The 144,179-nt window shown below is 43.4% G+C and overlaps 6 protein-coding genes and 1 non-coding gene across 13 annotated transcripts; 1 reads left to right on the top strand and 6 right to left on the bottom strand.

The window, feature by feature from the left end:
- Positions 1-20,549: 20,549 nt before the first annotated feature.
- On the bottom strand, positions 20,550-23,157 carry irf2bp2a (interferon regulatory factor 2 binding protein 2a). Its single transcript, XM_061086854.1, has 2 exons — positions 21,988-23,157; positions 20,550-21,671 (listed from the first exon to the last, which is right to left on the bottom strand). Exons 1-2 carry the CDS (start codon positions 22,826-22,828, stop codon positions 20,953-20,955), a joined length of 1,560 nt encoding a protein of 519 aa, XP_060942837.1. The 5' UTR covers positions 22,829-23,157; the 3' UTR covers positions 20,550-20,952.
- A 31,188-nt stretch (positions 23,158-54,345) lies between these two features.
- On the bottom strand, positions 54,346-56,632 carry tomm20a (translocase of outer mitochondrial membrane 20). Its single transcript, XM_061086971.1, has 5 exons — positions 56,418-56,632; positions 56,089-56,135; positions 55,913-55,994; positions 55,204-55,346; positions 54,346-54,744 (listed from the first exon to the last, which is right to left on the bottom strand). The coding sequence occupies exons 1-5, from the start codon at positions 56,536-56,538 to the stop codon at positions 54,700-54,702; spliced, it is 438 nt and encodes a 145-aa protein (XP_060942954.1). The 5' UTR covers positions 56,539-56,632; the 3' UTR covers positions 54,346-54,699.
- LOC133021155 (small nucleolar RNA SNORA14) lies at positions 55,028-55,161 on the bottom strand. Its single transcript, XR_009682956.1, has one exon. It is a non-coding gene; the product is annotated as a small nucleolar RNA SNORA14 (small nucleolar RNA).
- A 2,649-nt stretch (positions 56,633-59,281) lies between the features above and the next one.
- On the bottom strand, positions 59,282-97,074 carry arid4b (AT-rich interaction domain 4B). 5 transcript variants are annotated; one of them, XM_061086663.1, is made up of 24 exons: positions 96,881-97,074; positions 94,810-94,858; positions 85,732-85,842; positions 81,925-81,990; positions 81,654-81,744; positions 80,057-80,136; positions 79,641-79,732; positions 76,107-76,248; positions 74,963-75,042; positions 71,127-71,203; positions 69,612-69,760; positions 69,458-69,530; positions 68,574-68,668; positions 68,367-68,464; positions 67,924-68,122; positions 67,582-67,784; positions 64,252-64,434; positions 63,202-63,286; positions 62,921-63,119; positions 61,561-62,808; positions 61,311-61,421; positions 60,892-61,116; positions 60,553-60,699; positions 59,282-60,181 (listed from the first exon to the last, which is right to left on the bottom strand). In XM_061086663.1, exons 2-24 carry the CDS (start codon positions 94,813-94,815, stop codon positions 60,036-60,038), a joined length of 3,906 nt encoding a protein of 1,301 aa, XP_060942646.1. In that variant the 5' UTR covers positions 94,816-94,858; positions 96,881-97,074; the 3' UTR covers positions 59,282-60,035. The 5 variants fall into 5 exon arrangements, with proteins under 5 accessions (XP_060942646.1, XP_060942647.1, XP_060942648.1 ...); XM_061086664.1 differs by having other exon boundaries at positions 61,573-62,808; XM_061086665.1 differs by having other exon boundaries at positions 62,984-63,119.
- Positions 94,495-110,283, top strand: ggps1 (geranylgeranyl diphosphate synthase 1). Of its 3 annotated transcripts, XM_061086668.1 has the most exons (5): positions 97,451-97,570; positions 100,619-100,759; positions 101,101-101,194; positions 102,280-102,350; positions 108,670-110,283. In XM_061086668.1, exons 2-5 carry the CDS (start codon positions 100,748-100,750, stop codon positions 109,471-109,473), a joined length of 981 nt encoding a protein of 326 aa, XP_060942651.1. In that variant the 5' UTR covers positions 97,451-97,570; positions 100,619-100,747; the 3' UTR covers positions 109,474-110,283. The 3 variants fall into 3 exon arrangements, with proteins under 3 accessions (XP_060942653.1, XP_060942651.1, XP_060942652.1); XM_061086670.1 differs by lacking the exons at positions 97,451-97,570; positions 100,619-100,759 and adding an exon at positions 94,495-94,551; XM_061086669.1 differs by lacking the exon at positions 100,619-100,759 and having other exon boundaries at positions 97,451-97,814.
- Positions 110,284-119,073: 8,790 nt separating this feature from the next.
- b3galnt2 (beta-1,3-N-acetylgalactosaminyltransferase 2) lies at positions 119,074-127,529 on the bottom strand. Its single transcript, XM_061087865.1, has 12 exons — positions 127,421-127,529; positions 126,580-126,706; positions 126,127-126,227; positions 122,985-123,184; positions 122,671-122,766; positions 121,571-121,678; positions 121,407-121,485; positions 120,736-120,919; positions 120,275-120,400; positions 119,941-120,100; positions 119,789-119,845; positions 119,074-119,211 (listed from the first exon to the last, which is right to left on the bottom strand). The coding sequence occupies exons 1-12, from the start codon at positions 127,527-127,529 to the stop codon at positions 119,074-119,076; spliced, it is 1,485 nt and encodes a 494-aa protein (XP_060943848.1).
- A 4,982-nt stretch (positions 127,530-132,511) lies between these two features.
- On the bottom strand, positions 132,512-140,369 carry LOC133020836 (guanine nucleotide-binding protein G(I)/G(S)/G(O) subunit gamma-4). Its single transcript, XM_061087563.1, has 2 exons — positions 140,271-140,369; positions 132,512-132,640 (listed from the first exon to the last, which is right to left on the bottom strand). Exons 1-2 carry the CDS (start codon positions 140,367-140,369, stop codon positions 132,512-132,514), a joined length of 228 nt encoding a protein of 75 aa, XP_060943546.1.
- Between the last annotated feature and the right edge of the window lie 3,810 nt (positions 140,370-144,179).

Below are 144,179 nucleotides of genomic sequence, written 5' to 3'. Positions count from 1 at the left end.
GCAAAAGCCAGCTGATGATGCACTTGTAAAGCAAGACTTATTTTATTCTAACATAACACTTCACTTTAAAGGTACAAGGCTTAGCGATGAGTTTTGGCAAATATTTTTTGTATTTGGCTGAGGTTGCTTAAATGTAAACTTCAAAACTCCAAATCCAATTAAAGCAGCACAGAGAGGATAATGTCTGCCTAAACTTTGAGAGCTTCCAGCATCAGATTACACAAGGTGGAAAAATACCACAAAGTGGATTTGTGAGTCTTAAAGTCTTGAATCATGGCTGTTAAATGTAACCTTTGACCCCATAAACTAACTGGGGTAATAATCTATTGTTAATGATGCGCTCACTGGCCTTGGAAGTAGAATGCTGAAGCAAAGTTCACACTACACGACTTGCTGTCTTTTGATTGAGAGTTCATACTACACAACACTGCACAATCTTTCACCAGGATAAAACGTCCAACTAGTATGGAACACACACCTCCGGCTCTTTGGACTCATCTTGCAACAGAATTGAATGACAACCTGGAGGACATAAAAACAATTCAGTAGTCCTCATATCACAGTTGTAGACGAATAAAAAACAATAACATGATTTTTTTAGTTTGTGTTGCGCAAACTTACAACATTTTTGTACTTTGCATAAAAGCAGCATGCAGAAGTCACGTGGCACCTCACCACTACATGTACCTTCACCCTGTCCTGCACTCTGATTGGCTGTAGTTTTCTGCAATTTGTCTAGATTTTTATTAATTGCCACTCTAATGCCAACCTAGGGATTTTTTTGTTGACTTTCAAAACTTAACGGCAACATGCAGAGTGAGCTAGGCTTTATTTATTACTGTTGGTGTTGAGCTAGTTAGCTGGATAAGCGACCAGTCTCAGCCTGGGATAGAGCAGATGGTCGCAGTGTATAATCTGTTGCACCTTTGATCATCTAACTGCTTGATTTTAGACATTAGCTTCCAAACTCCATAGTCACGGAGCCTAGGGAGGACAATTGCTTTCCGATGGATGACTTCAGCAATGGGTGAAATCTCAGTGTTTCCGTGACTTTTTGACCACCTGTCTAAAGCCGACATGTATTGTAAATCCGAAGGAGATAGGTTTGAGCAGATATCACCTCAATCTCTGCAGCCAATGTTCCAGAGCAACAGCAATCACAGCTTTCGCTTCCTCCTGTCAGATGCTAAAGTTAGCCTCTGTGGCCTTATCTACACGCACCTGACTGTCTGTAACTAGCCCTATCTCCCTGGCTACATATATAGCACCTGCTGCCTGTCACAGATAGACTTACCTCACACTAAATCCAGCCAGGCTGTCCACATTAACGCAAACACCACACAACAGGGAAATAATGATAAATCTCGGTTTTCTCTCTGCTCAGGGAAGAAGTTACTGCAGAGCAATAATACTGAGGATGCATTATTATTCATTCTCTATTGATCCTGTAGATTTATGCACCCACACTTGGGTTTGTTGTCTGTTGCTGGAAACAAATAAAACATGTCTGACACATTGAGTGAGATGTTTACACAAAGCCTCTTCGGTTCTCACCGGCATTTTATATTAGCTCTTGAAATGAAACATAAATCCACACACATCATCGTCCTGTTGCTGTCTATCAGAGCGGCCGAGCCATGTGTTTATCAGTGTTTGCCTTACGGTCGCTAGTCAACATGAAAACACAGCCTCAGCATTAGTTTGTCAGCTTGTCTGGATGGGTCTTAAAATGGTGTCATTATCACAGCAGGCGTAAATCCCCTCCCAGATCGCCTGGGGTTGCACTGCTTACCGAAGGCCACCCAGTGACTCCCAAAGCCGTAAACGTATTTGAAACATGCAACAAGTTCAGTCAGCTGCGTCCGTCACATCCTTCAGAGGCCTGAGGGAAGAGCTGTTGCCTGTGCTGACCAGGAATTTGTAGCTGTTCCGGTGAAGGTCAAACACTTATTTCCAAAATGGTCCCAACCCAGTTACACAGACTTAATGTGCAGCTGCAGTCAGAATACCTGGCATAGCTGATGCTTTTTGAATTCAACAAGTAACAGAAGGGAAGCTGGCTTGAAGCCCAGTGGGATTTTTAAAGCTTTGCATGCGAGAAAATCATTTTTAATGGTGAAAGGTTTCATGGCCTCTCAGATAGTGTTCAGCTGTATCCTCCAAAGCATAATTTACAGTGGCAATTGAAAATGTATGCAGTGACAGTCCGTGTCGGTCCAAGCTTTCATACTGAGGAGTCTAGGCAAAGACGACTGAGTGATCGGAGGCTCTGCTTCATTAAGTCATTTCTCCTATTACATGACTGCAGGAATAAGCTCAGTGTCACATGACAAGTCATCTGCTAGAGATGACGCAGTCTACAACAAAACAGAACGCGAGTCATCAGGTTAAGAATCCGTGCCTGAAACACTTCCTCCTCACTCTGTCTCTGGTTTCATATCCTAACAAGTCTTTGTTTAGACTTGCGAAAATAGAGAAGACAGTCCTTTGTTTCTGCTGAATAACCAAGATGCATTAAAGGTCAAAACCACTATCAACACCTTGACATTATTTAGTCAACAGAATAGTTCACAATGAAACAAAGTAAATAATAAACCAACCTCACAACCAACCACCAACATGTGGGGGTTGGTTACTGAGCTGACATTCACCCAATTAATAATACTTATTTTTATTCACAACAATAAAAATCTCTGGGAGTGAATGTAGCTGTCGCTAAGGTTATTTGAGTTTACTTTCAGAATTGCTTACAGTTAACAAACAAATTTAAATATGATGCATTTTAATGCATTGTGTTTTTGTCTCGCCTTCATCGTGCCTCTGTTTGTGGAGGACAGCGTATGGTTCGAGACGAGCGTCGGGTAGTTTTGGTCCGTGTGTGGATGGGAGGCTGGGTTTGTGTCTGAATGAAACAGCATGGCAGAGGAGGGGGGGGTGAATAACGTGTCAGGCTTTTTAGTTGAGAGACTTCTTGTGTTGATGAATAATTGAGCTGTAGTCAGGCGGAGAGCTGTTTCATGAGCCCCTCTGTCTCCAAGTTAAAATTAGCCCCTTCTCTCTATGCAGACAGTCTCTTTGAACTGCTGCTGTCTCAGAGCATCACTCAGCTCTCTGCACAGCCCACTTGTGCCTTTCACTGCAATATGCCTCAGTAGATATGAGGAGAGACATGAACAGGCTTGGCGGACATGGGGAAAACTAGCTTTCTACTAGCAACAAAACAGCCCTATCGATGCGATCAGGGGAACTTTGCATTATATTGGGCTTTTGTAGGTCAAATTTATGAGACAAAAAGTACGAAAGCCTGGACAATTTTTCTTGTGTTGATTGAGGATGCTTATTCTATTTTCCAACTCTCCCCACTGTACCACAGTTAAAATGAAGTTCTGTCTCTCCTCTGTCTACCTGTCACACCGAGATCCCCCAGGCTTCCCTGTCTTCGCCTGGCCTCTGAGTACCAGCAGCCCATCTCAATCTGTCACTCCTGTCAAGCCCCCGACGCCACCAAAGAGCCCGGAAAGTAGGACACCGAGAACTCATCGCACACACACACACACACATCGAGAAAAACGCTTTATGAATTGTTGCCCAAAAAATACCTATTCTGCGACAGAGACCTCAGAGTCCGTCAGCGTAATATCTGCTGTTATCTGTGGGCAGCCGGCACTAAATGGGGCATTCAGTGACTCTTCAAAGACCCCGTTTCTGCAGGGCAACTCAGGCTGCATTGTTACTATTTTAATTAGAACTGCTTCTCGCCTGCTCCCTGAGATCCACCCAGCCTCAACATCAAAGCTCCGCTCTGAATAATGATGTACCCCTCCATGCCTCAGGTACAGCCTGAATCTCCGTACCCCCCTCTCTCGTCCTCGTCTTCCCTCCATCCCTCCCTCCACACCTCTTTGTACCTCTCCGCTTCCCAATTTACTGCAATTCTTCTGTGCGCTGACATAACACTATTTTGTCATGTTCAGGGCAGCGAGATGGGGTTTTCTGTGTGTGGCTGCAAAAGTCTGGTGGTCACAAAAGTCTCCAAAGGACAGGTTCCTTTCATTTATATTTACATTTACATTGCATAACATTAACATATACAAAATAAAGAAAAACAATAAACATAGATACAACTTAGGTGCTTAGTTCTACTATCTACAATAATGAATGAATGCATTGAATAACATTAATAAAGAAATATGACTACTAAATCACAACTAGAAAGGCACAGTGAGAGCTAAAACACTTCCGCCAAGGCTAATGCGCTATCTCGCCATGTCAAAACAATGTTTCCGATTAATATCTAGACAGTGGCGGCCCGCCATATTCTAATATGGCATGTCACAGATTCATAATGAACCAAAATTATATCTTACACTCCTCATAATAACACAAGAGATCCTAACTTGATGTTTTGCTCTGTTGCTGCATTGTATAGCTGAGAGCAACACTATTTGCTACATGCTGGCTCATGCTATTGTCCATAAAGTTGTTACCGTTCACTCAGACAGGCAGGCCGCATACTGGGTTCATTCCTGACCCAAACTGCATCCCACCAGGTTTTGTGTTAACCTGTCCAGTGAATTTGGCCTAATCCTGCTAACTAACAGATAAACAAACAAACAAAGACACAAACTCCATGGCAGAGGTATTAGAAATGTTTACTTCCACACTTCTTAAATATGGAAACTAAGCCCATATAAAGTCCTCTCATTGGCTTTTTCCAAAGCTTTCAACCTTTTTAAATGGTCCTGATCAGTAATCAGAGTCCGCTCAGATGCAGGGTGTAGCATGCGAGCTCAGCAACTGTTCACTCTTAATTTGGCATCATTACTGGCAGCTACTGAACTGGTCCGTGTCCAAGACAAACGAGCAAACTGATGAGATATGGTAGAAAGCTCTGGAGAAATGAGTGGATCTTGAGAGTGGATTTTTATAATGAAAACAGCACTGGTTAGCAGTAATATGATCTAACAGTACATTGTGTTTTAAAGTAAGAATAATGCAGAAAATAAGACGTCCGCGTGTAGGTCATGTTTCAAATGTCTCAGTGAAAACCAATTACTTTCATCCTGATCACCACAGTTGCTCTTTATCTTCTCCTACTGATTTTGACCTTTATGCTACATAGCTCAAGATTAGCATCGCAAGGGGCCCACCCATTTATTGGTAGATAATAAAGGCCACCAGACTGCTTGAGGGGATTTTACCAGACTGTCTTAATGACTATTGATAGCTATAATTTCTTACCTGTGTATGATTTATTAACCATAAGCTACACATGTATATATGTGTCAAATCACCTTTGTGACAGTAGAACAAGGCTACATATTGATAGTTAACAGGCCCCTTGAACAGTTTCCGTCACACCGACAGCTCACTTGAGTTATTCATTGGAAATTTATGAGAACATACTGGACTGATGACGGGAACTCTTCAAAGATCACCTTGTATAATCCAACCTCTGTCTCATCCTGACTTTCGCTGCCATTCCTCTGCGCTGACTCATAGCTGCATTCCTCATACGCTGCTTTTGTAAACACACACAAGAATGAGGCAACACCAGAGTAGTCTCATGAAATATGGAGGTTATGCAATCTCTTGAATCACGGTGTACTCAGCTGATTATGCACCAGACGTGGCACCGCCATTACAGCAAATCACATTTTAATTACTTAAAACATGGTATGAATCTAGGGAGCAATCCACAGTTATGTAATTATGAACCCTTCATCTCATTGTATTGTTTTCAAGATAGGTCACTGTGCTCCAGTCAGACGGCAGCTCATTATACTAGCTACGTTTAAAATGTGATTTCACAAAACTCTGCTGTTACTTTAAAGGCCACATTCTACTTGAACAAATAATATATATATATAAATATGTACTTTTTAAAGTCAAGTGGTTCTCTAGCTAATGTCAATCCACTTTCCATGACACACTCTGAGTGAAGAGATATTTTGGGAAATGTCAGATACTGCTGTCATCCATCCAGTTTCTTTGGCCACAGTTTCTGTTCAGCAGCATTTGACAGTGTCAGGTGAATGTTTTTTTTAACCAACCCCCATGACTGCATTTCAACTTGCTGCTTCAGGGAGCTACACTTGCTTGGTAAGTTAGATAATAGTTTGACGTCATAAAAAACACACTTTATTGATGTGAGTTAAAAGCCTAAAATGAGGAGCTTGACTGTGCTCTTAGCTAAGCTAAGCTAACACTCCCACGACTTTAGCTTGACTTTAAAAACACAGATATCCCATCTGGTGAGACATTTCAGCCAACTCTCAGGTACTTTCCCCGAAGTGTGTTGTAAATAAGATAAGATAAGAAGTCCTTTATTAGTGCCGCAAAGGGGAAATTTGCAATGTCACATCAGCAGAAGACATCAGATAGGTAGCATACAGTACTTGGGTGAAGGAATATAAAGAAATAGAAATACACAACAATATATAAAAATGTGATTAAACCTGTATTTACAATGTAAAGAAATATATTATGTGTTAGAATATGTACAGTAAATGGATTGCACATAAGGGTTTCTAGTGGACTGCCTTTTTCTACAAATGAGTATAGTACAGTGAATATTGCACAGTTGGGAAGTGTTAAGTGACATTCCATAGTGGTGGTGCCTGTAGTTTGACTTGAAGCAGAGCTGGTTGTAAAGTTTTACTGCTGCAGGAAGTAAGGACCTTGATAAATTCAATCTGACAAGCATTGTAATAAAGCAAAAAACATAATTTCGGATCAAATGAAGAAGCAGACGAACATACATAATTTTTTCAATCTTCACATTCCACCTCTTCTTTTGCTGTGGCAATGTTTAGCAGAATAATCCCACTTGATCACTCTGCATTTAAATGTTTAAGCTCAGGTGAAGGAGGCGTGTAACTTCACTTATTAGGATAATAACTGCAGAGCTACAGGCATTTAACATCTGACCCCCAACATCGTCATCCCACAGTAAAGAGCCTGTTTTGTTTGTCGTTTAGTTGAAGACCTGTCCACGTGTTACAAGGCCAAGATTAACGGGAGTGGTTGAGGTGAGTGTTGCTTCACTGTGTATTGATGGGGTCTGCTTTGGCCCGTTTAGCCTGCTAGGCCTCGAGGGAATGGAACATTCAGAGAAGCCCAAGGCCAAAGCTTGATGCATCTATCATGAGTAGTGCATCTCTTACATCATCAAAGGTCGACTGCGTTAGGAGTTCACGGCTCCCTGTGTGAGCTGCTGCAGTCTCCAGGCATGCTGTGATTTAAAGAGTTAAAATGTCACAATATTTTCTTGCAATATATTCAGTTTTATGTCTCTCGTCTCCTCCCCTGCCTCCGATAATGATGCTGCTCAGACAATATAGCACAGATCATAGAGTTCCTTGCTGCTCCAGCAAGCAGAGTCTATGTAGCTCAGCTTCCCACGGGCGGAAAAAAGACCAGATTTAGAGTGAACTCACTGAACTATTTTTGTGATGTACGATGAATGCACGCATGTTTGCATTTGTGTGTGTTGTGATAAAGCTGTTTGAGAACCACGGAGCCAGAGGTCACGGAGAGGATGAACCATGACGATGACATCACAGCCTAGAGTGCAACAACAAACGCTGTCTTGTTTTGGCGAAAACAAAGGACGTTTGTTTGCGGCTCCTTTTTTCTTTCCCTTTTTTTTCAAAAATCGTCCTGTGAGTTGAGAGTGTGACGACACAGTACACAGACTTTTGTTTCTCTGGTAACACTGTCTCTCTGTGTCGGTCTGCGGAGGGGGGGGGGGACTCTAAAAGAAGCTCTTTTGGTGTTGAGTGCTGATCACATGAGAGGCTAAAATAACAAAGCAGGCTGATTTGAGCCTTTGTCTAAACACAGTCATGTGGTGCAGATTTCGAACGAATCGAACCAATACTGTCACATAATATAAAAATAATCATTATAAGCTTTGTCATCCGATTGAAGGACAAAATTAGCCTTTATGTACCGGGGTGTGTGCATTACGCATAATGAAACACACACATACAAACTCACACTCACACAGAATTGCATATATTTTATTTTATATATATATATATATATATATATATCTCAAAGTCCATGACAAGTGCAAGAACGTTTCCTTTTCAAATCCCAGTTTGGCTTGGGACTTTCTGTGTGGAGATTGCATGTTCTGCGTGTCTGCGTGGCTATTCTCCGGTTACTCTGGCTTCCTTCCTCAGTCCAAAGACATGCAAATTGGAATACGGTTAATTGGAGACTCTGAATTGACCATGTCTAAGTGTAAACGTTTGTCTCTGTATGTCGGCCTTGCAACACGCTGGCAACTTCCAGGGTGTATGCCACCTCTCACTCAATGTCTGGTACAACATGTGTGCAAAAATCAAATTCAAAACTGATCAACACGTTCTAGGCCTGCTGTGGGACTAATGTGAATTGACTGTGGGATTTAGATAGAAGGAGAAATGTGCATGCTGACTTTAATTTCCAATCCGGCATATCTGCCTCTTTGATGCCCCAGATGTCGAGGGGAGAACGACATCAGTGAGTCAGCACAGTTATATCCTTCTGAGGTGACTGTCAAACTCCTTTGAGGATAACACGACAATGAGGCACAAATCCACCGCCCTTTTTTGCTCTGTTATGAGGGGAACAAGATGCAAATTGCAATGTTAGACCAAGCATGAAAAATTAGAGCAAAAATGATTAATGGAGCAATCTGTGAGTATCCCTCTTAATTAATATAGTGTCATATTTTACATGGATGAGGCTTTTCTGATGAAGCACAGAATGAGAAGACACAGGGAATCCTGGACAGTTTTTCCTGTAAGCAGCAACCACATAAATCAAGTAGTTTTCAAGGTAGGGGATGTGTAATTAAGTAAATGACATGGCATCTTTCTCTCACACGAGGAGCCAAACGGGCTGCGATATTACTACCATGTGTGAGGTGGATGGAAATGGGAGTGTAATGTCTGGGCAAAGATCTATGATAACATTTACAGCCAGCAGAGAGTGTTAATGGTGGCATGATGTTTGACATTAACATTTCAGGCATGTAGCAGCTGCACGAACAGATGTAGAGCAAGTCAGATTGAGCAGAATGAGTTAAAATGCTTGTAGAGGCAGCATTGCAAGTCAACATGACAGTCTGTCATAATAATAGGGCTGCTTGCAAAATAGCCTGAGAGAAAGAAATATTTCTGTGTTCCTCAGAGTTTTGTACATCATCCGTCACTGAGAAACATGAGGAGAATTATTTAAATTACATTTTTATTGACAGGAACAAGATGAGGAACCTGCAGGGGAAGAAAAGAAGTCGTGTTTACTTCAGGTTGTAACTAAAAAAAAAAACAGATCAGGGTTCAAACACACAGATTTGATTTAAAGTACATTAAAAACTAATAAAAGAAAAGTGACAACCGGGTGAACGCACAAGTTTGGCAAGACATGGATGTGAGAGATCGCCTCAGTTGTTGGTACATTCGTGACGTCTAACATGACACACCAAGGAAAAGCAAAAGGCAAACCTTCGTATACCTGTGAATTGTTGTGTAAAAGAGGTATAACTTAACTTAACTTGCTAATCAACTTTCATATTATCCATTCATATCTAACTCATATTAGCACTGGTAATATAGTTATTGTAGGTTGTATTTTAGATATATTTTTACATTGTTGTTTTGTAGATGTTTGTAATTGTATATTATTATTGTCATATCTCTGAATAACTCAGCAGAAAACATTGATTAAGCTCTTATGTATCTCTTGAACGTTTGAGTTAATAACCATATATATTAATTCAAACACTAGTATAAAACTGCTGTGCTTGTGAATCATTATGAGGTTGTATAAGTTTCTACTGTTCCTCCATGCTGACTTAAAAAGTTCAGTCTTCAAAGTTCAAACTCCATCTGCTGATTACATTCCAAATAGCTGACTAAACCAACTTTGAGGTTGATTACTTTGTGTTGTCATCGTTAAGAATGTGTTTTCAAACTCGAGTTGAAGTGTAGCTTGGATCGATTGATGGGTAAGGCTCATCAAGCATGACTTGCCATCAGCAGCCCTTCCCGTCAAGTGCACAAGACAGCCAGAGATACGGCCAATCATCAGACAGATGATAGCACCAGCGATCTTTGTGCTTGTGGCTGTGTCCATCCCTCAGCCTGCTACTGTCAGCAATTCCACACGCCCCCTCAGGATTCCCACACCGCCATGTGGCAACGAGGGTCACATTGCATTCTGGGAGAGAAACTCTAGGCTAAGATCCCCTCTGGGCACACTGCCCCCACTCCACCCCATTGAAATCTCCCCCGGTCTCCTCCAAAAATTCCTCTGGCCCCCGGGGGCACCACGCAAACCCAAAATAACAGGACACATCAGCACTTTCATCTGCATCCGCGAGCAAGTTCAGACATTGCAGCAGCTGTTAGTCCACTCACAGGCACAGATAGAGTTCTAAAAAGTACCAAGGTGCTATAGTTGGCACACACCCCCCCCTTTTGCCCTCCGGTGATACGAGCACAGACGGAGCCAGACTTGGATAAGCGTGCCAGGCAAGGTGTGGCTGACGTTTGTCCTTTAGCCGTCCTTCTGCCACACAGAAATACAACCCCACATGAAAACCACACTGTAATATTGGCAACAACCAGGTTATTAGAATGTAAGTGGCTTTCCAGGGGTTAAATATAATCAGGTTATAAAATCTATGTCCATAAGAAACATGGGTATGTTTATTTTGTATGCATTAATTTACTGTATATGTAAATCATGGTATATGATTAAAAAGCTGTAACAGTCAAGTTTTGGAGGATCTGGGAACCGGTGCATTCCTTCCTACAGAAACCATAACTCATAATCTTTTTAATCTGGAAGGGGAGGCCTGACTGCCTTTTTATTTTATTTTGTTTCATTCTTTTTATTTTATACACGCTATTCCCTTGCCTGTCTCCTGTCATGCTGATTGTGTATGTATATATGTCTGTGTATACATGGATGTATATGTGTATGTATGTATATATATATATATATGTAAGGATATATATTGCAGTGCTCATTGTTAGTTTGGGGTGGGACATTTTTTTTGTTTTGTTTGTTTTGTTGTTTTTCTAATGTTTGTACTATAAAGAGGTTAAAAACCAATATAAAAAGAGTATTAACAAAAAAAAAAAAATGTAACACATCTAGTCCTGAGAACAGGTTGAGAGATAATGGGCTCCTCATTTCATGTGTAGGTCATTTCTGACAGAGGATCTGCTATAAACAGAGAACATTACAGACAGTTCCACAATGAAACTGTATGAGGGCACAATAGAAACAATGAAATATAGATTTTGAACTTTGGATAACTACCACTGCTATCCAATGGAAGAACAAAAACATTATGGTTATAGCATTATTATCTGCAAAGATGGAGGAGGTAGTTGTGATCAAGGTCATATCTGGAGACTGACTTACGAGGTTGCTTTGTCACTTTGTGGCTCAACAGACTGAAACGCATGACTTATGTCGCAAGTAGTGACTTTGCAACAGAGCCTCTCCACTGCCTGATGTATCTGAGGTCATTCTTTCACAATGCCTGACGGAGGAGTATGGACCTGCCAGTAATAACTCACAGCCAAGCTGTTTGCTCCAGGGCACAATCTCCAAACCTGATAAGAGCATGTGCGGTGAGGACACAGGTATTCACACCCTGCATAGCAACATTGAGGGCATATTTTGTTCCAGTAAGAACACACGTGTGTTTGAATAGAAAAATGAGGAAGATGCTTCATTTCTGACAGGGTATTTCCAGAACTAACTCCTACACGGCAGAAGATATAGTAGGATACTAACAAACCAAAGGGGCTTGAAAGATTTAAGGCCATTACTGCAAAGAGCCAAAATAAAAAGACCCAATGAGCAAGAAATTGTGTGTTTGCGTCATCATTTCCAAACATCTCTGTGTTTCGGAGTTGAAAGGAAACGTATCAGAATGGATGAAGGCTCATAGTAACTGGAGGTGGTGGTATAGGGGGGATCTCATTATATATCGTTCCCTCCTGATGACAGTAGAGGAATAACATTTCATTGACCATTTTAAATGTATTCAAAAAAGAAAGGAAACGATTGTGACGATTAGGTTTTCTATGGGCTGTGTTGCCGTGTGTGCTCTCCCTGTTTCCCTGGCAACGGACGTATTGACATGCTGCAGTGCTGCTGGAGGTTGGCTGGCAGCCAGGAAGCACCCTGCCAACACACAATCTCACTTTCTGCCTTTTGCCAACACTATCATTTCAGCCTCACGCAATTCCCGTCTTATTTTTTCCTTTTTTCTTTGTTCTCTTCACCTTGGCGGGTTTCTGACACCAGCTGAACACCAATCTGAGGACTAATGACTTGGGTGGATTGTGTCGTGTGTGTGTGCTTATCGGGGGAGCAAGAGAGAGAGACGGCGCGATGGGGAAGGCGAGCGAGCAAGTGTCGGGGGAAAAACATGGAGGAGGGAGGGGCGGAGTCTGTGCCATGCAGTGCTCGCATGTTAAGATGAATAGAGGGAAAGGCGAGCCTCGTGTTGTGTTACAGGATCATAGTAGTGGCTGGGGGGGGGGATGGGGGGATGGGCTCTGCATCAACAGATGGATAAACCCGGGAGAAGAATGCGTGCCAAGCGCCAAATGTATCAGCGGCTTGCTGGGGCATGGAAATGTCAGGTGTCAGCGGCGAGCCACGCGGCCGCTGCTATTTATACAGTCCACCATGTGCTGGATGTACACATAAGGCCTTGTAAACGAGAATGACGGGGGTTAAGGCTAAGAGTATTGCCAGGCAGAGGGGGGAGCGGAGAAGGATAGATGAGCGGGTGACTCACCTCTTTATCTGCCATGGATACAGAGGAGCCTCCATGGCCCTATGTGTTCAGACAGGTCGGGCAGGGAAATGTCAACACCAGGGAGGGCTGTGCATGGCTAACAACCTCATGGATGGATAAAGGCTAGCATTATCTCATCTGCAGAGCAACACTCACTCGCACACATTGCTGCAAAGGCTGTACTTAGACCTGGGGCAAGTGCTGACTGATCATGTAAGAAACATAGCAACACATTCCAGCCGGTACGTGCTTTTTCAAGTGCCGGGTTTGTTTTGCCGCTGCCGCTGCCGCTGCCTTCGCATAAATGAAACATGCAGCTCGGAAAGGACATGTGCAGAGAGCTCCACGCTGTCGGAAAGTATTTTAGCTGGCTCTTACTCCAATTAGTGACTGGCTGGTGAACAAGTAACCCCATCAAAACACATCAGTTGGCATTTTAGGTACATAGCCTTTTCCAAAGCCCCCAGGGTCTGTGTCAACTGCGTCCTTGTCCAGACAAAGCCTTCTAAACCCAGGATTTCATTTCCACATTGTGCCCCGGTGTCCCCTTCATTGTTGACTTTTCCACTATGTGCAAGACCAGGGCATTTGTACCAGTCTGTTGGGCCCACGTCAAAAGAAAAAAAGTATCCGCTGGTGACGGCTAGGGCCATTCTTGTTATTCATGTCATGCCTGGCGGTTTAGTAGGGCAGGGTGCAGAATTTTCCAGAAGCAGCTGTGTGCTAGTGAAGCTGACGGTGCGCCAGCCCAAAAGGGTTTCTATCTCTTTCCTTTCTCTCTCTCTCTCTCTCTCTCTCTCTCTCTCTCTCTCTCTCTCTCTCTCACTCACCCTCCCTTCCCTTTCCATCGGCATGCTTGGCCCGCTGCCCGGTTTTACTCAAACTCACACTCAACCAGAAATATCCGCCCTCCCTCCTCCTCTGTTCTCCCCATCATCCCTCCCCTGAACATTTCCCTCTGGCTCAACAGCGAAGCTTCCATCACTCCGGATGACACTAGATCATTTTTCTCCCCCTGCACATTCCAGCCAGCGAGGAGGACAAGGGAGGGGAGCGGCTGCTGTTTCTGCTCTGTGATTATATCATTACAGAGCAGCAGACATGTATACAGTAGATCCAGCGCAACCGGTCATTAGCATGCTTTCTACGATGATGGCTAAACACAAGTGTGCTTTTGTTGGAACTGGAATGGCCTCCGTGCCAGGGCTGCAGAATTAACTTCAGGAACGCTCCCTCTCTCTCTCCAGGCATTCCAAATTTGTGATCAACCTTGAGATATATAAAAACACTTCTCTTATTTACCCAACCATCATCCACCCCCCCCTGACACCTGTTGTTACATGCTCTGCCTGAGTTATCAGATACTCCGAAAGCTCTGCTCGCGGTCTAAATAAACCTGTCTGAGCAACAGAGTTGTGTAATACACTCGAAGTCACCGAGCTCCAATAATAGCACACACCTGTCAAACACAGTCCCTGCTTGTTCTCTGCACGGACCTGACCTCCTCTCGCTCCTTAACTCCGACTCAAATGTTCCATGGCCGGGAGACAACATAAACACCTCTCAGGAAAATTATTTCCCCTAAAAATAACACAGAGACACAAAGAGAGGGAGGAACGAGATGTGGAGGTAAAGCAATGAAAAAAGAGAAAAGAAGCCGGTGAATAGAATAGTTTGTGAGCGGCGAGGGAGAGAGAACAAAGGCGATAAAAGCTTGATTCTGCCTCTGCAGAGATTGTGCAGTGGCTGCCATGAAGCCTTGATTGACAACAACATTAGCACTCAGAGGAGAAATAGCTCCCACTCACAGTTATGTAACCTACAAAAGAAACTACAGCGAGTGGGTGGATGGGTATAACTGTGCATGGGCGTATGTGAATGTGCGTGTCGGGGGGGAGTAGTGGGGGCGCACACACAGTATTTCCAGGTAAAAACAAAAGTGACAGCATATCTAAATGGTTGCTCTTATCTCCTGACAACTGTATGCCTTCACCGAGATGAAAGCTGATGCACAACACAACCAGGATCTCGACGGAATCCTGGATGAAAGTCGTGTCTGACGCTTTTTTTGGTTGTTGTTGTTGTTGTTGTTGTGTGGCTTTGTTGTTTGGCAACGTGCTGGCGAAGGGTTTAATTGTGCGGTCGTGGTGGAGGCAGCTGATTTGGTTGCAAGTACACACGGAGCACTGTGTCCCGGCCTGAACCGGCGATAATAGTCCGCGGCTGAGGCCCGGCCGAGGAGCGAGCGAGCAAAGAGCAGGAAGGGACGGAAGGAAATTAGCCTCCCATAATACATCACAGGAGATTTGATGACACGCCCAAGAAGCCGAGCCATTCATCAGCCCGCCAGCCCGTCCCCTCGTCAGGCCCTTCACAGACGCAGAGCAGTAAAGCAGAATTGGCATCCACAAGGCCTTTTCACTGCATCATATCTCTGTGGCTGTTTTGCCTCCTTTTCGTTATCCAAACGTGAATCTCTGTACGAGCCCATTATTCCAAATGATATTTTAAATGATCTGCTTAACCTCCGTATCGTGACTTCAGGCGCCTTCTGCGTTTTTCTACAGAGGCTTTTTTGTCATTATTCAGCTGAAAAGCCTGTGCACAGATGGCCCTCACGAACCATCACAACCATTTGAATCCTGGCTCTCAGCTGACTAAACAAGCACCTGGGGGGTGCAGGGGGGACAGACAGTCACCTGCTACCCTTCCGTGCCTTTACACACACACACACACCCTACACACACACCAAAGCCACCACAAAGCTGGCAGCTCCGCCAGAAGCCCTATTCACGAGCGGTAGAGAGGAAGGCAGCCTTTCTGAGCAGCGCATCGGCCAACCGACAATTACCGTGATTGCATCAGTGTGTTTGAAAAGGTCTGGCTCGCCGTTTGTCAGAATACACGCTGTGTGGGGATGTTCGTTTGTGGTTTTATCAGCAGAGCAACTGGGCGACAATCCTTCCCAAGCAAAGCTGCGTTCCCTGCTTGCATGTTTACTTTTAGCCCGGCTGCTATTGACAGCTATGTCTAAGTTTAGCTCGGCATGTCCGAGGTGGCAACAAGCATCTTACTACTGTGACTGGCATGCCCCACCCACAGGCCCGAAATACATGTCTGGAAGGAGATCAGTAAAAGGGGGAATTCATGACTCTGATTTGACACAATTGAATCTATATATTACGTTACAATTTCCACAAATGGAGTAAATTTAGAGCCGCCGGTGGACTGTAATCTCCAGCCATATTTTTATCTACGGACTATCCTCGATGGCAGGAGACAACACTCCCCTCTCTCAACTCCTATTTTTCATTTAGCCGAGTATCAGCAGGCCATCTTATCAGCTGATCCTGAGCCAGAAGCTTGGAGTTGTTGCTCAGCAGAAAAAGAAGGGATTGTGTTGGGCTCGGCTATAATATGAAAAAAAAAAGCCCAAACCCTCTTGGATCAGTCCCATGCTTTGTCCTCATCTCTCACATTGCCTCTTTCTCTCGTTCATTTTTCATCCCCTCTGCTTTCATCTTTTTGTCCTGCGCCCCCCTCTCCTTCCTCTGCATTCTGCTCGCTCTCTTCCTCCACCTATTTCTCTCTCTCTCTCGCTCCCTCTCTGCTCCACTTATAAGATTTGGCAGCACTCCAAGATCTGAGAAAAACATTGGAGGCATAGCCTCGTTTTGATGTCTGGAAAGAGAGGGAGGCAGAGAGCGAGGGAGAGCGAGAGAGTCCTCATTTCCATTTCACAGACTCGATTCACAGCAACACCACAACAGAGAGGAGGAATACGGGAATATCAAGAGGGTGAGCGTAACCGCAAGTCAGGGGGAAAAGGAAGGATGGAAAGATAAGGCAGACACAGATCTTGGATCGCAGGAAGAAACGGAAAATGAGGTTCACAGAGCAGGATGGCGGTGTATTTTAAGAAGTGCCGTGCCAAACATTGAGATCAAAGTGATGGAAAAAGGAGAAAACTGTCACTAAATATCTGAAGAGCATAGTAAAAATAAAAAAAATACCAATTCATTCCGTTCGTGTGACCTGTTAAAGCCTCGCTCTATATAGAAAACAGCTACTCTGAAATACAAAAAAAAGATCTGGAACACATTGAACAACAAAACAGGCCCTTTCCAGTAATTGGGTCTCATGCCAGTCTGAGAGAAGGCAAATTTGGCTCTCCGCATTGTAATCATCCTAACGTCGCAGGCCTTCATGGTAACCAGACCAAACCAGTCTGATGTACAACCCCCCTGCTTCTACGGACCAAGCCAAGAATCAGAAGGGAAATTTTCACATCCTGCGGATTCAGCTGTGCTCCTCCTAATTGCTGGTTGGAGCTCCAGCTACTCCCCCAGCGCTGAGCGGAGAAACCGTCATTACTAGTCTCGCAGGAGCCCGGGACCAAACTCCAAAGGGGAAACTTTGATTGATGAAAAGAAAAAGAGGCAGATCTGAGCGTGTCCTCGATACAACATTTGCTGTGACCTTGTTTTCCCTGACAGGTCTAAAATTAACCGAGCGGATCAGTTATACTGGGAGCAGAGAAATGTGGACCAGATTCTCCTTTTGGCGCGTCCCTGTCTCCGCTCGCTTTCAGGGGATTACAGCAGCACGAGCATGCCTTTTGATTTATTGTGCTAAACATAGATTCATTAGTGAAACAGCTGGCTACGCCGAGCGCTCCACACAGGCCTTCCCCTTCCTACACCCACCCACCAAACCATAGTCACGATTTTTATGTAAAATAAGTGCCTGGGGAGAAGGATTTACATTGCCTTTCAATGTAGATGTTGTCAGCATTAGTGTTACGCTGCTCTCGCTTGTAAAATGAATGAATATAAATGCTCTTATCATTTATAAACAGCAACATTTGTATCATTTCCTCATATTATCTATATTAAAGGCAGAGGAACCAATCCAGAAACAACAAATGCGTGTTTAGCAGCAGGCAGGAGCTGGAAGGACGTGTACCTCATGCTCCAAGGACAGCAAATATGAACTCTGACCAACTGAGTTACGGCTTTACTATCACATCAACATCCTTGTGTAACACTGCATACCAGCCCACGGTCGAGTTACTCATTAAAGGGAGAAACAAAAAGGCCACAGACTTTCTTCTTCTTCTTCTTCACCTGCCTGTTATTGCCTTTCACTTAGCTTGATTAACAGGACGTGTCAACTAAATCAATCTAGCAGTCAATGAGGGATTTTATGACCATTGATTAGGTAATGTGTTGCAACCGCCAGATAAAGAATGTGCCGGCCAGAGAGGTACTTCATAGGCGCTGCGGGATTGGTTCTGAACGACACGACTGGCAACACCACTGTCATAAAGCAGCGGAAGGACAAGGAATATAAATTAATATTTGCCCAAAGTGATATCAGCTTCACCTGGACTTCACCTGACTCAGACGAGGTTAAACAGTACCACATGAAACTTAAGGTTAGGGTTAGCACTGTTTGTCCCATAAGCCGGAGTTTATCCCTGAAGGTTCTCATGAGTAAACAAATAGAACGCCTGTGAGTCATTAACCACGAATGACACTTGCATGAAAATAGAAGATCTTTCCGTTGGTTGTATAAATATATTTGTTATAATAAGAAACATTAAAGCAGAACATGATGCCATCAACTCTGTGTGACCTTTTCTTCACATGGTTGTTTACTGAAATCTCCCCATAATGGTCCCTCCTGCATATGAATCGACCGGCTGCACCGCAGCAACTGCTGTGCTCCGACTTTCACCGGTAACTACGCAACGCCAGAGCCCTGTGTTATGGCAGAGCCACTTCCAGGGACACATTATCAGTGTATTAGATACGGTGCAGGCTATTTTGGTCAGCACTGAACAAACAGGTATTGGCTGTGCTGTGGTAAATTTTTAGCAAGGAGAGAGAGGGAGGGATGTTCTTTTGCGGGTAAGTGCATCATACTTAATGCCAGGTTACGGAAAGCTGGCTCTTGTCTCTGAGATTCTCAGATGTGGCAATTTCAGTTTTTGGCTCCCAGCACATTGTCATGAAGGAACAAGTAGGTCAGCGTGCAGACTAATAAAAGAAAATCTCTGAGAACAGCATGTAAGCTGGAACAGGGAGTGGGTGTGCTGCGGATGAGCACAGTTAAGTGTTACCCTTTATCAAACTGGGCTACATTTCTGGTTTGAAAGTCCAACTGATAAGAACACTTTTCAGAGAGAGGAAAACGACCATAAACAAACAGCTGCCTTCAAAATGTGCACTCAGGAGAAACAGGTTTCGGTCGGTCAGAAGCTGCCGTGTCTCAATTCCCAATAGAAAAGATGTTATTTCCTCGGAATGGTTTTTTGTTGTTGCTGAGAGCTAATTCTGTCCACAACTCCCTTTTATTCTTCCCAATGAGGGAACAGTAAAGATCCACGGCTCCCTGAGTTGGCTGAACAGTGAGGTGCAAGGAGCGCCAAGGCGGGTAATCCCTGTTCAGACTCAACCCCAAAATACAGTTAGAAAACACATCTGCTGGAGCAGCGAGGTCAACGAGTTGAGGAACAGACTCGTGAGGACAAACATCAGATCGGTCTGTGGGCCTTCAACCACAGAAAAACAATCTTGAATTCTGGCGGCTGCTGTGACAGCTTGATAAAACACGAGCAGGAAGCAGATTATGCCTCAAATAATTACGCAACGGCCTGCTACACCGAGCCCCCACCCCCACCCCCTCTCCCCCTCTTTGCTATAGATATTATCCTGCGCTTGGTGCAGTGTCAGCTACCGGTGGAGGCAGAGCTCTCAAGATTGCTTCTTTTTCGCAGACACAGTAACTGCAATTTGTCATTTAACGACACCATAAGCCGCTCACTGCTCGCAGAGGTGAGTCTGGCTGCCCGACGGCCATTATTGCTGTTTTTTTTATGGCCGCGCCGCCATGAATCTGCAACAATTAAATTTGCATCTGAACAGATCCACTGCCAGGGTTGGAATTCCAGGCAGCAACAGCGTTATTGTTTGGTCTGAAGGCACGCACGCTGCATACTGAGGCTGAAATCAGTTCTTTGCATGTGGGAGAATGTTGTGGTATTACAGCGATCTGTGTGCATCTGTGTGGCACAACACAAACTGAAAGTAAAGGGGGGGGGGGGTTGGTGCAGTGCTAATGCAGCTAATTCATTGCTTTGAGATGGTTTGTTATGCTGATTTTATTCTCTATTTTTTTTATTTGTCAGCAGCTTAGTGAAATCAAATGTATGATTAGTAGAAACTAGTGGATTGACCTTAAAATTAAAAGCAAAACATCGTCATAACACAATTTGCATACAAGCTTGTGGGAAAAATGCTCCTCAGGGTGTTGAATGTGAGCTTAGGTCCTAATTTCTGGTTACACAACATGGATACACTTACATGGTTATCATGTTGACAATGGTGTGCACTTCTCACATTACTGACTCAACAGATTCCAGCTGACTGAACATGACTTGGCACCTATTTCTGTATCGCTGCAATCAGCCACAGCGATGCCCAAGCGGGAGCAAAGTGTTTGTTCCCCCCCCCCGACCATGCGTTTTTCCGAGAGCTCGTGCGCAGGAGAGCTGCCGTCCTGCAGCATGGAACAGTAGCCTACTTATTTTGTGCAGCGTAAATCAAGTCTCCTGAGCCGTCACAACAAGCCTGTGTATCAGAGCGGAGAGAGCTCCAGCGTCATCATCCGCCTTACAGCCCCCGTGGAACTTAATCACTCAAATGAAGCAAGCCCAGACAATATGTTCATACAAGATCAGAAATTGTATTTGGCAATTTTTAAACAAGTGCATACAAGTACAGCTAAAAGCATTTCAGTTTTGCCAAGTGCTCGTAGAGTAGCATTAGTCACATTCTACGTTAAACAGGAACTGCCACCAGACCTAGAAGTACATCAAGAGTTTTGTTAAACATCAACAAAGAGGAACGTAGTCCATTATAATGAGTACATACCTTTATCTTCAAAAATATAGAAACACAATGTATTCAAAAATCAAAAATTATACAACCATGTTTACGAAGTATACTCTTCCCTTGGGTCCAATATGTACAAGTCCGTTAGTTTGTTTGAATGGTATGTATGTGATATTTATATATTTATACTCATATTTTTTGCCTCCCCTCCCCAAAAGAAGTGTTCAAACAAAATCAAGGGTCCCTCTCCTTTTTTACTTTGACGTCTCCTGCGAGGATGGTGGCGATTTCCCCTTGCATGAAAGCCCAGGGTACGTTCGAGCCCACCAGGGGACATTTCTCTCCGCTCGGACAGTACACTTCACCCGTGGCACCTTGCTGCTTTATGCTTTCCCTGGAGCACGGGAAGCAGAACTTGTGCGAGGGCACGGACGGGCACTGAACAAAGTGTGTGTCCTCCAAACGCTCGTGGCACAGCGTGCAGCACAGGGGTATGCTGCCGGGAACCGAGGAGTCCGGAATGCTTTGGGGGTGCACTTGGTCCATGCCTGGCACGTGGGGGGTGCCTGCACCGGAGCCGTCCCTCTGTGCCAGCCTCCTCTGGTTCATGGAGGACGGCGACAGGGGGCTGCTGCTGTTCCTGCGGGTGGTGGAGTGGACCTGGTTGGAGTCCTTGGGGGAGCTGTTCCCACCTGCATTGTCTGCCGCCATGATGAGAGCCGCCATGGGGGACTGGCCGTTCTGGGCGGCCTCAGGTGGGGTGGTGCGGGAGTGGGGGGAGATGGTGGAAGGGGGGGAGCTGAAGCTCGGCGGGGGCACTGGAGGCATCTTCAGGCTGTCCCCGGGCGGGGGTAACCACTGCTGCCCCTCTCCGTTGAGCTTGGCGGCCGTGCCCTCTCCCTCGGGCTCCGGGGAGGCTTTCCTCTTCATGCTGCGAGGGTGCTTGCCTCTGTCTGCAGGTGGGAAAGGGTTAAACACAGGATGATGAGTGGAAGAGCTCAGACAGATCAACAATTACACTGGGGGGGGGGGGGGGGCAAGCATTTCTGCTGCTCTCTGCTGCACCGCAGGCTACAGAGCAATAATAACAAGCACAGGAATGAGTGGAAAAACACCATTTATGCCACTTTAGCGTCATTGATGTGAAAGTGTATTTATCACCCGACCCTCGCCCACCTCTCTCCTGAGCTCCAGCGGGTTCACAAACACCAGATGAACATGAAGGAAAGCACAGAATACTGTTGGGGTCTCTCTCTCCGGGGGTCTCACCTGATTTGGACGCCGTGGCGCTGGACTCGTAGCTCATGACCCTTTGTTGCAGGGCCGCGTGGTCCTTCTTGAACCGGTTGTCGAAGGTGTGCAGAGCCATCAGGTCCCGGACCGTCTTGCCCTTGCCCATCCAGTCCGGGTCGGCCCGGCTCTTGTGGCTCTCGGACAGGTCCGGCGTGAGGCTGTCGGGCCGGTGCTTGTCCTTCCCGTCCCGGTCGTGCTCGCTGCTGGACACCGACGCGGGTCTCTTGCCCATGTCGGCGGGACCACCACCGCCCGCCAGCGCCGAGGGAAGCCCCCCCATCGTGCCCTGCCTCCCGTTGACCGCGTGCACCGGGGGCATGTTCCCGTTCACCAGCGGCACCAGGTTGGGGGGCACGGCGCTGTTCCTCCGGGGGTTCGGGCTCTGGCGGTTCAGCTCCGGCGGTTCGTCGGGCTTAGGGAATCCATTGGGCACCGGGATGCCGTTCGCCTGCCGGCCGGACTGGTACTCGGGGCCGAGCCGGGGCGGGCGGTCGGAGGACAGCGGGTAGCGGTCCAGCGGCTGCGGCGGCCGGGAGACCGGCTCCCCGGCCGCGGCGTGGTTGATCGCCTGGATCTCCTTCCCGGAGAGCTGCGCCTTGCCGGGTCCCGGAGGCCGGCCCTCCTGGAAGCAGTGCGCCCGCTTCAGCTGCCGGGCCGTGTCGATCACAAACTCGATGCGGTCCGCTCCCTCGTAGTTCACACATCCCCTGCACACGGGCTCGGTAAAATCCCAGATCATGGCCCACGGCATGCGGGGCAGGTCGCATAAATAACACGACTGCCTCCTGGAAGAAGCAGCGACCGCCGCGGACGACATGGCGCTCGTCGACGTCGACCCCCCGAGAAGAAAAACCCCGAAATAGTCGTGTCTTCTTCCCGCGGCTGCTCGTCTCCTCCTCCGGGGCTCCCGCTGGAGAAACAAGGGGCGAAGAAGAAGAAGAAGAAGAAGAGCACACGGTCCGTGGGCGGAAGAGAAAGAGAAGAAAAATAAAAAAGGTGTAAAGTGGTCCTGTCCCGGGTTGTGGAGCAACAACGTGTAAGTTATAGAGAGTTCCTGTCAGTGTGTACTTTACTACCGCGCGGCTCGATCTATCTCCAGCGACTCTCTACTACTGGCTCAATGTGGAGCAGTGACGTCAGCACGGAGCTCTAAACGCCTGCTTCCACTTCAGTTTCTATTGACTTGATTTCTTCGACAGACTCCCCCCCCCCCTCTATCACCCCTCCTCACCCTCCTCTCTCTCTCTCTCTCCCTCTCTCTCTCTCTCTCTCTCCCTCTCTCTCCGGTTTACTGCATCCTCTGTCACTCACTGCTTTCTATTTATTTTATTGTATTCATCAATTCATTTTAATGTCACTTGAACAACAGCTCACGCTAGTAGTGTTGTTGTTGTTGTTGTTATTCTTATTATCATTGATGTCATTATTGTTAACAATATTACTAGTCATATTATTACCAGACATTTCTTTACAATCATCATTACAAACTGAGAATTCTTTATTTGAACCAACATTTTATTTTATTAATATCTTTTATTTCAAATGTATCGGTTCATTTTAATTTGATCCCCTGAACCTCGAGTAACACAGCTATTATTACAACAAAGATTAAATTACTGCTGCTATTATTATCACATAGACCCCAGGTTTGTCAATAAGCGCACAAGACATTTATTTATTTGAAGGGAAAAATGAAACACAGCTGACAATGCGGCACAACACAATGTCTCTGGCTCCTCCACTTGCTTTGTCCTAAATTCCCAGCATTATCCGGTTCAGGCTGAAATACTGGCTTCTGCTGCTGCAGCTTGTTTTTCTCTGTGCACACAGCTCCTCTCCGCCATGAGCTGCTGCTGCTGCTGCTGCTGCTGCTGCTGTGCACGAGGTGTCTCGACCCTACTGCAACAGCAACCAGGCGACTGTAATCTGCAGAAATGACTCTAAAACTGTTGTGCTGCACTTTATTTACAGGAATAGCATAACAATTTATATGGGAAACTATTTGAGCATTAATAGAGGGTTTTTTATTTTACTGCCTGTTTTTCCCCTCTCTGCTGCTGCTCATTTTTTTGATGTCAGCCGACCAGCATGAAGTCGACATTCACCGACCACTTTTTAGCACCGGTTAGATAATGTTTCCCCTGCAGGATTATAATGAAGTTAAAAAAAAAAGAAGAAAGGAAGCGAAAAAGGCGCCTCCATTAGCCAGTAACCAGGAAGTGCTGTCATGAGGTGGGGATTTCCAGCCAACGTGTTGTAAACTTGAATCGATCGGGGGCTACAGCATGAATGTAGCTCTGCCCACATTTTTACTCCTCTAGTGCGCCGAGCAGTCAGTCATCCACATCTGCCACCGCTGAATTGAATTACACCGCAATGAATCAGCCTGCCCAGACTCAGGGAGTTCAAAATCAAACAGCACAAAAAAAAAAAAAAAAGGAAAAACAAACAACAGAAAGTATGAGTGTGAGAGGTGAAGTCAGATTAATGGCTGCTCTCTCATTGTTGTGTGTTTTACATGAGGGGAGGGGGGAAACTTGTTTTTTTTTACTAGGAACAGCTCATATACCAAAAAAACCCAGCCAAAATCCCCTGAAGTAAAAGTGGAGGTTTGAAAGTGGAGGAGTGCCCCAGTAGTTTGGATTCCTCCGTCTCATCTGGTCTCATTCCGGCTCGGTGCAGCTCTGCCCCGGGCTCTGGGTGAGGCAATGCGTCTGAAACCTGCAGACACAAAGCAGGATATGTTTGTGCAGGTCCATGTGACGTTGGAAAGAGGAAGCGCGATGTTTAGTCACGTACCCTCATCCGCCTCACCCAACCGCGGGACTTCAGGCCGCTTGGCTCGCCGCCCGCAGCCGTGATCCTGCTCCTTTAAAAACCTTTTTTCTATAAACAAAGTCAAGCAGTAACCTCGCTCGTCTGTTGCCGCCGAGCACACGTGATTGCAGTGCACCCGCCGTATGCTTTTTGCGCGATTGTTGTTGTGAAGCTGCTGGCACACGAACGAGCATGCCTAACAATGCAGCACAATAATAGCCTATTCCCTGTAGAACATTCACAGACGTCATGAGGTTTCAGAGCGCTCACTGTAAACTACTGTACTAACTCGCCGTTTCCCATCAGCCCTCTCTCTCTCTCTCAGCCTCGGTGCTCGCCGGGCGAACAACACAGGGAAGTGTTGTCCGGGACTCGATGACACAGTTAGGAAACGACTGTAGCAAAGGGGGTAAAATAAAGACCTTCCTCAAAGATTGGTGGGAAACAGTTGCCTTGTGCTTTGATCCCTGGCTCGATGTTTGTGCAAACAAATAGCTACACACTATTATGCAAGACGGAGGAGGCATGCTGGGATTCAATTAAATCCCAAATGACCTGATTCTATAATAGGAAGATCCATTGATTTAACAGAAAAAACGCTGCAGGCTTCAAAGCGAAAGGCAGAGTTGATCCGAACGGAGGCGACAAAGGTCTGAGACGGAGCCAGACGTGCACAGATGGCTGGGATTGGCAATATGACCCATGTATACAGTAAAACCACAGCAGTGTGACCCGGCCGACAGCCATCTCATCTCCGTCCGCCCGTTAAACCAGACGGAGGAGCTGCACAACGCTGCTTCTTTTTTTTCTCTTTCCGAGGGGGTATGTAAATTGAGACGTGAAGAAGCTAAATAAAGCGCGAGAGGAAGGTGACGGTCAGGGGAATACCCGGCATGTGACAGCATCACAGGCCTGATGGGATGACGTTAGTTTTGTTCTGTTGCTTTTCTGAGCCTGTTAAATATTATATCGGCCCATCTTTTATTCATGGAGGCGAACCATTGCAAATTCTCTCTAAAGTTTTTTTTGCCGAAGCAGATAATCACACTGGATGTATTTTTATTCTATTTTCTCCCCACCGACGTTAATGTTATATAACGTCTCAACACGAACAATCGCTGAGACAAGCACGGAGCTGAACTGTAACATGTTGCACTGACACAAAACGGGGGTTACAGCAGGACAGTGTGAGCACGTATAAGTGAAGTTAAGCATCTGCTGTAGTGACCTACTTTGGAGATTATCAGCTGAACAGAGTGACAGAGGAGAGTAGGACTAATGTGCATGCTGTACACAGTTCCTGTATATGTAACAGGGAGAGGTAGCCATGGAGATTATCACCGTACCCCCAACTACCATATATATCCTGTTTACGGTGCTATTTATAGCCACAGATTTGCACTGCAAGGATTCGAGCACGGATCAAATTTGGGGGAGCTCCTGAACTGCCGTATTACTTCCTGTTTTTTTTGTAATGAAATGCCTGAAAATTATTTATTGGATCATTTCTCTATTCTAGTCACACATGCACACGAGAGGAAGCGTGTGCGTGTGTGTGCACAAATAACGTAAACGAACAAGGTAAATTAGCGTTGCAAGGAGTCGACTTTGATGTCGGTATAAAATGGTGGAATTCAAATAAAATGGAGGGTCGACGACGGCGAAAAAGGGAAAAATGTGCTGGGCGGCTGGAATCTGGGGGCTGGAGGCTGCAGAGGTGATGTCATTGGGCCAGAGCAAGAGGCGAGTGAAAAACAAGTCTCTCTCTTTATTCTGATCCTCTTTGCAGTCCCGGCGGGGGTGGTGGGATGGGGAGGGGGGGGTTGGCAGTCGGCCAAGGCAAGGGCTGCTGGGAAATGGCAAAGGATGCCAAGCAGGCCCCACCGCCAACATTAGAAGCTCACATCTTTGTTCTCAGAAACCTGGTGTGCTGCCAAAGGCCTCATTTCAGCTCCATGGCATGATTACACTGGATGTAGGCCAACTACTGAGAGCTCGCTCTCGCTCCCTCCCTCTCTCCCTCTCCCTTTATGTTCCCTCCTTTGGCTCTCTCGCTCTCTCTGCCTTTCGCTCTCTCTCTTTTTCCACTGCCTTCAAAAGCTTTCTGCCAAACATGCAGCAGTTGCCATGGCTGCGGAGAATGGAACATAAAAAAAAAGTGAGTAATGAGTCAGACTTGGACCCAGATGTGCCACATGTGTATCCATTTAGAAAAAAAACAGGACGGTAACATATCCCCTTAATCTGCCGGGCTTGTCAGGGGACAGACGACTTAAGTAAATAGTGGAAGGCTGAGAGAGGAAAGAGGAGGGAGGGAAATAAATCCCTGCAGAAAATGTAAATGAATGCAAATGTTGTCATATCCATTTTTAAACGGAAGGTAGTTTCGGTGGGTTGCAGTGCAGGTTCAGTTTTAGCAAACAGGAACAGAAAGACCAGAGTCTGCCTCTGTTATTCTATGCTAAAGTGAGCGTGCATGCATTGAGAGCTGATGATGTCATTTCCTGTCCGATGGAACCCCCCACACACCTCTCTCTCTCTCTCTATATATATATAGTATGTGCTTATTTATACAACCAGACATTTATGTAAACAACCTTTGCCTTTGTTGGAGTAAAATCAGCTCAAACTGTATTTTGAACTAACTGAACCAGAATGCATTACCTGCACATATAAAGAGCATTCATTGCCCATAAAAGGGCGTTTCCCTCATGACTCATACTTGTTGTGTTTAGCCGGATGCACTAAACTGTGGAGTCATTCCACCTTAATGACCAACTACATTCCGTACAATGCAGTTTTCTAATTGTTATTCTGCAGCCTTCTTTCACACACACACATTTTAAATGGCAACATAGTCCACAGCAGTGCTGCACTGCTTGAGCTGCTTTCATGATTCATCCTCATGCAAACTCCCGAGGGACCCGACACATCATCAGGCTATTTGTGGTACATAATATGAATATGTATGTGCACTAAGTGTTTGAAAGTATGACTGTTTGTTAGAGGGACATTTATATTTGGACACATAGCTGTTGTTCCACCTGCATCTCTACTCGACAGAGGTTATATTTCTCGCTTTTCTCCACTCGAGCCACAAAAGAATGAGGAGTATTTCGTGGGTTATGTAACGTCTTTCACTGAGCCAAAATAAAATCTGCCCAAAGTAGGCTTATTTATGACACACACACACACACAGCTCCTGTGTATTTTTGAGCTGCCTTGCTAGAAAATGGACTCTGACATCCCCGGTGCAGCAGTTAACACAGCACTCAGCCTCGGTTTGCAGGTGCAGAGTTTGTCATGTTTTTCGAGCACGGGCATCGTTGTCACTTTGCTGCCTGCCTTTTGATTTGTTTTTACTCCGTTTGCATATATTATTTCTTTTCAGTCAAACAGTGGCATAAAATCCCTGGTAAATAGTACATACAAATGTGTGCAAACATGCATATTTATAACTGCTTCATTTAGAAGATATTTCAGGGTTGCTGCTGGAAGGAGATCAAAGCTGCTCCTAACGTTTGCCTTGAAAGCACACGGATAGAAGGAGTCAGTTCTGTGATGTATAGAAAATAACATGACTGTGAGACGAAGGAAAACCTAGAAAAGCAAACAGTGACCTAATTAGAAAACCTACTTTTGGGGGGAAACGGTTCATAGATTGCGTGTGGCTTTTTCAGATCAGGAAAGAATGGTAGATCATAGCGAGAAGTAACTGTAATGCATCATTTACAGATGTTGTGGTTACATTTTGGAAAGTGATATTTTCTGCAGATTTCCCGCAATCAAGCTCCAAAACTTTGACTTTGAAACTGCCCTTTTTTGGTCGTGGTCATAAATCCGCTGAGGTTCCCGACACAGATTCCACAGATGCTTCGCTGCCCTCTCTGTGATTGTCGGGTTTATGGAGGATGCTTCATCGTGCACTGCGAGCATCTGTGCCAGAAATGTCCTACCTCCCCTTTCTATAAAAGTGCAAGTTGTCAAGACGGTGTGGCATTTATTATGCGCCTGTGGTTTTTGTGCCCCCCCCCCCGGCAGCTGGGGAGCATTGGTTGTCCCGTCCAGCCTCCCGCCGCGGTGAAAGATGGGGAAGCAAGATATGAGTGCTGTCCCCCATCTGTGTGATAAAGTCCCTTTAACCAGGACGTCTGGACATGTGGGCTCACGACGCCTTACCTCCCTCATTTCAAAGACGTCTCTCAGAGAACAGCTCGATGTGAAGGCCTGAAATAGAAGATAGAGCTGGAGTCACAAGTGCAACTCTATGTGTGTCAGTATAAGGACGGTCAAGAGAGGATCAGATAGAATTGATGCAACTTGTGTCTTATTCTTTATAGTTTTGGACATTCATTCTGTACGTTTGGATAAACTTAGAATAGTTATCGTTTAAATCTGAAACATTGCTAGAAAAAAGTCTGATGGGAGGCAAAGCACGCTTGAGCTACAGTTAGAGTTATAATAGTTCAATAGTATAATAATCGTAAGCTTTTTATTGTTTTCGATTATTTTCATATTTGTGATTTTAGGTTTTGTGTGGGTGTGGGTTGGTGGTAGTAGTGGAAATATAGTATATAAGGCTAAATTAATTTTTAGAAGAAAAAGCTTTATTATTGAAGTCACTGTAGCCTTGTATGAGTGGGCGAGATGAGGCCAGAGCTGTTGGGTGATGTGGTGGTGGGGGGGAAGTTGGGAAACCGAATCCTGATCCCAGGGCAGCAGCTGTAGCATTTATCTTATTCTCTTTTCAACCTCATTCTGACCTGCATGTCTGCTGCTGTGAGTTTGTGAATATCCCCAGTGAAAGGATCAACAAAGTTTTATCTTATCTTAAATTACTTTGGTTAAACTTTACTCAAACAAAATGTTTTGAGAATGAAACCCCTTGTAAGTAAAATGATATTAGCCTACTAGCTACTGATAGCGATGATGAAGTCTATAAACAAAATAAACTGGATCTATCTTTTAACACTTTAAATCAAATGTATGATGCTGTTTTAGAATCTTTCATGCAACGTTCTTTCATGAACGTTGCATGAATAAAATGGGTGACGGCCTTTATTTAGAAACTGAATTACCTCACACTAGTTTTGCATACAAAGTAAATGGTAGATGTTGTCTTTCTTAGTCATTATGCCCCACAGGGACATGGTACATAGTCTAGTCACAGTCACCACACCGAGCTGAACCGGTCTGGTACAGTAATACTGTGGGAAGTACACGGCCTGAATAGAAGAGCCTTGACGCAACAGTCAAGTCCCAGAGGGATTCAACGGGTCGGAGCGGAGGGAGTGCTGTGGGAAAGTTCAGCGCCCTTGAAGAAGCCTGATAAGCCTGAGGTGATATGCACCCTTGTGTTTGTATTGTGCAAATTTGTAACGACTACGAGCGCTCTGCTGATAGAGCGCCGTCCCACACCACGTGTTCTCAGGAAACCAAAGGGCACATGGAGCTGGGTGTGGTGAACGTAGCCTGTGTGGTTTCAGTGTGTGGCTGGTAACGTAACACTGGGTGTATATTGGGATTGTTTTACGCAGCCAACATACAGGTTTGAGCCGAGGCTGTTATCGAGTTTTAACATATAAAAGGTCGCGCTGACTCCTCCCTCCTCCTTGTAGTCAGGTGACGGGACCCACATTGTTCAGCAGGCAAACAGACGTGTAACTTGACCTTGCTCGGTGCTCATTTGAATGATCTTTCTCTCCACCAAGGGGGATAAAGTTCACCTCCACTGTTTTGCCACACAATGGGAGGGAGGAGCCAGACAGCCTTGAAGAGGAAATGGTTTCACCCTGACTGACAACTCGGGCTACACACCCTGGGTTTCCCTGTTCTCACACCACCCTCCCCCATTTCCTATTGCCACACTCTTATTTTCAAATTTACATTTTCCTCTTCGCTCGACAACAAACCGCTTTGCAGAGAGCTCAGGTCTCGTCCTCCTTCCGGCGCTGCGTGACACGCTGTGCGCTCACATGATAAACTCGCTCTGATCAAAAACACTGTTGCCTAACAACAGAGGGGGGGGGGGGGGGAGTGGGGGAGTGGGGACAAAGTTCACCTCCCATGTAACTGCAGCTCTCACATGATTTTTTTCAGTTAACCATTTACAGCAGGGAGGAAGAGAGGGAGGGAGGGAGGGAGGGAGGCTCGTTCTGGGTAAACAGGGTGCTGTGTTTGCTGCTTTAAAGTAGTTAACCCTGCTATTCACTGAGCTCACCTCCCCGCTCATTTACACACAACGTGCAGGAACACGAAACTCGTCGGGCCGCAAGTCGTCCTGCAGCAACACAAAAGCTGCTGCCGCTGAACAATGCATGCCGGCAATGCTCCCATTATGAAACCGCTCTGTCACAAGACGTGTCCCTCGCAGGAATGCTGTTGTGACACATGCGAGCTGTTGACACAAGGGTTAAACATTGAACCAACCACACGTACACACACACACACACACACACACACACACAGACGTACACACACTTCAGCTGCCAAAGGGGCGGACGCTTCAACCGCTCCAGCGTCGGTTAGTCACCAGTTTGTATTTATCTTTCCACTTTGGCCAACGGTCACCAGGTTTATCGGAGGAGAGGTGGTCCCTCCGCCTGCAGCCAGGTGCAGCACAGCGCCACGATTCACATACAGCCGACATCACACGCAGCGGCAGATTGCCTGGCATGTTCGGAGCTCGGCAGAGGTCACCGGGTGCATGTGTGTGTGCTGGGTGTCGTGCGGTGCTGATCTCTGGCTCGGTGCTGGTGCACAGAGTTCAGCAGGAGTTCAGCACTGATTCATTATTCATGCATTTCTTTTGCTCCAAACCACGGTACCAGGGAGCCTCAGCCCTCTGCAGAGGTCCAATAGCTTGTGGTCTCTTTAGCTATTTTCACTCTTTTTTTTTTTCTTCATAACTGGAGTTTTCTTCGACTCCGTTCAGTGTTTGTTTATGAGACGAAGCGATGAGAACAGGAAACGAATCTGTGTAGCTCTCCGCAGAAGAATGTCTTCGGTTTAATGTGTGTTGGCAACGTGTCGAAAAATCCCTGCTTAACAATTCTAGGAAAGCCAAGCCACCTGGAAATCTCATGACTTCCTGAATCTAATTCCAGGCCGAGCTATCAGACTGTCTGACTAGCAGCTTTCATTCAGGGGTGTAAACACTAAATGTCAGGCATGTTTGCCAGAGCCAGAGTTGAATCAGGCATTAATACTCATGTAATGCCTGCAAGTGAACTCAAATGCCCCAGCAAAGCCCTGATTATATTTTCCCCCTGTCTAACAGATTTATATTGCTCTGTGAACTCAGAGAAAGCTGGCACTGGTCGGACTCATGAACAGGCCTCTGCATGCACCACGTAGTCTTTTCATGTTGTTTTTCAAATGCAGCCGGTGCTATACTCCAACCGTATTATAACAGATGTGAGCGAAGGGTTTTGATAACCTGCAAGTGCAATCTGAAATGTGCACAGAGCAAACAAGGCGACGAGAAAACAGGGCAAAGGTACGACACCACGAGGGAGAATCCAGGACAAAACCCCCTCTCGTGTCACCGCGTGCTGCGCCGGGCGGACAGTGACCTCATCCAAAGTTTACACGCAGCCGCCTCATGCTGCTTTGTTATCTTCAAAACTTGCAAAGCAGCACATTCCAGGCCTCGGCGGCAACAAAACAAGAGTGTCGGCGTGCAGATCCTGCTGCGCTGTGAGAAACACGACGAGCAAACAAACGAACGCTTCACCACGTGAGCCGGGGCAGCGTGAAGTTAAAGTAAAAAAAACACCGTTTCATAAGCAGAGGGGCAGCGGAGGTATATGTAGGTCAGTTGTGGACTCAGACAGGAGCTTTGCGTGTCTTTGCTTACTCAGCAGCCTGCGCCCAGCTTAGCTCGTTTTCAGTCTTTTTTTAAAACAGACCACAGGGTAGTAAATAGCTACGAGGAGGATCACAGCCTTCACAGCTGATTGGCCCGATGCTCGCCTGACATCAACAGGAAGCCGGCCGTGCACGTCGGAGAGGGGAGCGAACAAAGACGGAAGCACCGGAGACAAGCAGAATGTGGTGGCAAGACAAAGAGAGCGTGTGTAAAAAGCCTGAGGGATTTAGATTTTGAGAGGAGGAGACGAAGAAGAAAAAAAAACAGGTCTCTCTGTTTGTAGCGTGCCATGTGACTCACAGTCAGCCGGTGATTCAGTTCTCTGCGTCGTCAGCAGCCAGCGTGCGAAGATAATAGTGATGATGTGTAAACTGTGGTGTTCTCCACCGGGCAGGACACCGCAGAGTGAGGCCTCTCATAAACAACAATCATTCCATGGTATTCATTCTGTGTCTGTGGTGGTTTTTTATATCTTATATATGTCAACATGATTCAAAAGTTGAATCTTTGTGTCCAGTTTGTTTAATGGTAATCTCTATTAACAGAGTTTGCAGGTGAATATTGTGAATCTGTTGCAGAGGGACATTATATTTGGGCCGGAAACCTGCTCCTGCATTTATTTACGTCTTTCAGTTGAATCAAGCACACTGTGTGTAAAAAGTGCTTGAAATGATTTCCTGTTTTTATTTTTATCAAGTTACGTAAGGGGACTAAAAGGATAACACTTAAATATCAACTTCCTTTTTTGTGTGTAGATGCGGATCTGGAGTTGTGATGACGATCATTTCAAGATGTGTATATTTAAGACACGGAATCGACCGTTTATAACCACACGTCCATGAGTTCATGGTTAATCTGAGGGCGGTGTCATGTCTTCTTATAGGTGACTCTAGTGAAGCCTGTGCTGGCTGCGCGTGTGCGACTCTGGGTTGTTGCATGCATCTCGGGAGGCCATGACAGGGCAGAAGCACAGAGCGGAAGTAATGAGTGACATATCAGCCGCGCTACACCAAAGAGCTTTTAGAGCAAAAACACACCCCTCCTCCCTCCTCCCTCCTCCCTCCCCCATAAACCTCCTGTCCCCACCCCTAGCTTTGAAGGTCAGATGAGAAACAAGAGCGAGCGCTGCCTCCGCCGCCACCACCTCCGACTGACTGGTTCTAACAGGCCCTGGGAGGAGGGAGGGGGGGTGGTGACAATGTGTGTGTGTGTGTGTGTGGGTGGGGCGTGGCCCACTGAGCATGCCCAGTGAGGAGGAATGCCGTGTGATGGCAACACAGTGGGCTCTCCCATCTGCTGATGCAGTGTGCACTTCTCGCCCCGGGCCCTTTTCCATCCAGTCTAGTGAGCAGCCAGATCAATGTACTGTGGAATGAACACAAAGTCAGCGGCTGACGCACACACACTCACACACACACACACACACACAAATAAACACACCCACCCACACATATTCACACATTCTTCATGTACAGCAGCGACGCAGAGCCCTGCACTGCAGCAGGCACGCATTGGAATTTACTCATGCATGCAGAGAAACAGTGAGGGTGAACCAAGGGGCTGATCTATTATTCAGGGAAACTCCCTCTGTATTCCAGCTGAAGTTCACTCCTCCTGGTCTTCTAACCTCGCTGCACGCAACACTCCGACAAAAAGACAGAGCCGATATTCTGGCTTCTTTCCTCCATTTAAACCCCTCTGATATAATGCTGAGTCATCTGATCGTCACAGGCCGAGGCGCCTGCATTCACTGTGATCGCTGCTGATGGCATTTTCTAGGATGATTGGTGCTGAGGCCTGGTTTCTGGGCCATCTGTCTGCAGACAGACACATGCACACATGCAAAGTGAGACCACACATGTGTGTTTCCCTCTTATGAATAATTGAGGAGCTTGTGTGGTTGAGCAGGCGCTGACTCGGCACCCGGGGTGGCACCCTCAACTACTGTGACAAAATGGTGGAGCGTGAAAAGTGACATGTACGACATGATGACGCTGAGGCATGTTGTCAGGTTTCTCACTCGTGTGCGTGTGACGGAGCTGCTGAACGCACTCCCACCTCTGGTGAAACCTCCCAAATGCTAAAGGCTCCATTATGCTTCTACGTGTCCGTTACGGACGGACGAACGGACGGATCGGACGGACACTTTTTCATTTATAGTTCTCCGTGCTGAAAACAATTCACCGCCAGAACAGTAGGTGGCGCAACGGAAGACAAGCTTGGAGAAGCCTACCTCACGAGTAATCAGAAGAAGTCCACGCTGTTTATTTACTTACTCCCCACTTCCCTCACACAGTGTAGGCTACGATGGCAACTAAATAAAATAAAGTGACATCCAGCAGGTCAAAATGCTGATGTAATCGTTTCTTAGCGCAGCGGTTCCCCGGTCTTGTTTCCAAACTGTGTCGCTAACCCCACAGCTTCAAGCTCCGTGTAGCTTGAAGCTAAACGGAGCTAGCTAGCTTCCCCCCCAGCTAGCTTACTCCAGCTTCCACACACAGTCAGCAGGGACTCCCGACACTAACTACTACTCAGTGTTTGCTTCTAACCTGACGGTATTATAGAAACAGTGTCATGATAGAAGTGGAATTAAAGTCGTGACAGCGGGTTTTTGCACTGTTACCACCGCAATTAGCATGGTTGCTAGCCCGCTAGAGCCGTTTTGAAAGCTCGTTATAACCGTATGTGACCGTGCACACATGCCGTCAGTGCTCTAACGAGCCACCGTCAGCCAAACAACTCCGCTGGCTTAACACACACGTCACATTAATCGTAGAATCGTAGGTTTGTTTGGGTTTGTTGTGATACAGGGAAAGAAGCAGGAAGTTTGAGGACCGGAAATGATGTCGTTAGCGGTGTTCCCTGAAATGTCGTTAGCTAGGCTCTCCGAAATAAACACGGACAGTTAGAAGAATCAGAGGTGCACGAAAAGCTCTATGAGGCGCTCGGAGTGGGCGGTCCTATCTGTCCGTGTCCGTCAAAACGGAGAAGCATATATCGGCCTTAAGAGAGAGAGATCCAAAACCGTTTTTACTTCCTCGATTGAATACAAACCAAGGTGTGACCACACAGTCTTACATTATATGAATAATGGCAATGTATTGTTGGCGAATGGGCTGGGGTGGGGTGGTGGGGGGGGATCTAATGTGTTCTTTTATTTGCAGAGTCACGCCTGTGCTTTCTGATATGCTAATGCTTCTCCCCTCGAGTAATTGAGCTGTGCTGCAGAAAATCAGCCCCGGCCCTAATGGCGCATCGTCTGGAGGATGATCAACAAGCAGCTGCGATGAGGAGGAGATGTTCTCCAGCGATCCACAGACGACACTGATGACGAGCCGCTCACAGGAGTGTCCGGGCGTGACGGGGACACGGCGGCCGCCTCAGTCACGAAGCGGCCGAGGAAGCCAATCGAATTTCATTTCCTGATTCGTCTCCCGGCCCCTCAATCAGATGCAGATTTCTCTTCTTTTCTTTTAAGTGAGTGAGATGTCCTTTGCAGATTTGTCCTTCGTCCCCCCCCCCCCTCTCTGACCCCTCAACCTCAAACCATTACAGCCCACTCCAGACTGAGCACCTCGGCCCCCCCACCCCACCCCACCCCACCACACCCCTCCTCTGCCTCTTGCTCGGAGGGGTGTCTAAATCAGGCACACCGGACGTGCTCAGCCACCTACTCATGTGTCTCTCTCTGCAAAACGCCCCGTGACCTTGATCCACCCTCTCTCACATTTGAATATACACTTAATCTTCCTGTAATTCTTCAGCGCAGCTCTGTGCTCAAACACGAGCACATGTACACACACGAGTAAACGCCAGCGACACACAGACAGCTGCGGTTCAAAGCTTAGCAACAGCTGGGTTCCATTGTCTCTCCCGGAGCTGACTGACATTTGAAGCCCGGGCCGATGGCTTGCCTTGAAAAACGCTTCTATTCTTTTTCTCCTGCCTGCCTTCCTCTCTTGTTTTGCTTCCCTCCATCCGTCCCTCTTTGTCCTCCGCCCGCCAAGCACTTCTCATTCCTGTGATGTTTTGGGTTTGGCTGAGGTCTGCCTGGATACCGCAGTGTCTCCGATTCTCACACAGTAACCGGGGAAGCACAGAATATGCTCCTTATTTGCCTCCCACAGAAGGCAGACACTCGATCCAACCTCTCGATATACTTGGCAAGCTGTGTTATTCACCCCCCCCTCCCTCCCTCCCTGCCTTTACCCCCCCCCCACTACTTCTTCCCTTCTCAGTGTGCATGTGTACGTATCTTTTTCAAGACCTTCTTTTTCCAAGAAAGGACCCCGGGATTTATAAGTGCATGAGCCGCCGCGAGCGACATCTCCAGAGAAGCATGAGTGTTTCCTGCAAACAGTTGGGAGGGGAGGGAGAAGGGGAGCGAAGGCAGTGCTGTGTGTGTGTGTGTGTGTGTGTGTGTGTGTGTGTGTGGGTGGACAGCTCCCATAGAAACACTATCCAGTAACACTTGAAGAGCGTCATCAAGGGGAGGTGTGCTGGGTTCGTGTGTGTGTGTGTGTGTGTGTGTGTGTGCTGCATGGAGGGGGCGTCTTTTCTGAGAAAAAGCCCATGAGGCCTGCAGACCTGTGATTGACAGCTACCTCTGCCGAGCGCCGCCCCTCAGGGACGGACTCCTCCTGACGACGGCTGCTGCTTCCAACCCGCCCTGAACCGCTGCCAGCTCCACGTTTACTAAATATGTCCAAACCTGACTTGTCACTTTAAGAACAGAACAGGATCCAAATCCTTCCTCCTGCCTTTGTTTAGAGGAGCGCTTCGCTGGAAACCCGACGCCGGACGACTTTAGCGTTGCCCAACCGCCCCTGCTGAACTGACATGTATTTTCAAAGTAACCGAGCCCTTCATCATCATCATCCCTCTCTCTCTCTCTCCCCGCTCTCTCTCTCTCTCTCTGTCCTCCACCGTTGGGTGCGGACGTGAGGAGCAACAGTGACTTCATGGTGAGTTGTGTAAGAGAGCGGCCGGGGCGAGGCTTTGGAACACGCGGCCCATGTGAGACAAACGAAAGTGCTGATGTGCTGAAAAGAGAGAGAGAGAGAGACAGTGTTTCTGGAGGCATGCAGATACCAACAACCCCCCCCCAACCCCCCCAACCCCCCCAGCCACCCGGGCTAAAAGTCAGATGTCAGAGAGGACAGACCAGACCAGCGTCCGGAGTCAGGCAATGGTGAAGGGCCCAGATATGGGGTGGAGGGGGGGAGTAAGTAGGCGGGGGGTTTAGGTTTAGAAGGGGGGGGGATCTATTCCAGTGGAGAGAGAAAGGTCACAGTGTAAGCTGATAGAGACAGGAGGCCGAGCTCGGGGCTGCGTTCGGGCCAGCGAGTCAGCTGACGCCTGCAGCTGTGTTTGGAACATCAATATGAGCCTTGTTCAGCCGACCCCCCCCCCCCTCTCCCTCTCTCCCTTCCCTTCCCTTCCTTCCCTCGAAAAAAATCTCTCTCTCCCGGCATCCCCTCTCACCCCTCCTCCTCCTCCTCTCCCCCCTCCCGCTGCTTCCTTCCTTCTTTTTTTTTTTTTTTTTTTCCAGCTCTGATTTATGAAAGTAGGGCATGTGCCCATAACTGCTGCATCAAGGCACATGGCTGCTGAGCCTCCAGAGGCACCGCGGCTCTGTTTACATCGGGCCAGACAACTGCACCGCATTGCACAATTTTGCCACAGGGGCCAGCTCTGTGTTATATAAAAAGCACAGGGGGGGGGCCTACATTGGCTTCATTGTTTTTGTTTTTTTTTCCTGGTCGCTCCTGCCTCCTCTTCCACCACCTGTAACCCGTGAACTGCTGCACACACATCCAGAAGGACACGGTGTCTCATGATCTCTGACGTGTCACATAAATGAACGCCCCCCCCCAGCCCCCCCGCCCCTCTAGCAGAGGACCGGATGTGGCCGCCACATGCGCACCAGGGTCGGATTTCACATTTCCCAGGCTGATGTGGTGGAAAAACTCATCAAGCCTTTTCTTTTTCTTTTTTCCGAAGCGAGCAGCCGGGGGAACAGTTCCAGGAAGTTCAATAGCTGTTTTTTTTTTTTTTGGGTTTGGTGGAGTTTGTTGTTTTCAGCTCGCTCGCTCACTCCCTCACTCACTCACTCACTCCCTCACTCCACTCTGGTGCAGGAATTTTTTTTTTGGGGGGCGGGGGGGCTTTGAGGTGGCGGTTATTGTTGAGAATCACTGGAGCATGAGAATATTATTACAAAGAGAGAGCGAGAAAATGCTGCGATGTGGCCGGCGAGTGCAAGTGGGAGAGCATGCGTTGGTTTGGGGGGGGGGGGGATGACAATTAGTCCCCCCCGACACGAAGCGCATGGAGGCACTTCACGATCAGTTTCCATGACGACACATCAGACTGCTCAGGCGGCAGACGACAGAGAGGGAGAAGGAAGGTGCACTTAATGAGCGTGAACACAATAATGTGAGCTGGAGCCTCACAGCGACACGACAGTGAAGCTGCAGAATCCCAGCGTCAGCACGACGGAAGCAGCCGAGTTCAGACTGAGCTGCCACGATGCATGGGAGTAGCTGTGTGAATGAGCCCGTCAGGCGAAGGATAAGAACATACCGTCATCCTTTCGTTTTTAATCATCTGACACACAGATGGGATTTTGTGGGTGGGGCCCGACTTTGAAACAATCCTGAAAAACACGACCAGCTGCCGCCATCACAAACCATTAACCATTCAGCAGCCTAACGCATCACAGGCCACGATTCCACAGCACGGCCATGACACAGAGCTCAGGAGTGACTGAATGTCCTCCTGTCTGTGTGTGTGTGTGTGTGTGTGTGTGTGTGTGTGTGTGTTGCTGACTCAACAACAGGCCACGATTCCGCTGCACGGCCATGACACTGAGCTCAGGATATATAGATAGATAGATAGATAGAGAGAGAGAGAGAGATAGAGAGAGAGAGAGAGATAGAGAGAGAGAGAGAGAGAGAGAGAGAGAGAGAGAGAGAGAGAGAGAGAGAGAGAGAGAGAGAGAGAGAGAGAGAGAGAGAGAGAGAGAGAGATTACTTACCCGAAGGGGAAAAGTCGTCATAGCAGCCGGTATATTTGAATACAATAAAATACAATAGAATAAAATAAAAAAATATTGAGGTAGAAAGAATAAAAACAGAAACACAAGATAAATATGTAGATAAGGTGCAGTGAGTTACATGTAATGTCCTCCTGTGTGTGTGTGTGTGTGTGTGTGTGTGTGTGTGTGTGTGTGTGTGTGTGTGTGTGTGTGTGTTGCTGACTCGACAACAGGCCACTCGCTGCAGCTCCGTGTCTGAGCCTCCTGCACCACGAGGACACACAATAATTTACAGCTGAGGACTTTGGACCCGGACTGTTTCCGATGTTTCTGCCTTCGCTTGTGAGTCATCCCAGGCTACATGCCCTCCGTGTAGTCATGTGAGATGCAGGGTCAGTGCAGCCCCAGACCTCTGCACACACACTTCCTCGCTCATTACTCCAATTTTCTCTTCACGGAAGGAATAATCAGAGTTGCCTGGCTGCTGCTGAGCATGGAGCAAAACTCTCATGATGATGCTGTGGCTGATGCTGCATCCAAACTGTAATGTTTTCATTTGAAAATGCATCAGCTCTGCTCCAAGTTTGGAATCACTGCTACTTTCATTATGAGGACTCGAGAGTCTTCATTAACGTGGACGGGCAGAAACAGACGATGACGTAGACACTCACAAACACCTGCTGATTGGAGTTTTTTTTTGTTCACGATGTGGCCTTCACTGATTGGTCAGGCTCCTATCACATGACTCCCTTCCAGAAGAAAACGATTGGCATTAGCCTCGGCTAGCAGTGTAGACAGTGCCGCTGCTAGCTGGCTACATTTTGGTGCCCTAAGCATAACTCCTTTATGAGAAAAAAATGTTTGTTTCTGCCAGTTTAACATTTTATTAAAACGAAAAAGGAAAATCTACTTTGTAATCACAGTACACAGAACAGCCAAAACATACATACACACAAGTATTGGGATGTGCAAAATCTCCGTAGAAATTAAATAGTCGTCCATAAATACAAACTCAAAAGCAGAAGTATGCAAGTTAGCAATCTTCTTCAATAAAGCAAAGATTTAGAAGCAGAACATTCACACAATTTTACTTAACTTTGTAAACACACTATGTAGAACAGCTAAAACACACATTCAAGTAAAGTCCAAAATCTAAATATTCAAACAAAGAATCTTGTACCGAAAAAATTATAAACATTTAAAACTGTAAGCATGCAGCCAAGGTGCTCTCCCCCGTTATTTATCAACTGTTATGGGACCGGCGCATAAGTGTAGAACACAACATGTAGAATCTGATACAAGTGTTTCTGACAGTGTCGTCTTTGCTAACAGTTGTTGTGCGGTTCAATTCTGTATTTCACAATGATACAACTGTTTACATGCATAGGAAACAAGCTATCTGCGATGTGCGATTTCAGGCACGTAAGCATGGATGGGGATCAGAGGTGCAATCCACTTTATGTGGCTCTGTGCAGCGCTGACTTAACATGATGCAAGCTGGTTAGAAAAAGCCAAAGCACCTATATGAAGCCAAACTGCTTGTGCAGACAGAGATCACTTCAGTGCTGTTTTCAAATTAAAATGTTCTCGTATAGACGTTATATGATGATATAGAGATATATGCAGTATGGATGTAGCCTCAGTTAATCTGCATGCCTCTTCTTAAGACCAGGGATGCACTGAATATAAATATTCTCTGGCAGGAAGGCACCGAGAGAGATGAAAAACATCTTGTTTTTCAATCCAGAGCTGTAACCTAAATAAACACTCCTCTTTTTTTAACCCTCGGAGCTGTTTTTCCCCCTCATGCTTCCAGTCTTTGTTGCTGGCTGCCGTCTCTGCAGAAGTCCTGGTAACCTCCTCTCTGCTGCCTCCACCCTCTCCCCCCCCCCGAACAATGCCCACGCTCCTCTCCTCCACGCTCGTAACTCAGCTGTTACTTGGCAACACGGTCCCAGCTGGACCCAGCATCAGCCACGTTGTCACGGCAACAGAACGTGCGCACACACACACACACAGACACAGTAAACATGTTAGGGTTTTTTTTAGAAGCGAGCGCTACAAGCAGGATAAAACCCACATGTGTATTCGGCTCTGAGTCTGTGCGAAGACATCCATCAAAGCAGGAACGCCAGGATTAGTCAACGATTGCGAGCGATTGCCAATCTCATGCACCTGCGGCACCTTTGAATCTGTGCTCGTGGTAAAAATGGAGAAAAATAGATTTGGATTTGTTCACGTGATGTGATGGATTGTTGTTTGTGCACAGTAATTCCTCATGGGAGAGGATCCATCTGGCTGCATTAATCCACCACTTAATATTTTTTTGTTTTTTTCGATATTAAAAAAAAACAAAAAACTGCCTCACAACACATTTAAAAGCCAAGAGCCGCTCGCTGAGCACGGTTCTGGGAAACAACCACTTCTCCGTGCTCCTGGTAACAGTGCATCTGTCGTCATAGCAACCCGATCCATCATCTGCAGCAGGGATCTATTGATTCATTATTGAGTGAGGCGCAGCCCCCTTCTCTGCTTCCAGTTCACATCTACTTACTCTGCCTTCAAGCATCCATTATTGAAGCCTCAGCCTGCCCACTCACTGAGCTGAAGAATAGAGGGCTGTCAAGTCTCCTTCACACAAATATAACTCACATTGCACATTTTTCTCTGTGTGTTTTGTTGACCTGTTTGCTGCAGGAATGAGGAGAACATCTCGTGCAAATGGTTACGAGATGTTCTCCTTATTCTGTTGCATGTGTTAGCACAATTATGATCAGATGGGATCACACTTCTTCAGGTTAAGTACAGATAACTGAGGTCGAATCAATCCCACATGCTGTAGGAGCTGTAAAAGAGGTGGAGGAAGTCTAGGGTATTGCAGGGGATTGAGATTTGTTTTCCGGCCAACGTGATTTAGCAAAGGTCAAGTTTAAAAAAAAAAGGGAAAGAGAGATGTAACTCGACACACACGTAGCTGGTTTTCTGGAGCAGGGCATTTACAGCAGCGGGAGAAGACAGGGTTTGATGACATCCTCACGCTTCAGTGCAGTCTGTCCTCCATCGAGCGGCTGCACACCTCAATGGAGGCGCTGGTAATGGGTGGGGAGCTCCGGTTTCTAGGAAGGAAAGCGAACGGAAGGGGGGAAAAAAGGAAGACAAATGTATATTATAGGAAAATGTGTGCTAAATGGATGATGTCATCTGTGGCATTTTGACATTTTTAATGTCATCGCTCAGGGAATTACATCATTAGTCCTCTTTCCTGGCCCGGCTCGATGCTGGGAAACCTCCTAATGGATGTCAACAAGCCGTCCCTCCGGAAGAATGGAGCTGGACGGGGGGGAGGGGGTGAGAGAGTGGGTGGGGACGGTAGAGGTGGCGTTGGAGGGTGGGTGGTGGTGGTGTGCGCTTTCACCGAGCTTTTCACCGAGCCATAAGGAGGAGAGGCCTCACTCTGAGCGTCATCCTCACTGAAAGCCTGCGGTGCATTACTCGCTACCAGATGAACTCAACGTGCGTTACCGTTCCTTTCAGACAAAGTGCCGTCGTCTGCCAGCCTCCACCAGGCTGCGCTGCTGACCCCGAGTGACCCCACGTGTAAAGACCTCGCCGTGGAGTTGTTTGTTAATTATTTCATCCATCTATAATTACATGAAGAACACTGAGTCGGCGGCGGGCGACTCCTCTCTGCCACGATTGTGCTTCTTTCAATTTGAAAAGCTGTCAGCGTCCGTGCTGCAAGATCCAACGCTGTATCTAATAATTGATTCATTAATCATCTAAAAGTCCATTAAATTCAAATCAAGTCTGAGAATGCAAGTTTTCTGAAATGGTAAAGAACTTATCTCTCTGACTGGCTCCCCCCCCCTCACTAAGCTGTGAAATAATTTATAGAGAAACACCTCAAACTAGATAAGGATTATCAAAAAAAAGCCTTTTATATGCTAATGGAAGTAGTACTGCTGGTTTGAAAACAAACATAACAAGTCGCTCATATTTTAGGCAGTAATATCAAATCATCAGAGGAGCTGCAAATAGAATCCAAACAAACATGGTAAAATAGGTCATAGGGAGGATATTTGATGTGGCTCCGTTGGATCTCTGAGCAAACGGAGCAAAGTAGGGAAGTGCTGGTGTGAGAGAAGACGTGGAAACAGATCAATGACGGACAGAATTAGAGCTGAGGACTAAAATATAACAAAACAAATTGAGAAAATGCCAATCAATTCCATGTAAGTTGATGAGACAGAGCGATGACAACTGATTCCCTTCCCCTCCTCTGATATTGATGGTAGAGTGGTGGATCAGCCTTGAAGAGGATTTTCTGGCCGGCATGAAGAATAGGAGAAGAGTGGCGTGGCCGCGGCGGCTTTAAGTTCACCGAACAATCGTCGGGTTTCTCAAATGGATTGGGGGCAGTGGAAAATCATATTTGCAGATGGACGGAGAGAAAGCGCTTGAGTGGTGGCGTGAGAATCAGACGTCGCTGCGTAGAACGCCGCCCTATTCTCTGCATCATCCTCTTGACGACTTTCATTTGAGAGGGGAAAAGAAGCGACTTGCCGTCATGAGCCTGTAATCTCCTTCTCCCCCCCCCCACAGTTCATTGAGAAAAGCAGATTTGATGTGACAAATCCACGGCCCCAGATGACAAATAAGTCAGGAATTCACCGTGATATGAACCACTCACTTTGCGGTGCGACTGGAAATGTTTTATTGAGTCTTCTGCTCTCACTCGTGTTAAGATGTGAATTTACATCAAAGCGTCGCGACCCAGAAAGAACTCAACTGACCAGACTTGTGATCTCATTTTTATTTTCCATTTTCCAGCTCATAACTTTCAGGCAGAACATTTTCAAACTTTAAAGCATCACTCCATTTTCACGCATCCTGCAAAAGCAACCGGTGGATTTCTCCGGTCTCTCGTGGGAAGTTAAGAACTTACTGTAGTGTCTCTAAACATGCACATACACACATCCATACGCAGACCGATGATGGTTACATAAACAACCAGAAATGTAAAACAGCTCTGCATGCACGGCCTGTCATAAAAATAGTGTGCATGAATGAATAACATTAAATGAGTGGGGCAGATAAGCTACCCCCTTATGTGCTCGCCTCAGATTCAAATTTAGCTTTTGCGTAGGGAATTGATGAGACACGCAGCTCAAAGCCAAAGTCTTCAAAGGCCGCGGTTACACAAGATGCAAGGCGTCAAACCCACTTTGTAGTTCTCGGGTGAAGGAGTGGGTTGTAGCTGCGCCGGGTGATACGGCAGCAGAGAAAAGAGGATGAAATGCAAAAGTTACACCAAGGTTACTCCGTGTGTAAAGGAGAGCAGGAGAGATCTGGGTTGGTTGTTTTTTCTTGTCTTTTCTCGATGATTGTAGTTGTGGGAGTTGGGGGGGTGCTCTGTCATGTTTCAAGGTTGAGGTCCCCTTTATCGTTACCATAAAACAGCAGGTGTGGGAGACAGAAGGAAAGAAAACACACGCTGGAGCACCGGGGGAGAGTGAGAGGAGGAGAACGAGGAGAGATAAGGGGAGAAAGGAAGAAGCTGTGTGGCACAAAGGACTCTGTTACACACGTCTGCAGTGTGGTGAATGCAGCAAAACATGAGCCCAGTCAATCAATGTATCTGGGAAATAGGCGTGCTGTTGAAAATGGAGACATGGTGCCATTTAAATCCAACATTATCTAAAGTTTGTATAGCGGAGCTTGCTGGTAACTTTGCCGATGTGCTGCCCCTGACCTTGTTCTGCTATCTCCCTCTGAACAGGGACGACAGCCACAGATGGACATGGTAGAAAAACACAGGCAGCACTGAGCTCCAACAGTAAATTCGAAGGAAGTAAAACTACAATGCCCCTGATGTCAGGAAACACAACTTCCCCATCAATAATGCACTGAGCGAACAGTGAGTGAGCTGCATGTGCCTCAAGTCAACATGGCAGCAAATGCACCAAAATGCAACGAAGAGATGTGTTATTATAACTCAAAATTACAACTCGAATTCTACTTTTCATCCTAGCCATCGTGATACATCGTCCGACGTAGCTAATAATCGTACCTGTTGGGAAAAAAATCCAACATTCAGTAGGAGAAGAATAGGAAATGCCAAAAAAGGCAGAATTAGGCAAATTCCTGATCAGCTAAAATCAATAGAGGGCACTCACATTCTTTAAATATCTTAATCCAGCACCTCACACATCTGTTGTTGATCCTCAAACACAGACAACAACACTGCTTTCCAAATAAAACCAAAGTGTAAGACAACAACCACAGAAAGCAGCACTTTGAAACGTTGGAAAGAAGAAACTAAAATAGAATGTGGATTCGAGACTCGAGTGTTTTCGGAACAGAAGCTACAGATTGGCCGAATATCTGTGTAACTGACAGGGAGAGAAAGCAGGTGACCACAAACTGACACTCGAGCAAAGGAAGAGACAAAAAAATCATGGCAGCTGAAAGAAAGGGGAACATGTGGTTCCAGCTCGACAGCAGAGAGATGTACTTCCTCCTCAATACAATACAGAGCGTTTACTGTGAATTCAATAACCCAAATGAAATCTCAAAATGTTAAATACTACAAACACTAATCCTGCTGCCCAATATGTATTTATGTACTCTGCACTATGCACAATACTCTGCACTTTTACTGCCTTTTTTGCACTTCTGGTTAGATGCTAAACTGCATTTCGTTGTATAAGTACTTGTACTGTGCAATGACAATAAAGTTGAATCTAATCTAATCAAAAAAAAATTAGTACATAAAGCATTAAGTACTCAAAAGGCACTTCTGGCAAGAATGAGTGTTATAATATGGGAAATATATTTAAGTGTGTATTTACAGACGTCAGTATTCATGATTGAAAATCAACAATTACTATATATTATCTCACCTCAATATTAACAGCTATGTACCACTTCAGATTGTCCAAAACATTTCCTTTTTCTTTCATATTCATACAGACGACATTTGTCTTCAAATATATAACAGGCTATCTACATTTAATCGTAAAATACAATATTATAAAGTTACTATTATAAATTATAAAGCTGAATGGTTATAGAAACACACCGTCAAGAGGTGAAATATTGAGTGTTGGGAATTTGTGTAATGTTAATCCCTCCGCCCCTTCCCTTTTTCTTTCACTTGTAGGTAACAGAACTGTTTTCTAAAAAACAAAACAACCCTAATCAATATATGTATGACTGTTATGTTCGGCCATCATGGAGGTTATGTTTTCACCCCGGGACCGTTTGGTTGTTTGTGAGCAAGATTACAGGAAAACAACAGATTTCCATGCTACTCGGTGGAAGGACGGGACATGGAGCCATGAAGAACCCATTAAATGTTGGTGCTAATCCAGGAATTTTTTTTTAATCACTTATTTAATCCACGGATCTTGATGAAAAATAGATGACAATAAAAATCGGGTGCAGCTTACAGGACTGTTGTGTTCCACTGAGGGCTCAGGTTGAAGTAGAACAACCCAAATCGATGTGGAAGAAGAGTTGGACACAGCACATTTTGCACTCCCCTCCCTCCCCTCCCTCCCCTCAGCTGAAGAGAATCAGGGCAGAGGGACATCACACCAGTGTACAACACCCCTCACCCCCCCACCACCACCTCGCCTGCTCAGACAAATACATTGCACACGCAAGCTGAAACCCTTCCTTCCACCACCACCACCACCGCCTGCCCCACCTGCTCCCTCTCTTTCCCACTCTGCAGAGCCAGCAGGATTCGCTGGACCTGTGACATGACTTTGGTGAGAATATACAGTATTAGACCGAAGTTATTGACTATTTTCCATAATAAATATTTCCCAAACTATTGCTAAATTGCTTTTTCCTAAACTTAGTACTGTAGCATAGTCAGCAGGACTCCCCGAACATGTGACTTGATTTTGGTGAAAATGAGCAGTTTTACAGTGAAGCTATTGAATAATCGTCATTAAAATATTTCCAAAAATTATGATAAATTACATTTTTTTTTAAACTTTGTAGTGTAGCATAGTCAGCAGTACTCCCTGGACATGTGACATGATTTTGGTGAGAATAAACAGTATTACAGGGAAGTTATTGAATATTTTTGTAATATCTCTTTTCGGTGTTGCACTTTGTAGTCGGTCCCTGCGCACTCGTTTCTCAGCAGGCTGTACGTAGACACCCATGTTACGTGTCCATCATGGAGGACGACTCATATTGATGAAAACTCGCCTGTAGCCCGTTGTCCACATTACTACGGTGGGAGTTATGCAGCGTTTTATGCTTTAACAACGTTTCGCTTAAGACTTATTGATCCGGGAAGTCCGAATCTGTGAATGTCTTTCCAACTTTACTGAACTGGCTGAACATACAGTGCAGGGCATATATTTAGATATAAAGACTAGATATCTCGTCTGCGTTGCCGGCTAACGGAGACGGACGTCCGCACATGGGGGCCATCTTGCTAGGGGGCAGCCCGCTCACCCATAACATTGTGTTGGTAGTGGTAAATAACCATAACTTGCTCAATTTTCAACCGATTTTGAGACAGTCTGGTTTGTTATAAACGTCAGAGATGTATTATTGTGCACTGCATACTTATGAATAATTATGTTGTTTTTCTAAAAAATTGAATAATTTATGCAGTGTCACAACTACATCGATGACGTTTGTAACAAACCAGATCGTTTAAAAAATCTGTTGCAATTTGAGCAAGTTATGGTTATTTACCACTACCAACACAATGTTATTGGTGAGCAAGCAAACTCTGGCAAGATGGCCGCCATGTGGTGACGTCCGGCTCCATAGATATCATATATAAAGGCTAGATGTCTCGTCTGCGTTGCTAGCCAATGGAGACGAACGTCAGCACATGGCGGCCATCTTGCTACGGGGCAGCTCGCTCAACCATAACATTGTGTTGGTAGTGGTAAATAACCATAACTTGCTCAATTTTCAACCGATTTTTAAACGATTAGATTTGTTATAAACGTCAGAGATGTAGTTATGACACTGCATACTTATGAATAATTATGTTATTTTCTAAAAAAATTAATAATTTATGCAGTGTCATAACTACATCTCTGACGTTTATAACAAACCAGATCATTTAAAAACCGGTTGAAAATTGAGCAAGTTATGGTTATTTACCACTACCAACACAATGTTATGGGTGAGCGAGCAACCTCTGGCAAGATGGCCGCCATGTGGTGACGTCCGGCTCCATAGATATCATTTATAAAGGCTAGATGTCTCGTCTGCGTTGCTAGCCAATGGAGACGAACGTCAGCACATGGCGGCCATCTTGCTACGGGGCAGCTCGCTCAACCATAACATTGTGTTGGTAGTGGTAAATAACCATAACTTGCTCAATTTTCAACCGATTTTTAAACGGTTAGATTTGTTATAAACGTCAGAGATGTAGTTATGACACTGCATACTTATGAATAATTATGTTATTTTCTAAAAAAATTAATAATTTATGCAGTGTCATAACTACATCTCTGACGTTTATAACAAACCAGATCATTTAAAAACCGGTTGAAAGTTGAGCAAGTTATGGTTATTTACCACTACCAACACAATGTTATGGGTGAGCGAGCAACCTCTGGCAAGATGGCCGCCATGCGGTGACGTCCGGCTCCGTTGGCCGGCAACGCAGACAAGACATCTAGTCTTTATATATATATATATATCTTTGGGACTGCGTCAATGGGAAACTCTGCTGTGAGGCCTCACCCCCCCCCCCCCCCATTAATCCCCTCTGACATGCCTGGGGGGGGCAGGGATTTGCTACAAGTCAATGCAGGAGAGCTAGAGTATGCAGAACAAGCCTGTCTGACTCTCATGAGTTTCCAAAGCCACTGCACTCACTGCACTGGCCATGAGACAGGAAGACAGATCACAGGGCGGGAGAGGGAGGGAGGGAGGGAGAGAGGGGAGGTGGGAGTGGGGGGGATAACTGCACTCAGTCTGCTCGGTTAACCCCTTCCTACCCCTCCTCCCGTTCCCTCTCCTCCTAACCCACATTGCAGCAGATAACGTTGATGACAGACGACAGGATGAGAACTAAAGCTGAGTGATGCTTTTCTCTCTCTCTCTCTCTCTCTCTCTCTCTCTCTCTCTCTCTCTCTCTCTCTCTCTCCCATGCATTCCGAGTGCTATTAACCTCTTTGCTCCCCCCAGACGGGCTCGTGACAGACCATAATATGGATACCAAAAAAAAAAAAAGAAACACCCCCCCACCCAACGTAAACAGGAATTTGCAGGTCACGTGATGCACTCGCTTCCCCTGCAGGCGGGAGGAGGAGGAGGAGCTATTGGATTACCAGGGGCTCTAATCTCAGATCTAGCGATGAGGAGATAGGTGCAGGCTGGAGGCGGGGTGGGGGGGTGAGCAGGATGACATTAGAGAGAGAGGCCGTCAGGGTGGTTGGGTGCTCACACACACAAACAAACAAACACACACACACACACATAGGGAATGTAAACAACAGGGCTGTGTAGCCTAGCAACAGGCCCGGCGACACATGGCGGGGGAGGAGGAGGAGGAGGAGGAGGAGGAGGAGGAGGAGGAGGAGGAGGAGGAGGAGGAGGAAGGGCAGGAGCACAAGTTCAATTACCGACGAGGAGCAAAATGGAGAAAGCAGATGACAGCAGAGGAGGAGAAATCCACCCGGATGTATAGCCTGCTTTAGATTCACGGGATTGGCTCCTCTCCCTGCTTCACCCCCCCCTTCTCCTCCTCCTCCTCCTCTCTTTCCTTTTTTTTTGTTCCATCCATCCTCAGCCCCCCCTTTGAGATGGAAAAATGGGTCATCTGTGTGGAAGTTAATACGCCGAGCACGTACAGTGCTGCTTTATTTTTAGGACGTGCCTCGGAAAAAAAATTGTTCCTCTCCTCCTCCTCTTCCCCCCCACCTCCTCCTCTTCTCCTCCACCTCCTCCTCACTGGTGAATGACACGGAGAGAAGGCTGCCGGGTAATTAATATACACGGTGTTGCTGCTGTGCACACAAGTGGCGGAGCAGTCTTTATTAAAGCTGCTGGCACAGGCCTCTCTCCGGACCACGTGTCTCTGTCCTCTCTGGGATTAATATCTTTACAAATGAGTGATACAAAATATGTAAAAACATTCTTAATAAATATATAAAAATAAAATATTCCCCTAACTGATTTTATCAAATGCAAACAAAGCATCTTGAGAACAAATTTTTCTAAATATTTCAGAAGACAGTATAAGAGAAAGGTTTGTGTCAATACACCCACTACTAGTAGTTTGAGCTAACAGACTTTTTAATCACCTGGAGAAAAGATTGACCTCAAAATTCAATAAAACATGTATAGCTCCAATTCAGAATTCGCTTGAACCACCCCAGCAGGATCCAGAACGCAGAGAGGCTGCGGCTGTGCAGGAGAGCTACGTGGAGCTGCCATGGCAACCATCATACAACCGAGTTATTTCTGGCCGCCTTTAAACTCCCAAACACAGCTGCTCATACATAACCAGACACATCTCCACCAATCTGTGCGTGTACGGTATACACACACACGCGTACACACATTCAATGCCACTAAAATGGAACAACACAATGCGAAAAATTTGCTGCTGCTGTTGTTTCCAGTAACGAGTCGTGAGGCTCCACTGGTGATCGTGTTCCCAATCCGACCTTTCCACATTCAAGCAGAGTCGCACATGCAGCCAGGCCGCTGTGGTCCGAGCCGGGTAGAGCCGTGTGTGTGTCTTGTGTGTGTCTGTGTGCGTTGTGTATTTGCACCCAGGGATTTTTAATGCGAACGGGTTATTTCCTTCACCTGTAATGAACGAACAGGCTGCATCTGTCATCACAAGCACATTAGAACAAAAAGAGGGATTACAAAGTGGAAATCACTCCTCCAGAGCACATGGTCTCTGTGCTGCAGGCTCAGCCATTGTTATTGCTGTCAACTGGAGCTGTTGTGCTCCCTGCTCTCTCTCCATTCACTTGCCCAGAGTCCGCCTGGAGCCACAGTGCCCCCTACTGCACAGAGCAGGGACTTGCTTTGACCCTCCCCTCTGCTTCCTTCAGATATGAGGAGCTGACTCATAATCCATTCATACAGACTGAAATGGAGCAGGGATGCAATTACAAGAACGACGTTAAGTCAAAGGAAATAGAACAGATATGAAATCGACCACATCAATATTCCACTGAGGCCGAGGAGGACACAGAGCAGGCTTTGTCTCTGATACAAACTACAGATCTGCTGTGTCATGCTCAAATCCAGCAGGTCAAGGCCTGGTGTCAAAGTCTGTTTCACTGGGTTTATTTTATGATGGCGCTGATCTGGTATCCTTCAGTGACCCCTCTTCTCCTCAGTCTGCAGGGGACGGCTGCACCGTGTTTATTGACAGGAGAAGCAGGCCGGCGGTTCACCGGGTGGAGGGCTCTGAACCTGTTCCTACCCCCCCGTGCCAGCAGCAGACCACAGCCTGACCTCCAACACAGCCTGTTATGTTTCTCCTCTGCCTCCCCAAAAGGACAGATTTAACAATGAGCCACTTCTTCTGCACACACACACACACACACACACACAGACACACACACACACACTCTGGGCCAGACCGACCTCTTGACAGCTTCTCCCTTTCCGCCGAATGGCAAAAAGAGCAGGAGTGCTGAAGCAAAGGCTGCAGAGCGAGTGCATGAGTTCATGGAAAATGGAACAGTGTCTACCATTTAGTCTCCACTCGACATTTCTGGGCCGCCGTTCAATTTTCATTTTTCATTCCTAATGTAGAAAAACTATTCCCCCCCCCTTGCTCTCTCGCTCTCTTTTCCTGGCAACCTCGAGGCCCGGGCTGCTCTGGCTAGAGCCCTTAGAAAAACAGCTGCAGACTTGGAATAAAAATAATCACGGCTCTATTTGTCTTCCAAGAGACACACTTTGGAGCAGACCTCCCTTCCCCTACGAGCTGCTCCACTTTCACTCTCCAGCAAACATAATAAAACCATTCACAATAAAGACGTGTGTTTCTACAAGCTGGTTGGAAACAGCCACTCTCAGGATGGAGAGTCAGCTTTGTTCTGGCAGTGTCTGTATTTTATTAACCTGTGTCAAGGACTCATTAACACTCGCTAGCACCATTCTACTAAGTCTGAGATTTACTTAAATTGCCTTCCTCCATGTTGTTAGACATCTTTTTGCCAGTGGCATCATTTTCAAAAATGTCCTGAGCAATGTTTTTATCTTAGAATTAAACATTCCACACCTTCCATTCAGCAAAAAGTCTCCATCTGCCCACAGTCCATATTTCAAAACTGTAAAGGCTCCACTTTTTCCTGTGCATTGCTACTGCCATCTGGTGGCCACAACACAAACTCAGAGCCGCACAGTGTTTTCAGGTTTTATTGTCGGATTTTAAACACAAAGATATGTCCAGATATGAAAGACTATAAAAAGAATACTTAACTGACATTGCAACGTACAGACAGTATTGCACAAACAAGTGTTTCTTTTAGTATGGACACTCATGTGAATTCAGGTTATCGTGGAAATATTTTGCGCATATTATTCCTTTCTGTAATCCTTAAGATGTTTTCCAAGCACACCAGCAGAAAGAAAATAAATATCATACTCAGAGGCGTATTACACAGACTTAAGTGTTCTTTGCATCGAAAAATAAAAAGTCTACCTGTATTTGATTATCTGGGACACTAGTATTAGGCTGTTAAAAAGGCCTAAATCCCGTTGCTTTATGCAGGACAAGCTCAACATTAGCAATTTCTTAGCATTATGAAGAAATGACAGTAGGGTGAATAAGAAAATTTACATTATTAAAATAAATTCAATTAATTCATATTGACTAATGAAAGTCATATTATTTAATTAAGAACCCAAGTTTAAATAGTTAATTCAAAAAAATTATTAAAAATATATGTCTAACATTTAAAATAAATTTAACGAAATCAACTTTACACATTATTCATTCATTCTATTTGGGTCACACAGGGACCAAAGTCCTTGCATGTGACAGACTATTATCATTGATCAGCAGTCTTCACGTTTCACGAGATTGCTGCCGACCACAGGACAGAAACTTCTTGGATCATCTGTCCAGGAGAGCTACTGATCATGTGCTAGTTAGTTTCGACACTGTATTTACCATTTACTCCTGTCGTATATCCACAGATCATGTTACACCTCCTTAATTTCTCTTTTATACTTCATGAAGTCTTTAAATGCCTAATTCTCCCATTATGATAGCGTAAATGATTGTTTACCCAAAGCATGATGTCCCACATTATTAATCAGGTTTGATAAAGTGCGCCAATTAAACAATGTTCATTTTAAATAAATAATTTTGTTGATTGAATACATCACAAACATAATTTGATACCAATTAGGAACCTTGTCTTATTTGTGACAGATTCATATCCTTCACATTAATCTTGTGTGAATCCTGTCATGCGCTTCTGATTAACATTTACCCCCCCGACCCTTTCTGTGACATCACCCCCGGAAGTCATGTGATGTCATTCATATGATGTCCATGCCAACTTACAGACTGGACTTTGTTGGAACAGGAAATAAACAGACTGAAGCGTCACAGATTACCAGAATTCACCCTTGATCAACTGCACAGCAATCATTTATTTTTTTACTATGTATGCAACATATCAGCAGCCACCCCTTCAAAACACAAGTTTTAGGAAAATAAATAGAATCAAGAAGAGGCTATAAAACACGAGACATGGGGGTAACAAGTTCAGAAAGACGGAATGTGATTAACATTTCCAGGAAACATAACCTTGACACAGTTCTCTAACCTTGCAGTGCTATGACAGGAGCTTTATCGTCATCTGAGGTCCAAAGATCAAACTGGGTCATAATGCTCTCAATCATTCGCAGTCACACAAACCAAACAGTGAATGAATAACAGTGTCGGAAATCCCTTTACAGCACAATAACAGTATTTTTTATACATTCACTCCACGTCGTCTTCTGTTAAAGGCTGGGAGCTGATGATTCGCTGAAAGACAAGAAAAGTTCACTTTTAGAGGCGGTGCCAAAAAAATGAAGGGTGACATTAACAGAACAGATGAACATGTTTTCAGACATTAAACCTGAGGAATTTTTGCATTTTGACCGAATTTCAATACATTTCCTGCTGTATTCTCACATCTTTCATACATTTCACTTAGGGGTCTGCTCAGTTAAGTGCATATCTAAAAGCAGCTCTTATGACACATGTAATGTTGTTAAACTCTCAAATATCAGATATAAAAACCAGATGTGATTTGTAATGTTATTATTTCTGTCTTAGAGGTGAAATAGCCAAGAGCTACTGACAGGGCTCTTAGCTTTGGATAGTTCTAAGATTGATCTTGCATCCTTTCTTGTCCCAGGAACCACAATATGACAACTGGGGGGTTTATTAAGGATGCTTTGCCACTAAGGGCCATTTTTTAAAAATAGGTCATATCCTCACCTGGCTGATGCTGGGCAGTTTGGTCAGCAGCATTTGGAAGACCGGAGGAGGAAGCGTCTGCTGGAGAACCTGGAGCAGCTGCTGAGGCTGACCACACACTGCAATCGCATTGGTCAGGTGGTCCACACCTCTCTCAAACTCACCTGTGTTGGAAACAAGTTTGGAAAAAAAAATTTAAAAACAGACACGGGGGCTGGAGATAAAAAGAGCTGCAGGTTAGTTCTATGTTCTGCCACTCTCTGCGAGTAGACTAATCTATGTACCAATCTGATACCACACCTTTAAAATATATTTGTTTCACCCCAATAGAACTACAATTAGGAGCTAGCTAAAATATCAACAATTTTAACATATTTCACACTAAAAAAGTTCCAAAGGGAAAATGGCAACTTGCACTAGATCAGTTGTGAGTTGCGAGGAATGTAAGGCATACCTGGCAAAAAGGACTCATTTATTTCCACAATATATGAATTCATACGTAACACAAACCTAATGTTTGGCTGCTTCTCACAATTCTGTAATAAATCATTGAAAAGTACAAATCTAGCCATATGGGGGCCTGTGTCAAATTAGGAAGTTGGAATCCCAGTGCAGTAGGCCGCAGAAGCCATTACTACAATACAGGGCTAGTAACATAACTGTTGAAACAAAGAATCGTGATCAGTATGAATAAGGCCAATATGAATATGTGTGGGTTCATGTGTGTGACCTTGTGACAGCAGCTCCTCTCCGAGCTGGATCTCCTCCAGGAAGAACTTCTGAACAGCTTCTGCGTCCTTCAAGTCCGGAAGCTTCAAAGTCAACACGAGGTTAGAAATGTTAGGTAAGGAAACCACAAGAAACTCAAGCTGACTTTAAATGAACCGTGTGAGGTGTTGGTTTTACCTTCGACAGTCCTGAGTTGGCTCCAGTCACGTTATTCTTCCGTCTGCCTGTGTGGGAAAAAGAGAGGTTTTACACGGTTTGCTGGTGAACTGCACGACACGCATGGTTCAATGCTAAGCTAATGGCTAACACATGTTACAGCCTCAGTTATGTCGCAGGAGTAAATTAGTGTTCAAGTTAATAATCTCCAAGCTTCGACTATTAAAAACAAAACTTATATAGTAAAGTTTTTCAATAAATAGCCCTTTTGTGGCGTCATTGTCACACGGAGCATCAAGCTAACATGCTAACATGCTAACTCCGCTCCCCCCGCCACTTTGGACACTTACGTTCCCGCAGCTTCTGCTTGAATTGCGGGTCGCTCCGCCGCTTCCGGTCGAAGTACACGCAGTATGCGACGAACAGGGCTCCGCACATCCCCGCCACGATGGTGCTCGTCTGGCCGCTCATGGTGCCTGGGAGGACCGCTGCTCACGGAGTCGAGCTGCAGCAGTGGAGGTGGAGCAGCGGCAGGCTAGCTAGCAAGACTGCACACTGCGGAGGAAGTGCGTCAGCAGTGACGTAGGACGCAACGTCGACGTTAAAAGGCCACATGTTTGGATACTGAGTGACGTTTATTTCTAAATGGAGGATCGAGGCTGTCACACAATTAAAGAAAAATTGTCTCGAAAATGTCTAAATAAATAAACAAATGCAAAAATACATAAATAGTTTGGTTGCGGAAAAGGCTATTTTTGGATTTCTACATTTATTATATTTATTTTAACAGTTTCTGTAGGAAACGCATCACTGAATGTGTTTTATTGAATGAACAATCTAAGCAGTTGGAGATATTCAGACGGATGGTGCCTCACCACCGGGAGAATGGAGGTGCAGAGACCGTTTGTCGGGCCCTAAAGCCCCATGTCAACTACATGGTGTCTGGGTCAGGACACTGCTGATCATGTCGTCCTCTCTTGAAGATCTGAGAATCAGAACTCAGCTCTGAACACCATGAGATATTGAGCTAATATTGTGCTTACACTGCTCATATTCCAAAAGGAGTTTGTTTATGTGACCAAATTACCCAAGAGGGTGAGAAGAACTATAGACCCCCTGTAGTGCAGTCTTGAAATGAAAATGTTTTGAGGGTAAAATGCTCCATTGAGACTGCATTTCCCTAATGGATAGCTTATATCCTCCTCTGCAGCCATGTGAGTCACAGCAGACATTTAGGCTAAAAACATGGTGTAGATAACACCATGTATCTTGTCCCAGTTTGTCGATTTTGAAGCTCTGGGCCTCCGGACCCTTGGATGACACCTCAGAATTAGTATGGAGGACTTTCATATTTAGTTTTCTGTCGTTTTTTTAATGTTTGCCGACGTGGCCCCAATTCACTTTAACTGTATTGAATTGGCTGAAACTCTAAAAGTGCTTTGTGGTCTCAAACACCTTACCCACCCCTCCATCTGCATAGGGGTGAGCTGATTATGAGTTCAATTAAATTTTTGGGTGAACAGGCCACTTAATGTCATGTTTAATCCAGGTGGAGTCAACAGAAGTTTACTGGGCGTTCATATTTATAAAATGCATCATATCTTGAGCTTCTCAGATGTTTTATATGTAAAAAATAACTACTTCCTATCACTTTACTGAAAATGCATTTGCCAAATAAAAAGTAGTGGACATAATATTTTCCTGATGAAAAAAGGGAGTAAAAAGTATAAATTTCACAAATCCCCATGATCAAACATTAAAATAGAATTACCTAAAAAATAACCTTAAAGTCCGTACTTGGAGGACAAAAAGTTAAGTAAAAGCAAACGTTAACTTACCCCACTGACGACAACAGACACACTGGGTACTTCACAAACTATGGCATTTATTTCAAACAGAGGCTTCTGCTTTGCTTACATTTTTACAATAAATTACACATTGACCATCATCAGATGAGCCTAATAAATACTATTGAGCATTTTTCAATAAGCTCCATTACTTTCTCTTTATCTATGATCCTGACCTTTTTTTTCTCCATATACAGCTTCATACAGCTTTAGCTTCAGGCCATGTACAGGTTGGAAAATAGTTCTGCCGCATTCGAAAACCACCATTCTCCTCTTACAAGCAACAAGCTCTTGGAAAACAAAAACAGGAATATGAACTGAAGCAAAAACATGAAATAAAAAAAGAAATAAGGATAGACTAAGACAACTCAAGATAAGAGGCCGAACAGAAAATAAACTCAAATGAATTGGTTCCTAGAGAAACAGAGGACAAAGGAGGAGAACAAACATGCTGTAACCCTCAGTATTTACACTCAAACTACAGTTAAAACCGTAAAACTGTCTGTACAGAAAAGTACATGTTATTAACAGTGCAAGATATTAAATAGCTTGACTCAAAACACTTCTCAATATACAAATGTATAACAAAAGCATACAATTACATACAAGTGCCAAACAAAACGCAACTTCAGTTTATTGTACAGTAGGGAGTCTATACAAAGGAAACACTGGAGATCTTCAGAAATGTACACACATACGTCACTTTATGATATAAATGCACATTTACAATATCTTTACCTTTTGATCTGGTCTTAGCACAGGAAACAGAGCGAAACGTTTTTGGTAGGGATGAGTATGAGAGGAAGCTGGCGTGTCCTTACTGATTATGAGTTAATGAGAATGAGATGCTGTTGCTTTATTTGATGAAGCAAAATGAGACTTTATTAAATAACTTCATGTGGCATGAAAAAACTGGTTATGTGGAACTCGGCCTCATTCATGTGTCAGAGCTGAGTTCATGCTGTAAATAACTTCTCCTGCTGCGGCGGCTGCCTTCCACTGATGTGCACCATCACATCTTCAGTGAAGACGATGGGACCGGGGGTGATGAAAACATAATAAAAATAAAGCAGATGGGCTTTTAAAAGGCAAATGAACTGAAGTAATGTGACCACTGCATTCGCCAACTCCATCATTGCACATTTTCACTGCCAAACTTGTTGTACCCGAGCTGAATGATTAGATTTCAGGTGATCCATAGCAGGAGCTCTGCTTTTACAATTCTTCAAAATGACCATCACTGATAAAAAACATTGTTATCTGTCTCAGCCCTTCACTGCCGGCTCACTCACGCAGAAATCTTCAGTCTTTCATAAGGGACACATTATTCCAGTTTGACCCTTTGATTTGAGAATGGGGGGGGGGGGGGGGGTGCTGTCCTTTCTCAAAGTGCCCAGCAGAAAATAACAAAAAGGCACTACAGTATCATTCCTTATTCATCATATTCATCCACTGAGGCTGTCAGTGGACCTGTGACGGTCGGAAACCCTCTCTATCACCACCTGGTGTGACTCAGTGGGAACACCTACGGGACCACACCCCTTTACATGAGAAGACCATCGTCAACCGCTCGAGGTTTAAAGGCCTTGTAATGCGAGTGGACAGAGAAACTGGCAAAGTTTAATTTCAAAACGCCCACTATGCCAATGTGGCAGTGTTCCTCGGAATTCCCCAGAATAATAAAAACACGGCAAACGCAGGCTGTGCCATGCGGAGCCATGAGGACAGGGCTCAAGGGGTCATCGCTGGAAATCATCTGTTACCAATACAACTTTTTCAAATGGAAAAAAAATTATTGCTTGCAAAAACAATTCTTAGAAATGTTCAATTAAAGAGAGCGCTAAAGACAATATTTTTGTTGTTGTTGTTGACAAATTTCATCCCCCCCCTACACAATCTTCATAAAAGTGCACTTAAGTGCCGTTAGCTTGCCAAGGAAACAGTTGTCAATAGAAAATAGTGCTTGTTTCTTGTTTTTTTTTTGTCTCTGGTCTGGATTTTGTGCCCCAGTAGTTACAGTATGTAGGTTTAGTTGTCTGTCCTGTTTGAAGGGAATGGGGGCGGTGACCCCAGGGTGCTGGTTAAGTGCTTGGTGCGGTGGCTTGTGACTGGTTCGTCCTGTCACCTGCACTCCACTGATACCCCAGAGTTCTGAGAGGAGGAGGATGACACCGGAGGGTCAGCCAGTGTCAGCATGACCGCCGCAGTCAGCGAGCTGGAGGACGGGGACGAGGAGGAGGAGGATGAAGAGGAAGCAGCCACCGTACCTGAAACAGAACCAGGAACAAATTTGAAGGTCAGTTCTGAAGCACGTAGGCAGAGCTGCAGGTTTTTCTTAAGTATATTTTTATGGATTACTAAATTAAAATAGGTTGTATCATCTTAAAGAAGTTCTTACAAACAGATGAGTTGTTACTTAATATTTGCACTGGGTAACTTTTAGCTTTGACTGTTCAATGGATCAGAGTCCCTGAGAGAATGAACATTGACTCAGTCTAAATACATGTACATAGTACATGTATTTAATAGCTCTTAATGATACTAACTGATTCACTAAATCACTCTAAATTCAGCTCTCAGTTACTATGAACTTAGGAAGTCCAGGGAGTAATCAGGGGAAAACAAAGTGTGCACTCACTTTCCCGTTCCTTCTTCTTCATGCGTTTTCGTCGTCGGTCGATGGTAGCCACCTCAGACTTGAGGGAGAGGTAGTGGTTCCTGATGTCCTGCAGTTTCTCCTGAAGAAATGAAATCCTCTCCAGACTGCTCATCTTCTCCAGGTCAGCTGAGCAGAACCAGAACAATGTTTTATTAAAGGCTTTTACAGGAAATAGACGCATTGTTGAGATAACCATGCAGAAAGCTCATCTTCAAAAATAATTGCTACTTTATAAAACTGAAAGAAAGATCCTGATTTCGACTATTTAAATGTGGCCTGATGAAAATATTGTTATTTCTGGTATTTTGTGACACTTACACATCTGGAAGCTCCACTTGTAGACACGCTGCGATCTCCCATGGTGGTCTCGGTGATGGCCATGGTCGGCTTCACTCTGCTTGTGGTACTTATGGCTCGAGGGCGGAGATCGTCCGTGACACTTGGGCGAAGCGGCAGCCTTCACGTCTGATGTGTTGATCTTAGAGGGAGTTGATTTGGCACTGCCCTCAACCACAGACTGGTCCTCACTGTCACTGCTGTGGGCTGGAGGAGCGAAGACAGAGGTGTGAGGCAAACAGAAAATGGACAATGATCTGACAAAATCTCACTTCCTTTCCTGCCTGAATTCTGTAATAAGCTGTCAGTAAACAAGATAATCTGAGACAGAAATTCTACAGCTGATAAAAGCATTGGCAGCATTGGAAATCAGAAGGCTAGCCATGTGCAGATCTCCTTACCTGTTTTCCTATTCTTTTTTGGAGGCACACCTATGCTCTTGCGGTTTGGCTTTTGTTTCTTTGTGGCTCCGCCTGTCTGTGATTCTTTCTGCCGCTTCTGACTCGCAGACGCTGCAAAGAAAAACAGAAAAAACGTTGAGTGAAAAGACAGACTTTGAAATGAGCTGTCAGCATGTATTTCTTTACTTTTCAATCCTGAAGAAAAATAATGAATTCTGTCATTGAAAAATACACAAAATATCACATTTACCGTTATTTGTACCTTTGGACTTCTGCTCGCTCTCCTGTTGGCTGCTGCTGCTCAGCTCCAGGCTGCAGTTGCTGCTGCTGTTGTTGTAGGAGAGGCTGACGTCGAAAACCTTCGAGGGTGAACCCGTCCCTTCGTCCTGAGGGAGGTCTTGCAGCTCCCCGCCCAGACTCTCCACCTCCACCGTGCTGCTGTCCGTCTCACTGCGCCCGCCTGCCACCTCCTCCGGTATGGGTCCTGGGGGAAGAGCGTCAGCAACTGTCTCTGAAGGCAAGGCAGGGGGGATGGACGGCGGTGGGGAGGAAGGCTGCACTGGAACAGAGTCTTCCACGGTGCTGCCTCCTCCAGACGGGGACTCAGGCGTTGTTGGCGGCGTGTTGAGCACAGAGTTACTGCCGCTGCTGGGAAACTCCTGGAGTTTGTCGTTCTCCATCTGCTCCTCTGAGGCTTCTTCCTCGGGCCCAGCATCCTGGTCCAGACTCGGCTCCTCCAGGCAAGAGGGTACAGGCGGGGGAGGAGAGTTGGCGGCCTCTGTGTCCGAGTCAGAGAACAACTCTTTGAGAGTTTTCTTCGGCCACTGCGCCTGGATGCTTGACCACACATCCTTTTGTCCTTTGGCACGGACCGCAGGCCTTTCCTCAGCATTCCCAGATGCTTTTGCCCTCTTTTCAGGAATCTCCCAGAACCCTGCTTGTCTGCTTGATTTGGACTTCTCCTTCATCCCGTTGTATTTCTTAGAGGGGGAACCTTTGGTCTTTGGGCGGCCTCGTTGGGGTCCCTCAGCCGGGGCCTCGGCCAGCGCTGCACCCTCAGAATCTGAGCTGCTGTTGGATGAGGGGCCCCTCTCCTCCCCGGGACCGGACGCTCTCTCATCCATTTTCCTGGGAGAGCCTCCAGGTAACCAGTCGGCACTCCTGGTGTTCCTCGTCTTAGCTTTGGATTGGCCTTTCAGGGTCCTCTCAGCTGCACTGTCAGATTTCCTCTTCCTGGTGCTTGCCTCTCCCTCTGACTCAGGATGACTTCTGCGCTTCCCAGAGTCTGTGCTCTCTGCATTGACTACATCCTGGCTCTTTCCTGAGACTGGAGCCGATTTGGACCCTTCAGGAGGAGTCCCGCCCTCCCAACGCTCTGATGTTTGCGCCGACTCTAGTGGGGCCTTTCTGAGGCTGCCTCTGCAACCTGGGTGATCCTCTTCAAGATGCTCCGCCTCCTCATCCTCGTGCTCACTCTCGTCCGAGGACATCTCCGAGGCTGAGGCAAACAAAACAGAGCACCACTTAGTTTTCAGTAGTATACAAACAAGCATAAGTAAACCTATTCAGAGTCAAACAGTCCTAATCTGCAGGCTATTGAGTGTTGCTACCTTGCAAGCCATTGAGGATAGAGGTAATTTCTATAGACTTGACTGCAGTCCCTTTGTCCTCACCCTCGTCCATCTTGGAAAAGACATCCTGACTCAGGCCACATTTGGAGCGCGGGACGCGGTTACCGTTCGGCGACGGGCCGAGGACTTCTCTGTCATTGATCCTGTCCAGCCTGTCTCGCTCCCTCTCGTTTTTGTTCTGTCAGAATTGAAGAGAGTCAGTGAGTCACGGCATAGCGTCAAGTTTAAGTCAAAAAGTAGCAACTGTCCAAAACTCGTACCTTTATTTTTTTGCGGTGCTTTATTTTTGAAACATTCTTATTGGCGGGGCGCACAATCTTGTCAGCTTTGATCCATTCATCATATCTAAAAAAAAAGTACAAAAAGGAAAAGGAACAGATTCATAATTCCGATCTTTGAAAGGAGCGTGAAATCTCTCACACCACCCACCACACAAACACCTCTACTGTCTGACCCCAACATGTTGCTGTGACAAACTAAGCCTGAACAGCACAGGGAGGAATCCCATGGTGTTAATGTGGGAAGAGGACAAACCTTTTCACAATGGAGAAAGAAACAATATTAACACCGACCACCACACAAATCATGTTCCACAAAGTTCCGACAGTACCAGGGGTGCTACTTGTGTCGTATGAGGGAGATGAACAGTTTCACAACATCACACACACACGACAGACACAATGCAGAGAAACATCCCACCGTTTCATAGAGTGCTAGAGGACCACACAACGACATTGAGACAATGGAATGCTGATTGCACTAGTTAACCTCTGTGTCATGGTACCCTAACACTCTACTTAACACTGCATTAACCCTGACCCGCTGGGGAGGGGGGAGAGGGTTGAGAGGTAGAGGTGAGTGTAGCAGCACTTTGGTTGGCCTTTCAGAGGATTCAGAGAAGGGTAGCTCACATTTAAATACCAATTCGTAAATTTAGTTGAATCAGAACCACTGGTTGAACTGGTGGAAGTTCAGTCTGTCTGTGGATTTAGTCACGAGACAGACAGCTGGGGGACAGACAGACAGGGGATTCAGTCAAAACTGAGTGAGGGAAGCTGAGGAGTGATCCACATCGACCCAAAACTCAATTCTGTTTCTGCCACTAGAGGGCCCAGTGTGCTCCATAATCAGAGTACTGACCATGGGACTGGATTAGATGAAGCAGAATTGTGAGGAAGGGATGCGTTACTGCTGAAGGGATACCCAGTGTAGCGGTGATCCCAAAGGTTAAGAGGTGTCTTTCTTTTTGATCTTTCTTTCTTTAGGGTGAATATAGACGTTAGGTGATTTTCCCCCAGGTCCTGTCTTACCTGACGTTCCAGCCACAGTAGTGCACCAGGTAGAGCACCTCTCCCCCCTCCACGTCTGCCTCTTTCACAGTGGCCTCGTACGTCTTCAGATTGCGGGCTCGCCCATACCTCACCTGCACCTTCATCCCCGGGGGGTAACACTCAAACTCCTCCCCCTCCTCCCCCTCCTGACTGCTGTCATCCCTGCAAGAAAAACAGTTCAGCACTTCCTGGCCCTAGGCTTCCCAAGTGAACACCACAGAGCCCCACCCACAGCCGCCCACCCGACTCACTGCCTGCTGCTGCTGCTGCTTCGTCAAAAGCCTGATCTCTATCATATCTGCTCCACCCTCGACTGCCATGTCCCATTACAACGCTAGGCCCTAATCTATAAACAAACATAGACTTTCCATTTTCTGTCCTGGTCCAGTCTAACCTATAGCAAACTGCAGCATAAACAACTGAATCATTTACAGCAAGCCAGTCAAAGAACAGTACATGGAGAGTTTCAGCAAATAAAACATCATCTTTTCATGGCAAATATAAATCATCTTGTATGGGAAATTACTCTACTGTTAGACTATCTAACCCTACATCCACACAGCAGCTACTTGGAATTCTCATTTACACAAACACACATTCTCACGTACGTACACACACACGTACTCGCACACACTCACTGTAGGAAACAAAGCAGCCACAAGGAGGAGCTAGTGGGGAACAGTAAGGACTTGTCGAAGCTGGAGGGTGTATGGGCGGTGCAGGAGTGCCGGTAAGTAGTTTAGGCGCAGGGGCCACAGGGCCAGGTTAGCACGGCAAAGCACAACTTGGCAGGCAGCGACTGAAAGCCACACTTATGGCACCGGGAGGAGGCACCGCTGCGAGGTCCAGAGAACCTCAGTGCTCAGTGCAATCCATCTCACAACTAACTACACAGGGCAAGAGCTTCACGCTTCAAATTGTGACAACTGAGGAAACTGACCACCCTCAACTGGGGACACCCATTTAACTTTAAATTAAAAATGATGTTGAAAACAAACCGCATGTACCAGTTTTATAGAATAAAAGAATCGCCAATAGGTTATAACACATACACACACACAAACACACAGAGCTGCATTAATACGTCATTTTCATCCAATTTCTTGTTGGTTCTCAAATGTGCCAATAGGATGTTTTTCTTGGTCTTACATTTGTACTTTTGGTCAGACACAGACATAATAGTAAATCTGATTAAGTCACCATGCTAAACCAAGCAATTAATCAAAAACTAACCTGCATATTAAATCCTCAAAACAACAGCGATTAAAATTGATCCATGAAAATGGCTATAGAAACTCTTTTCATGAGAGATTTTTTATCAATAAAAAGGTAAAAGGTAAATAGCACTCAGGCACTAACTTTACAAATACTGAAGATCAGGAGTTTCTCTCTACCATCATTTATGTGAATTAAAATTGTTCTCATTTAAAGTTCCCTTTAAACTAGCTTCAACACAGTGTGATCCAGATTACAGTGATGATCAAACAGGTTTGATACAATCAGGACGGATCAGATTACATCAGCCAGTGAATCTGTGAACCGTCACACTGACACATCACCTCTGAAGAACTGTGACTCTGACAACGTCAGAAGATCAGGGAGCCTCCAGCCTGTCCACATATGATAGTGATCATATCGCAGTGTGCCCACAGCCATGGCTGGTGAAAGCTTCACAAAGAGCTATACTAATGTTTCATCCATACTACTACATTTTAATTTAAAACTCAACTAAATAAGCACTATCCATTGTCCACACAAGCTTTTTGTATCAGTAAGACTAATGCACCTGAAAACGCTTATCATGTGACCACTCACGTACACAATGCGCGTGACAGTGTAAACAGGAAGAATTTGATTGTCAGTTGCAGATTGCTCGAATAACAGCTCGTCTCCAATGCATGTAAACAGTTGTTACATAGCAAAATGCTGAATTTAACTGCAAAGACAACAGGGTCAGCAACTCTTGTAATTGATTATGAATAATATTATTATAATCCATGTTGAGTTTTACACTGGTAGCGAAGGCTACAGTAGCCTGATGAATAGAAGTCCATGAACAACAACCCAATCAGCAAGAAGTTCAACATCAACATCATAGTTTCTGAACATCCCTGTTTCTCCCAGTCCAGAATACCATGTTGCCCCAGAGTTTTCAAACTAAATAGGGACCAGCAGCATTTTCAAACGGCTCTAAAACTCTGGAGTAGTGTGGACTCCAGGCGTATCGGTATCAGAGTCGATGCGTTTTCAAACAAAAACATAGCAGTATGGATGTAGCCCAAGAGCAGCAGCGTGTGATCACAACATCCTGAAGTTCAGGACTGTTTATATTTCCCTGCAGTGTTTTCAAGCTAGTCCCCAGTGACCCATACCGCCTTAACACAAGTGTCAACCTACGGGCTGAACAATTACACGTCTAAACTATAGAGGAAGCACTGATCTTGAAGCCGCAGACAGGAAACAATAAGGGAATAGACATCTAACCGAGCCTTCACGATCCAACTACCCAGAACAAACATTTATCAGCACAGACATTTTCTTTCTTTACCCTCTAAAAGTTACTGCCTCTGAAGCTCTATCTGGCGCCTAGTGTGCTAATGCATCAGTGACAACACTCACACACATGGAACATTTACTAAAGCTGAACATCAAAAAAGCCAAAAAAATGAGAGAAGACAGAAAGAGAGGGGGCCAGAGAGACAGAGATAAGAGTTGAGGAGAGGGGGAGAAACCAGGAGGAGCACAGCCGTGTCGTGTGCGACCGAGTGAGATGTGGCTGGACGCAGTCAAACAAACCCAGCCACCGAGAGAGGGAGGGAGGAGGAGAGAGAGAGACGGAGAGCGAGACCAGCATGACATGCCAGGTGGAAAGTAGCAGTCAGGCTTTGGTGCCCTCAGATTTCAGCTGATGCCAACTAAGCCACAAAAAATAATAATGGCAAGAAGGGCGGGGGGTAAAAGCTTGGTTAGATGAGAGAGAGAGGAAGAGGGGGGGAGAGCTTTCCTCTCTGGTTAGCAGGTAGAGGTGATTGTGGGTAAACGGCATATTAGTATCATTAAGGTCAGAGGGGTCACTTCTTCTCATCTCCTAACAGTCTTTTAGGCCTTGCCTCTGAGTGGATGCCTCAGGTCTTTTTAGCTGGAGTAACTTTTATAAAATTTCAAAACATAAGGCCAGACTGAATCTCAACACAGTTTCACCCTGCAGGGGCCCAGCATGGGGCCCCCGCATGGCGCTTGTGTTTGTGCCATGAGGATGTTTTCTTTTTTACCACCCTGGTGGAGGGACCGTCCTTTCAGACCACCTACCCAGAGTTGTCCTTGCTCTCCTGCTCCTCGTCGAGCTCCTGTTTCACATGCTCGGCTGCAAGGTGAGCAGTCGACGAGCCCTCCTCCGCGTCTCCGTTGTGGGGGGCGTCTTCCTCCCCATCTTCATCGTCCGTACTCTCCTTTTCCACAGACTTGGGAGGTTCAGACTCTGTTTTGTTACTGGTTGTATCAGGATTCTCCTCCTGAGGGAGAGGGAGGATTTTAATATAAACACATACAAGAGTGGTCTGCAAAAATAGTAGGAAAGTAAAGGTTTGGTTAAATATCCGAAAGAAAAATGGCATTTAAAAAAACAATCAAACAGTATTAAGGAGAATGCACCTTGCAGACTATAGACTGTGCACTGCAAGGTTCCTCATCCTCCTGGGCTTTCTGCTCCTCTGACCCGGAGGATGTGGGAGCTGCTTCTCCTGCCTCCCCCTCAGGCTTCACCTCCCCCTTAGGACCCTGCTTCAAGGGGAGGTCCATCCTGAAGGTTATCGCCGTGGAAGTGCAGTATTCTTCAAATCCATTCAAGTACCTGCATGATAACACATTCCTTGTCAACACAGCCAGAAGACCCTCATGTGTAATTTCAATGTTCTTCTTAAACATTAAATGTTCCAACATCTTTTACAGCAAAAAGCTAAATATTGCAAAGATCCATTTACTATTGAGGAGTAAAAATTATGTGAAGATTTTGGCAAAAACTGACAGAAACAAAAGCTGCATCTCCAGTCGAGTTAAAAGCTCTGAGAGGCTGCGGAGGCAGCTCCTGTACTTACTTGCGATAAGCACATTTGACATTGTAGCCAGCGGCAGAGTTAAGGACAGGGATTCCCAGATCCTGATAGACTTGCTTCCAAACTGCACCACTTTCAATCTGCTCAAAAAGTGGACACAGGAAAGTTGCAGAGTCAGTCAACATCAAAAACAACACAAGACCAGAATCAAACGGCAGCAGGAGTTATCGCTGTCAGAGCGGCACTCACCTTCTCAAAGCCTCCCAGTTTGTGCACCAGCCTGTAGAGCTTGAACAGGTCCAGGTTCTTGTAGCCCAGAACAGGTCGCTTGTTGACGGGAGTTCCTGAGGAGGAGGAACATAGAACATGTTTATTTCAACAGTGAGAGGCAGAGCTGCATGTTTGGTTCAATGGAAAATGGAAAAGCTTTTATGAAGCTGACTGGTCCTGATTTTCAACAAACGCGGAAAAAAGTTTTCAGACCCTTCACATAGGAAAACTATGAAATAAACTTTTCTAAATATAGTCCTGTATTGAAAACATCACATAAGTAAAAGTCTGCACGTATTATTTAGAAAATGTAGTTTGGGTATTAAAAGTACTCAAAATTCTCCTGTTACTGTTTGGGTTGGCAGAGGTGGTTTAATTCATTATTTTATTGAAGTTTCACTTGTTATTATCAGCCATTTAACAACAGTCCATCATATTTGATGGTCTGATCATATGTGTTTGTGTAAAATTTTTTAATTGAAGTTATCAAATAAATGTAGTGGAAAAAATTGTTTCCTCTTGGAGTAGTTGGAGTGAAGGAGATGACAAGTAAAAACTCAAGTCAACTAAAAGAAACCCAAGTTTCCATCATGAATCCTCAAAACATATTAATAAACACAGTTGGTAAAAAAAAAAAAAAAGCTGCCACACAGAGATATTTCTTGTTGAGATAAGATTAATCACAGTTATGGGGAACGTTAAAGGCTGTGGAGCTCAATGAGGCACGGAAACAAACTTTGGCTAAAAGGCGAAAAATACAAAACTTGTGTTTCCATTAACCCGCCTGGACCTAATCTTAGTGTGAAGAATTTGTCGTAACATTATTGATGTAGACATAATTTTATCTGCTCCTTAGACTTTACCTCGATCCTCCATGAACTTGTAAAGCTGCTGAAGGAAGTTCTCCCTCTCCTCTGGGAACGGCTCCACTTCCTCCTGCCGACAGGGAAAGAGACACTTTGAAAATCCTTTTCAAGTCTGATGTAGCAGGGATAAGATCATGTGCACCGCCATTACCTCTTCTTCTTCACCACTGGCATCTGCCTGCTGCTCTTCCTCTTCATCATCATCCTCCTCCTCACTGCTGGAACTTTCTTCTTTCACGTCCGTCTTCCAGGTGCTGGGCACGAGCAACTGATGCTGGAACTCGAAGGCTGCGTCCAGCGCTGTCAAAAATGCATTACGGCATTTCAACTTAGCCCAGTGTGTGATGCTTGTCATTCCCTACTGCTTTTTGTCTCACAAACTGAGGCTGTAAAACTTGACTTTAATAGATAGAACAATTACCAGGCTAAATGAAAAGATGAGTAATAAATCAACAGAGAACAGGTACAATACTACTAATTCCGCAACTCTGTCTGTAAGTGGAGCACATATCTCAAGAACAGTTTATCTAATCGGCTTTACACTTAGCATATGTATTGTTGAGGGCCCTAGAAAAAGCAGCGTTGGATTTGTTGCGATTTGGACGTGTTCTTTATTAATACAATTTGAATAGACAGGCGACCAGCTGTAAACGGTGTACTGAGTCAAACCTCTCTGAGCTTTGAATAAACAGGTGAACAGCTCAGCTTCAGGCCTCTGTGGAGTCAAGCAGCTGATCTTTACTTACTGCTGCTTAATAACTAAATATTTTATATTTAAAAGAAAGGATCAGGTATTACAACAGGCAAAGAGAAAAGTAAAAATTATAAATCAATAGAATACGAGGAAAATAAATTTCAAATGTAATACCTTCATTTATTAGATTTAAACCTCTTGACATCTGCCCCTGGGTTTGTATGTTTGTGTGTGTGTTTATGTGTGTATGGTGTGTGTGTATTTGGAGTCCTACATGTACATTTACTTGTAGTGAACCAATCAAACAGTGAATTCAGTGGAAGGAAACCAGTTAATTCTCTGGAAAATTATTTAAACTAAGAATCAGTGGCGATTAACTACATTTCCAACTATAATCTTACTTCTGAATATAATGAACATAAGTGTTACAGTAGAAAAGACACTGACATAAACATGAGTAGAATTCAGCCATGGAACCCAGCAACATGAAAAGCTGTCATGAGTGTTTGCTGTGACGTGGAGCAGCAGAAGCGCATACAATGTCACAGGTGGTACCTAAGCAGCATCTAACCAACTTTGCAGATGCTGGTTTCACGGTTTTGCAACGCAGGAAATATCACAGTTGTGAGTCAACCACCTGTGAAAAGTAGGATAATACAGAGCTGCTTCCTTACAGTAATTATGAGAATGTAAGAGCTCTGCAGCAGAAAAGAAACAAGGGCGCTATATAAAAAACCTGGTGATGACTTCAAATAAAAATAGACTCAACACTGACAGGCGCTCTTCACTGCTGCATTCCCCGGAACAAAAACAGAACTTCTCTTTCTTCAGTCTGCCTCGCTGCAACCTACTCAGAGTATTTTTTTGCCAAGTGTGTCAACACACAGCCCAGCTCACAGATGTCTGGGACTCGCTGTGCACTTTGCTTGGCTTCTGAAAGATAAAAGTCTAAAAGCTTTCCTTTAAACTCACCAGGTTTGAGCCCTGCGTCGGCTTTTGGAGGACAGTCACTACTGATCTCACGGACGTCCTTCCTCTGCACCATGGAGCTAGAAAAACAAACACAGCGACTTTGATTAAAATGTGCACAGGAATGATAGTGTGAACAGCACAGCCTGATACTAGACCAATGTTCAGCTCTAGGATGTAACTGTAGGTGAAAGTAGAAACCAGCCAAAGGATTTTCGCAGAATTGTGTTTTACTGACAGGAAAGTTAGACTCAAAAAATAAGATGTAAAGCAGCAATAGAGTAAACAACCTAAACTCTTATTGGCAGAGTGAAAATAGTTTCAAACCGTAGAGCCCAGCACCCACGACAACCTCAGAAGTTGAGCAGACATGACCCGATTCACAGCCTTTCTACCAGCATCTCTACAGCAACTGGCCAAAGTGTCAGGGATTTGTCAGATAGATGTATCAGTGGTGCTTGTAAGCTGAAATCTGTTAGAGTCTCGGCTGCTGTGCCAGGGTGACGATTTGCTGTGGTATCTGTTGACAGCTGAGCTGATCCAATAGATTTGCTATTGAGTGTATAAAAAAAACTGTTTATTGCAGCGCAACAAGCTCATGGAAACTAGACATTACCTTTAATTCCTGGAATTTTTTAAACCGTGTTAATAAATAGTAAAAGAGCTGTATTTTATATACAGCTTTTCCAGTCTTAACCACTTAGGGTGCTTTACAGTACAAGCCACATTCACCCATTTACACACACATTCATTCACCACTTCTATGTGCAGCAGTTTTCTATCACGCACCATTCATACACTGTTAGCACAGCGGCCAGGGGCAATTTGGGGTTTAGTATCTTAACCGGGGATTGAACCACCAACCTTAGTGGTTAGTGGACGACCCGCTCCAACTCCTAAATCACAGCTGTGTGTGTTTGTGTTAGTAGTGCGCCACTGGTTCCCTAATGCACTTGTATGTATACAAATGGTGCAAAGATTTTTATATTTATTTAACTGTGATTAATTAAAAGGATAAATATAATTAAAAGGGTGTTCAGCCACGCAGTCAGCTCTGTGAATATGTTAGGCACAGAAGCATTTTGAGCTAAATGCTATCAGATGCTTAATAACATCTGCTAATTAGCACTATAACGGTTGAGGCCGATGGGAATGTCATTTGCTAGTCATTTTCATAAACAAATAGCTGTCGAGATAAAATGTCACGCTCATTGTGCAGAAAGATTAAATATCACCAAAATCAGCAAGATTCAGCCTGTGGGGACCATGAACATCTGCACAAAATGTCACAGCAGTTCATTTCCACAGCCCTTGCCATCCCTAAAGCCATGCTACTAACATGGCGAAGAATTATACAACTATTTATTATTCTCTTTCATACGGTATTTTATGACTCGATTAATTACAACATTAAACATGCAGTTTGCAGCCTAGCTTTGTTTATCCGATTCTGAAAGGCTCAGTTAAAAACATTTGTGCAATGATTAAACTGTTTTTTGTCCGTACAGTTTGCCAGGCAGCCACAAGACAAGCAAAAAAATAGCAACTGTTTCCAATGTTGCTATGGTAACCTGATCTGACTAAATAAGAATACCCGCTTCCTGACAGCTCCGGTCTCCCTTCTGGATGTGACCTTGCTTTCCCTGAAAAAACATTTTCCAAAGCCATTGTTTTGGAAAAGCCACACTGAACGGTGACCATTAACAATACCCCACTCTCCAGAGATAAATGAACACACTAACCCAGGTGCTGTGCGGGGAGGGGTCATATGGTCTATGGACGTGACCCATGTTAAAAAAAAATAACAACAACACACCGCACAGGGAGCAGCAAGTTGAAATAACTCAGTAATAATGGGACAAGAAGAGGCTGACATGAATGATAAAAAGTATAATAATAAATAATGTCAGGTGGAGCGAGGGTACGTGTGTTAAAGAATGGAAAACACTTAACATCACTTTGAGTGTAAAAAGGGCTACAGGAAATGAGGCAGCCTGGTAGGAACTGTGACATTGTTGATAAGAGGGTAGAGACAGTCTGAACCTGATGTTGACAAATGTGAACTATTTACTATTAACCATGAAACATTAACTGACTAAGAATTTTGACTGATTTATATTAGCTGTTTAAAAAAAAAACTTGGACATTGGTACCATCTTCGCAGGTCTTCTGCATCTTGGGTCTCAAAGTTGACACAACCATGTGGATATTTTGCTATTTCTGAATAAAAACCAGGAGAAAAGCTGGCCTAGCCTGTTAATCGCGATTTATTATTGTGATTTCCCACTGATCATGTATGCAGTTTACTCCCATGTGCATCAGAGTGACTGCATTCCCGCCGCAGCCACAGGAACACAGCTAAAGCAGAAATTCATGCCGTTTTGATGGGCAACTGAAGTGACCAGACTTCTGTATGTGTGAGACAAGCCGTTTTCAAACATGAACTCCAGCAGACCTGGTCAGGATTTTCTCCGGAATTTGCCTTTCACCCATAAACAATGCAGGGGGATACTCTAGTTTTGTCAGTCTTGTTGATGACTTTTGTTAGAAACATCCTCCACACGTCTACTCGGTCACAGTAAATCCTGTGGAGGATCGCCTGCGGTTTTCTCACATGGTCTCACTGGGACATTCTACTGAGCATTTACTAAGAGGCTGGCCAGAGACACTCTAATTGGTGTTGTTTATCAGTAAAAATAAGTTTTTATAGTGTACATCTTTGATGTGAACGATGTTATCATACTGCAAGATCCCGATGTGGTCAATTCTGTTAAAAAGCTTAGTTGTTCTGTGTCATATAATATAATCAACAACACCGGCGATGTTACAGATGCATCAGACTGATACATCACTTCGCACACGGGTAACAGTAATAATATATTTTCATCCTTATTATTCCATCCACATAAAAGCAGGAGGACTTGGGGAAACAAAGGCCTAAGAAACCCATTAATAATGATATAGATTTTCCGACACCCTACATTATTATGTCTAGCACCCGCCCTTGGATATGCGGATTTCAATGAGTGAACTTAACTGCAACAAAACAGAAGGGTAGACTGCTCCTGTGTGATTTAATTTGCAGCAAACACCACCACAGGGCACCGTGCTCACTCAGAGGAAATACTTTACAAGTATATGACTTCCAGTTCTTAGGTGATTTATCACTCTTATCTTATCCCTCGCATCAACTCTACCCTTCACCTGACCATTAGCCAAAATACAAGCGATAAGACTTCCTGTGCTGTGAGTGTGTCGTCTTCAGCTGCAGATTAAGGGTCATGTCAGTGAATTACACGAGATATCTCTGAAGGAATGCAGACTCAAGGCTGTTCTGTCTTCAGTGGAATTAAAACAGACAATAAGGTAAGTCTCTGAAGCAGCGAGGAAACACCAGATTAACTTCTGTGTGGGCTACGGCACGTCACTACCCACATACAGAAAGGCTGCAGTGAGAAACGATCTGCTGAGCACAGACTCCTGACAGGACTTATTCCTCTCTCTACCACAGACAAAGCAATCTGGCAGTGTGGTTCCAGGCTGTATTTACTTACTGTATACTACTGATGGGGATGTTCATATCATATCATCAGATCATTCATAAAATGAACATGCATATCATCTTATTGCCAAAGCTTCACAAAATAATTGCTGTTTTCCCATAATTATTTAAGTTACCATCACAAATCAACTTAATGCTATGCTAAATTCAGATTTACTTGTTACTTTTGAAATGATAAAATGAACATAAACATAATTTATGTGTTAATAATAAAAATGTAAATTAATATATTCTGATAATCATTAGTGTGCATTTTGGTTCATTAGTAATGACTCACAATTTTCCATCTTTGAACGAGCGGACGAAGATGTTGTCCTTCTTCATATTCACATCATCATTGCAGTCCGGGGAGATGACCTTGTTGAACACAAACAAGAGACGGTTAATAGGTCAGATGAGGTGGTAGAGTGTGTGTGTGTGTGTGAGAGAGAGAGAGGCAGTAGCTTCAGCAATAGGCCATGCTATTAAATAACAGAATACGGATACATGAAATTATGAAAAACAGGCAGAGGAAGTGAAGGGTTATTATAGAAGGGACACAACAGTGAGCGTTTTTCCATATCAGGGTCTAATCCAGAGGAAGCAGCACTGTCTGATTTATACCAGGACTATCTGCTTGCAAACACACACTCGCTGCGGGGACGATTTTACTTGACCACCATGACTTGTGTTTGCACTGTGAGATCATTTCCCTTTTTGACGCATGCGCTGTGCTGGAAATATGCAAATGAATGCACCGAGCTCGCCCCTACAGTCCCTGTTTGGTTTGTCTTTTATTTAACTTGGCATTTTCAGAGCACACAGTTTGTCACAGATGAGTGATTTACCAGTGTACAACTCCACGCCTCTGCCATACGGTCACAGTATAAACAATGACAGGCTACTGTGTACTGTACTTCCCTGGGCTGTCACCAGGAGGCAGCATGGTGCTCGGCCAATTGCCAGCCAAGAACAACAAATGCTGGAGGCGGGACTGTGTTGACTACACTGTTAAAGGCACAGCTTTCCACACCCTCTCTCATTCGCCCAGTTATACTTGTAACACTTACGTAAACAAACAACGCCTGTCACTATTTCATTAGGCCCAAGCAGTAGCTGAGGGTTAAGTCTGGGTGGAGGGAAATGGATTGGAAAAGACTGAACGCATACAAACATCAGGGAAAACAAGCCGTGTCTTTTTCCTCCAAATAATATGAGTCAAGCTGTTTTGACTCTTGGAAACTCATCAAGTTCAGTCAGGCAGCTGCTGCACAAAGTTTGTCTTTATAGAATTCAGCTATTTAACTGTATAAACATGCAGATTTCCAGCATTTCAATACCATAAGCCTGCATAGTGCTGTGGTTATACGATGCTGTGAGTGTACATGAGGACCAGGAGTGGTAGCCCCTTTTTTCTTCACAGTGATGGAACAGAGACTCACCAGTGCAGGGTACCACGCGCTCTTCTTCTTGTCCCCGGTGGTGACCCCCTCCACACAGACCACTTTGCCAAACATTTCCTTGTTCTGCCGCTGATCATTCTCCTCCTCTTCACTTGAAGATGAAGACACCTCTTCTTCTTGACTGTGGGAGAAAAGTACAGTTTACTGGATGGACTGCACTTTAGAAAAAGGTAGATCAAGCGAGTAGATGTTCATAAATACATATTTAAATTCTTCACTTCGAGTGAATTCAGCCCATTGTATTCACAGCTAAGAGCAACAAAGTACTTTCTCTGGTTCCAGCTTCTCAGTTTTGAGGATTTGCTGAAGATTTTATTTTTAGCTTTTGCTCTGTGGGTCAATGATGAATTCACTATGGACATTATAGAATGTTAAAAAATTGTGAAAACTATTGTTACAATTAGGTAGACAACCAGTGAATATACCAGTAAAGTCCTCAAAGCTGTAACAGCTTCTATTTGGAGTTAGTTATAAGATGGTTGTTCTCAGTTGATTGAGAAAAGTTGACCTATTAGCAGTGTTGTTTAATGAAAGAAAATCCTCTTGGTTGTTCATAGAGCTGCAAATGCATTGGCATTTCATATTACTCCACACTATAAATAAACTGATTAGGTAAATAAAATTGTAATACAGTTTCTTCTCAGTATAGACCGACAAAGGATTTCTGCTGACAAAACATCTTTTCATTTAACAGGTACTCTAAGTCTCCAATTAACAACCCACAGCACAACGAAACCACTACCGAGTTATGAAGACAAACTATTATGTATCACAGAGAAACATGAGGTCGGCTCCATTGATGAGCTCACTCATTAGGGTCAGCGCATTGACGAGGCGGCTCATTCTCAGCTGTCTTAACCGTCATCCTGATGCTCAGGCGGAGCCCTGACTGTGGCCCGTAGACAGGCAGCCAATGATAATGCAAGCAGCACCAGCAGGCAAACAAGCCCTCCATCCTCTTTTTATGCCTCACTAGGCTTGTTCTGACAACAGCACTGTGTACACTCTCACACACACTCTCTCTCTCTCTCTCTCTCTCACACACGCACGCACATACACACACACACACGCTCTGAGAACTGTAAATCAGCCAGACTGCTGCTGCTTAACACTCCTACGACAACAGCAACAACATTGAATATGCTTTACATCAAAGTCATAATCACACGACTCTTAGTGACGGAATGAAGAGACTACAAGTAATTTAGGGAAGAGTTTGAAACACTGACAACTACAACACAGAATGTTACAGTTACAGAATTATTGTTGGATATAGAATATAATTAAATGAGTGTTATTTAAGTAACTAACATTTTAAGTAGTCTTATTAATTAAATTTCTTGCTGTCGGTTATGTGAAAAGATGTCTGTATGCTAAATAGGAAAATACAGCCAACAGCCCATGAGCTTGGCTTAGCTCAAAGATTGGAGGCAGGAGGAAGCACCTTGCTCCATCCAAAGCTAAACTAGAATCAAACCCGTATCGAGTTACAGGAAATACTCCCCTTGTGTTCCTGATTCATGGTTAGGATCCAAAATTGCCTTCTTTATCATTTTAAGGTCTCAACCTTCTATGAAAAGTGCCTTGAGATAATGTTTATTAGGATATGGCCTTAAACAAATACAATTTAATTTAACCTAAAAGGATATGAATAAATACTGGCCAAAATATTTTTCTACCAGCCATTTACCATCACAAGCCATATCAAAAGGTTTGCCATAGGGCAATGTGACTGTGAGAAAATAAATAAATAATTACAAATTTTGAAAAATATTGTATCTATAATAGTATTAATAATTGTCATTTATTTCATATTTAATTTGTATTGGAAACTTGCCATTTGAAGTACGGTACCGCTAAGGCTTGAATCTTTGAATATAAGGCCAATCAGGGTCCAATCCAGACTTCCTATGATAAGCTTTTTTTGTCTCATCTATATATCTTTCCCTGCCCTCAATTTTTTTCTTTACTTCTCCTCATCTGTCTCTCCCTGAACACTGTCTTCTATCCGGTATCCATGTTCCCTTTCTCTATGGAGATAAACAAACATATAATACTTAAATTAATTAATATAGGCTTGTTGTTTTCCAGTGACAGTTCGTCTGTATCCAGTAAGTCAATAAACAGAGATAGAAGAAAGAAGTACCAGCCTGTTGTTGCAGCCACAGAGAGGTGTATGCCACGTTACTTTAGTCAGTTATAAAGTGTGTAAGCGCATGTTGCAGTATAAAATCTAATGAGAGGCTGTCACTGAAAGGGAGGCGAACAGGGAAAGGAGCCAAGTTAACTCAGTCTGGACCTTAAGTAGCGAGAGAGATGTGCTGTCGCTCCCATTAAACTAAGTACGTGCCGGGACAAGTCATTGAGGTGTTAAAGTGATGATCAATTGGAGAGATACATTTTCTTTTTGCTGTGTTGTGCCACCATGGAGAAATGTCACTAGTGATAAGTCTGAAAAGATTAGGTGCATAAACTTTTGTTATGTGTGAGTGTGACCAACGTTTTTCACCAAATTCAGAGAAATCCGATAAACCCACATGACCAGTTGTCTAAAAAAAGTCAAGTCTCTGCTATAAATCATAAAATCACACCTCATTTTCATAGCATCAAATAATTGATCAAAACTTAATTTCTAAGAAAGTTGAGAACCTGAACATGTGTCGCCACAATTACAGCTGCCAACTGTAAAATGACAGAAACCTTCTTTGAGAAAATTGTCTTTGGCGAGAATTTATTTTTATTTGGGCCATGTCCCATCTATTAACATGGAGGAAGTGAAGTTAATGACTTATACTGCAGCCAGCTACCATCGTCCATCTTTATTTTCTGTCATTGACCAGTACCAGTGACTTCTTGGTATTTCTGTGGTTGCCTCGCAACCTCATGGTTAAACAAACTAGGCATAATGTTGCGTTTGAGTAGAGGCAGGCTACCTGTTTCCTCCTGTTTCCATTCTTTATGGTCCACACTTGAGGACTCTCCACAAGAAAGCAAATTCCCCACAAAAATGTTGAACTCTTCCTTTAAAACAACCACTCTAGTAGCTTTGATCTCAAAATGTGCTGCATTGTCAGCCCTTGTTATCAAACCGTTAAGACTTTTAGTGCAACGGAATACAACTGGTCCAAGGTGCTAATGTGCAGCTGGGACCACTCCAGGTCAATATTGCATCAATGTTTAGAGTAATATTGACTTTTCTGAGTGCCATTAGCAATGGGTGTCAGAGAATGAGATTATGTAGCAGAGTGTCCTCTTTATAACAGTGTGGAGCCACAATTATTTCCTGTGCCAAAAACGAAATCCCTTAGCAGTTCCTATTCCCTGATGAAAACTCTGCAGTCTACCAGGAGTAGGCATATCAGAGCACAAAACACCGACTGGAACATTTAGTTCAGCAGGACGCACGCACGCACGCACGCACGCAAAAACCTCCCCACCAGCATCACAGACATCTGATACATCAAGTACGATACCAGCCCTGCAGGATGTACAGAGGCGGCGGCCAACACTCACATAGGGTTTGATCGTCGCCCGCGGTTGCCCTTCTTGCCGATGACAGGTGTGCCGAAGTGCTCGGGGTTGGTGAGAGGGAGTCTGTCAAGTGTCTGCAGGGGAGAGAACAGAAATGAGCCTCAGTGGCGTCTTGTCACACACTAAATTTGAAGACAGAAGATGGATCTTGTAAACCCTGAAGAAATGTCAACAGTTCCAAACAGAGAGATTTACCATCACAGCACTTTCCTGTAATGCGAGTTTACATATCCTGAAAATATTTCACAGCTGAACTTCTAGAGGCCAATATGGGACTATTCATGAGAAGCTTTTTAATTTGAGCACTGTGAATAGAGATGTGAGACTGTTTTGACTAAACAAAATCTATGAAACAGACTCTGAGTCCCCAGGAAGCTGAAGGACAGCGCAATACTTGCCTCGCTCTCTGCAAAGTGACGCGCTCCTTTCAGGCAGAGAGAGGAACGCCTCAGGGTCTTCTCATCGCCATCGTCAAAGACTGCAGAGATGAGAGTGAAAACTATTAGCCTGCTGTATGAAGGCAAGGAGTCCACCAATATACACAAACACTCACACACACAGTCACAAAATGTCTGCTTGTTTTATGATACGCTGAAAACAAATTATGTTTGTGGATAAATCCAACAGGCAGTGACAGTGTCGCTTCCAGCTCATGGCTCTATCAGAGCTTCAAGGACCCTCTGTGCAGCAGAGAGCGGAGTAAATGGTAAAATAAGAGACGTGGTGGAACTGTCTAATGCATCGACTGATATGAAATGGCCATAGATGTTTACAATGTGCGGCCACATACTGTATACAAAATGACAATTCATATTGAGTAACAAAAACCGATTTCCTTTCGCTTTCAGACAAACCCTGATGTGTAAATCCTTAAATCTCAGTAATCAAATGTATTTGGCAACAGCAATGAGGGAAAAGTCACTTGTGGTAACTTCCGCAGTGACTTGTGTTTTTGTTTTCTCACTGATGAAAGAAAAGACAAGTGTTTTCGAGACAGGAAAAACCCCATGGGTGTTTCCTAAGAGATGAACAGCTGCTGAGGAACTGCCGAACTGAGCAGCAGCCTTTACACTGTGTGCTTTGGATTATCTAACATTTTAACTGTGTGCGCTTGACAGACTCGCACTTACAACTTGCCATGAAAACTATAGCAACAGTTTTTCAACTCAATTTACAGTTTTCATGCTAAAATCCTAACTTTTGGCAACTTCCAGCTTCTCAAATATTAATTTTGCACTTGCTGCATTTCTCTTTGACTTAATTGCAAACCAAATACCTCAGTGTTGGAAAGTTGGTCGCAAAAACAAATTCAAGGAAGTTGGCCTGTGATCTTCATTTAACAATTTATTTATATTTTAGAGACCAAATGATAAATCCATCAATTATGATTTTATGACTATGTTAACTATATGTTCTACCTCTGGAGATCCACCTCTAGTTACTTAAAAAGTATTAAGTTTGAATTAGTAACCAATATTGGTACAGTTACTAAATGAACAAATTACTTCATCCTTTGTTCTCAATTGTTTAATGGGTTTGTCTTGACCAGTATTGCTCCTTGATTTGGATGACAATATTTTGAAATATATTAATATGGAAACATAATATATATTTTACTGCACATTATAAATAACCCAACAAACAAAGGTAACTGTTTGGGATTTGATGGTTTGCAGATATGACTGAGCAGATACAGCACAGCAGCTTTACTGCTGTCAAGTCAATTTAATTTGTATTGATATAGCCCTATCTCACAGAACAAATACACAACACCATCCTTAGACCCTGAAAAATTCTAAAGTCAACATCATCTAACACACACCAAAATTGCAGATGGTTCTTGCAACAAATTAGTGCAATAACAAGTTTAAATTCACAATGGTTTCCACGCTTTGTGTGTTAGTTTTTTACACATGCATGTTTAATAAGCTTGCTGTGAGGAGAGTGTGATTCTTCCTGACCGGAGGTAAAGAAGATGTTTTGTTGTGAACTTACCAACAGTATATATACTAGCATCAGTCAGCTTGTTGATTGTGGCCTCCTGGTAAACTCCATCCTGATTCTTCACCTCTACAACAGCACCCACCTGTTGGACAGATTCAATGCTGTTATTTGCCATATCAAGATGCTAATAATATTATTTTTTGTTTTAAACAAAAAGGATCAACTACAAAAAAATGCATTAAGTGCAAATAATAGATGTGTTTTAAAAATACTCTATGTGACTGTAATAAAGCATCAATCCCCACCATCTTGCTGGCCTTACCTTTAGAGTTCCTTTGATATTTTCATCATGGACCTCGGCTGTGGACAGATCTGGTTTAAAGGTCACCTGTGGAAGGGGGAGGCACCAGAGGGGGAGAATCACTAACAAGAATAAACAAACAATCCCCCACAAGCCTGACCGGGCCACATCAATCCTCCACTTCACAGAGGAAGCACATCCCTGCTGGACTTTATAACTGCTGACACGCTGATTACAGCGATGGACTCTTTCAGCTGGATGGGTTTGTTAGAGGTCACAGGCCTGAGAGAAACACACTGGCAGATAGTTGTTAGTGTCTTCAGGCAGCAGCATGTGTGTGGATATTAAATACTATAGCTCATTTGTGGTGTTGTTGAGTGGGGGCCAGACACTTGACAACTGCGCCTAGACTGCTGGCACCAACTGTGGAGGATTTCTGAAGTGAAGGTTAACGGCTACGCAAACGGACCACCCCCAATCCCTCGATGCATCTGCAGCCTCCCTAGGTGAGCCATGGTAGATCATAATCTGATCACGCTGTGGTAATCTTGCATTTGCATGGTGACCTAGCAATACTGAGTGACAAAAATAGACCATTAGGCTAATACACACACACATACACATGTGCGCACGCACAAACATGCCGATTTTTAAAAGGGCATGTTGGAAATGTGTGCGTTTTGCATTGAAAAAGCCCCTCCCTACTTTTTTCTATCAAAAAGCCCATGTGCTTCAATTTTTGTTTCCTAAGGGAAATTAAAGTAAATTTTTTAGAGCATGTGTTAGTAAAATAGGACCATAATTATAATTATAATGGAGAACTGGCTTCACTTTGATTGACTGTGATTTAGTTGGAATCAACCGCTACACAAGGGCAGAAAAATATGTTAAACACCCCCATCTATAAAAAAAAAACCAAGCCTGCAGGTAACAAATTCAGGCAAAGTTTTGTCGAGAGCAGACACAGCAATCAAAGTGTGGCTGTGAAGACAGTTTCAAGACAATGAATGAGAGAAATATATACTGTAAGATTCTGCTGTGCTGTCAGGTCATAAAATAAAAAGGGAGGAGAGAAGAATAAAAAGCATCCTGAGGCAGCAAATCATCAGTCATGAAGATAATGGCATTCCTGCTCGGTGGAATAAAGGAATCCCTTTCTTTACAGGGACCAGCACAGGAGGCTCAGCTCTCCACAGACAGAAGGAGGGTGACCGAAGACCCAGCTAGAGAGCGTTAGTAACACCTAACAACCTCTGACAGCCTCCTCACTGTGAGCTTGGTTCTTACAGCAGTCTGTGCCAGTACATATAAACTATAAAACCACTTAGACTGAACAACACATTTTGAAATAAGGTAGTAAAATAATAAGAGGAACATGTTTAACAGGAGCTCAGTTTATTATAACATAATGTATCTAATCTGCAGGATGTTTCACTACACTAAATTTAGAAATTACATTATGTTATGTTCCTGTTTACATACTACTAGGGCCACATCAATATATCAGTTGGCCAGTTTCATGAGTCAATGCTGGTCTATCACAGATGTATTAGTATCAATATAAGTTGACAACAGGTCTGCACTCCCTCCTACTATCAATGAATGTCCTGGATACAATCACTGTCAGCTTGAGCATTCGGAGCCAGAGACTGTGCAGAAGTGATCAGACGCTGGAGCCACAGTATTGAGGTCCCACTGATACATGTGCTCTGTCAATCATGAGTCAGTGTCAGGCAGCTGCCAATCATTAGATTCAACAGAATTTGAGAATATCAACTACATAAAACCAAACCGACTGGAAACAAAAACATCAAGAGATAACTACAATAAAAAATGACAGAAAATGTCAAAAGTGCTTTAATTTGGTCCACGTCCCATCCACTAACAGAGGATGCAGTGTTGATGACTTATACTGAAGCCAGCCCCCAGGTGGCAATTGATACACTTTGGCTTCAATTTTGGGGAGCGGATGTGACATCCATCTACAGTCTATGATGTTGACCTATTTATTCCAACATGAAAACCAGGTCAGCTTAACAACCAATGACAGGCTATATATAATAAGAACATGAGCCGATACATAGATACTTATCATTTTCAATCTCTCAAATCAACATCAGCCCAAAAATTCAATATTGACCAGGCTCTACAATACAGCTATGATCAGTGCACTTTGATCTTGATTTATTCAAACATGATTCACTGCTAGGGTTTTCTTTGCCTTTAAGCCCATAAGCAGCAGAAGGGCATGAACCCGGGCTCACAACAAACAGTATTGTGACAGCTCAGACAAAAATAAACAGCAACTCCAGTTGTTCCACTCATTTTCCTGCCTCACAGCCTCTCTCCCGTCTACTCAGATCGTGAAGCATTCCTTCTCCTGACGTTACATGTTGTCTTGTTGACAATGTATCAGCTACACTACATTTTCTTTAGAGCCAACAGGAGTGAGGATAACACAAATTTTAATTATAACATTATGATATTTATTTATTTATTATTATATTTACATAATAAACAAAATAGCAAGCTAAACAGATCATAATGACAATAAACCTTATGAGAAATAGTGTCTGGAAACATTTAGAATACAATACCAGGGAAAATTATCACAGTAATAACATTAGCAATACACTTAATTTCTTGATTTGAATTTAAAAGTTAAATTGAACTCTTTTTTAATAAAGAGATTCTTTGCATTTGCATTCTGCAGTGAAATCTGTAAAAACAAAACATAATGTGTATGCTGAACCTTTAACAACAAGTGATAACGACATGGTACTAATTCACTTTTTACAGGTCCTCTAAATCATCTCAAATAACACAAGATCTTTTTGCTGAGCCTTAAAAATCCCTCAAAAGACACTAGTGACACACACTGTGCAACCATCAACTTTGGTTAACAAGCAGAGATTAATGAACCAAAGAGCTAAAGAGGAATTCATTAATGTCATATTTCAATGTTTGTGTAACGGAGCTCACATCCACATTACAGCTACTCAAAAACAAAGCCCAAGCTCAGCCAATTAGTATGGTAATTAATTTATGAGCCAAGACTGTCCTATTATCTTCATTTAAGCCCATCATATTTAAATGAAGAACATCAGATCGTTTGTCCATGAGACAAGACGGCACATCATTTGATGATTTCAGCTGGTAGACCAGAATGCCAGAACGCTGCTGCTCTTTTGTCTCTGCAGGGGAACTGTAGTGCACTGACACAGTGAAAAAGCCAGCATCCACTCTTTGTTCCTCCCACACACTCCAGCAGAACGAGAGACAAGCGATCTGTCTCTATTGTATTACCCAGATGCTCCAGCTCCACTGGGAAATGAGATAGTGTACTACGTGTATCGTGTAATGCCCTCATCAGCAATGCATAAAACCAATGGGGGACGTGGAAGCTGTGGGCGACCGGGACGCCTGAGGACGTCTAGGTACCTGGGAGGGCGGCCCAGGTCCTCTATCTGTCACAGCTGGTCTGCTTGATCAGCGTTTCATCTGTTTGAGCAGTACTAACAACCTAGACCAGGTGGAAGCGCTCCAGCATGTGAGCAGCCCAGATGGATCTCTGGCAACATCAGAAATCATTGAAATGATCATTTCTCAAATTCTACAATGAACATCTCTGATCATCACAGCAGTCTCGTCTCTAAAGGAATGTGTTGGACAGTGGCTCTAAAATGTGACCATCTCTTATACAACCACTGCGGATGAACAATAAAGCTGAGCTCAGTGATCAGACAAAGACAAGGGACCCTCGACCTCCAGCATTCCACTTCACAGACAATACATTCATAATTTTAGATCATAGCACTTGTGACTTACCTTGGCCTTGACTAGCCTCTTGGCCATCTTGATCTTGGCCTCACAGAAAGCCCCTCGGTACTTTGCACTCACGTCCGTCCCTACTGTCAAGTAGGGGGGCTCCTCCAGAGTCTGAGGAAATGAAAAAGAACACAAAACAAGTGAGTTCAAAGTATTTTATTATATATATAGCTTACTGACACAGGTGTATTATCTCAGCTAAGGCAGGAGGACACACATACGAGCATCACACAGTCTGGGCTGGATACGCAAAATGCACCCGGCTCAGTGATTCATCCCTAGAAAACACATACCATCTGCTCTGGGTATTGGAAAACAAGCCTCTGAGGGAGCAAACAAAAAGGCCACTTCTCTTCTGCTTTGATGACTACAGAGAGGAAGCTCTCCGAAACACATAGCACCATCTTGTGTCATTATTAGATGTTTATCAACCCCCCCAAGAACAGATTTGCAGAGGGTACGGTACACAGAGAAAACAGATGATCAGTGTGTGGATGAGGGCAGGCGAGGGGGTTTTATAAAGCTTGAGAAAAAGCCTCATGCAACACTGGTATATTTAGACATCTTTCTAGAATAAGACTCAAAGTGGGCCAGACTTCCTGCTGACAGGACACATCGAAACCAGTTGCATTATGATTGCAGATTTTAACTCTTGTAATTTATCACATTTGAGAAGGAGCTGATATTTTTCCAATGTACCAATTTTTAAACTGACCAAGAAAACCCATTTTCTTACTTTCTGAGTGGATTAATAAATGACTGAAGTGTAATGAAAGAGCTCCCTTACAATTTAATATCAGCTTCTCTCCAAAAAAATCACCACAGAATGATGGTTATAACCTTTGTAGTTGATAGTTTGTTATTCAGAAGACTAAGAAAGAAGTCAACTCTACAATTTTTACCCGATCACAGACATAAATCTTATGTGTCTGGGTTCATGGCAGCTGTTCATTGTTCCCACGAGGAGGAAAAGAGTGTACAGGTTGCCATTCCAACTAACAACTACACCAGCATTTAGCAGCACTCAAACCAGTGAGGAGGAACTAATCACTGACACCAGATGCTCTCGGCCTCTGTGGCACATACTTGTGGCATGACCAGATTGCTTTCAGGACTGACATTTGCGAATGAGTCCTTTGACATGTTTTAACTGTTTGCAAGTTATTTTCATTGTTTGCCCAAAGCATTCAGGTTCTGAAGATGGTTTTATCAACTTTATAATTCCTTATCAAAGGCAGATTCTTTATTTATTGTAACCCGGGGGCATGTACACCAGCCGTCAAAAGACCGACGGCCTTTGTGTAAATACTGAAAGCTGTTCCTCACATATGCACGTGACAATAAACAGCAGCCAACCGTTTTATAGAGGCGTTTCACATTGATGGAGTGGTTCAGTAGAAATGAACCCAGTAGCTTCGGGCGGTTGGAGGAGAAAAACTTCCCCTTTTGACCCCATTTCGACACATTTAGCAGGTGCAACACACTTTTGTACCACTGCTAGAATGCTAGATTTGAACTTGAGGACAGAAGCTGTTAATGCTAATACTATTGTCAATCAATTTATATGTATTTTTTCTGATGAAAATTATATGGCGATAACTATAGATATTGTTTTTTTGCCTTGGCCTATGGTATCAGAAATATTTTGTTCTGTAAGATGTGTATCTGCATCAGCCCCCAAAAATCTATATCAGTCGGGCTCTAGTTACAAATAGTAAAGATGGGTGTGTGCAAAAATGATGATGTGTTCCTTTCATTAAAATATCCCTGCAGAGTGAAATTATGCTAAGTCAAATGTTGAGCTGGCTGCAGAAATAAGACAAATTTCCAGAAACGTGTTTTTCTGTGCTGAGGAAACCGAGACTTGTAACAGTCAAACCAGGACACAGTGCCTCATCTCCGCCGTCTGAGATTCTGACAGATGGTAATCAGGGGCAGAGTCCAGCGCACTTCAGCCTCCCTGCCTCTCAGATAAAACACCTCGTTTGTCTTAAGAGCATCCGGCCTCAGCTCCAGCTGCCGTCGCCAACACAGAGTTTACATGACGCAGCAGACATGTCTTCTCGCTGACAAACTCTCTCGTCAGTCGTGCCTGCGACACAAAGCTGGACTGCCACTGTGTAGATCATATATAATTCCATAACATTCTAGGTTCACTTGGTTCCTCCTATCAGTTGGAGATTGCAGCTTGGGTTTTCTTGACAGTTGGGGCTGAGAAACCTCCTCAACCTAGACAAGACATGGGTGATAACACACAACTGAGGCAAGATTTCTATTGTTCTTGCTTGTGTGGGGATGGCTTGTTGTGTCCTTTTATAAACAGTATATGGTTGTGTCCCGTGACAAAGTCCCATCTCCCTGCATTCAGCTAAATGTATGAAAGAAAAATCAAGGATTGCCCTTTAGCCTACAGCCATCTGGAAGAAAACATTGACTTATTCTTTTTTATTTTAACTGCTCCTGCTAGGGCTGAACAACAGACAATGTTGCCCCGACTCAAAAATAAAATTAAAACATGCAATCAAGATGACTAAGCTCAAAGAGGCGGAATTCCTTAGCCTCCAAATACCCTCATGCACCGAACAAGAGCTGCCATATGAAAAAGAGTGCAGCAGTATTTATCAAAAGCCCACTTCGGCTACTCCATGAAGAAGTTAACAAAAGGGTTATAGCAGTAGTATAATCAAGACCAGCTTTCTGGCTACACACCTGGCGCCAGTGATGTGGAAAATACTCTCCAGGCACACGTGCTTGATTAACTACATACAAATGTGATTTGGCATGGGCTGGCACAACACACCTGGGGCTGGCCGGGAAAGAAACAAACCTAAACTGCAGCTTGATTTGGATTAATTGCATTACAAAAAAACAAAAGTACATGTTTGAAAGGATGATACTTGGATATCAGGCTAATGTGCACAACTCTCTTATTAGGAACACTTACATTTATTCATGCTATAAAAGCTTTTCTCCAATCCACAAAGGGACAAGCTAAAACAAATGGCAGAGCTGACGGTGCACTGGGGGTTGGCCATAAAGTACTCGTTTCCTGGCTTTTGAATCATATAGACAATTTAAACAGCTCTCGCACCTCTGCTGATAACTAGTGATCCGAGGCCTACTCAGTATTTAAGCCTTTCTAGTCGGGGGGACAAAACAGGCAAAGCTGCTACATTCAGTCAGGGCTCTGAAACCATTCCAGCTTTACAGTAACAAAATATCCCGGAGTGACACTGGCAGCAGCAGAACAAGATTCGTTTCTGCTCAATAAAGAGGTCTTGGGTCATGAAAAATTTAACAGCCCAGTCCACAGAGTGTGAGTTGAAATAAGCCACTGCTTATGGTGCATTTTTTGGACAGCATGAATGACTATAGCATTTTTTATTTGGCAGCTCAGTAAAAAGACATGCCAGCTATCGAAAGCTTCAAGCTGGAGCAAAATCAAATAAGAATGGCATAGTTGTGGCGTGCTAACTATGGGTTGTAAATCAGTGAGTGTAAGAGCTTGTTTAATATGTGTCATCAGGGACAGGATCAGGGAATCCCTGACAGGCTGTTTCTCTGTGACTGTCCCATGCAAACATACAGACAACCCCTGCTAATGCACCTGCACTAGTCTCTTTAAATATTTCTTCAGCCTCTCACACACTAATAAAATGTGACCATTACGTTCCAGTAAAACTAGCCCAAGCAGATTCACATGTCAAAGTTCAGTCTTGACAAACCACAAATTTTCAATGTCACACAGTTGGGGTCGGTAGGTGGCATCTTTCATCTTTTAAATGTTAACTGACTGGCCTGTGTATAGGACACATTGAAATAACTCAGCTGCAGACTTTAATCTCACACAATGTGCTTTATGAGCATCTTGATCCAAATGCTGAAGGTCATAAATCTCCAGTTTGAATAAGCACCATTTATTGAAATGATATAAATGGAGGACAGGAAACGCTGAGACGTCTGTGTTACAGAGAGGCGCTTCTTTTCGGACAAACTATCTTTGACATGACAGCGGTGAGCAGAGAGCAAACAAACTGACACCAGCCAAGTTCAATTTAGACCTCATGTTAATTAGTTGCAGCTGATGCGACATACCACTGGCACATTTGTTATTGCAGACGGCGACAGGGATGCTAAGCTGACAATTAAAAGCTGCATGGCTGCACACTGCACGGCTAATGCCAACGATTTTTGCTAATAATTATCAGTAAACCTGAGTTAGCACCAGCCAGTACCCTAGTACCAATGTTGCACTGTCCATTTTGTCACATGCCATAATACCCAAACATACATTACATTTCATCTAGCTGATGCTTTCTTCCAAAGTGAATTACAATAAATGCATTCAAACATGAGAGTACAAACCCAGAACAGCAAGAATCATGCAAGTACAATTTGCTTCAAAAGTATTGATTGCACAGTTATCACATAATACTAAGAATGTTGTTGGTACGATCTAGTAACTGACAGACTGTCTACTAGCTGATCAGATTATAATTTCAGGAATATCTCCATCAGACTAGTTTAATCAGTTGTGTATTATGTATCGCTATGCAAGGAGTAACATGAATCCCTCAAACTCTATGCACTAATAAAAATCCTATGGTGCTGCCCTGACCGGAACAACAAACTGAGCAGAAGGGTTATGGAGATGTCAATCAAGCACATTATGTGAATGCTTTGACCTTAGGAGTTTTTTTACCAGTGAAAACACTGATATGTGTGTGTGAAGGCACTATTATATTTTTTTACATATATGATCATTATTAACATTATTATTGGTTCGTAACTAGTTTGCTAGACCTTCCACAACATACAAATGCTGCTCATATGAAAACAGAATGACACGCTTCACTTTAATTGGCGAGTGCTGTAGTGTTGTCATATTAAAGCATGCAACTCTTCATCCACAAATACTAATAACTAATAATAAGAATCGTTCAGAGATTATGTGATTTAAATTACAGGCAAATCTTGCTACTGTGTACACTGCGCTGTTCAGTACAGAGACTTTTAAAGACAAGTTTACTAATTATAGCACATGCTGTTATTAGGATGGATGTGTTGCTATTGCATGTTAGTATGTTTGAAGCTACACAACAATGTAAAAATTATGCTGTCAAGAGCTTGGGGTGGTGGAAACACAATGACACACCTAAACACTTCCACGTTTAACAATGAAATCACATCATATTTAATAGATTTCCTTTCTATAGAGCAATTATTTTCAATGGGAAAATTACTATCCATTGATGTGTGCATAAAGATACAAATGTAAACCACATAAAGACCATTCAGGCACTAGGCAGCATAACTGAAATATCATAAACAATAGTTTTGACCCATTATATTGTGGTATAATCAATAGGCTTGTAGGCCGAACAAAGAAACATGCAAGAGGCATGCAGGAAAGAATTAAGCTCCCTCCCAGCCTCGCTCACACGTACAATAATCCTGCTGTGAATCACCTCTTTGTCCGAAACAGAGTCACCACAATTCCAGTGACTGGTGCTTCAGCAGGAGTTGCCTTGGCAATGCAATAGCTTCAAACTAGGGGGGGGGGGGGGGGGGGGGGGGGGAGAGTCTTAAAACCTTTTGTTTACCATTTATTCCCCAAGATTTAGAACAGGCAAGAAAAATCCTCTCCTCTTGCATTATTGCCAACACTTGAAAAGTCTGATAAAATGCCAACTTTGAATTTTTAAATATCAAGTTCTCATGAATGCTTATTGTTTTCAAGAAAGATAAATCTGACCTCTTTCCAACATGTGGCCACAAACGTACGAATGACTCCATAATGCAAATAGATTTTTAATGATTTACAGCGCTCTCTTTCTAACTATGTGTCCAATGTTACTTTTTTCAGGTTTAAATACTGCCATGTCATCTTCGGTGGTTTCAGCACCTACACATCGACCTGCAGGTAAACAGATTGAAAACCTGTCTTCCTCGCCTAATAGTGTGTATTTCAAAGCAAAAATGCCATTGCATCCTTTAGGAGACCTCCCATAGGTTATAATTTCATATAAATCTCACAGCGTGATTTTTTCAACTCACGCTGTACGTTTTAAATTTTAATTCTCAAACTCAGCTGAGTTATCACTGATGACACAATCTGCGTTGTTTTGTTACAGAGAATTTACACCTAATTTTACCTAGATGACAGGTGACCTAAATTTTATAAGTGCAAATTTGTTGAGCGCCATTTTAATTTAACTATGGGCCTGTCCACTTCCAAATGCCAAAGAGTTCTTGGGCAAGATACTGAACCCCCAAATGGAGCCCTCAGTGTATGAATAGTGTTTGATAAATAAAGCACTGTGTAGACAAGCTGAATGAATGTGACTGTAAAGCGCTTTGACTACGCTAGGCTATGACTAAACAAGTAATATGAGTGGAAAAACACACATGACAGTGCACAATGAGCAAATCTTAAGTCAACACCTATGAGAGTATTTAGACAGCTCTCTCCACCACCGTCATCATCAAAACACCAAATGAGGGTGAAAGGGTTTTCCATCCCTCTAGGAGAGTCCAGCAACTTGTGTAGTGAACACGTTCTGGCAGCTTTTGGTTTGCCTAAAACCGTACAAAGACACTTAATGTCAGTTGTCCCCTGTTTCTGTATAAGTCAAAGTTCTGCTTGTGTAAGGTTATGTTCTGGGTATTTATTAAAAGAACCACTGTCTTAGTTGTTCTTTTACAATCTTACAAATCGTTATGCATTCAGACTACACCATTATATTATTAACGACTGGAAGGATTTCATGGACAGTGTTTTATCCTGCACACATTATTGAACATACACACATTGTGTGCAGTATGTGAAAAAAAGGCTGTAGACCTAAAGCCAGAGACATGAACTGCTAAGTGAACATAATGAAAGGCTGTCCTCGTTACAGAACAATTTACAGTTTAGACATAGAGCAGATGCTCCTGTACACAGTAGTAAAATAAGTTAGCGCTCATCTAGCATCAAAAGAGTCAGACGACTCAGTAGCTGTATAAAAAACAACAAATGCTATGACATTAAAGCAAAATTCCAATGTCAGTGTGAGTGCTTCAGTCCCTGCAGTGGTTATGTGGATAAGCAAATGTGAGTGTAATCAAACTCTAATATAAGGTAACTTCTATCTAGCTGGAGAGGATAATAACTGCCAAATGGTCATGAGTGCCAGTTAATGCATTTCCCTGAGTTAAGTTTTAGTCAAGTAGACACTTGTTGGAAGTTAAACAGCAAAAGTAGCCTACGGTGTGAATAAGGGAAGTATCTGCCAACTCTGCGTGTTTGCATATCATCTGTGGCTACATGCTCTGTTGTTTGAAATGTATTTCTAGTTGTGGCAATCGGAATTCCATTACCTTCCATGTGAAACAAACAAGTTATTACAAATCCATAAATCATCCTGCAGTTCATGACAATATTGCCAACAGGACAAGTTTGGATACAGGCAACACACACAGCTTTGATACCTGATTTACTCATCCAACCTTGTTTTGACCAAATATATAAAATAAATCTAAAAAGCTGTTTTTCAGATCTTTCGATATGCTGAGATAAACACACACATTCATATGGTGCATCTATGTGCAGCACTGTCGATTAGTGTGCAGTGGTATAGTTTGATTAACCACAACAAGCACGACATCATTAACCAGCAAAATGACACGACTACAAATCATTACCACCAGCAGCTTTTAATTTGTCCAACACCAAGTGTTGCATCGCAAAATGCTCACATCTTCTACTTGCTGTATTCTTCACCCCACAAGCATGGGCAACTATATATACAAGTTTAGAAAACAACACACCACATCTAGTCCAAGTTTCTGTCACATGTCACACCAATTAATTTGAAAGTAGAGAGACTTTGCAAAGTTAGTAGTCTACATATGGCTTACATGACAACAAGTGACACAACAGCCTGCGGTCATAACAACTGCCACAACACTGATCCACTGAAACTAAAAGAAACGATTGAATAGCTGGCATCACAGCCCATCTCTCAAACAATGACAGCTGCGACTCTTTTAAATAGAATAGGGCTGGAGGACACAATGTCAGAGCCTTAGAATAGTTTGTGTATTTTATACTTTCAATCATTAATATATTATTATTATGCACCATAACTTAGTCATATATTTAGATTACACACTCCACGAAAGCAGTGTTAAAAATGAATTCACATATACCACAACACTTCCAGGCATTATATCAGCATATAATGTAATAACAAAGCATAACATCAACATCACAGTTCTCAAATTGTGTTTGCAAATACAGCTGCCGCCACTGGAAACTCAATACCATGCTTGTCAAATAAATGTATTACTTTGGCCATTGTCCAAGAGACTCACCTCGCCGTCTTTGCACAAAAGCAAAAAAGACATTTCGTACAAGTTCACACTATCGACTAATTCATGAAATGATGACTGTGTGCATATAAAAGGTACTGATGTTAAATTCAACAGTGCAGTATTTGATTTGCCTGTACCGAAGAAATACGATCACACACCCCTGTTTTATCATTATCGTACATTGACTCCCACTTTGTTTCGGGGGTTATTTAAAAAATCTGTTTACTTCTAAGGCTTGTCATGACCTGGCCACAGGCTATCTCTGATGTTTTAATTTCCCATTTACCTCTGTGCAGCCTACGATCTTTGGACAAGGATCGGCTGTCCCTTCATGAATCAAGGCTGAAAACTTGGGGGGGAACAAGCATTTGCCATAGGGGCCCCAAGGCTCTGGCATGAATCGTCTGAGGAAATAACGCTGCCTGAGACAGACTTGGCTAAAAACGTACTTTAATTTAAAAGGTAAGTTTCCATTTTCATCATTTGAGGTACCATACTATTATTGTTCTTTATCTCTATTAGTGTTATTAACAATTTATATGTACTTCTTTCTGCATCCCGTTTGTTGTGCTCTATAAATAAAGTTATTATTAAGTTATCACTGCCTGTTGTTTATACAGAAGCCAAACGACAATGAGAAGCATCAGCAGAAATGGAGGTATTGAGTTTCCCGTGGCATCAAAATACATGTATGGGGAAAAAATGAATGAGCAACCCTACCTTCATCTTTCAATGAGTCCTGGAGGCGACCAGTGGGACGAAAGTGGGTCTGCAAACAGAGGATGGAGAAGCTGTTAGAGGAATCACACAGATACAGTGCCAACTCCAGTCTGCCACAGCAACACAGGGTTATGTTATGATGACATCACTTCTTCTGGATGCCACGGTGGTAGATGAACGCAACTCGTCGGCTGCACATGAAATCTCTTCCCTTGCAGGATTCACTCTGAAGCGAGGCTGTAACCGATTCTAAAAGTTGTAAAGATCATTTGCTTTTTAATAAGCCTGAAGGCTAATGGCATGCATGCGTGTTGGAGCTTTCGCTACCACATTCCCCAACAATAGCTGTGAAGCCGTGGCAGGCTGATCACTCTCATTCGCAGAAGCCCTTAAAGCCGTTTATGTAATGCCCAGTGTACTGTAGTCAGTCAGTCAGCCAGCCAGGGAGGGAGGGAGGGAAGGAGGCAGCCAGTCAACCCGGGGCTGGTGGCTGCTTAGGGCGGACAAACGCGAAGTAACAATACGCTTTCCAGAGAGACGCACAGATAATGTGTTGTTTCGTGGAGGACTGACACACACAGTGGATGAAAGGCACTAGGGAGGCTCGGGTCTGTGGCTCGGGCAGCGTGCTGTGTGCCTGCACCGCACTGACTCCACAGCAGAGGATGACGCCATTTCTGTGGCTGACAGTCGGCTACAACACTTCACCGCACCGACACCGGGGGATTGCGGGAGCGGTGCTGACAATCCACCTGCCCGAGCCACGGCCATTCCTGCCAGGGGTCTCTCGTTTTCTCCCCCATTTAAAAACAAACACTACACGCTTCGAGACGGTTGTTCCTTTCCCCCCCTTGCGTGTCTGTGCCTCGCGGTAACAACACGCAGCTTGCGGGCAGACAAACGCAACTCAGACGTTCAGTGGATTCTTAGATATATAAATGCTGGATAGAGTGGGGGGGGGGCAGTCGTCCAGCGAGAGAGAGGAGAAAGTCACTTTCTTTCTCCACAGAACGCTGCCCGTGTCGCCTGGTCTGGCTGTTCCGCTGGCTGTTCCGCTGACTGCTCTGCTCCTGACAAAGAAACAAGTCGACGGAGCGGTTCGCAACAAGGTCACGCTCGTGGAAAAGAGGCGCAGCGACATCGCGTTAATACGGTTAATGCCCCACAACGTTTCGTTATCGGAAAGAGAAGCCACAAGGTCGCAACCCCTCGTTTGTGACGGTGAGCGACCCGCGGAGGGAGAATGTCCCCCGCCCCAGACGACCCGCCGGACAGCGACCGACCACCGCCGACCATTACAGCCCGAGCCTCGACCATCTTTCCCCCCCCGGTGCTCATAAAACACACGGTCAACTAAAGCACCGACTCCATTTAGAGCTTCCCCCCCCTCGTGATTCCTGCAGCCGCGGTGATGTTGTAAAAAAAAAATACTGGTCACGCAACAACGCAACACAGTGAATAGTCTCCTCTGAGCAGAGGGGGAAATAGTCCACCTCGCATCCGATGCCACGACCGATCGAACGGGTGGGCTTCCTCCTCCAGCCCACCCCGGGACGAGTCGACCGTTAGGGGCTGACGACACTGGTGGTGGTGGAGGTGGCACAAAAGAAAACCCCACCAGACGATGTGCCATGTACCTGTGAAACTACACTCCGCTTTACTCGACGAATCACATCATCATGCGGCTCCGTGGAAATATCACTTTTGACGGCTGAGCCAGACGACGACCAGCCGCTGCGAGGATTCCTCCGCGGAACAACACAACACCCCCCCTCACCCCCTCCCACTGGTGGTGCTCGTCCAGCGACTAGTCAACCCCCGGGGAATAGCGTAACCTTTCCCTTGCGCTCACCATCTTAATCCGGGCTGGCTTTAACACCATAACTTTTGTTACCGAGCCGAGCAAGTTGCCTCCTCCCGGTTCAGAACGACCTTACGAATCCATTCATTTCCTCAAACCCCATCGCAGCATTAGTTCACAAGTTAGCTAACGTGAAGGTTGGCTCGGCAGCGGCTCCGGGGAAGCGAGCTGGGGGAAGAGGTTCCGAACCGAGCAGAAAGCAGCACTCACCTACGCCGCGGAGTGGAGAAGGACTTCTGCTCGTCGACGGAGGTGTATCAGTAATCCATGCGGGCATTTATGTGCGGATCATGGGATGTTTTCCAGTCGGCGCCCGGTGCTCGCTGGGTGCGGATGGTAAAAGTGGTTTTCGCAGCGCGCTGCTGTTTGTCTCGACTAGCTCCTCTAGCCTAGCTCTGTGTGATCCTCTGCCCCGCCCCCACAGCGCCAGTGACGACGGGCACCTAAACCCCGCCTCTGCCAATTCCACGCTCGCCCATTGGCCGTCACGGTGAAGGGACACGCCCCGGCAGCAGGTGATTGGTCGATAAGGGAGAAAAATATCCTCAGTGGAGAGTGTGAAGTCATCTCCTGGTTGGTCGTCACAATACAGAGAAAAGGAGACGATGAAAAACTACAACCCCCGGCTTTTAAACACAAGTTGTGTTCGATTTGGTGCACAGACTGTCCCGACAAGGCAGACACGCGTTGTTTTTCTCTATTGCCGAGCAGGCAGGGACAGTTACAGGGTGTTGTGGATAAGTGACTGCAACACACAGTGTCCGCGGCACCCATGTTACATTCCCCACCCACCCTGCGCGTACTCGGTGAGCAAACCGAGGCGTACACACCCACAGTCCAAGCTAACTTGAGTTGGGAGGTGTTTGTGCACTGAGCCGCTGTAGCTTAGCGCAGCATCCGGTTAGTTAGACCGTGACTCGCGTTTCATAAAGAAACTATGAAGGTGTGCCTGTGGCAGTAATATCGAGTGCCTCGGTCGACCAGCGATACAGTGGATAGTTTTTATTTTGTAAAGGAAAGGGGAAAAAATGTTTTAACGGTGGTATAGCGGCGCGTCTGTTTTAGCCTGTTCGTGCTAGCTGAGTAGCAGTGTGGCTAACTGGAGCACAGGACCCGGCTTGTCAGCAGACAGACCTGATCTAAGGTGGGTGGTGTCTAGGAAATTAGCCGGATGTCACATTTTAAAGTTGTACTATGTATGTCTGATTGATTTGGTTCTTTACGAGTCCAACCTCATTTGAGGTGTCTTCTAAGTTTAAATGTAAAGGGATTGTCAACATGATGGGGACACTATAGGACAATAAGCAGCAACAAACTAAAAACTTCCTATTTGGCTAATATTCAACATTAAAAGTATCAACACTTCAGACTGTAAGTACGAAAGAGACATTACTGAACTTGGAAATGTGGTTGTGGTATTTTAGAGTGATAATTACATGACTAAAGGGTAAATCATGATGATCAAATGTGTGTATATATATGTTATAAGCAAAGTTAAGTTTTGTGGAATTATAACGTACACTTGTATTCGTTTTTTGCAATTGTTTTTATTGTAATTGATTGGAATTTTCTTTTTGTTATTTGCAATTTACATTTGCCCATTGTAAACTAGTAAGACTTTCCTCTGCTAGAGTTTCATCTGTTCAAAAGCAGTGATGACTCGGTATAATTGACTATGGAGCAGGTCTTCCCTAATACAATGTTGCACTGTCTCTGTATTGGAACTTGGTTGAAATCAAATGCAACATTAGGTTATCTTACAGGAAATGTCACAATAGTCTGATAATTAATTTGATGATTTAGTGATGATAAGCAGAGCTGCAGTGACTAAAGGCTCCAGTATGCTTCTACGTATCCGTTTCTCGGAGAGGGCTCCACAGGGGCGAAGAGTCTTTTTGATTTTTACTTCTCCGACCACTGTACGTCGAAAAAAATTCACCGCCAAACCCATAGGTGGCGCAACGGAAGACGAGCTCAGAGAAGCCTACCCCATTTGGGAAGAAGAAGTCCACGTGTGTCTGTTTACCTCTGTTAGCTTGCCTCCCACACACTGAACCATGGCAACTAGCAGAACTAAATAAAGTGACACCCAGCGGGTCAAAATGGTGATGTAATCATTTCTTAGCGCAGCGGTTCCCCGGTCTTGTTTCCGAACTGTGTTGCTGATTCCACAGCTTGAAGCTCCGTGTAGCTTGAAGCTAGCTCCCCTCCCAGCTTCCACACACAGTCAGCAGGGACTCCCGACACTAACTACTACTATCCAGTGTTTGCTTCTAACCTGGTGGTATTATAGAAACAGTGTCATGATAGAAGTGGAATTAAAGTCGTGACGGCGGGTTTTTTCTCTGTTACCACCGCAGTTAGCATGGTGGCTAGCCCGCTAGCCTAGCATGCTAGCGCCGTTTTGAAAGCTCGTTATAACCGTATGTGACCGTGCACGCATGCCGTCAGTGCTCTAACGAGCCACCATCAGCCGGACAACTCCGCTGGCTTAACACACACGTCACATTAATCGTAGAATCGTAGTTGTGTTTGGGTTTATTGTCAAGCAGGACGTTTAAGGTCCGGAAATGTGAAATTCGGAAATGACGTCGTAGGGAAATGATGTCGTTCGCGGATCAATCACAGCCAAGGTCTGTCCGTGGGCTCTCCGACATAAACACGGACAGTTAGAAAAATCAGAGGTGTACGAAAAGCTCTCCGAGGCGCTCGGAGAGGGCGTTCCACGACGGATAGGGCGGTCTTATCTGTCCGTAATAGAAAAGACGTAGAAGCATAAATTGGCCTTTAGCCTGGGTGCCAGACGATCTTAGCCCCGCCCACAACATTTTCGGTCGGGAAGTTCGGTCTGGAGCATAGACTGTTTATATAGGTCTGGAGTCGCTCCTTTGGGGAGAACAGAAGCTTTTCGGACCAATCAAATTGCCAGGGCGGGCTTTATACGATGATGGACAGATGATCAACAGTTACGTAATCATGTACGTCATCAAAGAGCGCTTGGGTTGTCTTTGTTTTCCACAAACATGCCTGCCGCTGGAGAGCTGAGATGTGTAGATGCTGTAATTGAGTCTTAGGAGACATCGACAGCGCATTAATTTTGATAGAGGAACAGAGAAACACGATCAATGCATTTATAGATCGAAAAGATGTTTTTGCCGTCCTTCCTACGGGATTCGGAAAAGGTTTAATTTATCAGCTGGCCCCGATGGTCACTTATTTAACATACGTCACATACTACGTTGATCTGATTGGTTGTAGGGTTTTTTGAACTGAATTGTTATTTTAGTAAAACAGCAGTTTCACACTTTTAGTTGGATGTGAGCGACAAATTATGTTTTTTGGGCCTTTTAATGAGATTTTCATAAATAGCCTTCCTGTGTAGAGAATGAGTTAGTTTTATATTTGTTGAATGATGTACTGCTACTGGCAGCCAGACCTTTCTATTTGTAATGCTGCATTGCTCCTCATCAATTTGCATGATTCACAACTTAATCCAGTCATGTGGTAATCGGGCCATACAAAAGGGAATTCATGACTCAGCACATGTGTCAGACTCCCAGTTCATTACATCATGAACATAATTTATCACATTTGTCAAAACCTATAATTCTGATTTAGATGAATTGGAGCAGTTTTTAATGTAACGCTTTTCCTACAGCACATTAGCTTGCATCTCTCAATGAACCCATCTAAGGAAAAAGTACAATAAATGGATAGAAGTACACCCATGCAGTTGTAGTGTATTGTACTGCTAAGTACTGCAGCATTTTATGTTTTATATTGGATGTCAGATACACTGAACTGGATTTTAGTCTGACACAGTTCTTGTCATGTTAATACTCTCCTTTCTGAAAATTGTTTTTGGCTCTATCTACTCAGACTGGTTCCCCATGCTGTCTGTATGGTTAGTTAAAAAGCTGTCTATTTTGTGGGTCGGGGTGCTGATAGGGACATGAGACGAGACTGGTGTGCATGGAACATCTCCCAGCGACAGCGTGTCTTGTATAGAATACTGTACTGAATCCTATATTGATTACTAGATTACTGTATCCTATATTGGATTGGATTTAATTTGAAATGCTATGCAAGGTAACGTTCCCATCCCTCTGTAGCACAGTGACAAACCTCTGGTCGTCTTATCTGTCAATGTGGTTTTGTAAAACTAGCTCCCACTAGTTTTTAGTCTGAAATGTTTGGGATTTTGTTTGCATGTCAGTTGTCGTCTTTTTGGTTTTACTTCATCTATGAGGACCATTAACGTGCATTGTTACACCCCTTTCAGAACTGGTATAAATATCCAGCTTAGGTTATCATTGACAAGTTGACATCTTTAAGTAGAGATCTACAACATTTCAGGAATCAGGTGACATAACCTGGCTCACCTCATCCTTCAACAACAGTCTTCATTTATCTTTTTTCCTCCATTGTAGCTATTCGTACATTTTAAAGCAATGGATTGTGACCCGGGAACAACCTCTGAGCGGATTCTGCTGGAGCCATACAAGTACTTGTTGCAACTGCCAGGTGAGTCTTTTTCAGTGACTAGTGGGAGTCAGAGTGATAAAGCTGAAAGATTATCAAGAGACATGTTTGTTGCTGGTGACCCTTCGATCCATCATAGTTCCGCTGGCTTAACACAAGTGACGTGCTAATGCTTCATGGCATTAGCATAAAGCAGTGTACACACAGAAGACGTTGCATGAGCTTGAACGTAAAGGCATTCAATTTGTCCTTTATAACTGTTCAGTCTGTAATCCAAGTAAATTATGTTTTATGTTGCGCTATTGAATTGCAGGCACCATATCTGTCTGATGTAATACTTAAATTTCAGCATTGAAACTGTAGGCAATGATTTTAACATGATTTTATCTAAATGTTTACAAAACAAGAGTTTAACATGTTTAACATCTCAGTATTGTCGAGGCTAAGTTGTTTAAACTACCCGCTATTGTGCTGCTGTTTCGGAGACCACCTTTTATTATTCGTTTTCTTCAGGTCTGTTTTGTCACTATTTGTCTGTGGAGAAGTGACTGATCTAACAACACAATTTCCTGTGTTTGTAAATAGGACAAGTCGGCTGAAATAGTTTTTCTCCGGTTGTAGTGTCACTGTGTCATTTAGACTCATATAATTCGATCATTTGACTTTCTTCTGAAAATTAATTTCTGGAATTTTTAACGTGAGAGTTTGTCATACTTCCGTGTTAATATACGCTCAGAGCTGCTTTTGATAAGTGGATTTAAAATGTTATGAATCTGTGTGAGGCTGATAATTTCTCCGTTAAGCTTTTTACTTGCTGAACTAACAGAGAGGGTGAGATCAGTGCCATGAAAGTTTGATGCTCTAGGAATATGTTGCTATAGCCCACTAGCTGTGTCAACATAGACCTCAACAAATATCAGTGATGTAAAGACTTAAAGGGAAAATACTAATATCAGCAAAACCTCTGCAGTAAGACCCCATTGCTTATCATAGGATGAGCTCATGATTTGCTGCAGTAGTCCTTGTCGAGGACTGCTGCAGGTTATCTTTTTACTTCTCTTTGCGGACTACAGTCCATATGTCTAAATTTAAGAAAATTGAGTTTTTGTTTTCTGCTCTTTCCTCAGGGAAGCAAGTGAGGACAAAACTCGCCCAAGCATTCAACCACTGGCTCAATGTTCCCGACGACAAACTGCAGGTGAGAAAGTGGCCATTTCAGGTCTCTTAACATTCAGAGGGGTTTTTGTTGTATCCTGAAGCAATTCATATTTGAATGCAACCAGAACTGTCTTTTCAGCTGAATATAAATGTGATTGATGCTTGGGTTGTTGATGCAGCTGAGGATCAAGTGGAATACATTCTATATTTGTTTGATCTTTTGGTTAAAAATGCAGCTTTGCCTTTATGCTGTTTTAAACAAATGTCTATGATGCTCCTGTTGCAGAGTTGGGGGGATGCATCAGTTTGTTGTTTTAAGAGATGATCGTGAGGTTTTACTGCATAAAGGCACAGCCTGTCTCCTCTGAGTCGATGCCCATATCACAGATTTTCTGGGACAAATCAAAAAGATCAAGTGTTGCTGTGGTGAAAGGCTGTTGAGCCAGTTGCAGAACAATGGACATCACTTGATGTGATTTAAGTTGGTTTTAGACATGGACTCAGGCAGATCTCTGGAAAATTGGGTTCTTATATTTTTGTGGGGTTTGTCTTTCACATACGAAGAACGCAGCAGGAGATTGTTCGGGTGGGGTGCGTTCACATCAACAGGAAAATCTCCAAAACATTTAGGCAAGGGGTGGCGCATGGATAGAGCATACAGGTTGCAGAACAAGATGTTTAAAATCCACTGTGGAAAGCAGGGTTTTTGTTTACAGCACAAAAACACCAAGAGATCTTGAATCTTGGTATCTTTTCAACTCAACGTCTTCGTAGGCATCTTCTACATGTATGATACCTCTTTTTTCATCCTGAGATATTTCACCCCTCTGTATTCTCACATGGGCAATCCAATTTTGTTATTATAACATTTTACTAGCAGGATGGCAGGAAAAGTTCTGGAAAGTGTCTGTAGCAACTGACTTGAACATTCTTGCATACAGGCCCCTCTGAGTTCCAGCAGCTTTCTTGATACCAAGTGTCAGATCAGGACATCAGGTGCTGTGGTCACGTCTGATCGGGTTTTATTGAACCATTTCCTAGACTCATTTCTTATCTTCAGAACGACGAGAGCTCCAATTAATCTTGAATAAGGATCCATGCCAGTTCAGAATGAATTTAATGTCAAAATGACTGCAGTTATTCTCCAAAAAGTCACTAATAGGGCCATTAACGAATTTTGCTTCCTAAATCATGAATCGTTAGTAGAATTATGATTCAAAGAATCACACTGGAATTTGCCAACTGTGGGTTCATTAAAAACACCTGCACTGTTTGTTCTCTGTTCATCATTTTTGAAAAGGCTTTTTCTGACAAGAATGCTGTTTCATTTAAAGGTGTCAACACACGACTCAGGGTTTTCTGTTCACTCAGTCGGGGGCACATTAACAATAACTTTATTTAATAATATCATAAAGAGCTCTTCTCTAAATTATGTAGGAAGGTAAAACAAAGGGAAGTAAAACGGTGCCAGCTGTAAATGTCACAGTTGGCCACAATACAAACAAATACATTATACAATAGAACCATATACAGTTTCCTTTCATCAAAGAGAATGAACCTGCCCACAAAAACAGTGTTTATCATTTCTGTTCAGATTAATAGCATTTTGATGTTAAACAACATTAAAGATGTTCCACAATCACTTATAGCATGATAGCGACTGTCAGGTTTTGTATGTTAATAGTATCCAAAATTAAAAGAATTACTTTTGTTTTGTATTAGAATATGTACAAAAAAAAGAAACGCTTTACTGTGAAAATCTACTTTTACTCTCGTCAGTTTCTGTTTCCTGTATTGTTGCGCATGTTGTGGACTCATCTTGTCCTTTATGAGTGTGTGTGTGCGCGCGCGTGTGTGTGTGCATGCTAGTCATGTGATACTCACCCCTCCTACAAGTACTACTCAGACAAATGGCTGAAGTTTTCCCTTCTCTTATTCCTCAGCGTCGTCTGGAAAGAACAAAAATCAGTTTGAGCAGGAATCTGCTGAGTTTCTAATAAGAGTGGTTTTGGGTTTCTGGAGAGAGTGAAAGCAAGACGTCCCAGTGAGTTGAGGTGTCAGTAAATTATTCACTAATCTTTTTTAACTCACTACATGTGAGTTGCTGAGAAATTTACTTCCAAAGGCTTTAAAGTATAGCCACATGATATTAATCCTTTAAAGTTTTTCTTTATAGAAATCCTTAAAGCTGCACTGCAAAAATTTTTAGCCTGAAAATAGCGGCTTTGAAGATTAGTTTAGTTTGTGGTACACTGATTTGCATCAGTGAGAATGATGCTCTTTATATCTATGGTGAGCGGGTACGATCTCGTTCGAGAAGCGTGTAAGTGACAGTTTTAAACTAGACTGGTACCCAGTGGAGCGCATAGCTCTGCCAATGCCCAACATTCCCCTAAATTCAATCAAGCTGCACCAAATTACACACTCATAGAAATCAGTGAACCATGAATTATTCCGTCTGTTTGGCGTTCCTGCTTCTCCTCACTCATAAATGATTTACAAATTAACTATTCGGGGATTTAGTGGTGTTATTGAGCAGGACACTCACTACTGCCCCCTTTGTTAGATCAGACCATTGACCTTATACTCATATCATAAGCATTATCGTGGCAAAATAGTCCCTCATCTAGTAGCGAAGATATGGAGACAAATCTGTGTTTCCTGTATGTACTTAGTGTCATGGTGTAATTTGCAAATTTAAAGAAGAGCAATTCAACATTCAAAGTGGGATTTTTTTAAATAATCACACACCACACAGCTCCTCACTGAAGTGCTGACAATTTTCAGATTGTGTCCATATCTTCTTTTTGTTCTCCTGATAATTCCCCTTCAGACAGAATTTCCATGTTATTGTACAGCAGGTACTTGAGGTTTAATCTACCTCACATATCAAAGAACCATCTCCCCACGTTGCCCCCTCTGTCTCAAACCCTCTATCTCTGTATAACAGCTCTGTAAACTCCGGCTGAACCCAACGTGCAGACTGAGAGCACTCCTCTCATCATCATTAGCACACTGCTGCAAAGAAGTGGCCGCCATGGAAACAACCGTGCCTTCAGATAGATGGAGGCAGCGACAGTGGCACACGGCCTCATTCATTTCGCAGTGCGTTTTTTTACTTCTTCTTTCAAACCCCATATGTGCTTGTGTGCTGTGTAGTAGGAAATTCCCTCCTTACACATCAGTTGCCTTGCAACCTTTTAGCTGACTGGCTTCCTCTTGTTCTCTCTGACAGTTTAGAAAAGGTTAGCTTTTATATGCTGCCTCCCGTCTCTCACTTTGACATCATGTGTCATTCGTGGGAATGTCTTCCGCCTCGGGCTCAGAGCTTCTTGTTATAATTAAGTTATCCCTCTCAGACAGGTCATATTTTTTTTAGAGCCTGAAATATGGCAGAGGATTATCATTGCACAGACCAGATAAGAAGTTGGGCTTGTATTATGTAACAAATTGTTGTGCATAAAGGGCTGATCAGGCTAGACTGTACTTTTGTGATAAATTTGCATAGAAGGTATTTTTCTTGTCGACAGGAAATGGTAGTCAGCCTGACATATACACTGACACTCATCTTGTGATCAGTTAAGCGATGAATAAACAACAGCCACACTCATTAAATATGAGCTTCACAATTCAAAGTAGCTCCTCTGTTGTGCTATTGAAGTGTATTAATTTTTACTATGACAGTGAAGGATTGTTTATCTCTAGTGAGCTGGTCCACCTAATCTACTAAACCTGCAGGATCACCCTGTACCTTCAGTTAATCAGGGCTCCACTGTCTACATGGTAAAAATATGTCTTGGGCTTCTAGATGTAATATGTTACAATCCCTCATTAAAATCTTCCACAATAGATGTTATATATTTTGTTTACTTACATTATCCAACAATAAATTTTGAGTTGTTTTTTCCTCTGTTTGTAATGGTCCGTTGTAATGGATCATGATTATTCATTACCGTTTGCTGCATAACATGAATAAAACTTAAACTGAGTCCCATCAGGTAGATTTTCATCTACAATGCCAGTGAAGACTATAACTCCCATGATCCCACAGTGCTTCACAGCATCATCAAATTAGGTCTTTTTGTTATTTTAATAGAGAAACCCCTTCGCGGCCCAAGTTACATATTTAATCTCTACCATACAATGTCAAAAACAATTCATGATTTAAAAGAGACTCAAGATAAATCTGTGGCTAATGGAAAATTTGACAGAAACTAGTGTGATCACACAATACAACTGTGTTAAATAACCCTGTAATCCTGCTCTCGGACATACTTTCGGTGGTTAACCACTGTACTCAGCACCTTCTGGAGTTATTCTTATTGAATGAGGTTTATCTGTGCACATGGGTGACTTGTCTGTTATTTCCCCTTCAATATACTGGACCAGTTTGTTGTGAAGGATTCACTGCATTCTTAACGGATAACTGATTGTAGCTTTGGCAAACAGTGAGTTCCTGCATCAATAACCTCTGGTGATGACCGATGTCCTCTCGGAGCTGTGAAGGCTCCTTCACTTCTCTGGGGTCGGATTTATTTTTGGTAAAATGTTTGCCAGGTGACTACATCTTCATTTTGTTCTTTAACCTCTTTAAATCTGGTCTTTTCCCAGGCTCCTGCCAGTATATAGTAGTAGTACATCTCTGCAACTACAGGCCCTGTATGAATAATCTTGGTACAAAGATAACACGTATCAGCTTGCTGCAGAGGTTCAAGCATCACTATAGATGACACTAGGTTAGAGAATTAAGTGAATATCCCCTATGAGTTTTATTCACGTTACGCAGCAAACAATGATTAATTGTGATCCATTACAATACAAAATGTGGAAAGAAGAAACAGCCAACTGGCTAGCAGTGTGTTTTTCCTTTGCCATACATTGTTTAACCCAGAAATATAGCCGAGACAGGCAAGGTCACAGGCAAAGTGGAAATGACTAACTTGAAAGGCGTCCAAAATGGAACGTCCAAAAGTTGTGGATTTTTCTCGGTTTTAATTTTAGTTGGGAAAATTGAAGTACAGAAGTCGACAAACTATGTGTAGTCATGTTTAGATATTTTCATTTTAAGGAAGAACTGTTCTAAAACCAAAACGTACTGGTTACTCATAGTAAATGAAGATGGAACACAACATAAATGAAAAAGTTCAGATCCCCTATGAAATAATGCAGTTGTAGCCTAAAACCTCAAGTAATTCCATATCACAACATCTGAACATTATCTGTAACACATTTTTTTTTCACCATTTGAAATTGTTTATTGACTTATAGTTCACATAGGCCACAGTCTGTTTGCAGTGAACCTTTGAATCCTCAATTGTGTTTTTGTCTTCTATGTAATAATATTCCTCCCTCGTTCGTGTGTGCATTCATTGTAGCTCTAGCAACCCCCCCCCCCCTCACTGCTGTCTTGTGAGTGGCTCACTGAGGTTGCAGGGTGAGCAAGTGTCGGGGACCCTGCCGAGGGAAAGGTTGCGTTTGGCGGATAAACTGCTCAGCTGGCCCAGTCTTGACCATCTGCCCGATCCACTGAACGTCTCTTTGTGCTCCCCCAGCCACGTACAAACAGCTTTCATTACCAGGCCACACCACTTGTGTTTTAAATCAGCAGAGCACTCCAGCAGGCTGCACTGCCAGCTCAGGACAACAGACACCTGATTGACACCCTGGCTGCTTAGTGTCAAATGCCGACCTGAGACAAAGCCAACTTTGGTTTTCAGACAGAGGATGTTTCACAGTGGATGGCTGTGTGCTAGACTGATAAATGACTCCTGACACGAGTTCAGCAGGCATCTCAAGTATCTACGCCGTGTGTGTTTTTCTACAATACCCTTGACTCACTGCAGCAGTGCATGCGTGTTATGGTTGGTCCAGGGTCGCAGTGTATTAAAGCTGTTGGAGTCTGTCAAAACTCTGGTCGTTAGGGCTCCGAGGTCAAGTCCTCAGGCCCGGTCATTCTCTTTACAGCAGGGTCACCTCTAACAGCTTGGTCATGTGACATTTCCTCTAAACTCATAAAGCCAGTTGCTCTCGCTTACTCTCCGTGTCTCTGCTTCTCTTTGTTTCCCGCAAATCCGAGTTTTAAAGCAAAACCAGATAAAATGTCTTAAACTGAATGTGATTTTGACAGGCCTGCGGTGTGTGTCTCTGCTGAACTCTTTATTCGCTCTGACTTACTGCCTGCTTCCATTCATCAAGAACAATTTAAGACTCAGTGGAACCGTGAAGACATGGCACCCTCTGCTGTTTACAAGTTGTAATGCATAATTTACACAAAGCTCCCAAGAACCTGTTACTGCCTCTGTTACTAGTTCAAGAGAAAATAGATTAACGCTCTTCCTTTTTTTTGGAATGATTTCCAGGTGATCATCCAGGTGACGGAGATGCTGCACAACGCCAGCCTGCTCATAGATGACATAGAGGACAGCTCCAAGCTGCGGCGTGGCTTCCCCGTGGCCCACAGCATCTACGGCATTCCCTCCGTCATCAACTCAGCCAACTACGTCTACTTCCTGGGATTGGAGAAGGTGCTAACCCTGGAGCACCCCGAGGCCGTCCCAATGTTTACCCAGCAACTACTGGAGCTGCACCGTGGCCAGGGCCTGGACATCCACTGGAGGGACACCTACACTTGTCCCACCGAGGAGGAGTACCGCAACATGGTGCTGCAGAAGACTGGGGGGCTCTTTGGTTTGGCTGTGGGCCTGATGCAGCTCTTCTCCGATTGGAAACAAGACCTGAAACCGCTCCTGAACACGCTTGGTCTCTTCTTCCAGATCCGCGATGACTACGCCAACCTGAGCTCCCGCGAGTACAGCGAGAACAAAAGCTTCTGCGAGGACCTCACCGAGGGCAAGTTCTCTTTCCCCACCATTCATGCCATATGGTCGCGTCCAGAGAGCACCCAGGTGCAGAACATCCTGAGGCAGCGCACGGAGAACATGGATATCAAAAAGTACTGCGTGGACTACATGGAGAAGATCGGCTCGTTTGCCTACACCCGTCAGACTCTGCGGGACCTGGAGATTGAGACGTACCGTCTCATCGAGCAGTGTGGGGGGAACCCTCAGCTGGAGAGCCTGGTCACACACCTCAGCAAAATGCATCACAAGGCTGAAGCAACGGCAGAGTCCAGTCCTGAGCCGCACTCCAGCGAAAACCACTGACCTCATCCAGCTGTCACTGCTGCATTACCCACATACTGACCCTCCACACTCCACTAACACACAAGCTTCACTGACAACACTGATGCAGACATACACATTCCTAAGAAAGCACAACACACATATTGTTAAATTTTACGAGTCACAATCATAGAAGTTGAACACATGAATTCTAGAAGACTGCTTTGACTGAATTCAGGAGCAGTCCCAAATGTTGCCTTTATCTCCTGTGCTTAACAGCATCCTCCAAGTGTTGCTTAACAAAGTACTCATCACCAATTTTTGTATTCACGTGTATCTGCACCATCAATGTAATCAAAATACAAAAGAACTTCCTACAGACTTACGTTTGCTTCTCATGAAAATGGAAAAAGCTTGGGAGCCTTGATATGAGCTTCTGATGAGCGATACAGTGCATATAAATGTATTTTCTCATGTTTTGCCACCAAATTAAAAGTGTGAAGTGTATGTAGCGCAGAGTGAAAGCTGGGTGTGTTATTTAAGATACGATTGGATGGATGGATGTGTCGAGCGTATGATGTGTGATTTGCGGATCCTTAATCGTGAAGCCGCCAGAGTGCCAATCCCGTGGAACAGACCTGCAAGTCGATCGTCTACTTGTGAAGTAACATGTTGGTATTATATTCAAAGAAGCACTCAAGTTGTTTTTGCTCAGCTGTTTATGAATACTGTGTTGAGGCTTTGGTCTTTTGTTCAGATGCAGCGCAGCTCTTCACATCTCCAATGTTTGGAATGGGGACTTTGTGCTGTTGTTCTTTGCATCTCTTGAATAAAACAAACATTTAAGAATAACCTGCAGGCTCGTCTGACTTCTAAAACTAAGTTCTACATCTGTCTGAGGAATCCGAGCCAGTTTCAGTCGTCACTGAACTGAATAGGTTTTTTTAAAGTGACAGAGAAGAGTAGGGACTCTCCTCTAGTGATGAGCAGTGCCATCTGCTGAGCACATGGGTGTAACTGAAAATCAAGAAGTTGGAATTTGTGTCAGTAACCTTTTCCTGAACTTAAGGGCTCCTCCCTGTGCTGGTCTTGATATCTTATTTAGAAGGTTATAACAATCTTAAAATGTAAAAAAAAAAAAAAAAGTAAGAAAGGCTGAGATTCCATCTATTGTCTTTACTGCTTATCCTTTGAGGGTTGTGGGGGGAGCTGGAGCCACCATGGACAGGTCACCAGCCAATCACAGGGTCAACATAGAGACAAACAACCCACAGACAATTAAGCTTCCAATTAATCAAACCCCCAATCTGTGCTGTGGGAGGAGGTTGGAGCACCTGGAGCAAACCCACACAAGCATATGGGCTGAAGGGGGATTACAACATTTTAATCACAATTTTAGGCCCTAGAAAGTTTCATGTTAAGATAGCGAATACGAGGTCTTAAATACATCTTAATTATGTCAATGTTTGTTACTTTCTTTGTGTAAAAATGTTTTTTCATAATATATTAGTGTAAATTATAGGTCTTATTCAATCAAAACTACTAAAAAGACGTTTTGTTTGTTGACTTTTTGTTGAGTAAATGGTATGTGAAACTCAAAATAAAATATTATTAAACCAAAGCAAGACCAACGAGTAACATGAGCCATAATATCGGGTCTCGGATATTCCTTCATATCCGTCCACCTCTTGAAAAGTCTTAAATTGATCTTGTTGAAAGCTGCAGAAACCCTGTCTGGGGTCCCGCTCCCACAAATCTACCCCAACCGTGCACACACACACACACCTCTCAAACACATGGAACCATGATTATCCACACTTTATTTAACCATAAATCTTCCCCTGCAGCCTTAGATCCGTGTGTGATACTTAAGCAAGTGCAAACAAACTGCACAGTGCAAGATGTGAGGTGAGGCGTGACTGTAAAACAACCTGCTGCATGTTTACCTCTGAGGAATCTATTCACAGGGTGGTGCCTATGGATGTGGTTGGTGTTCTTATCGCTGCCCACGGGGGCACCAGTCATTTAAACCCTGTATTATCTGTTTGTACTGTTGTGGGATGTGTCCTGAGCCGCAGAGAAGGCAGCGCAGCCCTGTGGACAGAGGCTATCTGCCCCAGGCAGCTCTGTTGACTCACTGAAGCCATTGCTCCCGACGGCTGCAATTCAATTAATCGTGTGGGAGTTTTTCTTCTGCGGGAGGTGGGGATTGAGTTGAGGCTCCTCTGAAAATCTATTCATCAAAATGTCAAATTCTTGAAAATCTAAGGGACCGGCTCCTTTGCTAATTTTCCTTCCAAGCAGCCACAAGTGCTGGGAAAATGTGATGCAAATGCTTCCTCTGATTTGATAAACAGCCGAGACGTATGAAGTGGCTGTTTTGCAGAGACGACTTAAGTCCATCACAATCAAAGCCTCTCACGGTTCTCATTCCTCCTCTCCCACACTCTGGGTCGACTGGATTGATTTTCTCCACCCACAGTGTCTGAGTTCTCTTTGGAAGCAAAACAGAATAGCTTTATTGTGCGTGGAGCGACAAGGCTCGCTCACCGTCTCCCTCATCCTCTGCAAGCTTTGGATTATTTATCACTGGGCTGTGTGTTACTCGTTTGTGTTGCTTGGTAGCACTCCAGCGGATGTTTCATGAATATTCTTGTGGCAGCAACACAAGTTTGAAAACCTCATGGCTGAGAATGGGAAATAGATGCTGCTGCTGTGTTTGTCGACCTTCACTGATTTCACTGTTTCTGGTGATTCTGCCTTGGGCGTAATTTACAGGGGGTGGTTGGGGGGGGTAGGACCCCGCCGATAATCAAATCCGACCTGTACGACCCCCAATGGCCACATCGTCCCACTGAAGGAAAAATATTAACTTTTAAAAATAAAGCTGTTATCATAAAGTGGTGGGTTTCTTGATTCAGTTATTGCAGCACGAACAAAGAATACATTTCACCCCCATTTTTATTATAGCTACTTTGCCTAAAAGCTACTTTATACTATCTGGCATTTATGATGGGCAAATTATTTTCGTATTATTTCTAAGGGATTTCAAGTGTAATAAGTAATAATTTAGAGTGTTTCACCATTTGACCTCAATCGCCCCCGGTGTTCAACCCAAAATTACACCCTTTGATTCTACTAAATTGAAATTTCACTGCCTAGAGTTGTTTTACCTTTTACTTTTTAAATGTACTCACTATGGTTAAGCTTTCTGCAGTTTTTTTTCAGGGGCACTTTATTTGACAGATGTACAGTTTGACACATTCACACCTCAGAGTAATTTGCTGCTGAGCTGCTGAGCTGCTCCACTGGAGCAACTTGCAGGACGTTTTATTCCAGCTAAAGAAACTCTGAGGGGAAAAAAACTCCTGAATGGTTTCAATGTGGTTTGAACTGAATCACTTTTACACTAAATATGTATTCAGGGTGAGAATCATTCATTCGTTCACAGCCATGTTTATACCAGTTATTGTCAAACAATTCCGTGAAATGACCTCAACCAACACTTCCTCAGGCTGCAGCTGCTCTCTGTCCAAACCCATTCTTTCTTACCCGTGACATCTTTTTAAATAGGTCACAAATATATAGTTTCACTCCCAAACAAAGCTCAGTAACTTCGAACAGTTGGAGATTTGTTTGGGACTTTTTTCCGTCACTGGTTTGGTGCAACAATGCTGTATCCTCATTAGCCGGATAAGTTCACTGTTGATTTGGTCTTATTGTGGCATTTGTTAAAAAATCAATTAAACATTAATATCACTTGTTGCATGGACTTCATATAAAAAGCTCCCATCACCTTACAATGTTCATGCGGGTGTGGTTATCGTCTTCATGTCAGTGTTTCCACAGCAACACTTCTTCTCATAAATTATTCTGACAGCACTCAGTTATATGTATAAACCTCAAGTCTCATTGGGCAAAAATAGAAATGAAAAATACCCACTTGTTTCTACCTCTAATAACTGTCGCCTACATGAAACTGTCTTCAGCTCGGCTTGTGGCTCATTAGGGGCTTTTTTAAAGTCTAAGAAAAATAATCCTGAATGAGCTGCATCATGGGGAAAGTCTGTTTTGTGGAGCTTAAACCACACTGGGGACTAAAACGTCTCGTGTTTTGCTGCATCAATTATTTTTTAATTAATCTTTCTCCTGCAAGCCTTCCATCCTTGTCTAAGTGCAGCACGTAATTGCCGGAGTAACTCGTGAAAGCTGAACTGAGGGCAGCTGCACTCACTTTGCTGACATCTCAGCATTTCCTCCATATACGGTGCTGCATCACTTTCCAAGAATCTCTCCATCAGGCCGATGAGCTAATTCATGATCCTCTTAGGACAGAACAATCATCAGTAATGGTTCGGTAATGACTGAGATGATTGTCCCGCAAAAACACTGTCATGGTAAATCTGCCATGTGGCTGCAGCAGGGGTCAAGTGTTCTCATGGTTCACTCACTCTTTGCATCACTTTGTCAAATACGCACAATGAGAATGTGTAATTGTGTGTTGTGTCTAACAGCCAGCCCTCCACCGAATGTGTCATCCAACGGCGGCTCTGTCACACGAGGAGCAGCTATGTCCTGCTAATGTTTGCAGAAAGTGACAGCCATCGCCTCAGCAGCCCGAGTCAGCGTCGCCCCACGGAAATGAGAGAGAGAGAGAGAGAGCTGTGGCTGCAATTTCAAGTTTGGGAATGGAAATGTTGCCCCATTAGGGCATAGTTGTGCGTCTAATAATATCCCCTCACTGCCTTGAATCAGACCCAGACAAATACTGATTTTTGATGCCGGGCGTCATGAATAAATGATTTCCTCCTCGTTTTAGTGCACACAGGGGAGAGGGGGTGGGGGGGGGGGGGTGGCGCTGATGCAGACGAGGGGGCTGATTGACAGCGATGTGTAAGGCTCTGTGAGGAGGCTAGAAGAATCTGCAGTTATTTGAATGAGTATGCAGATGCACGCCACTCAGCAGAGTTTAAGCTGCTCTCTCTCTCTCCGTCTGAGATCTGGGACGGCTGAGCCTGATCTGATTCACGGCCTCTTCACTCCGACACCACAGGTACGTTTTCATTTCATCAGGGATGTGCTGGGTCGGCTCAGTGCGCTGAAACAAGACACACTGGTATTACACGTGTCCTCGCTGGTGGCATGTAATCTCATTATAAAGTATAAAGTCTCATGCTGGTAAATCCTATTGTTTCATTCAGAATAGTTTAAGAACAAGTTCCGAAAGAGCAGCTTCTACTTATAGACTCTATTACAAAATCAACAGTCACATAAGAGAACTAACTGATGTGATGCTGCTTCTGAGTTTATTTACAATACACAGCTGCTTGTCCTTTCAAGTGTTGTCACCCTGTGTGGTTTCAACTGAGAGTGCTGACTGATTAACAAGCATCTAAAGAAGTACAAGAAGTAGCTAAAGGTAATGGATAAGTAGCTGGAATATTTAAAAGTGATAATTAGATCAAAGTTAAAAGTACAAATAACTGGAATAGTTAAAAGTATAGTATTGAAAGTTAATTAGTGCGTAAAGAGGTAAATTCAATTAGACAAATAGCTGGAAACCTAAATATTAAATAGTTAAAATAGTCAACAATACAAATAGCTGTAAGAGTTAAAAGTATTTAAAGCTGGAATAGATATCAGTAATGATCAAATCATTTAAATAATTACAGTATGAATAGCTGAAAACTTAAAAGTAGTGATTAAAGAGTTAAAATTGTCATAAGTAATCGAATAAATGCTGCAATAGTTAAAAGCCACAAATCAATTTAATCAGTGAAAGTTAATAAAGATAAAAGTGATGGATAAACGGCAGAAATAAAAGTAAATAGTAGCTAAACTACAGGTAAACAGTCAAAATTGTTAATGGTTAAACAGTGAAAAAACATATAGCAGTCAAAAGTGATGGTTTAATTGTTGAAATAGTTAAATGTGATGGATGAATAGTTAAATTAGCAAGATATAAGAGATGAACAGGTGAAGCAGTTTGTTAAAAGTAATGAAATATTGTTATTTGCTGCAAGAAACAGATGAATGGTTGATGTGTTAGTTTCAACAACTCGTGGTAGAAGTACAAACGCAAACCTGAACAAAGAAACCTTAACAATGACAATTCAACTGTAGAATAATGTTGTATAAATATCATATTATTGGTTTACATGTTGTGTAGCTAATAATCAGCTCATATTTGGACCACAGAGAGTTAAACACTTACACGGATCTGACGAGTCTGTGAGGAGGAATGAGACAACACTTAAAAAAGAAATGTCAAACTCCAGTTAAATTAAATGTCTGGCAGAACCAGACATCAAGTAAATGGGACGGAAATTTGTAAAGTCAACACAGTCTCGTATTCAATCTGCGGTGCGAGGAGAAGATGAGTTTGGGGAAGAGGTGAGACTCGAGATGAAAAGGGTTTTATAAATACAATTAACTTCCCGCTTATTTCCTCCGAGCAGCTCTTGTCACGGGCTAAACGGATGATTGCACATTGATGGCAAAATATTAATAGAGTGAAAATAAATCAGTGGTTTGGGGGAATTGTACACTTGTCGTCGCTTAGAAAAGATTACACACGCGCTTAAGGGCAGAGACGATTCAAGACGTGTGGGGTCTATTTATATCAGTCGTGTGGATGCATCAGATACTCAGGCTTTGCGGGATGAGCTTCCCCCCCCTCGCCACCCCCCATTATGCTCGGTTTTGTGGTCAATATTTTTCCAGTTCTGTTTCTTTAGTCTCTAAGCACGGAGCTTTGGTAGTGACTTCATGTTCACAAATATTGATCTGTCGGAGAACAAAAGGAATTCTTAGAGCTGAGTTCCCCCTCGACACAAGATTAACTCTCGCTTATTCCAACACATCCTCTCAATATAAAGCAGTTTACAAAGCAGCTTTACATTAATTAACAATATGAATTCTATCTTTAAGTGTATAATGGCAGGAGATAAAAATGGAAGTACAAATGTTTCTCACATCAGAGGTAGATGCGGTTGATTTGATGGTCTTGTTGGATGAGTACGTGTGAGAGAACAGGACAGATATGGAAAATGCTTATAATTCAAACACTTAGCATAAATGAATGACAACATCCCCACAACATTAATCAAACTTAAGAGAAATCCCATAACTTCATCTCCTGAAGAAGCCACTAGCGCGGGTTATTTCCAAGCTCCTCCCGGCTCACAATGAAGGGCTTGGAGCCAGATCGGTGAGAAAAGGCTGATGAGGGTGAAAATCGTCGTCCTTATCTATGTGGGAAAGAGGAACAGTTGCGGATGTGATGTTATCGTGCAGCTCGCTGAGAGAGAGCAGGCCCACGAATGAGATGAGGAGGAAGAGGACTTCGATGTCGGGTTAATCGCAGAGATAGATTTCATGGCAGGTAGGACGAGCCTCAGTAAAATAAACAGCTGCTCGTATCCTCCGTAAATATTCAGCATCATCTTTCGTTATTTACTCAAATACAATGCGAGGTGATCTAACTGTAGTGACTCTGCATCAATCACATGATTATACCTAAACACACAAACTGCTTAGAGGGAAAACTCTCCACATTTAGTTCTTGTCAACATTTCCAAAGTGTCTGCTGACTGCACGTGTTCGGTCCTATTGATTCATTTGAAGCTACTGATCAATTTGGGGCTAAAGCGCTCCACGGGCTTTCCTCTTCATCATTCCAGTAGTGGGCGACGACTCGCTGACAGCAATCACTGATGGAGAGCAGAGTGATTTCAAATTCCTTTTCAAGAAAAGAAGAAACGTACGTCTTCTTTTTAACAGCTGAGCAAAGTCTGTCTGCTGACTGTGCGTTGACTACGCAGAGCTGACGGCTCACACAGAGCTTCAGAGCCAACATGGGAATCAGCAGCAGTCCCCAAAATAAAGAAAAAACAGACAATCAATCTCTCATGAGAGTTTTTTTTATTACCTGTGAGGAAGGATTTATAGAACCAGGGTGAAACTAGCGAGTCTCTTTGTCAAGTTTCAAAAAATTTGTGTTGCAAATGTATGATGCCTAACAAACACAGTAAGGCCACATCACGATTTGCACAACGACAGTTACAGTACAAACTGTGTGTTTGTGAGAAAGCTCATCATAAATCTAGAAATAGTGAAGAGGATGAAAAGCCTAAGACAATAATTTACAAAATACAGCAATGTAAAGAAATCGTCTTTAAAATACCATCAAATATCCCTTTTTAGACCCAGAGGTTTGAGTCCGTCAAATATTAGAGCACCAGTTATAATGATACTACGAAATACTCAAGTCTCACAGCAGTGATTCTGTATAGGATGACCTGGTATTGCACATGGTCCCTGTCACATAACAAATGATTAAACATCTTTACACCATCACAGTCTTTTGTCTGTTCCACTGAAGACATTTTTAAAATGAATGATTGATTTCATGATACAAATACTGGCAGTATGCTACAGCTTAATGTGTTTTAATGCATTCTGAAGCTGCCAATGGTTCAAGACGTTGGTATGTTGTTAATAATAAAAGTGTATTTTCCAACCTGAGCCCTATGTTATTAAATGTGTGTGTGTGTGTGTGTGTGTGTGTGTGTGTGTGTGTGTGTGTGTGTGTGTGTGTGTGTGTGAATGAATGGTACAGTGGTGCTGTATAAATAATTTGGTGATAATGATCAAGTAATCCCCTTACAATTTTTTTTACAGTTTTTATCTGCTCTGTCAGTGATTTACTGCTCCTCTCTGTGTTTGTATCATTCGTTCTGCGCACCGCCAACTAAATCGGGACAAACTTGATCACTATAAGCTGTTTCCATTGTACTTACAGAAACGTTAGGAAATGGTCTAGTGGACTGCCCACGTCACAGCCACGACATGGAGGCAGTGGCTACAATGTAATCTTATTGGGCTACTCCAGCAATCCATGAAATGTCCACTTTAAATTCATTATTTTCACGAATAATGGTCTAAAGTTGTTATTCTGGGTCTTTGCTAAGAGTCTGGCAACATTACAAACGTCTAACTCTAAAGACTCTTGAGACTTGGCTTGTTGCAGGAAGATAAAAGCAGAAACTTGAGTTGGAGAGAGGAGTTTGGATTTACTGAGAGAAACTATTATGGCTGATTCTTTTTCTGCTTTTTCTACTTTTCTGAAGCATTTGACTCCGATGGTCGTCCCTACTTATTTGAGCCAAAGTATACAAACAAATACCTCCCACAAATTGAAGGTCGAACGAGAAGAGACAGAGGAAACAAGCAGAGGGAGGAACAACGAGCTGCTGCAGTGAGACTTCTAGTTGAGCAAAAGTGGGCAATTGTTGCCCTATAAGATTAAATTGTGGCCACTGCCGCCGTGATCCACTGGACTGATTCCAAAGTACCATTCATTTACACACCTACATATAGAAACATAGGGCCCAGGCTGAAAAATACCAGATTTCCCTTCTAAGAACCTGCAATGGAACATTTTTAAGATATTTTTCCAACAGAAAATCACATATTTGAAAAAAAATATATACATCTAGTTTCAATCATGTGACAATATTGATAAAACTCTGAAACGTTTCAGTCAGGTTTGAAGGAAACCACAGTAAAAATGAACTGACAACCAGTGTTGAGTGCATTGTTACCCACAGTGCCACATGGTGCGTGTGGTGTAAGCCAGATTTAGTGGCCCCAGGGACAACCGCAGGGGTCTCCACAGGCCCTCTTCCTGTCCCACAGGATGTGCAGCTCCTCAGCTGTGTGTTGGGGGGACGACAGCATGTCCAGGTAGCACTCCTTCTCACACAGCCAGCCGGGGTCCTGAGTTGAGAAAGGGTGACTGTGTTAACAAGGACGCACTGATCTGGCTATTAGTCATACGTTGGTTCTGGTCTTACTTAAATTGAGAGCATGCACCTTCGATTCACTCTCGCTGAAGTCATCCAAACAATACATTATCAGCAGGTCTCTTGTATGAACTTAGAAAACCTTTTCAACACATACAAATGAAACTAGCACAGCCTCTTACTAACAGCGAGTTAAATTTCAAACTAAATACACAATGAAGTTTATGTATGCATTCTTTGCTAAAGGCTACAATTAAAATGACTGGAAAAACGAAGCCTGGAACCCTTATTTATCATTTCACATTTTTGGTGCGTATTATTCTACTGCTGAATTTGATCTAGTGAAGAACACATGACTAAAAAAAGTGAGTAAAACTATTGTTTTTAATGTCTCCTTCTCCTGACCTTGACTGTCTTACTGATCTGGACTTTATTGTAGATCCCTGGCAAACTTATCTTAAAAGTTATCTTTTGTAAATACAATGTTGTCAATAAACCAACTCCTGATGCTTCATCGGAGCAGACAGATCTGGATATCATTCCTCTATCACCTGATATTTCTGTGGTCCAACGGCTGCCATCCATATCCCCATGCTCACGTCTTCTCCCTGTAACGAGACATCCAGGACACATTCCTTACATTATATTTAACACCGTCTGCCCATTATTTCCCCACAGTCATGCTTGGTGCTTGCTACTCCACCTGGTAGGCCTTGAGTTTCTCTGCGTTACTGGCGAGCCACTGGACTAGGTCACGAGAGACCACGTAGCCCGAGCCGCAGGCGAACGCCGGGTAGGCCGGACTGGCGTACTCCAGCTCCTGCCACTTCCCAATGCGATCCACTGCCCAGCTCTGCCTGAAACTAGGTCAGGATGGCAGATACATTATCATCATGTCCCGTCTCCTTTTCACCCAAGACTTCATCGTTTTGTCCATGCAAACACAGTTAAGTTGCAAACACAAGTGGACTTGAATCACAAGCAAAATCAAAACATCAAAACACTTTCAACAGGACAGGACACAAAATAGTACTTACTTTCCCCACCAGAAATTGCTGCGCTTGAGACCCTTGTGGTCAATCTTCATTAACACTGAGTCGATGTCGATGTAACAATCATCATCCGTCTTCAGCAGCAGATTAAAGTCAGCGTTTCCTACAGACCTGACAGAGGAAATTTGCAACCTTAATTAAAGCTCACCTCTGATATTTTCTTTCGCAATATCCCAGAGCGGATTTATTTTCAAATACCACAGAGTGAAGGGCGAGAGGTCCTGCAACCAAATAAAACACTTGCCGAATCGAAGATTAAGACCGCTCTGAGTGTGTTGCTACATGATGACTCACAACTGCTTTCACCCTGACTGAGTGACTGCAATTGTGATTCTAACAACGGGATGTTTCGAGGCGACGACACACTTTCATTTCAGGTTGCTGATTTCCTCAGAGGCCAAGGGCAATTTGGAGACAGCGAATCAAGTCATTAGCACTTGGCATACCATTTATAGAACTGAAGCAGTTTGGAAGGCACGTTCCTGTAGGTGTCAACTACGTCCACGAAAACCATGTCGCCGTGCCTCAGGCTCTCCCGCTGCAAGGTGGCGTCCTCCTGCCTCAGCCTGGAGGCGTGCTGCTCCATCCTGGCCGGGCGACCCCGCAGGAGCCCCGACAGACCGTCCTCATCTGACACACAGGTGGTGGGGGGGGGGGGGGGGTGCAGAGAGGAACATCAGGGGGGGGTAATGGCAGGCTCTTTTGAGGGATAATAAATCACTGACTGACAAAACAATGTGGTAAAATTACAACATTTTACAGAACGGATCATTAGTTCTGTTTGCAGAGATATTGAACGGGGGGAATTTAATCTTCTTTCACCAAAATGGCTACAAATCCATTCTCGGATAAACTCAAACGCAAACATGAGCAGGAGGTAAAATCAATAATGTAACACAACAGGGAGGAAAAACAACATGTTATTTCCTATTTGACACGTTCCTATGCAAGAGCCCTGAGGCGAAAAGGAGCTAATCTCATAACCTGCCAGCGTGAACGATGATTTGAGGAATTTTTAAAGAGCGAATCCTTTACAACTGTCGGCTCAGAGTGATTTTGATCAAACTGTTTTCATGTCGTTTCACAAGTTCAGAAGGAGTTCTGTTGCTGAACAAACCGTAGATGGTAAATGTGAAGCCTCCCGCCAAACCAGGAAACCCAAGAGCACTTCTATGAGGCAATATGCCTTCTGCGATCTGCAATGCAGAGACAAAAGTAATTAACTTCAAAACTTGAAATAATATTGTCTTTAGACATATATTTTGACACATGGACACGTACCGAGGAGATCTTGAGGACGCCTCCTCCATCGTTGAGCTGCACGGAGGAGTCGACCGTTGTCAATCCAGAAGAGTCCAGACTCTCCCAAACCAACGTCCCTTCAAAACCCTGAGCGAAGAACAGTCATTTCATTTGTTGCACATTGGCCTGGTGTTGTTTTGTCTCCAGTTACAAAACTTATATCATAACCAAGTTTGAAAAACATTTTGTATTTTATTTCAGTTTCTAATAAAAACCTAGGAGTACAAAAACTATACATAGTAATATGTATAAAAACTTTTCTATGGAAGGACTGCTTTGAATACAACCTGCAGAAAATACGATTTTAACAGCTCAAGAATGTCTTGTCTTTTGAGGGTGTTGGCAAGATTCTGACATTCACTGATGTTTTCTTATCTGGTATTTGTTCTTATGCAAAACCAGAGTCTACTCTGAAGAGCACTCTTACGTACACTTGACAACTTAATTATGCTTGATTAAAATGATCAGTTATTCCACTTCCTTTTCTTTCCCCTTACTCTTCTTTGTTTGAAAATATTAATTTTGACTTCAATCTGCGATGAAACAATTTTTCTACTTCAAATATGCGACTTTCTCCCATAAAGCTTTTAATTGACATGTAACTTTTTTGTGGTACTTTATGTCCACTGCTTAAACTACAAAATACAAATTTCAGGTTTGAGTCAGGTGGGGCAGGTTCTATAGATTTTCATTCATTCATTCCTGGCAGCTCTTAAATGATCTTTTCAGTTTCTGTGATTAAGAACATAGACTGTACACGTCACAGAAGTCCCAAGCCCTTTTATGAGCATTGGGGGGGGCGTTTTCCTATTCTAATTAGGAAATACTGGCTTGCACATTCAACTTACAAAGATGTGGCATTCATCAATATAAGAACACAGATGCAGACTCAAAACGGCGTCATTAACACCATGGTTTTAGCCTAATGTCCCCTGTTATCCTCTTCCTTACTGCAACACTGAATTTTCATTTTTGGGTTAACTATCGCATGAACTCAGAACAAATTTAAGAAAAAAATAGGATATTGCTGAATGAGGCCCAGTGTCTCTACAGTCATGAAACATTAATGTGAAACTGACCTTGGGCAAAATGAATTGCTCCACCGGTTTGTACCAAACTCCGTTCACCATGGTCCCTGTGCTGATGGCACTGAAGCGAGCAGTAACCACAGCCTCCTGCGAAAAGTTGTTGTACATAAAGAATTCACAAACACTATTTTGTTGTATTTTTTTGCCTCAGTGTAAATTTGCCTGAATAGCACACTACAAGCTATAATTTCCTTGGCAGTAAACAGTAGCAGCAGAAGCAGATGCCCTCGGGCTGTGTATCCAACAGGCTCCACAGAAAAACAGCAGAACAGATGCATTATGCTTAAAGGTCCGGGCCGTGTTACCTCCTGGTCCAGCTGGAGAAGCTTCACCGTTATGTTGCTCTGAAGCTCAGGCTCGGTTCCTCTGGGAAACAGCCCCAGCCTGGTGATCACCACCGGGTGCAGAACCTTGAAATCCAGGGCAATGGCCGACACGTCGGACAGGGCGAGCATCGAGGGGTCCGCCACGGTCACCATCTCGATCTCAGCATCCTGTCCTGTGACTGGGGCGGGAGGGGGGGCAGACAGTCACTGCAAGAGCACAGGTGGAATTTATTACGCTCCTAACATGCTGAGCATCTCTTTTTAGTGATGAGGACCGCGGAGAGGGAGCATGTTCAGAGAAGAAGGTAAAGCAACACCATCAGCACTTTGAAAGGCTGCTTCTTGGGATGGTTGTCTTTAAAGCGAGCATCTGCTCGTGAGTGTGATTTCTTAATTACAAAAGAGCAGTTTATTACCCAGGAGATCAATGAAAAGATCAAAGCTGTTAAAGGGAACCAGGCTTTTACTTTATATATGTACAACACAACTTCTGCTGCCTGCTCCAAAATAAAAGACAGTTGGAGGCAACCAATCAGTCAAAGAAAGAGCGGCCGTTCATCAAAGAAAATGTTTCTCACACTGACAGAGTTATATGCAGCTGCAGAATTTTCCCAGTGTGTGAAGATATATTTAATATTCCTGTGCTGACTCAATACAAGTGCTCTGTTTGTGCAAACTTGCCAAAGCAAATAACAACAGTGCTTCTCTTGGCTCCCTTCAGAAGGTTTATTTAGAAAGAAAATCAATAAAATCATAAAAAATATTATGCTCTTTAGTATTCTACATCAATTACATTTCATACTATGTCTTTATTTTGTTGGTCAATAAAATATCAGAAATACAGAATTTTTTTTTTCCGTAGATTCCAAGATTAAGTCTTTAAATAGCTTATTTTGCAACAGTCCATTAACCACATAAATTCAGTTTATTACAAGAGGGCAATGAGATGTGGAAACAGGGAATTTCTTTTGCATTTTTGGTATAAAAAAGGAAATTGTTAGTACGATAGTCACAGTCACAGACTGTATATAAAGTTGGACAACACGTATTTACTTGCTCCCAATGAAATGAAGCCAGAATATCCCTATATCTACATATATCTATATATAATACTTTATATATATAGAGAGAGCCTGAGTAGCAAGGCGCCACTGTCAGTCTCAGCTGTCAATCATGATGTTTCACCAGTTTTTATAACATCAAATAACTTTTGACGTAAAACATACGACAAGTATCTTTGGCCAATCTGGGTCTTTCCATCACAACAATAACAAGAGACCTAATTTGATGACAACAAGAGAAACAAGAGATGAGGTGTGGGATAATGGGAGTTGTCGTCTTCACCACCACTGCAGCTGAAAATCTACCCGACGGGTCTCAGACACAAATTATGTTGATTAAAGTTATATTCATGTTACACAGCAATAAGCGATGAGTAATTTGTGAACAACACAAACAGTGGAAGGAAAAAAACGCAGACTGGATAACTGGCTAACAGTGTGGTTTTCAATTGTTATGCGTTGTCTATTATAGCAGAGACGGGCAAAAGCACGAGATGAGCAGATATTACGATATGCAATTAAAAAGCGACCAAGATGACCTTTAATAAAACCGAGGATCTTTTTGGGGGGGTTTGAACATTGTTACAAAATTATTCGAAGTACACAAGTAAACACATGCATTAAATAAGTCTAATTTCTTTTAGACATTTTAACCAATACTTTACACATTACTTATTTCAACCCAAACTTACAGAGAATGACATGCATCAGCATTAAAACTACCTAAAATGACAGAAACCATCTTTCAGTAAATATTTATTTGACTAGTTTGGCTCATCTCCCATCCATATACTGCACCTATACTGCAGCCCGCCACCAGGGGGTAATAGAGACTCTTTGGCTTCATTTCTGGCAAGCTGTCATGTCGTCCATCTCATTTACAGTCTATGGTCACAACCATAGACATATATAAAGACTAGATGTCTCGTCTGCGTTGCAAGCCAACGGAGCCGGACGTGGCGGCCATCTTGGTCACCCATAACATTGTGTTGGTAGTGGTAAATAACCATAACTTACTCAATTTTCAACCGATTTTGAAACGGTCTGGTTTGTTATAAACGTCAGAGATGTAGTTATGTAGTCCGGCTCCGTCGAACGAGACATCTAGTCTTTATATATATCTATGGTCACAACATAGAGACAAACTGCTCAGTCGAACAATGATAAAAAACTTAAAATTATTAAAGAGTTTGACTCTTTCACTTATGTTGGGAGCAGATCACTATAACAAAGTCCGAGATGCTAATTAGCATTCACCTTATTGTAAACCCAGATCCCCCAAAAGAGATCCCTTTAATGAAGGCAGCGGAAAGAAAGATATTGCAGCAACAATCATACGTCTGCTGAGGCGCGTGCGTCAGGTAACCAGCTGTGCTAAAGAGCAGCCGCTGTCTCTTCGTCTTCCGATCACATCGAGCATCTCGCACCAAAGCTCCCGGCCCTCCGCCTCCCATTCTCAAGCAAATCACGTCAACACTTAAACCCATTTACACGCCAGAGAGCAGAAAAGGGGGCTGGAAAAAATAAAACATCACCATGACCCTAAAGGCCGTTGCCTATTCTGAAGAGCAGAAATTTGGTTCTTTTATATCCGGAAAGCAGCAGACTGTGGTAGACTGCTCAGGGAAGAGAGTAGTGAAATATCTGAATTGGACCAGCTCTGTGAAAGTGAGACACGACAATTCACTGCAGACATTCAATCTGACAGTGAGTCTGTTCAATTATTATATATACTCTCTGTCAGTGCTTCATACAGCTTCACTCCTCCAGCGCTAGTTTGCTGTTCGAGTCAGCTGCGTCGACTGTCAGACATTTCTGCTTTGGCCTTGGGTGAGGAAAGGAAAAGAAGGGTGCCCTTGAGCTCTGGGGGAACGTGAACAAAGGTGTTTTACTCCTTTTCTAAAGAAGCATTCTTTTAATTCTTTCAGCGTATCTCCAAGGCTTTTCTGCCTCAGCTCAACAATTGCAGATGCAAGCGACAGATTGCACATAGAGTTTCTCTCTGAATTTTCCCTGCAGATCTCCACCAATCAAGGTATGTGTTTTGTTTTTGTGGGTACCTGGCTCGGTGAAGTTCAGGATGGAGCAGGAGTACGGATCCTCTCTGTCCTCCTCTGGAATGGGACACCCATGTTTGCCCACGATAAATTTCACCCCCACTCTGAAAAACAAAGCACAAAACCCAACACGTCGTTGCAGTCGTCTCGTTTTTCTTTGAGCGCACACGATATTAGGCAACAAGATATCAAAAGCTTGTCCATCTATCCATCCTCCGTTGCCATGGTTACAGGGGGGGGGGGGTTGCTTAAAGGCCATCGCACCTTATCTGTGCCTAGATCAGTGAATGAAAAGGAAATGGACCAAAAGGAAGAATGACAGAGGGGACGGTGTTGGGCAATAATCAGGTGACGCAACAAAGGACAGATTCCCCCCTGTGTGAATCTGACCTGAAAGAAGGAAAGACAGAAGGAGAAAGGGAAACAGAAGTGAAGTTGGAGATCCAGCCTACAGACCTGTGCTGGAAGTGGGGGTGATTCCGGATGTAGCCCAGCCACGTCTCCCTTATCGCTTGTCGCAGTTCATAATGGTGTCTCGCTGACAGCACCCCCACCAGAACTTCATAGTAAGGTAAGGCTTCATCTGGGAAGAGAAGGAAAAATACATCCTGAAATATTCATGTGCTCTTCTACTGGACTTTGTTCATCTGAAATTATGAGTTGGCAAGTTTTAAGAGCTTTTTTGTTGTCTCTATTTTGTTATTTTTTTCTGTCACAAAAACCAACAATTAAAAAAAAGACAGTAAATTAAATGTGGTGGAGATAATCCAATCCCCATTCTGGAATCAGGTGTTGTTCAACGATGAGGCATCAACCACAGATCATTAATAAAATAAAAAATCTTGATTTATGTGCCCGAGCCCTGAACCTGACAGCTCTGTCCTCTCAGATTCACTTTGCACCGACTGGGATGCATCCAATAATAGCCTACACATCACGGAAATAAATGTCTCCATGCATCAGATGGTGGTTGAAGTATATTCCTCCTCGGTTAATATGTGATAATCCTCCGGAGATGCTCGGCTCGCTTCAGCCTGTGGCTCCAGACATTAGACCGTCCCAGCAACGCCCCACGGTTCTGAACTGTTATAATCACACCGAAACACACATGCACATGTAAACGAACACAAACGAACACACACAAACACACACAAACACACACACACACAAGCCTCAACTACCTGTTCCCGCACAAACTCACACAGCCGGGCGGTGACAGCAAAGTTCGCCGCCCGGCTGCGGAAAAGTTGCTCGGCTTCGCGGAGGCTGAACACCGGCGGAGGGAGAAACAAAGTACCCGAGAGTGAGTGGTGGTCCGGCGGAGCGGAGGAGGGTCGCTGTGCCCACCACAGGTGCACCAGGACGGCGACGGCACAGGGCAGCAGAACGAGAGCGAGCCTCCGCATGGACGGAGCGCTTCATTCAGCCGGAGCAGCCGGAGCAGCGGGGGGGGGGCGCGGAGCCTCTCTGGAGCGGCGCGGAGCTGCGGTGTGAGCCGCTCTTCCAGTGAGCCTACTCTCGGCTGCTGCTCCTCCTCCGCCGACACATCACCGCCGCCTGGTGTGTGTGCCTCCGCCGCGCCGGCAGCCCGGCCAATGGGAGGCCAGGAGCCCTGTCGCGGTGCACTCTGGGAGATGAAGTTCATCACCACCTCTCGATCCAATCAACCACAGCATGAGCCAGAGATATACACGTGCTGGTGTTTTATCATGGTAGGTATTTCATATTAAACAATAGTTTAATATTTATTTATTTATTTTTTGTACAAATTTGACTCTGTGATATGCTAGCTAAAGTAGAAGAAGATATGTATATTTGAACACAACTAAACATTTTTTTCATTGGATAATTATATTATATCATACCATATTATATTATATTATCATTTGTGGTTGTCATAGTGATAGCAGTAGTAGTAATAATATATTTCATTAATCTTACGCTTTTAACAATGCTGAAATATGCTTTGCATAGGTCAAAAAACAAGGAAAGCAAATGAAAGTGAATTGCTGTAAATATAAAATACACATCATTATCACAAATGTATCAATACTGCAGAAGCACTCATTTAAATTTCATTAATTTACGTATCATTATTGTAATTTGCAAGATTATGTAGTTTTTATCTCCTCTCACACCATATTAATTAAACAGAAGGGTATAGTACACCGAATATATAATAGTCGTTTCTGTTGCCGTGTTTATCACACAAATAAGTATGAGGAAGTATGAGTATCCTTTTATTTAAATTATTTTAAGCTTAATTAAATGAAGTGAAACAAAGATTGAAAATAAATATATGAATCATTTCATCCCTGTAAGATCCAGGTGATGTGTAAAAGCTTTAAGATTTGGGAATATTAAAGCAGGTCCTCATTGCCGCACATGAATGATTAAAGTGGAATCTATTGTGCATGGAGAGGGACGCTTGACGACTATTTCTTCTGACTCCGGGAGCACCAGTGGTTCTCCATGAGAGGACGAGAGGGCCACGCCACCAAGAGCGCCAGCTGCCACGCTCGTAAACATTTCATTTGTATTGATTTTAATGGAGTTCCATTGTGGCATCATTGTTATTTTAGAGACCTTACCGTCCCATTCCAGAGGAAAATAATAAAGTAATGGAAAACACTGGCATGCAACTGCATTGTGTGCCGGTGTTATGAGAGGAAATCATTGAGAAACTGCTGCAGAACAGCCGGCTGAGGCTGGAGATAAATAATCTATCAGAAATTATTAGTTTTCTCGTATTTTTGCATACACTTTGGGGGGGATCACTGCTCAATTTGTAAAATTGCTCCAGCTCAGATCCCTGATATTAGATAACCTACTGCCTAAGGGATAATTACTTTCCTGTGCATTATATAATTCTTTTGGAGTCATAATCATAGATATACTCATTACAGTGATTTTGTTTTCTCTGTGCAACACATTATTCATTTGAAAGAAAAAGGCTATTCATAGATTTTCATTTCTTCAAACACAACCTAACATCTCGCTCTACTGCAGATATCCAACCCGTATCTATCCAAACTTATTTTGTAATGCTCTCAACTCTTGTTAAACTTTTTATCTGGAGGTCGAAACCTATTCATGTTATATTTATACTGTTAAGCCTTTGTGTGTGCAGTACCTTTTCAGTTTGTCTTTCACATTGCACAGTTCCAAACACTCCTCACTCACTGTACTTTCTCCATGTATATATAGATTTATTTTTATTCAGCCAGTCCCCAGCTGGGAACCATGTGCATACCAAATAATATCCAGTCCTACTTATTGAATTTCTACTCTTGTTTGTAGTACATCCATTTTATATCTCTCCTCCTATATATTTTATTCAGCCATAAAAGCTTTGAGGGTGTTGTCTGTGGAGTACATTTGTGATTCTGGGATATAAACTTTAAAAAAAAAATTAATTGACATAAAACAGTGTAATACTTAGTTTTCACCTTTCAAATGAGTCGCTAGAAGCTAAATTAGTCATCAGTAAATGACCAACAATTGAATTTAAAGTGATGAAACTTATTATTATCTCATAATAGTCTCAGAAAAACTCATCTAATGTGATCATTAGCCCCGAAACAACCCATCAAAGATCATTTTGCGATTATGCTACGTTCTCACTGGTGCATTGGGTTGGTAACATCACACTTTTTTGTAGGAAGAGCGTAAAAAAAAAGAAATCTCACTGGTTTAGAAAAACAAAATAGTTTGATCATGTAACACCTGATCATTCATTGGAAGAAATTAAAAGCGAAAATCCGTTTTGTTGTCTTTACCTTGAAATAAACGTAGATATATAATCGACACCACAGCTGTGATGAGCCTTAAACCACAATCCTCGTCTGTGACTCTGCTTCTCTTTAATTACATCCTGCTGCTTTGGGTTCAGTTCAGAGAAATCCGTGAGGGTCTTATCAATGTCGTTCATCACCAGCCTCTGTAGTGTTCTGTACAACCTGTACATGTGCTGTTTTTTAATATATCTCCAACTTGATTTCCTTGTATGACTTATTCGGTGAAAAAAAGCAATTTTGAAACCACCATGATCACCAGCCCTACAGTATAGTGAAATAGTAATTTCAGTCTTGTCACAGATGAGGCTATAAATGCAGGCATGGCTGGAATACTGAATCATTATCGGGGACATTATTCATGCGACCTGCGGAGTCAGCAGATGTATTGCTTATTTCCCTGCGACACTGTAGCAGGCAAACTGGCAGACGCTGAATTGAATCATATTCTTTAAAAAAAAAAAAAATGCACACGACACAAGTAGAGTGCATCCAGATGGCCTGTGGTTCAGCTCAGCCACAGGAGGTCGCACGCACCAGAATATCATGTTCTTCTGTCAGAGCCGGACAATCGGCAGCGGCTTTTATTCATGTTATCAGTGTGATCGGTCAGAATGTATCTGGAGAAGTCAGGAAGAGACACGGAACAGAAATAGTGAAGACACGGCACATCTGGGTTGCCCTTTTCCTTTAATTCATTTGATCCAAAGTAGGATTTTACAAAGCCTGCTATTTAAATGCTATTGTTTCCAAAAACAATAATACCATTCATGAATACAGCTGCACGACATATCCGCACTTCAATGAGATTATTCTGTGCAGAGTAGCACCCAGAAAATTCAATGAAGAGGCAATATTTCATTTCATAATAGTTCTCTCTGTTATAGATAGAAATAAATCCATGCAATATTCATCTCTAGCTGTTATATTTCTTGTTTCAGAATTGGCACCATCCTTACGATGAGGTCAGTGAGAGCGTCCTGAGGTCAGTCTCAGGTTGTTCACACAGGAAATAATAACAATAATAATTATCCTGAAAACAATTTGAGTCCAATAGTTTGAGTTGGTGATAGTCCAGTATCCGAGTTTGATTCCTAATGCTAGTTCAAGTACCAGGAGGAAATTTATTTTAATTTTACAGAAACGATGATGCAAAAGTCTGAACCACCGAAGGGATCATATAATGTAAACCGACCCTTAGAGTTGTATTTAAAAAATACTCAGATAGTATCAATAATTGCATGATTTATAAATGTTTCCTTTCCTAAGTATCATACAAGCTCGGTAGCACTACACATCATGTAGCTGTAAGTGCTATGCAACAAATATTCAATAATACTACTGATAATAACAATATTAATAACGATCATAACAATTCATCGTAAAAATCAGCAAATGCTATTCAACTACCAGGTAAAGGAAACGTTTCCGACAGTGTGCTTTTTGTTCAAAAACAAAACAAAAACAGAAAAGAAGGCTGTGTGACCACAGTGTGAGGATCACGCTGCTCTCACAGAAGTTGGCACTGTAACATACTGTACACTCTAAAAGACCCGACAGTCTCTCGGAAACACAGGAGGCTGTCAAAAAGGAGCAGAGAAACATGCAGGCCTCTTGGTTTGGCATTAATGTCAAAGGCCGTGCCATTCACTCTAGGACAGGCAAAAAGAATCAGGCTCAGGAAACATGCCCAGCGAAACAAATGAGAAAGTTAAGATATCCTGCGAAAAGGATGAACTGATAGTGTCTCTGATTCAAAGTGGATGAAACGTACGAGGAGTAAATCAAATAGAGCGGTAAAGGTGGAGTGCATTAGAGCGGACCTGGGGAAGGAAGCGGCAGATTCATAAATTATTTTGGACTTAAGGGTTGTTTGCACAGTGATAACCCTGAAGAACTCGTCTCAATGCTGAAACATTAGCCCTGCACCTTTCAATAAGCAGAGGGTCTGTTTATTTATTTGCAGCAGAGGCGACGTGCAGCCGCCCGCTTCTTATCACGAGCGCGGCTCCCGCTAACTGAAATCATTTAGTGTGCCAGATAAGGTTTCTGTTCCAGCACTAAAAGGAGCAGGTTAATTGTTGGTGACTCTGAAGGCAAATTGAAACAGAAAAACACTAATGAGGGAAGTGTCCGATTTCAGTACAGTAGGCGTTCCTGCTAATGTGTTCAATTCTTCTATTTAATACAAAGATGAATGTTTTTTTCATTCGGATACGGAGAAAGGGACTAAACGTTTCAAAAGAAGTAAACACTGGGCAAATTTCTGTTTCCTGAGGCATGTTAAGATCTAGCACAACAAAGGAAAAGAAAGGGAAAAAAACATCTCTCATCTCATTAAGCACTGAGCAAGGCTGTTCTCTAATAACAAAGCAATAACAAACCTATTTAACAAGACATGATACGCTCGCCGGGTTGCCAGTTTGGTAGCTGACTCCCCCAAAACCTTCAGCCACCAGGACAGAGCTGACCAACAACAGAGTGTCCGCTGGGGCAAAACTCAACTCAACGCCTGTGGCCAGTAGCTTCAGGTGTGGTGAAGACAGAGAAGCCAGGCAACGCCATGCCTGCACTTGTGCGCCCCTTGCAGGTCATCAGAGGATGGTGCAGAAGAACTTCTTCTCCCGGAAAGGGTTCTCTGAGGCGGGGACGGGCACGATGAGGGGATCCTCGCGTATGTGGGCTTCACAGTACGCCATCAGGTCGGCAGCTGCTTTGGACACCTGCAATGTTGAGACAAGGGAACATGCAGAGATCATCAGATGTTTCTCTCACTATCGCAAAATAACCAAAAATACACCTGGGCTACGATTTTGTGAAGTTCGGTGAAAGCTAACTGAGGGGCTTTTCCTTAGATGGCGCTGTTGAGCCATTTTGCCACGCCCATTTCAAATTACTCCAGAATACAATTACTTTTGGGGTTTTGAATTCCCTGCAATCTTTGGTAACGATTGGAACATGTCTAGGCCCTGAAAAAGCCCCAAAAGGGAAACACAAATCCTTCGAAATACAATAGGACCTCCCACCATAGGTGCTCAGGCCCTAATTAAAGGTTCAGTGTGTAGAATTTAGTGACATCTAGGAGTGAAGATGCATGTTGCAGCTGAATACCCCTCACCTCACCCTCCTCTTCCAAACATGAAAGAGAACCTGTGGTAACCTTCAGTTGTCGTTAGAACTCAAAATGTGTTTAGTTTGTACAGTTTGGGCTACTACAGTAGAGAGGACCCGCTCTCTTAAATATAAAGTATTCAAATATAAGGGTCCCATTCTAGGGTAAAGAAAACAACACTTCGTACAATTCAGATGAAACACAAGTGAAAACATCATTAGGATTATTTTATATTCAATTTCTGCCAATAGATCCCTCTCACCTAAATCTTACACACTGAACTTTTAAGACATATGTCTAAAAAAATGTTTGTTTACCAGAATCCCTGTCTGTATCGGAAATGTCATTTTTAAATGATGTTTGATGTTTTTGGACCGACTGAGATAAAAAAGTAGTCTTTTCCATCAGGCTTTCTCATCTTTTTATGTTGCTGAGCCATCCTGCCTTCATAAGGTGGTGTCTGGATTTGATTCAAGTTTTCTTATCCTTGTATGACTTCAAAGTTCAGAGCGAACCAGGAACTTTTGTTGCACCTCCCTTGCGTCATCTTCTGTCATTTCACCATCACATAATTGAATAATCAATAATAATCACTTTAGAAATGTAAACCATGAACAAGTGTCTGCCAAAGAGAGAGAGAGAGAGAGAGAGAGATTTTAAGGAGCTGCTTGTTCACGGAGGTTTATTGGATTTTTAATATTTAAGTTTAAGCAAAGACAAAAGGTCTTTAAAAGGAGTTCATTAAATTAGTACTATTATAAACTATTATTGATATGAAGTATGGTTTAAAGAGTAAATGTCATTGTCTAGGGGTGATCTTTCTAGATGAGGGTTACAAAGTGGATAAGACTTGAAGATGCTCTTTTCTTAATATTTTGATTGAAAGACAAAGTAGTTTTGTATTGCATGGGACAGCCACGCTAGTAGCTCTATTAACCTGTACAGTAGCATGTTGAGGTAAATACCAATGCTAGCCAGCTTGTTACATGTTGACTGTAGTCGGTTAGTCGTTTTGGTTTGGTGTATTATCTTGCTAACATTTTCCTAATAGCCCTTAAACACAAAGTGTAGCCGAGACTGATGGTATTGTCCTTAGATTTGCAGGAATTTGGTTTGAAACTAAACTGTTTGGAAAATTCTAATTTATGCCCCTGATGATGGGGTGAGACATGTCAGGGATGACCCAAGAGTCATCAGGATACATCCTCTGACGACCATGGACCATGTTGAGATTCTTCAGTGTGGCCTAAAGTGGTGGAGTGATCAACAGAGCTCTGGAACTACAACGTAACATGTCTATAAAAAACACGTTTTAACCACTCATGGGTTTAGATGAATTATAATTTGGGAGAGAGCTTTTGAGAAGTTGTATATATAGGCCCTGTCAAGGCAAAGTGCAAACACAAGTGCAAACACAGGCTGACACCAACCTGATGAAGACGAGAGTCAGAAATGTGACAAGGTGAATAAAGCAAGGTAAACTGGAAAGGAGTGTTTTGTGATGCGTATCTTTATTTAAACGTACACTATGTTCAGCAGCTTCCTGTGTGTTTGTTCTGGTAAACAATGTTGTGGGAGCTAACTTGATCCACATTAAACCCACCCAAGGTTTGGATGAATGTTGCCTGGCTCCTGTTTCTTGGAAGTAGCATATATTATGTATTTCTGATTTGTCAGTGCCTGTGGGGACTGTACTGCTGTGTGTGACATCAGCAGGAGCAGAAGACGGCTCATCAGGATGACTGAGGAGTTTAACTGTGGGATGAAGAGGTTGGGACTAACAAAACACTTCCTGCCTCTGTGTGAAAACTTGCATTTTATCATTTTCAACGTCAAACAGACGGAACAATTTACAGTCTGACTGTATAAGTTAACAGCAGGCTTCACTTGGGAGCTGAGACGGGAGGTTACGGGGAGGGGAGGCTGCAAGTGGAGAGGAGCAGCTGCATCAGAGGGAGGGTCAGGGCTCAGGGATCTACGTGCAGGACCGAGACATCTGATCTCCTGCCTGCCACTGCACCTCGCCCACTGCTGCTCTCACAGAAGAATACAACGCACAAAATCCATCACGCTGCTCATCTCTGTATATTCTTTGTATATATAAGTCTATATACACATATTTATACATGTGTACATGTTATTATTATTATTATTATATTTACTTATTATTATATATACTGTTGCTGCCATTATTACTATATACTGCTATTATATTGGTATAATTACTATCATATATAAATATATATTATGTTATATTATATACTATATATACTGTACTATTTTTATATACTGTCTAACAATAACATTACCATCATATCATCCGTACTATTACCATCATCTTGCCATTGCACCTTATCTACCTATTTATCTTGTGTTTCTGTTTTTATTCTTTCTACCTCAATATTTTTTATTTTATTCTATTGTATTGTATTTTATTGTATTCAAATATACCGGCTGCTATGATGACGTAATTTCCCTTCGGGGATGAATAAAGTAATCTATCTATCTATCTATCTATCTATCTATCTATCTATCTATCTATCTATCTATCTATCTATCTATCTATCTATCTATCTATCTATCTATCTATCTATCTATCTATCTATCTATCTATCTATCTATCTATCTATCTATCTATCTATCTATCTATCTATCTATCTATCTATCTATCTATCTATCTATCTATCTATCTATCTATCTATCTATCTATCTATCTATCTATCTATCTATCTATCTATCTATCTATCTATCTATCTATCTATCTATCTATCTATCTATCTATCTATCTATCTATCTATCTATCTATCTATCTATCTATCTATCTATCTATCTATCTATCTAACTATCTATCACATTTCCTCTTAAACAGGGAGTTATACAGTTTTATTGTCGCAGCCTACGCCTGTCCTGTCGAGAGGTTCAGGATTAATATCAGGTACTGAGATTTATGGATTTTAAAAGAACAACATGGCTCGTTTTATTCTATATTTCACTTGATGGCAACAAATCCCATTTAAAGACATAAAAAAGGGATGCGTTCTTCAGTTTACGTCTTTCTGATGTGTTTAGCCCATAAAGACGCAAATCTATTAAACAGCTCAAAAATGTACTTAAAAAAAGCTCAGAAATGTCCAAAAACAAGATGGGAATGGTAGTTTTCTTGAATATTTCTCAAAAAGGAGTAAACTAGCTTGTTACTCATCGTTAGTTTGGATAATGGGATTAATCGATGATTAGAAAATGATTATTCTATTCTTCAACCTTGTTAGCCAAAGGTCTGAGTCATACTTCTTCTCTATCCCTCAGTTGCCCACCCGGGGTTTGTTATTGTCATAAAAAGCCTCAAAACAAATCTGAGTTTGCAGGATGATTACAGGCACAAGAACAAATTATATTCCATCATTGTAAAGGCGGGACAGTCACTGATTTTACACATTTAAATCGCGGCCACATCTCTTAATTGCCTTAAATATCCCTTTCAGCTCTTCAGGGCATCTAAAAATCCTGCAAATGGATCAGTGGTAGAAGGAGACAGACCTCACGTCCACACTGAGGACATCAGCTGTGATGAGGGGTCACTGCTTCGTTTTCAGGGGGCCAAGTGTTTATAAACCACTGGGCTACCTCCTGCTGAACCATCCAGACTCAAACAAGACCGAGAGTACCGCCCAGGGAGGCTGTAACGACGCACAGCAGTGTTCGTGTTCTGAGAAATGATTGAGAGCTGAGACTAACTCACGATTGGTTGAAAGTATGTATCAGCAGGACTCATAGACTCTGGCTCCAAATGACATCAAAAGCACAAGATGGCAGCCCCGGTATGGCATATTTTTGCTTAATTTTCGGGCAACACTTCGGCCATCTTCATACAGCTCAGTCCATGATTTAGTATGTTTGCCTGCTGCATTTGTTAATTTACACGTTTGAATGACTTCATCCAAAATCAAAGTCCTCTTCAAACTACTAAGGCATGATGGTGTCTCTGCTGCTTCACTGGCACCACTAAATACTGCCTGTCCACTTCCTCAATTAGAAACAGGCAAAAATGTAATTCCTGTGTTAAGTTACAAGAGAACATCCAACACATTAAGTTCCCCGGCCGAAAGAAATGACACAGCAGTATTCTCACACATGGTCACATCTCTCTGCATGATCCTGTTGGCTCTCCGCTCTGACGGCTGCAGTCACCTTCCTCCAGCTAATGCGTCTTTATTATTTATGTCACACTCACACCACCTGTGCCGTGGTCCTGTCTGTGTTTTTGTAAATCCCCTGTTGCTAATAAAAACTGATAAGTCAGCGATTGCTTAATTCACCTCACACGTCAGGAAATTAAGGTGACATTTGCTATGCTAAATTTGGAAAGAAGTTGCTTTACAAATGGTTTACAACACTGAAGGAACTCTGAACAACACTGGGAGGTGTGGTTTTGCATTTAAGAGAATAAATAAATATACAATTTTAATTATCAGTGGATACACAGAACAATATCCTCAAATCGGTCTTTAGGAGCCCATGTTATAATCGAGTGTGAAACGTTGGGTTGAACAGTGGGAGGGTTGAGGTCAAACAGCGTGGTCAAATACTTAATTATTATTTCTTACAATAAATAATCACTAAATCTAACCTAGAAGAATTCACTATTTATGAATCCATTATTAATATGACATCCTTGCCAGATGCACACCAACTAGCTTCATTAAAATGAGGTGAAAAAGTTATTCTTTGATAATCGTTAATGTTACAACCCCCCTTATCCCCCCCCCCGACCCCATGAATTAGGCCCCAAGTCTAAACTAATCAGTTTCAAATCAAATATAATTTCTGATCTAACTCAATTTATTTGGTTTCATAATCACACTAGAGGCTCATCATATTAAACAAAATACTCTAAGGACACAAAACACCTGTGATGGCTGATTATCTACACACATATTTTAAAAACGTTTTATCTCTGGACCCGATTCAGTCACTGATCTCGGTCTCAAGCCGACACAAAGCGGCAAACATCGACAAACCAATCGCCTGCAATGCAAGTAAATAACTAATCAACAAGTAACTGTTTGGAGCTGTTTGTAACAAGTGTATCATCATGTCCCTGCAGCCGTGGGTGTGGAGCCCCGCAGGACAAAGAGCGGTACTGCACGGTGTGTGTCATTAGGCCCAGACTGTAATTACACTGCAGCCCCATGATGGAGGGAGCGTCCTTCTAATTAGCACAGATCACATTCCTTTGGCTGATTGAGCAATTAATGAGAACGTGGTGATCCCTCAATCAGCAGCACAGAGAGACCACTCCACTCTCAGAGACTCACGCTCCCTCACGTCACATCCCTTAATTAAATTGAAAGAAATGTCAAACGCGGCCAACTTTTCTCTCTGCTCCTCTATCTCTGCACTTTTCTCTGCTTTCATCCGCAGCCACACGCTACTTCAGAGGCTCCTTTTGGGGGGGGGATTACTCGGATCTCCTCATCTGATGTGTCGAGTGCTTTTAAAGCACAAACAGCTGCCGACCTATCAATCATCCGACGGCGGCTGAGAAAATAGTGGAGATGTGAAATCGTGTAACGGTTTCTGTTTTGTTTCACACCAACTCCTCTCTGCCGCTGTTAAAAGCTTTTCACAGAAGAACAAACAGCAGAAGTCAATTATTCACAACTTGAATTTTCTCTCAGACAGACTGAGTGAGAGACTTTCGGATAAAGATCGACTGTGACATTTAAGATTCATTTACATTCAGGCCTGACACGTCTTTTTCCATCAAATGCTAAGGTGACAACAAAAACTGACGAGTCCGATTTATTCCAACACTTCCCGCTTCATTCGAGATAACTCCGTTTTACACTCATTTATCCTCCACCTTCAGCACAACCACAAACCAGTTAGTTTACCGTGACACTATTACGTGAAGATGGTTTATCGTTTGGTTCTCAATTAACAATTGAGCAATGTTCAATGGTTCTGTCATTTTAGGTAGATGGTTGTTTAAGTGTTTATACTTTCAGTAAGTTTTGTTTTAATTACTTATTGATGATTTAAAAACAGGGTGAATTGTCATGATTGACGGCTGAGACTCAATCAGAATTCATCAAGTTCGCACATCGACAGGACTTTGTGACTGTGGCTCGATCCCACGATCACTACTGTGCTGACTGTCTCTAAATAAGGTCAAAAGCACAAGTATCTGGGATACTGGCTTCATTTTTGTACAACAGGGGAAAGTGCTTTATACTCAACATATTAGCATGCTAACATTTATTAATTTGCACTAAATTGCTTGACGTTTGAAGGACCCCTTGACCAAACACGATATGTCCAGGGCCGGGTCTAGGCAGGGGCAAGAGGGGGCCTGGCCCCCTCAAATAAATGTTGTGCCCCCTCAAACTAAATCCCAATTTATAATGATAATAATATAATAAAGCACAATGCCCCCTCAAGATTTGTGGCTGCCCCCTCATACATGCCTGTCTAGACCCGGCCCTGGATATGTCCCATGACATCACAGTGGTGCAGAAGTATCTACTGGACTACTAACTTTACAAACACCTAAAAAACACAAGAGGAAGGGAAAACTGGAAATAATATGTTTACATAATATGTCTCCTTCAATATATAATTGTCTGTCCCGGGACTGTGGCCACAGACACCCAGATCACAGCACTATAAAACATGGGAAGGGGTGTGTTACAACAGGGTTAGCAAAGCAGGTAATGGTCTGGGGCCCCGAGCTGAGAGCGGGCCCCTGAGAACGACTGATTAATTCACAAAAACTTAAATTCCGTGATCCGCTATTTACAGGAAACTGTAAAGACACCATGGTCGGAAAAACCTGGACAAGGAACCATGCTACTATTTTTCTACCAAAAGCTTTGCAATTGTATTTTATATTGATTAGAAAAAGATATGGTTTGATACTTGGGAGGGGTATGGGGGCCCCCAGGTTCCACTGTCCTAAGGCCCATAAAGAACCTTGAAACACTCCTGCATGTGACAGCAGCTAGCCTGGCCTCCTCCACACAGGAAACTGTGTATGATTCATGTTCATCCGTCAATATTGTGAATTAAAAATGGTTAAAACTATTTATTAAATCAGGGTTTGTAACAAGTGGAGTGACCTTTTTACGTTGATAATAATGTACACATGCACCAGGCGATCTGTAAATTCACATGCAAATATTTGTGTTACATTTATCCTATTTTTCTCAGAGTGGCAGTTAACAAAATAAAAGCCCTCCTACCTTTATCCTATCCATGCAGGCCTCCATCTTCAGCTGCTCCACAGCTTTCCTGGCATGGGAGATGCTGGCCGTGCTGTTGTTGGCGATTCCGTCCTTCATGATGCTCCTGTGACGCCACACAGAGGCACAATGGGTGAGGGGAGGTGGGGGGGGTGACACATAGAGTCAATTAACATCACATTAAACCCAGAAAAGCAGCAATCCCCCCGGGGGGCTGATGTCTCTGGCCCCCTTGGATCAGCCATTCTCTGCCACAACCTTTTATTTTTTCTTCTTCTTCTTCTAATTCAAAAGGACCCATTTTGTGTGGGGGGGGTAGGTGTTTCACAGCAGCCGAGCTCCATTTTATTCAGAAGAAAGAGCCGAGGTTTGTCTCTTTATCTGCGTTCATGCACGATTACTTTCTTTATTTTCAAATTCAAAGTTATGATTTACAGCAAGAGGCTGGAGGAGATGGCAACAAAGCAGGAAAAAAACACACACACAAACACACACAAACACACACACACACACACCTCTTTGGAGCTGTGTGTTTCACACCAGGGCCACAGTGCTTTGCTCAGGGACCCTTCAGCAGACCTGTGTGAGGGGAGGGGTTATGGAATCTAACCAACACATTTCCCTTCCTCTGCCTCAGATCTGTCCCCCCCCCCCCCTCTGTCCCCCATACAACCGTCTTCCACAATGTGCACGAATGCAAGTGCAGTTTACATTCTGCCAACACATTTCTGCAGATTCCCGGGCCCCACTTCGCCCTTCACTCCTCCTCCAGAGGGACAGGAACACATCTGTGTGCGTGTAGAACAACACACACGAACACACGACGCATCTCTGGGTGGATTCATTTGTTTGTGCCTGGATTTGTTTATTTATTTCATTTCCATCGTTTACAATCCAGCTGTGACTGTGTTCGAGGAGACGTGAACACAAAGCAGATGTTTGGTAAAGGAGGGACTCGGTGATTCTGAATCCCACTCGTCGAGCGTCTAAAGCCAATTTATGGATTTTCATCACACCCTCGCAGGAAGCCATGCAACCAGGCCCCCCCCCCACACCCCCCTCCACTCAGGTCTCCCCCTCCATCTATCAGAGGATGCTTCTTATTCTCTCATCCGCGTTTTTTTTATCATAATGAAACGAAGCTGATCGTCTCTGCGCATCAGTCTAATCCTGTCATTTCTAAAGGGGGGTGGTGGGGGGAGTAATGGCTGGAGACCCTGCAGCGTGCGAGCTGCGGCCCTGCTCACAAAACAGCACCGGAGGAAAAAAAAAAAAATTTACATTGGAAGAATAAAAATAATTAAAAATAAAATCGGATTCCCTTGCATCGCTCGCTTATATGAGCTGATTAATGGAGGCTGCAGCCGCCGACCTACCTGAAATGTGCCAGCGGATTTCCAATTTAGAGAATTCCGGGTTGACTCCACCCAACGCACACACACACGCACACACATACACACTCACACACACACAGGGAGAAAAAAAAGCCCCTCACACACTCACACACACACACTAGAAGACGATCTGTCAAATATGAAACGATAGGAGGAAATCCCAGCCTCGCTTCTCCGCTCTTCTCTGCGCTGGAGATGAAAAGTCGCTTCGGGGAGAGCTCGCCTGTCAGCAGCGGGGAGTCGTGCGCTCTCCGGCGGGGAGGAAGAGGAGGAGGATCCGGGCGGAGAGGTCCTGGCACAGCAAACCGCGGCTGGACCCGGAGAGATGGTTACGCAGGCGAGCGAGGGGGGGAAACCTCCGTGTGACGATCAGGACGCAGGCTGCGGGGAGAGGAAGCACTCGATCAGTGGAGCAGGAGCTGCAGCAGCGAGCCGGGGGGCGCGTCTCTGCTGTCCGGACCGGCCCTGAACGCACCCGAATCTAAATAATGTCTGCTACTGTTTTGAAAAAAAAAAAGATATATTTTTTATTCTAATTTGATTTATTGTTGCAGAAGACACCACAGATCTGCAGGTTTCCCCATTTCATTTTTACATCAGCTTTGACATCACCGGGTCCCCCCCCCCTCTTCCTCATCCCTCCTCCTGCTCTCCCCATAGCAACGGGTGATGGGCCGCATCCATAACAACAAGGCTCTTGACGGAAATTCGCATCCAGATCAAAATATATTTTAGAAAAATTTATTCATAATCAGTCTTCAGAAAATTATTATTAAAAACTCTAATTTAGATAGATAGATAGAGTACTTTATTGATCCCCGAAGGGAAATTAAGTTGTCATAGCAGCCGGTATATTTGAATACAATAAAATACAATACAATAGAATAAAATAAAAAATATTGAGGTAGAAAGAATAAAAAAACAGAAGAACAAGATAAAATAAAATAAAATAGGCAGATAAAGTGCAGTGGCAAGATGATGGTAATAGTACTGATGATATGATGGTAATGTTATTGTTAGACAGTATATAATAATAGTAGAGTATATATAGTATATAATATAACATAATATACATTTATATATGATAGTAATTATACCAATATAAAAGCAGTATATAGTAATAATGGCAGCAACAGTATATATAATAATAATAGTAATAGTGATATAATAATAGTAATTATAACATGTACACATGTATAAATATGTGTATATAGACTTATGTTTACAAAGAATATACAGAGAGTAATATTCTGCTGCATCATCTTAGTTTCTTCTTGCCTTTGATCTTCCTGAGCGCACCCGCTTTTCAAAAAAGGACACAGAAGACAACATGTAGTAATATTCCTTCAAATATTTATATATATATTTATATATTTATAATATAGTCAACACTTGGTTTGTTCATACACACACCAACATATTTACAAACAAACAAAACATAAAATAGGATCTTTCTTAACTTCGGTTCACAAACTTGCACAACCAGTCCAAAGAGGTCGATCACACGACACAATATATAAGCAAAACTGAGACAACGATCTTAAATTATGCATAGCTTAAGTTATCAACTGAAAAATATGTCCTTCTGTCAGAATGCACAAAAAAACATTTATCACGTTTCCTCTCAGATTTTTTTACCATTTTCTCAAAAAACAAACCCAACAAACATATCATATTCTCACACATGGATGTTAAAGAGAAAGAAAAAAAAAGGTTGTGGTTCTCATGGACAAAAACTTCAAAAAATGACACAAGAGGAAATGAATGTACACGTGCAAGCATGAAAACAAAGTAAACAAACGCAATGTCATGTTTCAGTAACACAGAACAAGTTGAGTGAGCAGAGGAAAAAAACATCAAACAACAAAAGGAATGACGTCAGGCATCTGATTAAGAAATATTCCCTTTCTCCAACACACAAGTGAAAAGTAAGACGTGAGTTCACAGCAGGAGGCTCACTGCAGTCACCACCAAGGCAAAACAAGTCGTTTAACAGCCGCGGAACAAACCTCTGGCTTTTCCTCCTTTGAAACTTCAGTAACAAAAATGACCTATTGCATGTTTAAGTCTGATATTGCTTCCTGGATTTATTAGTGGAATATAACACAAGCTCAGTTCATATTAAGACCACGAGTCATTGGCTGTCCTTGAATTAGATGGTAGTTTTAAAAAAAAAAAGAAGAAAAAAAAGTGCTGCGACTACCATCTGACAAATAATGACCGACGAACTGAAGGTGCGGGAAGTTGAGTGGGAATGTAAAGAATAGCTGCATGGATCCAAAGAAGTGTTTGGTCGATTGGTTCTCACACTGATCGATGTAGTGTATAAGAGTCTGAAATAAGCTGTAAACCTCATCAGTGTCAGAAACTCCCGTCCCAGCCCCACTTCTGCTACTAACTTTCTTCGATGCTGCACAGGTAGCAAGCACCAGTGAGTTCAGGACGTTCCTCCCTGCTAATGTTTGTTAATCGTTCTCTCAGAATCTCCGCGAGCTCAATGAAGTAGTGAAAGGTT

This window comes from Limanda limanda, chromosome 15 (assembly GCF_963576545.1).
Source record: "Limanda limanda chromosome 15, fLimLim1.1, whole genome shotgun sequence".
Lineage (NCBI taxonomy): Eukaryota > Metazoa > Chordata > Actinopteri > Pleuronectiformes > Pleuronectidae > Limanda > Limanda limanda.
The sequence above is the reverse complement of the archived record's forward strand: the minus strand, read 5'-3'. Positions and strand labels throughout refer to the sequence as shown.

Coding starts and splice junctions, on each gene's coding strand:
- irf2bp2a (XM_061086854.1), bottom strand. CDS start 22,828: ATGTCGTCCGCGGCGGTCGCTGCTTCTTCCAGGAGGCAGTCGTGTTAT. Junction 21,672..21,987: donor CGCCACGGCGTCCAAATCAG/GTGAGACCCCCG, acceptor TCCCACCTGCAG/ACAGAGGCAAGCACCCTCGC.
- tomm20a (XM_061086971.1), bottom strand. CDS start 56,538: ATGAGCGGCCAGACGAGCACCATCGTGGCGGGGATGTGCGGAGCCCTG. Junction 56,136..56,417: donor CAAGCAGAAGCTGCGGGAAC/GTAAGTGTCCAA, acceptor TTTCCCACACAG/GCAGACGGAAGAATAACGTG. Junction 55,347..55,912: donor AGAGGAGCTGCTGTCACAAG/GTCACACACATG, acceptor TTTCCAACACAG/GTGAGTTTGAGAGAGGTGTG.
- b3galnt2 (XM_061087865.1), bottom strand. CDS start 127,529: ATGCGGAGGCTCGCTCTCGTTCTGCTGCCCTGTGCCGTCGCCGTCCTG. Junction 121,486..121,570: donor GCGTCCTCAAGATCTCCTCG/GTACGTGTCCAT, acceptor TCTGCATTGCAG/ATCGCAGAAGGCATATTGCC. Junction 119,212..119,788: donor TTGGACCACAGAAATATCAG/GTGATAGAGGAA, acceptor TTCTCAACTCAG/GACCCCGGCTGGCTGTGTGA.
- ggps1 (XM_061086668.1), top strand. Junction 101,195..102,279: donor GTACTTGTTGCAACTGCCAG/GTGAGTCTTTTT, acceptor CTCTTTCCTCAG/GGAAGCAAGTGAGGACAAAA. Junction 102,351..108,669: donor TTCCCGACGACAAACTGCAG/GTGAGAAAGTGG, acceptor AATGATTTCCAG/GTGATCATCCAGGTGACGGA.
- LOC133020836 (XM_061087563.1), bottom strand. CDS start 140,369: ATGAAGGACGGAATCGCCAACAACAGCACGGCCAGCATCTCCCATGCC. Junction 132,641..140,270: donor CCTGCATGGATAGGATAAAG/GTAGGAGGGCTT, acceptor TCAACATTGCAG/GTGTCCAAAGCAGCTGCCGA.
- arid4b (XM_061086663.1), bottom strand. Junction 71,204..74,962: donor TCGTTCAAAGATGGAAAATT/GTGAGTCATTAC, acceptor TTGTTTTTCTAG/CTCCATGGTGCAGAGGAAGG. Junction 68,123..68,366: donor GTCAAATGTGCTTATCGCAA/GTAAGTACAGGA, acceptor GTTATCATGCAG/GTACTTGAATGGATTTGAAG.